Source organism: Salvelinus alpinus, chromosome 23, assembly GCF_045679555.1.
Source record: "Salvelinus alpinus chromosome 23, SLU_Salpinus.1, whole genome shotgun sequence".
In the NCBI taxonomy this organism is placed as follows: Eukaryota; Metazoa; Chordata; class Actinopteri; order Salmoniformes; family Salmonidae; genus Salvelinus; species Salvelinus alpinus.
Genome location: NC_092108.1, coordinates 23630232 through 23763000, shown reverse-complemented (window position 1 = coordinate 23763000; position 132769 = coordinate 23630232). Strand labels below are relative to the sequence as shown.

The window sequence follows — 132769 nt, the reverse complement described above, 5'->3', positions numbered from 1 at the left end:
TAAGTATTTGATACATCAGAAAAGCAGAACTTAATATTTGGTACAGAAACCTTTGTTTGCAATTACAGAGATCATACGTTTCCTGTAGTTCTTGACCAGGTTTGCACACACTGCAGCAGGGATTTTGGCCCACTCCTCCATACAGACCTTCTCCAGATCCTTCAGGTTTCGGGGCTGTCGCTGGGCAATACGAACTTTCAGCTCCCTCCAAAGATTTTCTATTGGGTTCAGGTCTGGAGACTGGCTAGGCCACTCCAGGACCTTGAGATGCTTCTTACGGAGCCACTCCTTAGTTGCCCTGGCTGTGTGTTTTGGATCGTTGTCATGCTGGAAGACCCAGCCACGACCCATCTTCAATGCTCTTACTGAGGGAAGGAGGTTGTTGGCCAAGATCTCGCGATACATGGCCCCATCCATCCTCCGATCAATACGGTGCAGTCGTCCTGTCCCCTTTGCAGAAAAGCATCCCCAAAGAATGATGTTTCCACCTCCATGCCTCACGGTTGGGATGGTGTTCTTGGGGTTGTACTCATCATTCTTCTTCCTCCAAACACGCGAGTGGAGTTTAGACCAAAAAGCTCTATTTTTGTCTCATCAGACCACATGACCTTCTCCCATTCCTCCTCTGGATCATCCAGATGGTCATTGGCAAACTTCAGACGGGCCTGAACATGCGCTGGCTTGAGCAGGGGGACCTTGCGTGCGCTGCAGGATTTTAATCCATGACGGCGTAGTGTGTTACTAATGGTTTTCTTTGAGACTGTGGTCCCAGCTCTCTTCAGGTCATTGACCAGGTCCTGCCGTGTAGTTCTGGGCTGATCCCTCACCTTCCTCATGATCATTGATGCCCCACGAGGTGAGATCTTGCATGGAGCCCCAGAACGAGGGTGATTGACCGTCATCTTGAACTTCTTCCATTTTCTAATAATTGCGCCAACAGTTGTTGCCTTCTCACCAAGCTGCTTGCCTATTGTCCTGTAGCCCATCCCAGCCTTGTACAGGTCTACAATTTTATCCCTGATGTCCTTACACAGCTCTCTGGTCTTGGCCATTGTGGAGAGGTTGGAGTCTGTTTGATTGAGTGTGTGGACAGGTGTCTTTTATACAGGTAACGAGTTCAAACAGGTGCAGTTAATACAGGTAATTAGTGGAGAACAGGAGGGCTTCTTAAAAAAAACTAACAGGTCTGTGGAGAGCCGGAATTCTTACTGGTTGGTAGGTGATCAAATACTTATGTCATGCAATAAAATGCAAATTAATTACTTAAAAAATCATACAATGTGATTTTCTGGATTTTTGTTTTACATTCCGTCTCTCACAGTTGAAGTGTACCTATGATAAAAATGACAGACCTCTACATGCTTTGTAAGTAGGAAAACCTGCAAAATCGGCAGTGTATCAAATACTTGTTCTCCCCACTGTATTTTCAACTGTTTTAGTGGTCGGTTTATATCACTTTACATCAGTAGGAAATAATAGGATATGGATGTATTCATGATTTTATTACAATATTACAGTAGGGCTAATCACTGTTCATGTGAGAGGTGTTGGTAACCAATGGCTTTATTGTTGAGGTCATTGATTTGAAAGTTATTAGGCTGACAAGTGTTATGTGGATATTGACTATGTTTTCAACCAGAATGGGCACAGTAACATGTGTCAACTGAGACTTAGATGGTTTAAGCAAATCTTTGCAGGAATGCAGTGTAGAAAATCAAAGCTCTCCTTTTATGCGCGTCAACAACAATAGGCCTTATATTCCCACCCAAAGCTTCACTCTGACGCTCAGTGTTTGTGTTTGGTACAAATTTCTGCCACAGCAACGTAACAATGGATTTGGTATTCATCTAAACGTTTTTAGAGAGTGAGTGACCCTCTGTTCACAGAGTTTTTCATGATCAGCTGTGGCAGCCGTTTAGTTTGATGAAAAATTTATACTTTTGTGCCGAATACAACAGGTGTTACAGTGAAATGCTTACTTACAAGCCCTTAACCAACAATACAGTTATGAAAAATAAGTGTTAAGTAAAAAATAGATAAATAAAATTAAAAGTAAAAAATAGTCAGTAAAATAACAATAGCAGGCTATATACAGGGGGTACCGGTACAGAGTCAATGTGCGGGGACACCGGTTAGTGGAGGTAATTGAGGTAATATGTACATGTAGTTAGAGTTAAAGTGACTATGCATAGATAATAAACAGAGAGTAGCAGCAGCGTAAAAGAGAGAGGGGGGGGGGGGGGCAATGCTTATAGTCTGGGTAGCCATTTGATTAGCTGTTCAGGAGTCTTATGGCTTGGGGGTAGAAGCTGTTTTGAAGTCTTTTGGACCTAGACTCCAGTACCGCTTGCCATGCGGTAGCAGAGAGAACAGTCTATGACTAGGGTGGCTGGAGTCTTTGACAATTTTTAGGGCCTTCCTCTGACACAGCCTGGTATAGAGGTCCTGGATGGCAGGAGGCTTGGCCAAAGTGATGTACTGGGCCATACACACTACCCTTTGTAGTGCCTTGCGGTCGGAGGCCGAGCAGTTGCCATACCAGGCAGTGATGCAACCAGTCAGGATGCTCTCGATGATGCAGCTGTAGAACTTTTTGAGGATCTGAGGACCTGTTTTAGTGGTCGGCCTTTTCAGTCTCCTGAGGGGGAAAAGGCTTTGTTGTGCCTTCTTCACGACTGTTTGGCCATGATAGTTTGTTGTTGATGTGGACACCAAGGAACTTGAGGCTCTCAACCTGCTCCACTACAGCCCCGTCGATGAGAATGGGGGCATGCTCTGTCCTCCTTTTCCTGTAGTCCACAATCATCTCCCTTGTCTTGATCACGTTGAGGGAGAGGTTGTTGTCCTGGATCTTTATACATAGATACATAGATGCATGCTTACTTCTAGTCCACGTGAAAATATGTTAGGTGTATTTATCCCTTGAAACCTGCCCCTTTGATCTGTGAATTATACTATTCGTGATTTATAATTTGTTAGTGATGTAATTGGATACTAATGATCGTTTATTTATCACTGAGGCTACTTGCTTATTGTTCTTTGGTCCGAGTTTGAAGTTGCCTGTGTCTGTCTAAAAAAGCAACCAGCTATAATCCAGGTAGCTAGGGGCTTATTACTCTGGACATGTGCAGAGGACAATCACCACATTGTTCTTTAGTCTCCTGGGGAAAAGCAACCCGCTCATATGAGGACAGCAAATTGTGTGCCCCTGGCAAAGTTCTGATGGCTACCTCTGTTCCTTACAAAATAACTGTCAAAACAAGTTTGTTTGCCATGATGCTATCAATTACATTATTCACACTACACAAAATAGTACCCAGTATTTTAATATGAACATGATTAGATGTTGGTAAAAACAATTTGACCTCTACAGTGTTTAGTTACTGATGTGGTGCAAAACAATAACATGGTCTTATGTTGTATTTTTTAGACACATTTTCCTACTTTAAAATCATGACTAATGTCACTTGTAGACATACCCAAAACTATTTATTTATCATGAGAGGGCCATAAACAGTACCTAGTAATGCTTATGCTGCCAAAAATATTAAAATCTCAACTTTCTGGTAGTCACTTTTGAGGACACAAGCTCAAATACACAGTACAAATATGATACAAATATTAAATATGTATTTTTCCTATTCAACAGAAGTGTGTGTGTGTGGGGGGGTACATAATTGACACCCAGAAAATGTGATGTGTACCTCCCTATGCAAATAAGGTGTCAGATTTCACATACTGCATTTCAGAAGAGAGCGGAGAGTGACATGTGAAGCGGGACAATCAGAGCTTTCACGGTGTGCACAGCAATTCATGTTGTGTCATTCAACAAGTGCTCTGTACACAAAAATGTCGGTCAGAACCAGTCCAGAACCGCTCAAAGTCCCATACATAGGGGACTTAATGTTTATAGACCCCAATGTACACAAAGTACTGTATGACTCCGTACTCTGTAGAAATGTACATTTAAATAAGCAAAACTCAGCCGAGAAAAGCAGTTACACAGTAACTCTGAATCACACATGCATATATACAAGTCAAGAGTATAAGGCCCATTTGAAATTGGTGCCGTTTGACTATTGTTAATGTTCTGCCAAATAGTCAATTGAGCAGGAGGGCAAGGTAAATCTATCCCAGTTACAAAATGTAGTCTACAGGAAAGTAGAAAATAATTACATTAATTTAGTGAAATGCCATTAAATGTATCTATAGGCTCTCCCTGCTACTGTGGTTTGGTAAATATATAAATGATTGAACAATCACATCTTATGTTATTGCAACACATTTGCCAGACAAACACAGGCCTATTGATTTTGTGAAATATTCAGGCAAAATAAATCCGGTTTTAGAGGGCCACCATTGTGCAACCAAGCTAAGGATATTGGCACAATGGCATTCTTTCTCACGGTGCAACCTGATTGGTCAAGAGAAAGGTTCCAGCCACTCAGGGTCGAGACAGAGAGAGGGGCTCGATGTATAAAGACCCTAAACCCCCTTGGAGCGCCAAGACTTCCAGTTCAGAAGTGATCTGAAGCCATCTGTATGTGAGTGAGTGTGTGTCTCTGTGCTCCCACAACAAGGAGGAACCATGGTCAGCCGGTGAGTGATGGTTCATTTATTATGTCTGGATTCATGTCTGAACTCTCACGCTGTCAAGGGTCAACCATAGGGATAAAGTGGAAAATGTCAACTTTGAAAAATCTAACATTCTTCATGCAAGTAGACCAAATTTTATTTGGAATAATGTGTGTTGCTTTACTCAATAAAGAGAAAATATGTATGAATGTATGCATTTTGAATTATGTTTGAGAAATTCCTCCTTTGGGACAGTGTTGGTTTGACCTTTTATAGGTTAAAGCGGGGCACTCCAACCCTATTCCCGAAGAGCTACACTCCTGTAGGTTTTCACTTGAACACTAATCTAGTGCACCTGATTCTAATAACTAGCTGGTTGATTACCTGAACAGGTTAGTTACAACTAGGGTTGGATTGAAAACCTACAGAAGGGTAGCTCTTCAGGAACAGGGTTGGAGAGCCCTGGGCTTCAGTTACTACATTTTTTCCCTTCACAAAGCAGATTTGAGCACCCTGCTGGTGGCTACAAGAAGATCTTTGAGACAGTTGAGGAGTTATCAGAGCCTGTCCCTGCAACAGTTACAGGTTTGTTAACTACATATTTATTTGGTCATATGAAGCAGGTTGTGTTAATTTTACTACACTACATGACCAAAGTATGTGGACACCTGCTCATCAAACATCTCATTCCAAAATCATGGGCATTCATATGGAGTTGGTCAGCCCTTTGCTGCTATAACAGCCTCCAATCTTCTGGGAAGGCTTTCCACTAGATGTTGGAACATTGCTCTGGGGACTTGCTTCCATTCAGCCACAAGAGCATTAGTGAGGTTGGGCACTGATTTTGGGGGCGATTAGGCCTGGCTCGCAGTCGGCGTTCTAATTCATCCCAAAGGTGTTCTATTTGGTTGAGGTCAGGGCTCTGTGCAGGCCAGTCAAGTTCTTCCACACCGATCTCGACAAACCATTTCTGTATGGACCTCGCTTTGTGCACAGGGGCATTGTCATGCTGAAACAGGAAAGGGCCTTCCGCAAACTGTTGCCACAAAGTTGGAAGCACAGAATTGTCTAGAATGTCATTGTATGTTGTAGCCAGTGGTGTAAAGTACTTAAGTATAAACTCCCAGTAATTTATTGGGTAAATCACAAACGTTTCGGCATCACTGTGCCTTAAGTGCTGACAAAACATTGGTGATTTACCCAATAAATTACTGGGAGTTTATATATAGTGCGCAACTCTCTTTATTTTTTTATAGCTCATAGTTTATTCGCCGTTAGTCAGCACCGCTACATAAAATAATTTTCTCTGGGTGTGCGCCAGCTCAGGTTTTTTTATTTGTAAAGTACTTAAGTAAAAATACTTATTTATATTTTTGACAACTTTTACTTCACTACATTCCTAAAGAAAATATACTTTTTACTCCATACAGTTTCCCTGACACTCAAAAGTACTCGTTACATTTTGAATGCTTAGCAGGACAGGAAAATGGTCCAATTCACACACTTATCAAGAGAATATCTCTGGTCATTCCTACTACCTGACCTTGCGGATTCACTAAACACAAATGTCTTAGTGTTGGAGTGTTCCCCTAGCTATCCATAAATATTTTTTTTAAACAAGATGGTGCCGTCTGGCTTGCTTAATATAAAGGAATTTTAATTGATTTATACTTTTACTTTTGATACTTAAGTACATTTTAGCAATTACATTTACTTTTGATACTTAAGATTATTTAAAGCCAAATACTTTTAGACTTACTCAAGTAGTATTTTACTGGGTGAATTTCACTTTTACTTGAGTCATTTTCTATTAAGGTATCTTTACTTTTACTCAAGTATGACAATTTTATACTTTTTCCACCATTGGGCCTAGCCCAATCCATGAAAAACAGCCTCAGACCATTAATCCTCCACCAAACTTTCCAGTTGCCACTATGCATTTAGGCAGGTAGCGTTCTTCTGGCATCTGCCAAACCCAGATTAGTCCGCCGGACTGCCAGATGGTGAAGCGTGATTCATCACTCCAAAGAATGCATTTCCACTGCTCCAGTGTCCAATGGCGGCAAGGTTTACACCACTCCAGCTGACGCTTGGCATTGCGCATGTTGTTCTTAGGCTTGTTCGGCCCTGGAAACCCATTTCGAGAAGCTCCCGACGAACAGTTATTCTGCTAACGTTGCTTTCAGAGTCAATTTGGAACTCGGTAGTGAATGTTGCAACCCGAGGACAGACGCGCTTCACTCGGCGGTCCCGTTCGTTGAGCTTGTGCGTTCTACTACTTCGCAGCTGAGCTGTTGTTGCTCCTAGACGTTTCCACTTCACAATAACAGCACTTACAGTTGACCAGGGCAGCTCTAGCAGGGCAAAAATTTTGCTATCTGACTTGTTGGAAAAGTGGCATCCTATGACGGTGCCACGTTGAAAGTCACTGAGCTCTTTAGTAAGGCCATTCTACTGCCAATGTTTGTCTATGGAGATTGCATGGCTGTGTGCCTGATTTTACACACCTGTCAGCAACGGGTGCAGCTAAAATAGTCAAATCCACTTACTTAAAGGGGTGTCCACATACTTTTGTATATATAGTATAGATTTCTGGTACATTCAATCTGTACACCATCCTAAAATGAGAACACAGAAAATTACACTGCATCTGCAAATAAATCACTGCCATCTTGGAAATTCATGTGAAAACAGTATTGTATCTATGACAAACATTCCCTAATTGACCTGTTACCTGCTCTAGATAAAATCACATTGAACTGTTCATTGATCAATTGTTTTTACAAAGCTCCTTTCTCTCACATTTACAGGTAGGATTCCTTCATTTCTGAAGGGAAGTCTTCTTCGTCTGGGCCCTGGCCTGTTTGAGGTTGGAGATGAGCCTTTCTACCACCTCTTCGATGGCCAGGCCCTCATGCACAAATTCGACTTCAAAAATGGCCAAGTCACCTACTTCAACAAGTAAGAATGGATGAATAATGTCCGTTAGAGATCAGTGGTTACATTGCATTTGAGTCTAATTAACCTAATGGATTTGATACCCATTTCTACCTTTATCCTTTAGGTATGTTAAAACAGATGCCTATGTGCGTGCCATTACAGAAAAGCGTGTGGTGATCACTGAATTTGGCACCTTCGCCTACCCAGATCCCTGCAAAAACATCTTCTCCAGGTTGGTAGCTAACCTCCTCATCAGATGAATAACATAGCCGCATGTTGGCATTTATTGGGATGACTCATGTACCGGAGGCAGATCTGTAGGGTAGTCAATCCCTGGCACAGCCACAAAGTCATACAATTTGATTTTAAACCTAAGCCTAACCACACTGCTAATCTTACGCCTAACCTTAAATTAAGACCAACGTTTTTTTAAACAATATACACTGCTCAAAAAAATAAAGGTTACACTTAAACAACACAATGTAACTCCAAGTCAATCACACTTCTGTGAAATCAAACTGTCCACTTAGGAAGCAAGACTGATTGACAATAAATTTCACATGCTGTTGTGCAAATGGAATAGACAACAGGTGGAAATTATAGGCAATGAGCAAGACACCCCCAATAAAGGGGTGGTTCTGCAGGTGGTGACCACAGACCACTTCTCAGTTCCTATGCTTCCTGGCTGATGTTTTGGTCACTTTTGAATGCTGGCGGTGCTTTCACTCTAGTGGTAGCATGAGACGGAGTCTACAACCCACACAAGTGGCTCAGGTAGTGCAGCTCATCCAGGATGGCACATCAATGCGAGCTGTGGCAAGAAGGTTTGCTGTGTCTGTCAGCGTAGTGTCCAGAGCATGGAGGCGCTACCAGGAGACAGGCCAGTACATCAGGAGATGTGGAGGAGGCCGTAGGAGGGCAACAACCCAGCAGCAGGACCGCTACCTCCGCCTTTGTGCAAGGAGGAGCAGGGGGAGCACTGCCAGAGCCCTGCAAAATGACCTCCAGCAGGCCACAAATGTGCATGTGTCTGCTCAAACGGTCAGAAACAGACTCCATGAGGGTGGTATGAGGGCCCGACGTCCACAGGTGGGGGTTGTGCTTACAGCCCAACACCGTACAGGACGTTTGGCATTTGCCAGAGAACACCAAGATTGGCATCCTCCAGCATGACCGGTTTGGCGGTGGGTCAGTCATGGTGTCGGGTGGCATTTCTTTGGGTGGCCGCACAGCCCTCCATGTGCTCGCCAGAGGTAGCCTGACTGCCATTAGGTACCGAGATGAGATCCTCAGACCCCTTGTGATACCATATGCTGGTGCGGTTGGCCCTGGGTTCCTCCTAATGCAAGACAATGCTAGACCTCATGTGGCTGGAGTGTCAGCAGTTCCTGCAAGAGGAAGGCATTGATGCTATGGACTGGCCCGCCCATTCCCCAGACCTGAATCCAATTGAGCACATCACATGTCTCGCTCCATCCACCAACGCCACGTTGCACCACAGACTGTCCAGGAGTTGGCGGATGCTTTAGTCCAGGTCTGGGAGGAGATCCCTCAGGAGACCATCCGCCACCTCTTCAGGAGCATGCCCAGGCGTTGTAGGGAGGTCATACAGGCACGTGGAGGCCACACACACTACTGAGCCTCATTTTGACTTGTTTTAAGGACATTACATCAAAGTTGGATCAGCCTGTAGTGTGGTTTTCCACTTTAATTTTGAGTGTGACTCCAAATCCAGACCTCCATGGGTTGATACATTTGATTTCCATTGATAATGTGTGATTTTGTTGTCAGCACATTCAACTATGTAAAGAAAAGTATTTAATAAGAATATTTCATTCATTCAGATCTAGGATGTGTTATTTTAGTGTTCCCTTTATTTTTTTGAGCAGTGTATATAGGCAATTTTGACTTTGTAGCTGTCCTCTCTGGTGGAAATTTCTCAGCCCTGTCTCCAGAACAATATTCATCTCAATAAACATCAACCTGCAACATATTTTTTAGTTTATTTAACTAGGCAAGTCAGTTAAGAACGAATTCTTATTCACAATGACGGCCTAAGAAAGTGGGTTAACTGCCTTGTTCAGGGGCAGAAAGACAGATGTTTACCTTGTCAGCTTGGGGATTCAATCTAGCTGTCAGGATGGTGTATTGGAGGCGAAGTCAAGTGCAGGAGAGCAGATTATACTGAACAGGCGCACACTCATTATAGTTCCAAAAAACGAGAGCACTACATGAATCAAACGCGCTCAAAAAACGGAACATAAAAGTAGAGCGTGTAAGCTAACCCCACCTAACATGAAACCAATTACACACAAAACATGATGGGAAACAGAGGGTTAAATACAAGTAGCTTAATTGGGGACATGAAAACCAGGTGTGTATTGAAACAAGACAAGACCAATAGATATATACGAAAAATGGAGCGGCGATGGCTAGAAGCCGGTGACGTCGATCGCCGAACGCCGCCCGAACAAGGAGAGTGGCTGACTTCGGTAGAAGTCGTGACACTAGCAACCTTTCGGTTTACTGGCCCAACGCTCTAACCACTATGCCGCCCCATATCCTGTAAATGGTTATATTTGCTTGCCATATAATGCCTTCAGAAACTATTCATACCCCTTGACTTATTCCACATTTTGTTGTGTTACAGCCTGAATTCAAAATGTATTAATATTACATGTATATTTTTTCCACCCATCTACACACAATACCCCATAATAACAAAGTGAAAACATGTTTTTAGAAATTTTGCCAATTTTATTGAAAATGAAATACAGAAATATCTAATTTACATAAGTATTCAGACCCCTGAGTCAATACATGTTAGAATCACCTGTAGCAGCGATTACAACTGTGAGTCTTTCTGGGTAAGTCTCTAAGAGCTTTGCACACCTGGATTGTACAATATTTGCACATTATTATTTTTGAATTCAAGCTCTGTCAAGTTTGTTTATAATTGCTACACAGACATTTTCAAGTCTTGCCAAAAATATTTCAGCCATTTAACTCTGTAACTGATTTATTGATACACCATCCAAAGTATAACCAATAACTTCCCCATATTCAATGTCTGCTTTCTATTTTTATTCTACTAATAGGTGCCCTTCTTTGGGAGGCATTGGAAAACCTTCCTGGTCTTTGTGGTTGAATCTGTGTATGAAATTCAATGCTTGACTGAAGGACCTTACAGATAATTGTATTTGAGGGGTACAGATATGATGTAGTCATTAAAAAATAAGGTTAAACAGTATTATTACACACAGAGTGAGTCCACGCAATACATTATGACTTGTTCAGCACATTTTTACTCCTGAACTTATTTAGGCTTGACATACAAATGGGTTGAATACTTATTGACTCAAGACATTTCAGCTTTACATTTTTTATTAATTTCTAAAAACATAATTCCACCTTGACATTATGGGGTATTGTGTGTAGGCCAGTGACACAAAATCTAAATGTCATACATTTTCAATTCCGGCTGTAACACAACAAAATGTGGATAAGTCAAGGGGTGTGAATACTTTCCGAAGGCACTGTATATCTGATCCTTCATATCAATCATTGTGTATATTTTCACTGCTGTTGCCTTGATCGTCATTTTAATGATGACTGTTGGATCAATTTCAAAACTGGTGTGTGTTTCTCTGTGCAGGTTTTTCACTTACTTCAAGGGTGTTGAGGTGACAGACAATTGCCTGGTGAACGTTTACCCCATTGGTGAAGATTACTACGCCGTCACAGAAACCAATTACATCACTAAAGTCAACACTGACACGCTGGATACACTGAAGAAGGTATTACTCTCCTCTTTTCCCCAAGGCTGAAATTCCATCCCCCTTCATGACAGTATTCACAATATACTGTACCAGAAACCAGTGTATGCCTATATCCTTTGGCCTAATTCAACAGACTCAAAAAACAGAAAAAAATTGAAGTGTTACATACTGGTCCACTGATTATAGACAGAAGTCTCACTTCTCATTAATAGTTATAACACATGCATAATGTATAACATAATAATGAATAACACTATGACTTCACTTCCCCTCAGGTGGACTTGTGCAATTACGTCAACATCAATGGAGTGACAGCCCACCCACACATTGAGAGAGACGGAACAGTGTTCAACATCGGAAACTGCATGGGGAAAGGAGCATCGCTGGCCTACAACGTTGTCAGAATCCCACCCACTCAGAAAGGTTGGGCTTGTGTCCAAATTGATTCATGAAAATGAAAGATATTCATTCAGAATTCATGCACATGTTCCAACTCTTAAACTAGAAAATGTAGGTAACTTGTACTTAACTTGTTCTGGATAGGATAACTTGTAATAGTAAGGGAATGTGAAGGCTTGTGCCCTGATTGCATCTTGTGTTCTCTCCTCAGACAAGTCAGACCCCATTGAAAAGTCCAAGGTTGTGGTGCAGTTCCCCAGTGCCGAGAGGTTCAAGCCCTCCTATGTGCACAGGTGGGTCATAATAACATATCCATCATGTTCATAGTTGAACTTGAGGTCCCCAAAACAGCAAGGAGTCGATCATGGACATGCCTCCTTCTGTGTTATTTGACTAAGCCATATAACAACTTACAATGCATGCCAACTTAAACGGTCTACATATCACCCTTAGCTTTGGCATGTCGGAGAACTACTTTGTCTTTGTCGAGACCCCTGTGAAAATCAACCTGCTGAAGTTCCTCAGTGCCTGGAGCATCCGAGGCTCCAACTACATGGACTGCTTCGAGTCCAACGAGGTTCTCGGGGTAAGGAGGCAAACACTCAGTAGATTTTAGTTTAAAGTGACACATTTCTATACAGGACCATTATGTACAGTAACATCATACCTAGTCTCGACACCCAGAACCAAATCACACGTGTGCAGTCACAACAGACTTAAGCCTAACACACATTATTGTCAAACCTAATAAACTTTTTAACATACATTTCACAGACATTGTTCCACATCGCCAGAAAGGACATTGGAGGAGGACAAGGAGAATACATTGACCATAAGTTCAAGGCTGCTCCCATCAACCTGTTCCATCACATCAACACTTATGAGGACAATGGTTTCATCGTGGCTGATGTGTGTACATGGAAAGGGTAATGGAACAGCTAAAAATTGTCTCTCTCATAAGATGGCAATGTCAATACAGTGGCAGTTGTAAGCGTATATAAAAAGTGATGACACATCATAAGTGAATGGATCAATTGTGGACTGAGGGATCTCAGGGGTGGCATTCATTTGAAGTGAATTGCCTTAGCAATGTCCTTTTTCAGAAGAATTGATTAATGAATCCTAGCCCTTGGTCTTTAAACACTGTCTCTTTAAACGATTAGGAAACTAATTCTCATTCGTTTCCTGGTAGGTTTGAGTTTGTGTATAACTACCTTTGGCTGGCCAACCTGCGCTCCAACTGGGAGGAGGTGAAGAAGGCAGCCATGATGGCACCTCAGCCAGAGGTCAGGAGATACGTCATCCCACTGGACATCCACAGGGTAAGTCATTTCCTTCTCTTTAAAAATCATTTTTTTTAGTTTACATTTCATTTACATATTATTTCTTAATTTTTGGACAATAAAGTGCATATGTGTTACCCTGTATTTATTTTATTTTGGATAGCAACGTGTGCAGTGCATTCAGAAAGTATTCAGACCCCTTGACTTTTTCCACATTTTGTTACGTTACAGACTTATTCTAAAATTGATAAAATCGTTTTTTCCCCCTCATCAATCTACACACAATAACCCATAATGACAAAGCAAAAACAGGTTTTTAGATATGTATTAAAAATACAAAACTGAAATATCACATTAAATAACTATTCAGACCCTTTACTCAGTACTTTGATAATGTAACGGATGTCGTCTTCCTCCTCGTCTGAGGAGGAGAAGTTTGAAGGATCAGAGGACCAATGCGCAGCGTGGTAATTGTTCATCTTATTTAATGAAGTGAACAACTCAAAATACAAAAAACAACAAAGTGAAAACCGAAACAGTTCTATCTGCAGACACACAAAGACTGAAGACAACCACCCACAAAACCCAAAACAAAACAGGCTACCTAAATATGGTTCCCAATCAGGGACAACGATTGACAGCTGCCTCTGATTGAGAACCATATCAGGCCAAACACAGAAATAGCAAAACATAGAAATACAAACATAGACTGCCCACCCCAACTCACGCCCTGACCATACTAAATAAAGACAAAACAAAGGAAATAAAGGTCAGAACGTGACAGATAAAGCACCTTTGGCAGCGATTACAGCCTCGAGTCTTTTGGGGTATGACTCTACAAGCTTGGCACACCTGTTTTTGGGGAGTTTCTCCCATTCTTCTCTGCAGATCCTATTCTTCTCTGCAGATCCTCTCAAGCTCTGTCAGGTTGGATGGGGAGTGTCGCTGCACAGCTATTTTCAGGTCTCTCCAGAAATGTTTGATCAGGTTCAAGTCCGGGCTCTGGCTGGGCCACTCAAGGACATTCAGAGACTTGTTCCGAAGCCACTCCTGCGTTGTCTTGGCTGTGTGCTTAGGGTCATTGTCCTGGTGGAAGGTGAACCTTTGCCCCAGTCTGAGGTCCTAACCTGCTCCAGTGCGCTTTTCATGAATGATCTCTCTGTACTTTGCTCTGTTCATCTTTCCCTCGATACTGACTAGTCTCCCAGTCCCTGCCGTTGAAAAACATCCCCACAGCATGATGCTGCCACCACCATGCTTCTCCATAGGGATGGTGCCAGGTTTCCTTCAGACATGACGCTTGTCATTCAGACCAAAGAGTTCAATCTTGGTTTCATCAGACCAGAGAATCTTGTCGACGAGTCTTTAGGTGCCTTTTGGCAAACTCCTAACGGGCTGTCATGTGGCTTTCGTCCGGCCACTACCATAAAGGCCTGATTGGTGGAGTGCTGCAGCGATGGTTGTCCTTCTGGAAGTTTATCCCATCTCCACAGAGGAACTCTGGAGCTCTGTCAGTGACCATCGGGTTCTTGGTCACCTCCCTGCCCATGGCACTTCTCCCCCGATTGCTCAGATTGGCCGTGCGGCCAGCTCTAGGAAGAGTCTTGGAGGTTCCAAACTTCTTCCATTTAAGAATGACGGTGGGCACTGTGTTCTTGGAGACCTTCAATGCTGTAGACATTTTTAGGTACCCTTTTTGGTACCTGAGCTCAATTTCGAGTCTCATAGCAAAGGGTCTGAATTATTTTGTAAATATGGTATTTCTGTTTAAAAAAAAATCTACATTTCTAAAAACCTGTTTTCCCTTTGTCATTATGGGGTATTGTGTGAAGATTGATGAGGATTTTTTTTTTCATCCATTTTAGAATAAGGCTGTAACGAAATGTGGAAAAAGTCAACAGGTCTGAATACTTTTCGAATGCACTGTATATCTGCTCTAACTTATTCAAACCTTCTTTCATACTGACTGTGTGTTTCAGGAGGAGCAGGGAAAGAACCTGATATGCCTGCCGTACACCACGGCCACAGCAGTGATGCGTACTGACGGGACCATCTGGCTGGAGCCTGAGGTGCTGTTCTCTGGGCCCCGCCAAGCCTTTGAGTTTCCTCAGATCAACTATGAGAAGCACGGTGGGAAGAACTACACATATGCCTATGCCCTGGGCCTCAACCACTTCATTCCTGACAGGGTGAGTAGTCTTGTTGTTTGCCACAAATCTATCTTCAAACTCTGAGAATTGAATGGCAGAGGTCATAGCATGTTACGTGAGTGGCCATGAGTTTCTGTCTGTGGTTGTGTATCATCAAGTTGAATGTGAAGACCAAGATGTGTATGTTAGACCTTGAGGAATCTCTATGCGGCTGTAGATCATCAAGCTGAACGTGAAGACCAAGGAGACCTGGGTGTGGCAGGAGCCGGACTCCTACCCCTCAGAGCCTCTCTTTGTGCAGACCCCCGATGGCGTGGATGAGGATGATGGTATGTACAGTATTGTACTGTACCCTTAGTGTACTATACTGTCACTGTTACAGGCATGGTGCAGGGCAAACACTGATACATAGTATTGTGTTTGTGTTAGTGTTAAGAAGAGTTTAAGAGACATTGGGCTCTATTCAATCTGCGATAGAAATTTAGAGGTAATTTGCAATTGAGCTGACATATGCAGTGTTTATCGTGGATGCAGTCTCCTCTAAAGCAGGAACATTGCCTTTAAATTTCAATCACGCTGTAGAACTGAACTTCCGCAATGCGGATTGAATAGAGCCCTTTAGCTATTTATCCAGGGACAAGGTACTTAAATTTATTAGAAAAATGTTCTCAGCATAATTCATAAAAAGACGGGTTACAGTTACAATGTGGCGGGCACTGTGTTTTTCTAACAACCATGTGTTTTTCCAATGACCCACAGGAGTTCTGTTGACCGTTGTAGTATCCCCAGGGGCCCAGAAGTCAGGGTACATGCTGATCCTCAACGCCAAGGACATGTCGGAGATCGCCAGGGCAGAGGTGGACTGCCCTATACCCGTCACCTTCCACGGAATGTACAAGAAATAACATTTCAATAATCCTCAATGCACAAAGACTAGTAGTCACCATTCCAGGGTATTCATACTAAGCATCACATTTCCCTCAGCAATAGAACAAACAAATAAACAATGACAAAGTATAGGCTACAAATAACTTGGCTTGTTGTGTCAGCAAAAACAAGGCAAGTATCTGATCATCTTCCATCATGATTTTAAGTCATTTAACTTTCTGCCACCTACGATTCAGTATGGTTGAGCGTCCATTTTGATGAAAATGTACCATTTCGTGGTATGAATGGAGCCTGCTGGTATCAGGGCATAAGTAGGTTTCCTACAATTATTTCTGTGAGCCCACAGCAAAAAACATCAGCGGCCTCTCAGTCACGACACCCTGATTGGTTAATACAATTGTTGTCAGTGCTGGAAATCAATGAGTTTGTTCACAGTACCATGTCTCTGTGCACTTCAGGTTTGGAATAATTAAAATATAATCAAAATACTGGCCTTTTTATTGTATGTCTGTTATTTTGGGAAAGAAAGTTGAATGTTGTGTGTAACTAATAATTTGACTATTCTATAGTAAATAAAAATAAATCTTAGATGTACAGGTATATACATGAAAGAACTAGTCCCGAAGGACAACAATAAAGTCCCTCTGCTCCATGTCATCTGTATAGCGGTTGTTTTGGCGGAGTTGAAGGTGGAACTGCATTAGAGCTGTCAAATCCACAAATGGCTCCCGGCATTATACCTAAAGCGGACATTGCCATTGGCTGCACAGAAGTACATTAACATAAATCCCATGCAGCATTGTTTGCAAGTTTGAACACTGGAATGTGAGATGTAATCTACACCTCCATTAGGATGATAGAAACTCTAATTATTTAGTGTAATGATTTTTAAAAGTATTTCTATACAGCCTACACTTCCTCCTTCTGAACTTCTAACAGGAGTGGGACAGTGTGGCTTTGATCTCAAGAGCAGCTGCTCACCGATTTGAAGGGTCCAACAGTTCCACCTCTGACATAGCCAAAATTCCCGCTATGTTGGTGTCTGCTAATGCTGGTTAACTCTTGATCTGATTGAATCTACGACAAAGTCCCTCCGCTCCATGTTAATCAGTGGCAGTCGGTGTCGTTTAAGATGAGGGAGGACGATTTTTATGAGCATGGCCTTATTTCTATTACAGTATATTGGATGACTGTCATTCCATTCACCCAGCTCAATGTAACATAGGTTTAGGTTACTACATGATACTCACATTTTCCCTATATCCATCATGAGGTTGCTACGACCTAGTTTACAATATAGGTGCACAGGTCGAGAGAAAAATGTAAGTAATCAAGATGACACATTTAATACCGCCTTGCACGCTCTTGCCTGCATCTAGCTGATCTAGAGTGTAATCATTAGTCTAACAGTTGCAAACAAGAGTATCTATTGGACATTTTCAGGTATGTTTATCCCCGTTCCGTTGACTTCCGTTTAAGAAATGGCTGAATGAATACACCCCTGATCACACGCAAACACAGTTCATGTTCATAGCAGCCACATACAAACAGTATGATCACTTTTCTTGATGTATAATTCCTTCTCGGATCTACACACTCTCCTCCTTTCACCTTCGCTTGTGGACTTTAGTGCACAACACATCAGCTGTCTGTGACCAGGCAAAAAAAACATTTCAAGCCAAACCTTCATATATAACCACTAACTGCTATACAAGGCCTACATCATTGTCACCATATTAGCTGACAACATAGTCAACATAGCTACTAGAACTAACGGGTTAGTAAACCCGCTACAATCATGCAGTACATTGTAGTCAGCCAGCAAGCGGGCCCAGGTGGCAATAAATTAATAAAACCAAAAGCTTACCTTGACTTGGAAGAGTTCTAGTGTTGGATAGCCATTGCCAGCTAGCTAACATAGCATCCCTCTCTGTTTGAGCTGGGTGTTCGAGTAGGCTAAACTAGCTAGCTGCATTCGGTAGCTAAGTAAGTGAAAGTAAAAGTGAAAAAAAGAAATACAACAAAATACAGCTGGCTCTCTCTTGCTTCTCCTTCATTTTTGAAGAATTTGTTTCATAACTGTTCAACTGTTGTCTTTCTCTCTCTTTGAGTCATCTACTCAGCAAATGTTATGCACTGCAGTGCTAGCTAGCTGTAGCTTATGCTTTCAGTACTAGATTCATTCTCTGATCCTTTGGGTGGACAACATGTTTATGCTGCAAGAGCTCTGATGGGTTGGTGGACATCCTCCGGAAGTTGTCATTACTGTGTAAGTCTATGGAAGGGGGTGAGATCCATGAGTCTCCTAAGTTTTGTATTGAAGTCAATGTACCCAGAGGAGGGAAACTAGCTGACCTCCGGCTACACCATGGTGCTACCATACAGAGTGCTGTTGAGGCTACTGTAGACCTTTATTGCAAAACAGTGCGTTTTAATCAATTATTTGGTGAAGTGAATATATTTAGTATATTTGTATCTAAAAATGATAACCTTTTAAATGTTTCACTATTTTTATATTCATGAAATTCACTGAGGATGGTCCTCCACTTCCTCCTCTGAGGAACCTTCACTGACCATTGCTCCATCATGAAAAAAGGATCTGAATACATTGGAGGCCTTGCACCCAAAAGCGCTGCGCATACTGAGTGTCTCTACTAGTGAAAGGGCCACAAAGATTAGTTATGTTGCCAAAGAAAATCAGATTAGGTGTATTTAGCTTCAAGAAAAAGAACAAACAAGTTAGGATGTTGCAACTAGTCGTTTTTTTGACAGAGCCCATGTTTTGTACAATGTTGCCTAACGTAATCTTGCCTCCGTACCATGGCATTAGCCCCACTAGTCTAAGCTGGTCAGGCGATTGCATTGCAGCATTGATAAACTAAGCTGATCATACTGATTAATTAGGTAAAACGTCTAATCTGAGAAACAAACAGGCATGTCGCAACTAATCACTTCTGTAAAAGCACAGATCATGATGACCATAAAAGCCTGGCTTGTGCAATACTGTATGTGACAAAAGACTTTGAAACACCATTGCCATGATTATAGCAGCAACAAATCTAAGCAGAAATAATTACAGTATGTACTCTGCTGATAGGATAAAAGGGGAAATGTAACGTTTGACTAACATCTGGTGTAACAAGATACTACAGTCTCAGAACACTAATAAGTCAGGCATGACACAAATGTGTGCTTTCTTGTTTATTTACATTTTTTTACAGCTTCAATATGAGGGATGCTTGGCCTTTCAAAAACCAAGACTACAGGAGATGACATTTATTTTCAGAATTCTGAAAAACACTGCAAAACAAAGCTAATAATTGAAACACGTGTGTTGTCTTTTAATGTCACCGTGAAACCATGAGAGAAATCTTCCCCCTCTTACAAATATCTTTGGGACAGAGGTTTGCAAATGCATACTCAAGCCAGTGTAAACTCTAATGGGAAATACTTATCTCCCACAAACACAATGACAAACGATACATCTAAAAGGTAGGAGATACACAAACATCAATACAGAAAAGGGTATCACTATTATATAAACAAAAAATGTAATGGAAATAATTCACTGCAACGCTACTTCGCTACAAACATATATAAAAAAGCAAAAAAAACGCTGGCCTAGTTTTTTGTTTGTTTTTTACAGCAAGAAAGAAAATTGCACAATGATGACTGTGGGATTGAAAATACAGGTAAGTAAGCTAAGTACTTAAGGGAAGAAATATTATTCTATTCAATATTGTCTCATCCAAGACAAAGCAAACCTCTGTCCCCTTCACTCCGTCACTTCCACACAAAAACACACACTAGAATCAAGACAAGCAAAACAAAGCAGATGCACACTACTGAATCACACATTTCATGAATACATATTCAGCTATTGAGCTTTAGTTCAACTTGATATGTGACCAATGGTAGCATTGACAGCATTATCAATATCAATCTTAACTTCTGTGCTGCGAAAAGAAGAAATAATATTGAAAAGTGCAAGGTTATAGGTATATATATTAAAATAATGCTTCCGTTATTGTCCTATAAGTAAAGTGCAAATCTCGGGATCAGATTAATGTGTGTGCAAGCATTCCTAACTTTTAGACTGATCATCCTGCACATGCACAAACGAGCCCTTTACATTGTCTGACAGCTATGCTACTCCTCTTATTGTAAAACCTATAAACCTTACACAGAGTGATTGACATACAGCTCATCCACTTCTTCAGGCCATTTGGAATGGCAGTGGAGCCATTTATAATGGTAAATCTGAAAGACAAAACAAAAGGTAACGGATGTACACTAATGTTCAAAAGTTTGGGGTCACTTAGAAATGTTCTTGTTTTCGAAAGAAAATAACATTTTTTGTCCATTAAAATAACATCAAATTGATCAGAATCACAGAGTCGCATCTTCACTGTTGACGATGAGACTGGTATTTTGCGGGTACTATTTAATGAAGCTGCCAGTTGAGGACTGGTGAGGCATCGGTTTCTCAAACTAGACACTCTAATGTACTTGTCCTCTTGCTCAGTTGTACACCGGGGCCTCCCACTCCTCTTTCTATTCTGGTTAGAGCCAGTTTGCGCTGTTCTGTGAAAGGAGTAGTACACAGCATTGTACGAGATCTTCAGTTTCTTGGCAATTTCTCGCATGGAATAGCCTTCATTTCTCAGAACAAGAATAGACTGACGAGTTTCAGAAGAAAGGTCTTTGTTTCTGGCCATTTTGAGCCTGTAATCGAACCCACAAATGCTGATGCTCCAGATACTGAACTAGTCTAAAGAAGGCCAGTGTTATTGCTTCTTTAAACAGGACAACAGTTTTCAGCTGTGTTAACATAATTGCAAAAGGGATTTCTAATGATCAATTAGTCTTTTGAAATTATAAACTTGAATTAGCTAACACAACGTGCCATTGGAACACAGGAGTGATGGTTGCTCATAATGGGCCTCTGTACGCCTATGTAGATATTCTATAAAGAATCTACCTTTTCCAGCTAAAATAGTCATTTACAACATTAACAATGTCTACACTGTATTTCTGATCAATTTGATGTTATTTTAATGGACAAAAAATGTGCTTTTCTTTCAAAAACAAGGACATTTTTAAGTGACCCCAAACTTTTGAACGGTAGTGTATGTGTTTCTCCATTAAACATATCATAGTCTAATAGAGGATGGGTTTTGGGTGATTTCTGCACTGTGTATGTGCATACTATAATTGTTTTTGTTGTAATCCTAAAAGGAGACTATGCTCTGTAACTTATTTTATTTTGAAACACTAAAACAGGGTACGCTTCAGTCCGTAGAGAGATAACCATTATTGCGCCACCATGCCGGCTTTCCTGTAGCTGTTTTGCCATTACTAAGTCATATTCAGAGTGCGGGATTTTGAGACTTTAGAAGACTGATGAGTCATAATATTGTCTTGTTGTCATGGTTGTCATGGTGAATAATGATTGGCTGGGATGGGATGCCACCGAGACCTGCTCAAGTGGAAATGCAGTGAGCCATCACTACAGTAACAGCCCCTCCCCCTCTTCTGACCATAACATCACCAACCCAATCCTAGTACTGTATTCAACAGCTGACTCAGGAACCCAGTCCACCACAGACGCACATATTATGCCTGCTTGTCCTCCTATGTAGGCAGCTGCCTAATGTTGCCTTCTTTCAGTCAGACCATGACTCAGCCAGTTCAGTTCAGAGCCAGTTCAGTTCCAGTTCAGAGCCAGTTCCAGTTCAGAGCCAGTTCCAGTTCTGAGCCAGTTCAAGTTCCAGTTCAGAGCCAGTTCCAGTTCAGAGCCAGAGCCAGTTCAGAGCCAGTTCCAGTTCCAGTTCAGAGCCAGTTCCAGTTCAGAGCCAGTCCCAGTTCAGAGCCAGTCCCAGTTCAGAGCCAGTCCCAGTTCCAGTTCAGAGCCAGTTCCAGTTCAGAGCCAGTTCCAGTTCCAGTTCAGAGACAGTTCCAGTTCAGAGCCAGTCCCAGTTCAGAGCCAGTTCCAGGTGATGGGTGGATGGATCCAAGTCTTTTCATTGTTAATCACTAGTGTTTCCATAGTCTCTCTCTCGTATGTCATCACCGACCAAGACACTGTGCTGCTCCTTATCCCAAGGTAAAAAGCAGAGGGGAAGGGGGCAGCATGTGTGTGTTTGTTGGGGCTGGTGGAAGTGTGTGTGTATGTGTGCGTGTGTTTGTAGGGGGGTGGCAAGGCAGAGCTCGGCAGAAGGGGGTAGTGTTGTATTTAGGGTCCGTGGTCAGTTGGTCTCGTAAGTGGAGAGCAGGGCGGCGTCCACAGGCTCCATGCAGGAGGGACAGGTGAAGGACCTCATCAGCCAGTCGTCTATACAGTCCATGTGGTAGATGTGCATACAGGGCAGAAACCGGATGGGGTCCCCGTACACAAAGTCCATCATACATATCACACACCTAGAAAATGGGTCAATACATGTATGAATAGTGGTTTTGATCATTTTTTCCTCAGCCCTTTAACTGACCAGGAAAAACTCTGGGCACTAGTTATGTTATACAAACACAGTTACATGCTACAACTAGGGTCAGAGTTTTACCTGCTCAGGTCACATGAACAGTGACCTTTATCAATTACATCAGAGAATAAAAACAGTGGTAAACTAATAATATTAAGATATTAATAAAAACAGTGGTAAACAGATGCTTACTCTCTGATTTTCTTCTCAGAGCCGTCCCGTCCTCCGTCGTAGACACCCCGGGGGAGGTGCTGGATGAGGCCGATACGCTGGGCGATACGGACCTGCTCCTCCTCAGTCAGCTGGCTGGCCAGGCGGGCCTGGCTGGGGGTGGGGTGGTACACCGGCATGTGGGCCTCCTGGAAAAAACATACAGAAAGTCAATCCATGGGCCAACTCAACTGAACTGATCCCATGACCCAGTGTTTCAACAACCATGGTATAAGCGGGGTTGGGTGGTCTGTTCCACCTAATGACGTATATACAGTTGAAGTCGGAGGTTTACATACACCATGGCCAAATATAATTAAACTCAGTTTTCCACAATTCCTGACATTTAATCAAAGTAGAAATTCCCTGTCTTAGGTCAGTTAGGATCACCATTTTATTTTAAGAATGTGAAATGTCAGAATAATAGTAGAAAGAATGATTTATTTCAGCTTTAATTTCTTTCATCACATTCCCAGTGTGTCAGAAGTTTACATACACTCAATTAGTATTTGGTAGCGTTGCCTTTAAATAGTTTAACTTGGGTCAAACGTTTCAGGTAGCCTTCCACAAGCTTCCCACAATAGGTTGGGTGAATTTTGGCCCATTCTTCCTGACAGAGCTGGTGTAACTGAGTCAGGTTTGTAGGCCTCCTTGCTCGCACACGCTTTTTCAGTTTTACCCACAAATTGTCCATAGGATTGAGGTTAGGGCTTTGTGATGGCCACTCCAATACCTTGACTTTGTTGTCTTTAAGCCATTTTGCCACAACTTTGGAAGTATGCTTGGGGTCATTGTCCATTTGGAAGACCCATTTGCGACCAAGCTTTAACTTCCTGACTGATGTCTTGAGATGTTGCTTCAATATATCCACATAATTGTCTTACCTCATGATGCCATCTATTTTGTGAAGTGCACCAGTCCGTCCTGCAGCAAAGCACCCCCACAACATGATGCTGCCACCCGCGTGCTTCACGGTTGGGATGGTGTTCTTCGGCTTGCAAGCCTCCCCCTTTTTCCTCCAAACATAATGATGGTCATTATGGCCAAACAGTTCTATTTTTGTTTCATCAGACCAAAGGACATTTCTCCAAAAAGTACAATCTTTGTCCCCATGTGCAGTTGCAAACCGTAGTCTGGCTTTTTCTATGGTGGTTTTGGAGCAGTGGCTTCTTCCTTGCTGAGCGGCCTTTCAGGTTATGTCGATATAGGACACATTTTACTGTGGATATAGACACTTTTGTACATGTTTCATCCAGCATCTTCACAAGGTCCTTTGCTGTTGTTCTGGGATTGATTTGCACTTTTCACACCAAAGTACATTAATCTCTTGGAGATAGAACGCGTCTCCTTCCTGAGCGGTTGTCACGCCCTGGCCTTAGTATTCTTTGTTTTCTGAAATATTTTGGTTAGGTCAGGGTGTGACAGGGGGGGATGTGTCTATGTCTATGTGTAGTGTTTAGTGTCAGCACTATTTTGTTTAATATAGCTTCACGGTCGTCTGTTTGTTTTGTTTTGTAAAAGTGTTCGTTTTTCGTGTTTCGTCTTCTCTAAATAAAAGAAGATGTATTTCTCTCACGCTGCGCCTTGGTCCACTCTTCCTCATCAAGACGATCGTGACAGCGGTATGACGGCTGTGTGGTCCCATGGTGTTTGTACTTGTGTACTATTGTTTGTACAGATGAACATGGTACCTTCAGGCGTTTGGAAATTGCTCCCAAGGATGAACCAGACTTGTGGAGGTGTACATTTTTATTCTGAGGTCTTGGGTTGATTTCATTTGATTTTCCCATGATGTCAAGCAAAGAGGCACTGAGTTTGAAGGCAGGCCTTGAAATACATCCACATGTACACCTCCAATTGACTCAAATGAAGTCAATTAGCCTATCAGAAGCTTCTAAAGCCATGACATAATTTTCTGGAATTTTCCAAGCTGTTTAAAGGCACAGTCAACTTAGTGTATGTAAACTTCTGACCCACTGAAATTGTGATACAGTGAACTATCAGTGAAATAATCTGTCTGTAAACAATTGTTGGAAAAATTACTTGTGTCATGCACAAAGTAGATGTTCTAACCAAGTTGCCAAAACTATAGTTTGTTAACAAGAAATTTGTGGAGTGGTTGAAAAACGAGTTTTAATGACTCCAACCTAAGTGTATGTAAACTTCCAACTTCAATTGTAAACCCTGGATTGCTGATGCTATATATTGGCCATTGAAAGGCATTGAAGCCACTGGTCGGCCATATTGGCGACAGTATTTCAATTAAATGGTTCAAGGACAAAATTACATGTATTTATTCAGTTGTTGTAGTGGGGACAGTAACATTAGTAGTCTTAAATAAATACTTTAAAGATTTTTTTATTTATTTTTGTTCATTTTCTTTTTAATGTTTAGCTCACATAATATAATTTAAAAGTATGCACTAAAGTGTCTGTAATAGAATAAACGTGTCAAAAACAAATATAGACATTAATAAATGCATTTCTAAATCTTCCAAAATAATTTGTATAATTGAGGAATACCAAGATGGATGTGCGTGCGGTGGCTTCAATACAGCGCCACCTGTCAGTCATCCAGGGTTTATACACATACATCATCGGTTCCACCCCGCCTATAAGAGTTTGTCTTGCATTTGTTTCAATTGACAATGTTGTTGCCAGAGGGAACCTGGAAATTAAACTAGCAGAAACACTGCCACGGCAAATCCAATTCATAGACAATTACACTACTTTTGGGCAGCCAGCGTATGACTCGGCAGCTATCTAGTATTGGGTGATTTGAGGTGGAATCATGTGTGAGGCCTATATGAAAGTGTGATACAACAAGGAGAAAGAAGGAGTCTATCATAATGGTTTATCACGATGTGTGTTCTGCGCTGTGGCGAGCCAAAACACACACCCTGCCATGGATAAAGCAGCCGGAAAAAACTGCCCAGTCTGGACATTCTTGGCAAGCCTGTTTAGAACACTTTTGTGAGATTGAAAAGCATTTGGGCATTAAAAGTGTTGTGTGTGTGTTTTTCTCTTTGTGTGACTGAGTATGTTCAACTATTGATATGTGAAAACTCAGACCCATAACAATCAGTTGCAAATAGGCCTACCTATGAAAACAATAATTTCAATGCAACACTATTGCTCAGCCCTTTAAATATTTTATTGTGGCTCATCTGATGTAGCCTAGCTTTTAAAACCATACATTTGACAGCAACAATTCACTTTAAACTATACCTAGATGAATGAGTCAGTAATGGTATGGAATCATATAAAAGAAAATAAATAATCTAGCTAAATAATTAGGAAATATTTGACCAGATTCTCTAAAGATGTTCAATGCACTTGACCCCTGGGTCTTGCATGATTCTGTCAATTCGCATAGCAATACTTAAAGCTAGGGTTCTTAATTGAAGCAATAACAAAGTGGTTACCCCGCCTCTGTTTTGGTAAAATGCTGAGGGATGGGCCTGGAGAAATGGAACCCCTCTCAAATTAATTCAGAGCTATGGATGCAATAAGGACTGACCATCCACGATATCAAAATTATAATTATAACCATGATTAGAGGCTATACAGTGTTTGTTTACATTTAGCAAAATTGTTTACAAACAAAACAAGCTTATATTTTGGGTTCTGATAGGGTACGAATGTTGAACTAAGCTCATGAGGCATTTATCAGTTATATTCTTCAAGAATCAGTGGTTATAACTATATAATGAATGTATAAGTCCAACAATAAATGTAGCAACTAAGGATTCTAGCTTTAACATTAGTAGCTATAAAGTCTGACCTGGTAAGGCGGAGGTGGCTCCAAATCCGGGTCTGCCTCCCCATAACTTGCTCTGTCAGACTGGGATTCGTGAAGCAAAGATATATCGTCGGACGTCGGCGATTTGAGACAATTGCCCATGTCCACTTCTCAGTCCCTCGTTGTTTAGCTAGCTTGTAAACTTGCTATTGTTCGTTTACAACCAAATGTATCTTCCCCTCGTTGAAGAAGTAATGTTATTACACATTAAATACTATTTAACAACCCATTAAAACATAATATATATATGTTCATATAAACACTAGCTCGAGACCCATCAGCTGTCCAAGCTATTCAACATCATCAGACCATCACAGTCAAAACAAAGAGCTAGCTAGATACTGCTGCTAGCTAACGCTTTTGGCTAACCAGCTAGTGACTTCCTTGATTAATATCATTCACTCCTCGGCCTAAGATTTGAAATGAAAAACGTTCGCTCAAATAGAAACTATCATAACGACATTAGCGATAGAACATCTATATTCTTCACAAATATAGACCACTGACTTCGCGAATAAAGTAAGTGTCTGGCTAGCTTGCAATATTATTCAATTCTTTCAACCTGAACTTGGCGTCCATTGGATATGACGTAACGGCTTTAGTGTTGTTGACTTTGTCATAAGGTGAGTGAGGAGTTTGCTTTTTGCACTTTCATTGGATGGTTGCAATGCAACGTCACACAAGGAAATGAAAAGTGGTGGCTGGCACAAGACCCAAAACAGTCTGTTATTTCAGTTTTTTTTGAATGATATACAATTTTGTTCTTAAACAAAGATCACAATTGTTGGTTTAATCTCATAATTCATGTATAGTTATTCCCTGAAGTGGTCTACTGTAAAGTGTAAACAACATGTGCAGTTGCAAACCGTAGTCTGGCTTTTTTTATGGTGGTTTTGGAGCAGTGGCTTCTTCCTTGCTGAGCGGCCTTTCAGGTTATGTCGATATAGGACACATTTTACTGTGGATATAGACACTTTTGTACCAGTTTCATCCAGCATCTTCACAAGGTCCTTTGCTGTTGTTCTGGGATTGATTTGCACTTTTCGCACCAAAGTACATTAATCTCTTGGAGATAGAACGCGTCTCCTTCCTGAGCGGTATGACGGCTGTGTGGTCGACATAACCTGAAAGGCCGCTCAGCAAGGAAGAAGCCACTGCTCCAAAACCACCATAAAACAACATTCAGCAAAATGTTTATTCCTGACTTTACCCAGACATTAGAGCCTTATGGAGAGTTATATAAGGATTAGAGTTGACCATTGGTCTACATCAGATACCGAGACAAGCAGCCACATAACTGCAATTAAGGATACTTTTCTTGGAATTTAGGAAACTTTTATTCATACTGTATATACAACTATTTTACACATATAAACCAAACAACTATTTGCATTCAAGGAACTTATTATACAATTCTCTGTTTTTTGGTTAAATGAGTTTCACAGAATCATTACCCTTTTTCAGGCAAATAAAACAAATACATATACATGTACCTTAAATGAACATTCCAGAAATATCCTATTCCACCCTTCAAGTGTGTTGTGAGCTGAAAGGGATATGTTCTCTTACAATCTTGCAGAAAGCATGGTATAAATGTACTGTACATTATTAGTAAACCATTCTAAATAACAGGTCAAATCAGGTGTGTTGAAAACATCTTCCTACATGTGTCGTCTGTAATGGCTCATACAGTATTTTTATAAACCAATCTAGGTAGAAAATATACAGTTGCAGTGAGGTATCTGACACGTACTGATTACGTGGTAGGCTAATGAAGAAGAGGAGAACATGGATGGCTACATTGATGAAGAAAATACTAAAGTTCATGATTGTTTCTGGCCAGTTATTGATTCCGGAAGATGAGAAGGAATGAATCAGTCAAATGTTTAAAAAAATATTGTAACATCTGAAGAAAAACAGGTACAGTACAGTACATCGACAAGATGAAGGTTGATTCAAGACAGCCACAGGTTCTGCTGGTTTTCCTATTGGCTTAATAAAGGTTTGGATTGAAGCCATGTTCTGGGTATAGTCCTAGTCATTTGGTTCTCTAGAGTCCTGTTCATAACAAAGCCATGTCTTTCAAATCACACTAGATATTTAGGCATTCCTTTTCTGAAAAATAATGAATACTTTTATTGAAAGCAATCACATTTCATGACATTGTTGGTTGTTGTCCATTGTCCTGCAAGTTGGTAAAAAAAGAAAAGAAAATCATACAGATTTCCAACAGAAGACAATGTGCCATTCACTTTTCTGCTTGTATTAATGATTGTTTTATTCCTTAAAAAAATTACAACAGGAGTTACATGGTTTACGTATGAATAGATTCTTATTAAAGAAGTGTGTTCCCTTTGTAGACAGTAAAGGGATAGGAAATCTAATGGTGGAGGGTGCAAAAGGTCAAAAATGAACTCAGCTCTACTAAAATTCGAAAAAACATTGCTTGATCAATTATTGTTTGGGTGTATTTTGTTACATAGACATGACTACATTTCATTCATTTATAAAGTACTTTTACAGTTACCCTTCTTTATGGCCATGTATCCTACTCAGACAATCAAGTGGTACTGGTGGCAAATTTATAGGAAAGAAACCCACATGTATTTACAAAAACCATGGCTTTCAAAGATATTGTTACTCCTTATTTTGCACATAGTTACATATTCACACCCCACACACACCGTTAAGAGCAACACTGAATCAATGCCAGAGAAACACCTTCAGATATGACAATACCTATTGACACAAATTACAATTCTATTCATTTCATCTCTTTTCTGTCCATCCAAGGCTATTTGAGGTTTATTATTACGCTCTTTATTTTGATAGTCAAAATATAAATGAACCACAGTCAAATATTTGTGGGTAGATATTTATTGTACATTTTCTGTGTGGATTTGAAAGGGATTCCACTTGCAAAAGTCAAAAACAATGTTCTTATTTTTGTTCTCCTCTCACATTTGAGCAAACATACTACAATCACACAGGTATGCAGTAGTAATGCAAGAGAGTGACAAATGTCCCTTTTCCTTTATAATGTAATACAACTTTAACTCTTTACTCCCTACGCTCCTTCTTCACCGCCCCTCCGCCTCCACTTCTTCCTCCTCCTAGCAGCGGTCGTCCTCTTCTGTGTCGCTGAGTGGCTCACAGCCCGCAACAGAGACCGTCTGAGCCAGGCGTTTCCGGAAGTGTCCGTTGGGGACCTGCCAGCCGCTCCTGGAACCCCGTCGAGCGGAGCTGAAGCTGGAGCTGGATGTGGAGCTGACCGTGTTAGCACGTCCCAGGCTGGTGGCTACCGCCGCCTCGAAAGTCAGCGTCTCCATGAACCCGGTGGGGTCCAGACTGTGCTCGTCCTCCTGCAGGGCCAGGTAGGGCTCCGACGGGTAGCGACGCAGGGGAGAGCCCTGCTGGTGGCGACGGCCCCTCGCCCCACTCTGTCCCTCTCCCCCTGCCCCCTCTCTGGAGGCTTCCCCTCGCCTCTGAGTCTCTGGGCTGCCCCTGTCGTCATCATCGTCCCCTGAGGGAGGGTGCGTGCGACACACCAGAGGAGAGTAAGAGATGTGGGGATGGGAGCGTGTTGAGGTCTGGGACAGGGGGCGACGGCTAGGAGTACTAGATTCAGAGGTGGGGATGGGGCTGTCGGAGCTGTTGCCCTGGACACAAGAGTGGAAACACATTTAATACAAATGTCTGACTGTTTTTTCACAAGTGTGTATGTGGCCTACCAGTTCTTCAAATGTGGGTATGTGTTTGTGTCTAGTTGGTCTAGTTGTGGCTTCAGGGGGTACTAATGGTGTATGGGTCTTTAATATGTGTCCTTGGTTAAGCATCCTGCATGTGTGTGGCCTACCTGTTTGTCCAGGGGGTGTGTGCGCTCACGGCTAGGGGAGTGTGAGGGTTGCAGGCTCCTCTCCTCGGAGGTACAGCGGGACGTGTCTGGGGAGAGGAGGTGGCGGCGCTCTTTAGACCTCCCGCGCTCCTTCTCTGTGTCCAACTGCCTCTTCCTTTCTGACCGCGACACTGGATGAGGAAGAGGAAGACCATGGCAAGGAGCACAGAGAGAGGGGCGCAGCAACAGATAAAAAGAGAGGGGGACAGAGAGGGACAACAACAGATAAAGAGAGAGGGGGACAACAACAGATAAAGAGAGAGGGGGACAGAGAGACACAACAACAGATAAAGAGAGAGGAGGACAGAGAGAGACAACAACAGATAAAGAGAGAGGAGGACAGAGAGAGACAACAACAGATAAAGAGAGAGGGGGACAGAGAGAGACAACAACAGATAAAGAGAGAGGGGGACAGAGAGAGACAACAACAGATAAAGAGAGAGGGGGACAGAGAGATACAACAACAGATAAAGAGAGAGGGGGACAGAGAGAGACAACAACAGATAAAGAGAGAGGGGGACAGAGAGAGACAACAACAGATAAAGAGAGAGGAGGACAGAGAGAGACAACAACAGATAAAGAGAGAGGGGGACAGAGAGAGACAACAACAGATAAAGAGAGAGGGGGACAGAGAGAGACAACAACAGATAAAGAGAGAGGGGGACAGAGAGAGACAACAACAGATAAAGAGAGAGGGGGACAGAGAGAGACAACAACAGATAAAGAGAGAGGGGGACAGAGAGAGACAACAACAGATAAAGAGAGAGGGGGACAGAGAGGGACAACAACAGATAAAGAGAGAGGGGGACAGAGAGGGACAACAACAGATAAAGAGAGAGGGGGACAGAGAGGGACAACAACAGATAAAGAGAGAGGGGGACAGAGAGAGACAACAACAGATAAAGAGAGAGGGGGACAGAGAGAGACAACAACAGATAAAGAGAGAGGGGGACAGAGAGAGACAACAACAGATAAAGAGAGAGGGGGACAGAGAGAGACAACAACAGATAAAGAGAGAGGGGGACAGAGAGGGACAACAACAGATAAAGAGAGAGGGGGACAGAGAGAGACAACAACAGATAAAGAGAGAGGGGGACAGAGAGAGACAACAACAGATAAAGAGAGAGGGGGACAGAGAGAGACAACAACAGATAAAGAGAGAGGGGGACAGAGAGAGACAACAACAGATAAAGAGAGAGGGGGACAGAGAGAGACAACAACAGATAAAGAGAGAGGGTATGATGAAAGGACAGGATTGAAGCTACATGCTTACGCCCATAAGTCGAACAATTAGCCTACAGTAAACACTGTAAGTCAATAGATAACAACGTTATCAGTACACTGTAGATCAATAGATAGCAACGTTATCAGTACACTGTAGATCAGTAAACAGTAACGTTATCAGTACACTGTCGATCAGTAGATAGCAACGTTATCAGTACACTGTAGATCAGTAAACAGTAACGTTATCACTACACTGTATATCAGTAAACAGTAACGTTATCACTACACTGTCGATCAGTAGATAGCAATGTTATCACTACACTGTAGATCAGTAAACAGTAACGTTATAACTACACTGTAGATCAGTAAACAGTAACATTATCACTACACTGTAAATCAGTAAACAGCAACGTTATCACTACACTGTATATCAGTAAACAGTAACGTTATCAGTACACTGTCGATCAGTAGATAGCAACGTTATCAGTACACTGTAGATCAGTAAACAGTAACGTTATAACTACACTGTAGATCAGTAAACAGTAACATTATCACTACACTGTAAATCAGTAAACAGCAACGTTATCACTACACTATAAATCAGTAAACAGTAACATTATCAGTACATTGTAAATCAGTAAACTGTAACGTTATAACTACACTGTAGATCAGTAAACAGTAACGTTATAACTACACTGTATATCAGTAAACAGTAACATTATCAGGACACTGTAGATCAGTAAACAGTAACATTATCAGTACACTGTAGATCAGTAAACAGTAACATTATCAGTACACTGTAGATCAGTAAACAGTAACGTTATAACTACACTGTATATCAGTAAACAGTAACATTATCAGTACACTGTAGATCAGTAAACAGTAACGTTATAACTACACTGTATATCAGTAAACAGTAACATTATCAGGACACTGTAGATCAGTAAACAGTAACATTATCAGTACACTGTAGATCAGTAAACAGTAACATTATCAGTACACTGTAGATCAGTAAACAGTAACATTATCAGTACACTGTAGATCAGTAAACAGTAACGTTATAACTACACTGTAGATCAGTAAACAGTAACGTTATCACTACACTGTAGATCAGTAAACAGTAATGTTATCAGTACACTGTAGATCAGTAAACAGTAATGTTATCAGTACACTGTAGATCAGTAAACAGTAATGTTATCAGTACACTGTAGATCAGTAAACAGTAACATTATCAGTACACTGTAGATCAGTAAACAGTAATGTTATCACTACACTGTAAATCAGTAAACAGTAACGTTATAACTACACTGTATATCAGTAAACAGCAACATTATCACTACACTGTAGATCAGTAAACAGTATGTTGATGACAAGTGGATAATCATTGATGCACTTAGGATAAAGACATAAAAAAGACATGGAAAAATAAGAACTCTTTAAACATACAATAACCACACACGAATACCACCCCTCATCATGCCAGTGGGACTGATAAGAGGAGAGGTCACGTGAGTAGAGAGTGGAGACTGACCGGCAGCCTTGTAGCTCTTGTGGCGTGGTCTGTACAGTCTATCAGGACTTTTCTTCTCCTCCTGCCACAGGCCATTCACCCTCTGGTCAGCCACAGTGGATGAGGACCGCTTCATAGAGCCACTGGCCATCTCGGTCTGCACACGCACACAGGCACACACACACACACACACGCACACGCACACGCACACGTACATGGCCATACACACAGAGGAGGGGACAACCAAATACCCACAAATACCATAAAATACGTTTTATTACTTTGGAAGAAATCCATCCATAATTCCTATCCATGCTCACTATTCCAGGCAATTAACAGGTCAACTAGGACGCTTGGACCGCCTAATTTTCCCCCTCAACTCATTGTGGAGAGAGAGACAGAGAGAGAGGTAAGGCAAAACATACCAGTAACCCAGGATCAATAAAACACCATTCTGAACCGCTAGCATTCCGTAGAAAAACATCCATGTTGATTATATCTCTCCAGACACACCAGCAGCAAACGGAAGACACATAAAATAAATGTTTCTCTCTAAACGGCACAACCAGTGTAGCCTGGTCATTGTCTTCTGTCACACAGACATGCATGTCACACTCTGGGGCCCCCTTGCTGCCCCGGGCCCTTCCGGCCCCTGGAGGAGTCAGTGTGGTCAGAGGGCAGTACCTGTGGCTCTACAGACAGACGAGGCATGGAGGAAGCCCGTACACACAGCCCCCTGCCAAATGGGAGCTCCAGTGGGTCAGGAATCAACCCACTGCACTCCCCTGCACTCACCTATATGAGACCAGAGACAGAGAGAGGGGAGAGATAGAGTACAGTACAGTAGAGATCAGGCTGGTCAATTCAGTACTGGGACTAACTGCCTTTTGGGGTTCCAGCCAAGGAGGACTTCAGACAATGTTACATGGTAAAAATTCGCAAGGCCTTTCTGCAATTGGGTAAATCAAACCTAGGCCATTCCATTGTCACCAACCAATCAGAAGCCATTCCAGCCAAAGAGCCACAGATTAACAACCAATGACAACAAGGAGACTGACCCCAGAAAGATTGGGCAAAGCAGGAGGAGAAAGTCAGAGAGCAAGAGGAGATGGCAGCACAAGCACATCGCTACAACAATAAATGAGAAGAGAGAGACCAGAACAACAATTGGGCCTACTGTTACACATACTCATGCAAGTTCAGATCTGGATACACCAAACATACTGAGCCAGACAAGTTCACCTCTCCTTAAAGCCTGTCATGACTCATGTAACTCCCTAGTGAAAATATACATAAAATATGGCAAACACTAACAGATATCCAGGGTCAAAGTCGTAACATTCCTATAGGGCAAACAGTACACTGAAGACCAGTTCAACCAAACAGCCTATAAACAGCACAATGAACAGCGAGAATGCCTGCATCTCCTTTAAACCTCCACTAATCAGACTACAACTTAGGCAAGGACGGAAACACATAGAAACATGAATGCCGTGCTCTGCGCTGCACTATTAGTATCTTCATTCAACCATTACTATTAGATAAGTGTAATTGATTCATTGTTGTCTATGTGTGGGTTGATATTTAGCGCTTTAACGCAAGAGGTTAGGTTTTCACCGGGCAGTATTTTATATTTTGCCCATAGCTGACTTTTTCCTTTTGGCTCCTAGCAAAGGGCTTTATAGAGCTATCATTGTACACTTACTAAATTATATAAAGGCTTCTTTGTGTGTGTACTTTGTGTAGTTGGTGTTTGTGCTAGTTAGTGTGGTGTACAGTACTCCTGTGATGTGTTTCTACAGTACATAGGACTTGGTCCTTCTCGTTACCCTGGAGTGTTGGCTTCTGGTATCCGTGTCAGAGGTCACGGGCTGCATGTTGAGCAGGTCCTGGGGGGAGAGAGGACTCAACGCCACCAGGCCTCCTCTGGTCCTACAGAGGGAGGCAAGTCACAGAGGAAATACTGTCAAACACAAATGTGACTAATTTCAGGAAACTAGGCGTATGTCGCACGTCACTACTTTTAAAAAATATTATTATTAGTCTTTGTTATCAAAATGTGTTTTTTGACAGAAATGCCTTCTGGAACCTGTGAACTTTCATGTGCCTTAATAACAAACTTGTATTCCATCCATAAGTACGAGCCTAGTTGGTTTAGCCACGGAAAAAGCCAGGAACCTTCCCGCTAGCCATGATTGGCTGTGATAATGGATGGGCTGGACATGCCGGGAGATGAGTTTGGATTGGTCTGCCATGTAGCATGCTTCTGTCTATAACGTGAGCTGTTCAGTATGTTTTGACAGTCCATTCTACCGCACCATTTTTGAAAGATATAACGTTAGCCAACGAGAACTACAAAAGTGTTGCAACTTTTCTCAACAACATTGATGCCCTGAATTTAGCAGGTGCTATCGACAGATCAGTTGAAAAAGTGATGGACTAATTTCTGCACACGCCACGGTCAGTGTAAACCGGAGTGACTTGACACAACGCTGGCCAAACAAGATGTAGCTACAAACAAAACGGAGTTAAATGGTTCCAGTCTGCTGTGAAGCGTTCGTCCATGTATATGTTAAGAGTCTAGCTACATTTTCAGATATAAGTTTCTAATTTTGTGAGAAAGTTGGTTTTATTGCAAGCTAAAGCATACTGTTAGTTAGCAGCTTGCAGCTTGCTGGCTCGCTAGCTAACATTATGTGTATGACCAGTGTAGTAATACTATTCGAATCAGAAATCCATTTGCATTGCTAGTTATAGCCTAATGTTAGCTAGCTAACATTGAACCTAGTTTGATAGCTTTAGCTACCTGCAGATTCATACTACAGCTATTACAATGTTTGTTTTGGTAGTAGTATGAGTTGGGATTATGCCGGTTAATTGTTTAGCTAGCTAGCTACATGTCTAAACAAAAGACTCCACTTCGGCCGGGTTATTACATGACCCATCAAATTAGCCAGGTGTGTCTGGGGGTGATTACGGCCATCTATTGTATTTCATGAACATGTGTACATGTCTAGACAATAGTGACTCATCCACTTAGCTAGATGTGGCTGGGAGGTGGTTATAGCATTTCCTTCACATGACCCATCAATTTAGACAAGTGTGTCAGGTAAGTGTCATCTAATAATGCTAAAATATTTATACAATAGTTTTATCTGGACACTTTCTGTTTTAGATATTACTACTATGCAAGTAACCACTTCTGTGTCCTGTGCATAAGACAAATAAACACAGCTTTTATTTGATATAGCGTGTGTTTACCACATGGCCTCGCATGTGAATCTTTAAAGAGATGGGTGGGGCTAAGGCTTAACTTCTTTGGGACAGGGGGGCAGTATTGAGTAGCTTGGATAAAAAGGTGCCCAGAGTAAACTGCCTGCTACTCAGTCCTAAAAGCTAGAATATGCATATAATTAGTACATTTGGATAGAAAACACTCTGAAGTTTCTAAAACTGTTTGAATGATGTCTGTGAGTATAACAGAACTCAAATCCAACCAGGAAGTGGGAAATCTGAGGTTTGTAGTTTTTCAACTCTTTGCCTATCCAAGATACAGTGGAAATGGGGTCATATTGCACTTCCTAAGGCTTCCACTAGATGTCAACAGTCTTTAGAACCTTGTTTGATGCTTCTACTGTGAAGGAGGGGGGAATGGTAGCTGATTGAGTCAGGTGTCTGGCATGAGCTGGTCACGCGCGCTCACGTGATAGTTAGCTGCGTTCCATCGCATTTCTACAGACAATGGAATTCTCCGGTTGAAACATTATTGAAGATTTATGTTAAAACATCCAAAAGATTGATTCTATACTTCGTTTGACATGTTTCTACGAACTGTAATATGACTTTTCGTCTGAACTTTCGCCTGGACTTGCCCACGTGTCGTGAGTTTGGATTGTGTACTAAACGCGCAAACAAAAAGGAGGTATTTGGACATAAATTATGGACTTTATCGAACAAATCAAACATTTATTGTGGAACTGGGATTCCCGGGAGTGCATTCTGATGAAGATCATCAAAGGTAAGTGAATATTTATAATGCTATTTCTGACTTTGTTGACTCCACAACATGGCGGATATCTGTATGGCTTGATTTGTTGTCTGAGCGCTGTAATCAGATTATTGCATGGTGTGCTTTTTCGGTAAAGCTTTTTTGAAATCTGACACAGCGGTTGCATTAAGGAGAAGTGGATCTAAAATCCATGCATAACACTTGTATCTTTTAGCAATGTTTATTATGAGTATTTCTGTAAATTGATATGGCTCTCTGCAAAATCACCGGATGTTTTGGAACTACTGAACGTAACGCGCCAATGTAAACTGAGATTTTTGGATATAAATATGAACTTTATGAAAACATACATGTATTGTGTAACATGAAGTCCTATGAGTGTCATCTGATGAAGATAATCAAAGGTTAGTGATTAATTTTATCTCTATTTCGCTTTTTGTGATTCCTCTATTTGTCTGGAAAAATGGCTGTGTTTTTCTGTGACTAGGTACTGACCTAACATAATCGTTTGGTGTGCTTTCGTCGTACAGCCTTTTTGAAATCGGACACTGTGGCTGGATTTACAACAAGTTTATCTTTAAAATGGTGTGAAAAACTTGTATGTTTGAGGAATTTTAATTATGGTATTTCTGTTGTTTTGAATTTGGCGCCCTGCACTTTCACTGGCTGTTGTTGAGGTGGGACGCTACCGTCCCGAATATCCCAGAGAGGTTAAGAGGGTGTGAACGATGCTGAATGGGTGTAGACAAAGAAAAGCTCTCCAGTAGGTGTACCAAAACATTCAAGGGCCATTTTCTCAAAAGTGGGGTTACAAGTTTCAAGTACCAACTTTCAAAGCAGAATTACTTGTTTCTCAACTGCAGTGTATGATATACCATTTTTAAGCTCTACATCTCTACTTTAATCCAACGTAAAAAACAATAAAAAAATTTGCTACATAAGGCCGAATCGAGGGGGTCGGTCACAAATACTTACTAAAGGCACAAGGCACACACACATACACGAATGCAAGCAAGCCTGCACGCACGGACTGACTCACAGGGCGGAGCCAGCACTGTGGGGCATGCAGGGCAGGGGCTGGGCATTGGACAGAATGTCTTCAGAGAGGGTCGAGGCATCCAGCCGCTGGAACGGCATCAGACTGGCCTTCTGTAGAGGAGACCACACCAAGCAATACATCACTACAGGCACTAGGTTGTGTCAACAGATGCCAGATGCCATGATAATGTTATACAGAAGAGGACTGAGGTTATTACACTGAGTGTACAAAACATTAAGAACACCTTCCTAATATTGAGTTGTACCGCCATTTGCCCTCAGAACAGCCTCAATTCGTCAGGGAATGAACTCTACAAGGTGTTTTAAGCCTTCCACATGAATGCTGGCCCATGTTGACTCCAATGCTTCCCACAGTTGTGTCAAGCTGGCTGGATGTCCTTTGGGTGGTGGACCATTCTTGATACACACAGGAAACTGTTGAGCATGAAAAACAGCAGTTTTGCAGTTCTTGACACAAACCGGTGCACTTGGCACCTAAACTCAGCAAAAAAAGAAATGTCCCTTTTTCAAGACCCTTTCTTTCAAAGACAATTCGTAAAAATCCAAATAACTTCACAGATCTTCATTGTAAAGGATTTAAACACTGTTTCCCATGCTTGTTCAATGAACCATAAACAATTAATGAACATGCACCTGTGGAACGGTCGTTAAGACACTAACAGCTTACAGACGGTAGGCAATTAAGGTCACAGTTATGAAAACTTAGGACACTAAAGAGGCCTTTCTACTGACTCTGAAAAACACAAAAATAAAGATGCCCAGGGTCCCTGCTCACCTGCGTGAACATGCCTTAGGCATGCTGCAAGGAGGCATGAGGAATGCAGATGTGGCCAGGGCAATAAATTGCAATGTCCGTACTGTGAGACGCCTAAGACAGCGCTACAGGGAGACAGGACGGACAGCTGATCGTCCTCGCAGAGGCAGACCACGTGTAACAAGACCTGCACAGGATCGGTACATCCGAACATCACACCTGCGGGACAGGTACAGGATGGCAACAACAACTGCCCGAGTTATACCAGGAACACGCATTCACTCCATCAGTGCTCAGACTGTCCGCAATAGGCTGAGAGAGGCTGGACTGAGGGCTTGTAGGCCTGTTGTAAGGCAGGTCCTCACCAGACATCACCGGCAACAACTTAGCCTATGGGCACAAACCCACCGTTGCTGGACCAGACAGGACTGGCAAAAAGTGCTCTTCACTGACGAGTCACGGTTTTGTCTCACCAGGGGTGATGGTCGGATTCGCGTTTATCGTCGAAGGAATGAGCGATACACCAAGGCCTGTACTCTAGAGCGGGATCGATTTGGAGGTGGAGTGTCCGTCATGGTCTGGGGCGGTGTGTCACAGCATCATCGGACTGAGCTTGCTGTCATTGCAGGCAATCTCAATGCTGTGCGTTACAGGGAAGACATCCTCCTCCCTCATGTGGTACCCTTCCTGTAGGCTCATCCTGACATGACCCTCCAGCATGACAATGCCATCAGTCATACTGCTCGTTCTGTGCATGATTTCCTGCAAGACAGGAATGTCAATGTTCTGCCATGGCCAGCGAAGAGCCCAGATCTCAATCCCATTGAGCACGTCTGGGACGTGTTGGATCGGGCTAGGGCCATTCCCCCCAGAAATGTCCAGGAACTTGCAGGTGCCTTGGTGGAAGAGTGGGGTAACATCTCACAGAACTGGCTAATCAGGTGCAGTCCATGAGCAGGAGATGCACTGCAGTACTTAATGCAGCTGGTGGCCACACAAGATACTGACTGTTACTTTTGATTTTGACCCCCTCCCCTTCGTTCAGGGACACATTATTCCATTTCTGTTAGTCACATGTCTGTGGAACTTGTTCAGTTTATGTCTAAGTTGTTGAAATTTGTTTGTTCATACAAGTATTTACACGTTAAGTTTGCTGAAAATAAACGCTGTTGACAGTGAGAGGACATTTATTTTTTTGCTGAGTTTACTACCATATCCTGTTCAAAGGAACATACATATTTTGTCTTGCCCATTCACCCTATGAATGGCACACATACACAATCCATATCTCAATTGTCTCAAGGCTTAAAAATCCTTCTTTAACCTGTCTCCTCCCCTTCATCTATACTGATTGAAGTGGATTTAACAAGTGACATCAATAAGGGATCATAGCTTTCACCTGGATTCACCTGGTCAGTCTATGTCTTGGAAAGAGCAGGTGTTCATAATGTTTAGTACACTCAGTGTATATAATGTGTATATGGTGTGTAAAGCTGACCTGTGCTTCCAGCTGTGCTCTCAGCTTCTTGGCTTTGTTCTGTTTGAAGTAGTCCATGATCATCATGGAGGCATATATCTTACCTACTGTCATGTCAGAATCTGTAAGACACAGATTAGATTAGATTGCTAGCCACTGACTGACTGACTGACTGACTCCCAGGTCTACCTCTCCATGTCTCTCTCCAGTGTGGTTCTGACCTTTGTTGATGGGCACCAGTACATCCAGGGTCTTCTGGGGGAGGTATGGCCATATCACACTGATCTCCTTCTGTAGCTCAGTGTCCAGAGCTACTCGGTCCTCCCCACCTGGACCACATTACAATAGATCCACAGGAGTCTTTTTTTATTCAGCCATTACACACAGACAGGGGAAATGGTTAATGTTGCTGAATTTCCTGATTCAACTACTCAACAAATCACCAAGCCATTTATACGTTGAATCAGGTGTGTTACCAGTACTGGGCTGGACCAAAAGTCTGCATGCCCTAGGCAGTGTGGATCTTCAGGCTCAAGATGGACCAAGTCTAAATTGGAAAAATTATGCAAATGCAGTGAGACGTGGTGGTTTTAAACTCAACTCATTCCTTGACCTCGTGCGATCTTGATCTCCAGAGCGGTGCGGATGAGAGACATCAAGGTGGAGGTGAAGTGGACTGACATGTCCTCATCCACAGGCATGTTCATCAACACCAGCCTCTGTGGAGGGAGAGAGGAAAGGAGGGATGGGCGGAGAGAGAGTGAGGGAGGGAGGGAGAGATAGAGAGAGAGATGGAGGGCAGTAGAAAGGGAGGGAGAGAGAGAGATAGAGAGAATTCCACATGCTTTACAGTGAAACAACTGTAAAAAAATATGTCTATCCTAAATTTAAATTAATAAAATAAAGTAAGTGTTTCTTCCATACCTTGTAGGCCATACCTCTAGGGCATTTCTTCCCCAGGCCCAGGGGTGGAGACATGTGGGTCAACATCTCATACATGGCGGTGTAGTGTATACGCCCACTACAGAAGAAACAGGGAAAATTAGGAAGGAGAAAGAGAGAGTTAAGGAGTAAAGGTAAGGGTTAAGGCATTCATTTGGAGTTTGAAACAGAAGACGTTGGCCAGTCTAACACAGGAATTAAGGCAGTTCAGGCCTATTTCGCTTTTAGAGAGTCAATACACTGTCCTCTGCTGGGAAGAGTTGAGACATGGTGGTGTCTTCTCTCTCACCATGCTGCGCGGTCGTACTCTCCCCAGACACGGACAAACTCATCCAGGTGATGAGGACCCAGGATGGAAGAGTCTCTGGTCAGATACTCAAAGTTATCCATGATCACAGCCACAAACAGATTCAGCATCTACAGTCACACAAGAGGAGAGGACGTGTGAGAGATAGCATGTGTGTATTTTTGATAGTGCTACACAGATACAATACTGATGTCCACATGTCCATGCATACAATCCAAAAAATAGCTTTTGTGTATCTGTGTAGCACTATCAAAAGTTGCTCTTGTCTATCAGAAAAATGGACGGTGAGGGAGAGAAAGAGTGCTGAGAAAGAGTGGAGGAAAGGAAAAAAAGTGTATTCCTGCAGCGTCCTCACCAGGAAAGAGCTGAAGAAGATGAAGGAGACAAAGTAGCAGTAGGCGAAGTCAGTACCACAGCCTCCCTCGTGGTCAGGGGACATGGTCATGGGCGCCATGGAGGAGTCTGGCTCACACTCCTGCCCCCCCAGACACGATAGCATGATCTCCTGCCATGACTCCCCCGTCGCACTCCTGTCAATAAATTAGTCAATTAATGAGTCAATTAATCAAGCAAGCAAGCAATTTATCAACCAATTAGTCTATTAAACATTAACCAATATATGAATTCATCAGCCAGCAAAATAATCTACTTATAGTTTTGAATATGTCTCAGCTTCTGATTCCTTCTCAATGCACCCACCTGAAGAGAAGCATCAGTGCACCGGAGAAGGTCTTGAAGTTGTTGTGCTGGTTGATATGGTTTTCATCGTTCAGCTTGATGTTTCCAAACACCTTGTGTGGATCAAGTGAGAAACAAATGAAGCCGCAATACAACATCCTTTTTGTGGCTGAAGTTACCATTGTAAAGCATATAAGCTTTGGAGGTCTTACCTGCATCCCAATGATGGCATAGATGAAGAACAGCATGGCGATGAGCAGACAAACATAAGGAAGAGCCTAGAGCAAAGAAGAGATACAAATAGAGATGAAGGATTTGGTTTTCCCAAGAACACACACCAGCAGCCGAGTCCCATCTGTGTGTGCAACGGCCAGCTGGGACTAGGGACATACAAAATAAAGACAGACTACTAGTTCTATTAACAAAGTCGGATATTTCTTAAGTGGACATGACAGATGGTAAAAGCAGGGGAGAACATGGCTGACCTTGAAGGATTGTACAAAGGTCCAGAGCAGGATTCGTATGGTGTAGCCCTGCCTCAACAGTTTGATCAGTCTGGCAGCCCGGAACAGCTTCAGGAAACTCATATTGAATGTGTTTATTGACTGAGATAGACAGACCACAGGAAATATAGAAGTCAGAATCACTTTTATTCACCAAGTACATTTATACATACCCAGAATTTGTCTTAGGTGCTGCCAGCAATAGACCACAGGAGGTTGGTGGCACCTTAACTGGGGAGGACGGGTTCGTGGTAATGGCTGGAGCGGAATAGGTGAAATGGTATCAAATACATTACATTTACGTAATTTAGCAGACGCTCTTATCCAGAGCGACTTACAAATTAGAAAGTTCATACATATTCATCCTGGTCCCCCCGTGGGGAATGAACCCACAACCCTGGCGTTGCAAGCGCCATGCTCTACCAACTGAGCCACACGGGACCAAATACATCAAACATATGGTTTCCAGGTGTTTGATGCCATTCCATTTGCGCCGTTCCAACCATTATTATGAGCCGTCCTCCCCTCACCAGCCTCCACTGCAATAGACAAACGTACAGATACTATACAGACAGAGGAATTTACACAAAGTCAACATACAGAATATTCTATATAAATACAGTAAACATAAAACTGATGTATGACGGCAAGGTGGAGACGGCAAGGCATATACGGAACAGAGAAGTGTCCGGGGACAAAGAAGACAGAACATACCCATAGGCAGATAGGGATATATAGAGATCGATTTGATTGATGGCGAGTAAGTCAACAAGTACGTTTACAACTTTAATAGCCTATTTTTACTGAGAGAAAAAGCTTTACAGCATTACCAGCTCATGAATCACAGTGGTTATGAAGTAAAGGTTAAAGAGCTAAAGTGAAACATTACCTGTAAATCCACAATGATCTCAGTGATGCTGCCGAGCACAGTGATGAAGTCAAAAATGTTCCAAGTGTCTCGAAAATAGTTCTGTCAGGGGGCAAATGAGCACCATTATACAAAAGCAAGCCTCCTTTCTTGAATGGAAACGATTCTACCATAACATGCTACCATGTCTACCATAACATTAATTTTCACAGTTGGACAGTTTAGTCTTGTTGTCTTGCTCACCACAAAACCAAAGGCCATGATCTTGAGGATACACTCCAGGGAGAAGAGAACGGTGAAGGCTGTGTTCAGGTGCTTCAGTACCGTGTCATATGCTGCTGGAGCTGAGTAGTACTGCGGACAAACAGGACACAGTCAGAGTGAGACCGGAATGTATCCAACAGTGATGGCAAAGAAGTGGGTTACATATTTAATACAAAGAGACAGAGATGTGTCATATTCAACTGTTATCAGACAAAGAGGGTTACACTGGGCTTGCTCCTATGGATTTGAGACTTTGAGAGTGAAACTAAATTCTAACAAAGGCCTGTACATGTTTATAAACTGTGTTACAAAGACATAGGTTCCATACCTTCATCATGAGCACCACAGTGTTGAGGGCGATCATGACCATCACTGTGTACTCAAACGATGGTGACGCCACAAAGTGCCACAGTCGGTACTGGAAGGTCTGTCTGTTCTGGGGCATGTAGCGCGTCAGGGGCTTGGCACTGATGGTAAAGTCAATGCATGCCCTCTGATGGAGAGAGAATAAAAAGAAGAGGAAGAAATCAGGAATGAAACTGTGAGATTATTGTGATCAATCAAATGTGTATATCTGATCAAGGTAGCAAGATGGTTATTGTAGGTCAGGTATTCCCAAACTGGGGTACGCCTACCCCCAGGGGTACGCAATGCCGTCGGGGGTATGCCAAATAAAAATGTGATTCACATTTTTTTTTTTTATAAAATAATAACTTACATTTTTTTCTTCACATTTTCAAACAGTATATTTATATTTTCCGACGGGGCTATACATTTGGATGAGTTTTTTCTCTCGCATGAGTAGCCTCGTTTCACTGCCAAAAATAAAATTAAACCATCTAGTGTTCAGCGAAATAACAACACAGTGTCAAATACAGGTAGCCTTGTCAAATAATTAACATCCAATCACATTAACCATTACTCTCTCACGGGAAACCTTCACTCTTGACCAGACATTTAGAAATGAAACATGACAATTTTTAAAATAAGCCATAGGAGTTTTTTGAGCGAGAATAAAGACGACTTTCGAGTAGTAAGACAACAACACTGTTTCACGACACATCAGTGACATGGCAGGAGATGTTTTGAAACAATTACTGCTTCACATACAAGCCAGTGAATTCTATGCGTTACAGCTGGATGAGTCAACAGACGTGGCTGGCCAGGCACATCTCCTGGTATATGTCCATTACGTTTATGGGGGGTCAATTAAGGAAGACATCCTCTTCTGCAAACCACTGGAAATCAGGACAACATGAGAGGATATTTTTAAAGTACTGGACATCTTTGTGACATCAAATGGACTTTGTGTTGGTATCTGTACTGATGGCACAAAAGCCATGACAGGGAGACATAGTGGAGTGATAACGCGCGTGCAAGCAGTTGCTCCCGACGCCACTTGGGTACACTGCAACATACACCCAGAGGCTCTTGCTGCCAAGGGAATGCCTGACAGCTTGAAAGACATTTTGGACACTACAGTGAAAATTGTTAACTTTGTTAAAGCAAGGCCCTTGGACTCTCGTGTATTTTCTGCATTATGCAATGATATGGGCAGCGACCATGTAATGCTTTTACAGAAGTGAGCTAGTTATCAAGGGGCAAAGTATTGACACGTTTTTTTAATTGAGAGACAAGCTTAAAGTTTTCTTTACTGACCATAATTTTCACTTGCCTGACTGCTTGCATGATGCCGAGTTTCTCACACGACTGGCCTATCTGGGTGATGTTTTTTCTCGCCTGAATTAATCTGAATCTACAGGGACTCTCCGCAACTATATTCAATGTTCGGGACAAAATTGAGGCTATGATTAAGAAGTTGGAGCTCTTTTCTGTCTGCATTAACAAGGACAACACACAGGTCTTTCCATCATTGTATAATTTGTTGTGTAAAAATGAACTCATGCTTACTGTCACGTGTGCTCCCTCTCCGGCCTCTAGGTCATCAGGCTGCTCGTTATGGAGCACACCTGTCACCAGCGCTACGCGCATAATGACACTCACCTGGACTCCATCACCTCCTTGATTACCTGCCCTTTATATGTCACTCCCTTTGGTTTCTTCCCCAGTCATCACTGTTTCTGTTCCTGTTCCATGTTGCTGTGCTGTTTGTGTTACGTGTTTGTTTCATTTATTCATTAAATGTATTCACTCCCTGAACTTGCTTCCCGACTCTCAGCGTGCATCGTTACACTTACGGACAATGTCAAATGTGATATAGCGAAGCACCTGAGTGAGCTGGGTGCGCAATCATGCAGGTACTTTCCCGAAACGGATGACACAAACAACTGGATTCGTTATGCCTTTCATGCCCTGCCTCCAGTCCACTTACCGATATCTGAACAAGAGAGCCTCATCGAAATTGCAACAAGCGGTTCTGTGAAAATCTAATTTAATCAGAAGCCACCGCCAGAGTTCTGGATAGGGATGTGCTCAGATTTTCTTGCCTTGAAAATCACGCTGTTAAGACACTGATGCCCTTTGCAACCACGTACCTATGTGAGAGTGGATTCTCGGCCCTCACTAGCATGAAAACTAAATACAGGCACAGACTGTGTTTGGAAAATTATTTAAGACTGAGACTCTCTCCAATACAACCCAACATTGCAGAGTTATGTGTATCCTTTCAAGCACACCCTTCTCATTAACCTGTGGTGAGTTATTCACCATTTTTGATGAACAAATAAGGTTTTACATGTAAGATGGCTAAATAAAGAGCAAAATTATTGATTATTATTATATTATTATTTTTGCCCTGGTCCTATAAGAGCTTTTTGTCACTTCCCATGAGCCGGATTGTGACAACAACGCACACTCATTCTTATGTTTAATAAATGTATTGTATAGTGTGTGTGTGGGGGGGAGGCTTACAATAATGGCAAAAAACAACATTTGAGAGTGTGCTGACCCTGGTGCTAGAGGGGGTACGCAGCTGGAGGTTGAATGTTTGAAAGGGTACGAGACTATAAAAAGTTTGGGAACCACTGTTAAGTGAATCAATTTCATGAAATCCTGTGTTTATTTTTGTGTTGTAAGAATGTATGTACAAGTTGAGTATTTGTATTTATTATGGATCTCCATTAGCTGTTGCCAAGGCAGTAGCTACTCTTCCTGGGGTCCAGCAGTAAGGTTCCACCAACCTCCTGTGGTCTATTGCTGGCAGCACCTATTCACTAAATCAAATTATGGGGTGATGGGGTACAGCAGTATGTTTAAGCTATAGTAGAATGGGAGTGCATTTGTGTGCTGCTTTTCTGTCCTGTACCTCGTTCTTCTCCAAGCTACACTCCTCCATCATCTTATCACCCTGTTCCTGGAAGGTAATGATGATGAGAGCGACGAAGATGTTGACAAAGAAGAAAGGGAAGACCACAAAGTAGACAACGTAAAAGATGGACATCTCCATCCTGTTGCCCCGACTTGGACCCATGTCCTCCTCTGTCACGTCCACAGAGTGCTGCAGAACCCTGGAGGTAAGGAGGGAGAGAAAAAAAGTAGAGAGAGATAGGGAGGGAGAGAGAGAGAAGGAGAGACAGAGACAGAGACAGAGACAGAGACAGAGACAGAGAGAGAGAGAGAGAGAGAGAGAGAGAGAGAGAGAGAGAGAGAGAGAGAGAGAGAGAGAGAGAGAGGGAATAGTAACAGGCAAATGTCAACAGTCTCTCTGAATCCCATATCAGTTGCATTCATGTTGTGTTAGAGCATAGTGCTGGGAACATCAGGGACTTACTGCGGCCAGCCCTCTCCAGTTGAAACAGTGAAGAGAGTGAGCAGAGCCCAGCACACGTTGTCATAGTGGAACTCATGCCTCTTCCACTCCCTCTTCTTCACTTCCTTCTTGTCTCGAGCGTAGTCAATGTAGTAACCTCTGTGAAGAACAGAATAGAGGTTAAAGGACAGAGACAGAGGAGGTAAGGATTCCTCTGATCACTCACCAATTTGAAATGGGTGTTGTGTGGACGATTGTGAATAAGTAAACGATTTGTTGTCTTTGTTTGTTCCAGTGTTTGTACTGTAAGTGGAGGCTGCTGAGGGGAGAATGGCTCATAATAATTACTGGAATGGAGTAAATGGAATGGTATCAAAAACATGTTTTTTATGTGTTTGATATCATTCCATTCAGTCCATTCCATCCACTGTACTCCATTCCAGCCATTATTATGAGCAGTCCTCCCCTCAGCAGCCTCCACTGGCATATTGTACATCTGTGTGTTGGACTCACTGGCACTCCTTCTCTGTGTCCATGGAGCTGTCATTGCAGTAAAAGAACTTTCCTTTGAAGAGCTGAACGGCGATGACAGCGAAGATAAACATGAAGAGCTGGTAGACGATGAGGATGTTGAAGACGTTCTTCAAAGATGTCACCACACAGTCAAACACCGCCTGTATAGGAGGAGAGGATACATGGTTCCACGGATAGAAGGTAAAAACCCACATTCACTGGAAATTCCCTGAAAGATTTGAAAGATTTCATTCATTTTAATGAAGGACCTTTATGGAAAAACCCCTTGGATATCACATGTAATCTTAATGCAAAGTTAATGTTATAACATGTGACAACATGTAAAGCAACATGTGATAACATGAAACTACACATGTGAAATCATGTGATTTTCCACATGTGAAATCATGTGTTTTTCCTGTAAGGGGAGCCAAGGTCAACAAAGCATTGGCATTGGTAGACAGGGTTCGGGTCAATTCCATTTCAATTCATTCAATTCAGGAAGTAAACTGAAATTCCCCAACCATGTTGGTATATGAACATTAACACAGTACAGTATGGTACCTTGAGTTTGGGGAGTCTCTTGATGGTCTTCAGAGGTCGTAGGACTCTCAGAACCCTGAGGGACTTGATGGTTTTGATGTCTCTGCCTTTGTTGTTCCTGTTGATGCAGACATGTGTTTTAGTGTACTGTGGGCTCACAGGGAAGAAACACAAACGCACATGCATGCACGCATGCCCACACACACACATGCACGAGCGAGAGCACACACACACGCACACATACAAATCTCACAAACACACAAGTGTTCACACAAATTAACAAAGAAGGTCTTAATTTATTTTTTGTAATTTGAATTAATTTGAATTCTGTAAAATGTTTAAAATATTTGTAGCTGACTGAGAAGTATCTGAAAATAGACATGGTGAATCGTGTACAAGAAGTATGGGAAGTGTATGAGAATTCTATAAGAAGTTCAACAGGGAATTGTATGAGAAGTACATGACAATTCTACGGGAAGCGCATGAGAATTCAATGAGAAGTGCATGGGAATTTAATGAGAATTTTCTGAGAATGAGAAGTGTGTGCTTTACCCAATCACATTCCTGGAAGCCCCAACAGTGATAAATTCCACAGGAACAACAGAGAAATAGAAACATAAAGAGAGATCCACAACGAGCACCGCTCAGAGGATCACAGCTATATCCACAACAGAGAAATCAACACACAGTCATATCTACATACAAGGCAGGGGAGAAGCACACATTCATTAACCTCGCAACCCAGAACTAAATCCTGTGTGCGCTAGCTACTGTACTTGATTATGTTATTAGCCTGTTAGCCTACAAAAGACTGAAAGTTCATTAACATGTCCACTTACATTTTAGTCATTTAGCAGACGCTCTTATAAAGGGCAATTAGGGTTAAGTGCCTTGCTCAAGGGTACATCCACAGATTTTTAACATTGTCGGCTCAGGGATTCAAACCAGGGACCTTTCGGTTACAGGCCCAACACTATTAACCGCTAGGCTATCTGTCGCCCCTTGTCAGAGGGAAAGAGTTATTACAAAGACATAGGAAATGCAATATTTCGATCACTGCATGAGGCATCAACTAGAAGACGCATAATATATGTTGAGATATGCTACAGTGCAGTATATAATATAAGTTCTGCTACTCTGCTACAGTGAGTCAGTGTGATTACTCATCCAGCAGCAGAAGCGTTGTGAGTGTGACTCATGTTTAGGGTTGCAGAGGAAGGGTATAATACTGGAAAAGTTTACCAGTAAAGTACCAGAATTTTGCTAACTTTCCTTTTGGGTGGAATTTTATCAGATGAGATCCAGTGGCCTTTTTGGTTACTTCAGATTATCACAGGTATCTGTAATTATCTCTGTGTGGCCTACAGTAATATACAGTACCAGTCAAAAAATTGGACACACCTACTCATTCAAGGGTTTTTCTTTATTTTTACTATTTTCTACGTTGTATAGTAATAGTGAAGACATCAAAACTATGACATAACACATATGGAATCATGTAGTAACCAAAGAAAGTGTTAAACAAATCAAAATACATGTTATATTTGAAATTCTTCAAAGTAGCCCCCCTTTGCCTTGATGAAAGCTTTGCACACTCTTGGCATTCTCTCAACCAGCTTCATGAGGTAGTCACCTGGAATATATTTAAATTAACTGGTGTGCTTTGTTAAAAGTTAATTTAATTGAATTAATTTGAGCCAATCAGTTGTGTTGTGACAAGGTAGGGGTGGTATACAGAAGATAGTCCTATTTGGTAAAATAACAGCTAAAATAAGCAAAGAGAAAAGACAGTCCATCATTACTTTAAGACATGAAGGTCAGTCAATCCGAAAAATTTCAAGAGCTGGCTCTCATGAGGACCGCCACAGGATAGGAAGACCCAGAGTTATCTCTGCTGCAGAAGATAAGTTCATTAGAGTTAACTGCACCTCAGATTGCAGCCCAAATAAATGCTTCACAGAGTTCAACTCACTGCCTTCAGTTTGGTTTTAGACCCCATCCTGAAGATTGATTCTCAACTAAGTTTGACCAGTTTATTCGACTTGTAATATAACTTTTTGAAGTTTTCGTCCGACGTTTGCGTTCACTTGCGCCAGTGTTTGGACACGAGTACTACACATGCTAGCTAAAGTTGCTAATTCGACATAAGTAATGGACATTATCGAACAAAACAACGATTTATTGTGGAACTAGGATTCCTGGCACTGCATTCTGATGAAAGATCATCAAAGGTAAGGGAATATTTATGATGTAATTTCGTATTTCTGTTGACTCCAACATGGCGGAGAAATTTTATTTATATTTGAGCGCCGTCTCAGATTATTGCATGGTGTGCTTTTTACTAAAGTTTTTTAAAAATCTGACACAGCGGTTGCATTAAGAACCAGTGTATCTTTAATTATATGTAAAACATGTATCTTTCATCAAAGTTTATGATGAGTATTTCTGTTATATGACGTGGCTCTCTGCAATTACTCCGGATATTTTGGAGGAATTTCTGTAAACCGAGATTTGTGGATATAAATATGCACATTATCGAACAAAACATAAATGTATTGTGTAACATGATGTCATATGAGTGTCATCTGATGAAGATGTTCAAAGGTTAGTGATTAATTTTCTCTCTATTTCTGGGTTTTGTGAAAGCTATCTTGGCTGGCAAAAATGGCTGTGTGTTTTTTGGATTTGGTGGTGAGCTAACATAAATATGTTGTGTTTTCGCTGTAAAACATTTTAGAAATCGGACATGTTGGCTGGATTCACAACAAGTGTATCTTTAATTATATGTAAAACATGTATCTTTCATCAAAGTTTATGATGAGTATTTCTGTTATTTGACGTGGCTCTCTGTAATTACTCCGGATATTTTGGAGGCATTTCTGAACATGGCGCCAATGTAAACCGAGATTTGTTGATATAAATATGCACATTATCGAACAAAACATAAATGTATTGTGTAACATGATGTCATATGAGTGTCATCTGACGAAGATGTTCAAAGGTTAGTGATTAATTTTATCTCTATTTCTGGGTTTTGTGAAAGCTATCTTTGGCTGGCAAAAATGGCTGTGTGTTTTTTGGATTTGGTGGTGAGCTAACATAAATATATGTTGTGTTTTCGCTGTAAAACATTTTTAAAAATCGGACACGATGGGTAGATTAACAAGATGTTTATCTTTCATTTGCTGTATTGGACTTGTTAATGTGTGAAAGTTAAATATTTCCAAAAAATATTTTTTAATTTCGCGCGCTGCCTTTTCAGCGGAATGTTGGGGGGGGGGGGGTTCTGCTAGCGGAACGCGTGTCCTAGAAAGGTTAAGGCAAGGGCTGATTTCAAGGTTTTACTGCTAACCTACAAAGCATTACATGGGCTTGCTCCTACCTATCTTTCCGATTTGGTCCTGCTGTACATACCTACACGTACGCTACGGTCACAAGACGCAGGCCTCCTAATTGTCCCTAGAATTTCTAAGTAAACAGCTGGAGGCAGGGCTTTCTCCTATAGAGCTCCATTTTTATGGAATGGTCTGCCTACCCATGTGAGAGACGCAGACTCGGTCTCAAGTCTTTACTGAAGACTCATCTCTTCAGTAGGTCATATGATTGAGTGTAGTCTGGCCCAGGAGTGTGAAGGTGAACGGAAAGGCTCTGGAGCAACGAACCGCCCTTGCTGTCTCTGCCTGGCCGGTTCCCCTCTCTCCACTGGGATTCTCTGCCTCTAACCCTATTACAGGGGCTGAGTCACTGGCTTACTGGTGCTCTTCCATGCCGTCCCTAGGAGGGGTGCGTCACTTGAGTGGGTTGAGTCACTGACGTGGTCTTCCTGTCTGGGTTGGCGCCGCCCCCTTGGGTTGTGCCGTGGCGGAGATCTTTGTGGGCTATACTCGGCCTTGTCTCAGGATGGTAAGTTGGCGGTTGAAGATATCCCTCTAGTGGTGTGGGGGCTGTGCTTTGGCAAAGTGGGTGGGGTTATATCCTGCCTGTTTGGCCCTGTCCGGGGGTATCATCGGATGGGGCCACAGTGTCTCCTGACCCCTCCTGTCTCAGACTCCAGTATTTATGCTGCAGTAGTTTATGTGTCGGGGGGCTAGGTGACCCTGTCTGTTATATCTGGAGTATTTCTCCTGTCTTATCCGGTGTACTGTGTGAATTTAAGTATGCTCTCTCTAATTCTCTCTTTCTTTCTTTCTCTCGGAGGACCTGAGCCCTAGGACCATGCCTCAGGACTACCTGGCATGATGACTCCTTGCTGTCCCCAGTCCACCTGGCCGTGTTGCTGCTCCAGTTTCAACTGTTCTGCCTGCGGCTATGGAACCCTGACCTGTTCACCGGACGTGCTACCTGTCCCAGACCTGCTGTTTCCAACTCTCTAGAGACAGCAGGAGCAGTAGAAATACTCTCAATGATCGGCTATGAAAAGCCAACTGACATTTACTCCTGAGGTGCTGACTTGTTGCACCCTCGACAACTACTATGATTATTATTATTTGACCATGCTGGTCATTTATGAACATTTGAACATCTTGGTCATGTTCTGTTATAATCTCCACCTGGCACAGCCAGAAGAGGACTGGCCACCCCTCATAGCCTGGTTCCTCTCTAGGTTTCTTCCTAGATTTTGGCCTTTCTAGGGAGTTTTTCCTAGCCACCGTGCTTCTACACCTGCATTGCTTGCTGTTTGGGGTTTTAGGCTGGATTTCTATACAGAACTTTGAGATATCAGCTGATGTAAGAAGGGCTATATAAATAAATTTGATTTGATGATTCAATGGTCCCGTGTGGCTCAGTTGGTAGAGCATGGCGCTTGCAACGCCAGGGTTGTGGGTTCATTCCCCACGGGGGGACCAGGATGAATATGTATGAACTTTCCAATTTGTAAGTCGCTCTGGATAAGAGCGTCTGCTAAATGACTTAAATGTAAATGTAAGTAACAGACACATCTCAACATCAACTGTTCAGAGGAGACTTCATGAATCAGGCCTTCATGGTCGAATTGCTGGCAAGAAACCACTACTAAAGTACACCAATAATAAGAAGAGGCTTGCTTGGGCCAAGAAACACGAGAAATGGACATTAGACCGGTGGAAATCTATCCTTTGGTCTGATCAGTCCAAATTTGAGATTTTTGGTTCCAACCGCTGTATCTTTTTTGAGACACAGAGGACGTGAACGGATGATCACCGCATGTGTGGTTCCCACCGTGAATCATTGAGGAGGAGGTGTGATGGTGTGGGGGTGCTTTGCTGGTGACACTGTCAGTGATTTATTTAGAATTCAAGGCACACTTAACCAGCATGGCTACCACAGCATTCTGCAGCGATAGGCCATCCCATCTGGTTTGCGCTTAGTGGGACTATCATTTGTTTTCAACAGGACAATGACCCAACAGACCTCCAGGCTTTGCAAGGGCTATTTGACCAAGAAGGAGAGTGATGGAGTGCTGCATCAGATGACCTGTCCTCCACAATCCCCTGACCTCAACCCAATTGAGATGGTTTGGGATGAGTTGGACAGCAGAGTGAAGGAAAAGCAGCCAACAGGTCTCAGAATATGTGGGCAATCCTTCAACTTTTGGAAAATAATTCCTCATGAAGCTGGTTGAGAGAATGCCAAGAGTGTGCAAAGCTATCATCAAGGCAAAGGGTGGCTACTTTGAAGATTCTAAAATCTAAAATCTGTTTAGATTTTTTAACACTTTTTTGGTTACTTCATCATTCATTTATATGTGTTATTTCATAGTTTTGATTTCTTCACTATTATTCTATAACATAGAAAATAGTAACAATAAAGACAAACCCTTGAATGAGTAGGTGTTGAAACTTTGACTGGTACTGTATATAAAATAATTAAATACAGTTAAGATAGCAAAAAAATAGAATGACAAAACTGTAAAACATTATCCTAAATATAAACCATAAACTTAGTGAATTCCATTGGTGTTTAATATGAGGTTTTCAGAATTAAATATACTTCACATATTACACACTTTTATTATTTATTTTACTATGTCTATATGTATTTGTTGTAAATGTTTTGGTGGAAAACTAGTGGCAGCAAAAAAAAAAGTTGGAAGAGTTGCAGAGTCAATTGAAAATAATGCCATTGTTGATTCAATGCTTTTTTCATTAATTAGGCTATCTTGAATCGTATGGTCTATCCACTAGCACAATATGGACACAGATAAATAAATAAAAAACTTCAAAAGTTATTAAAGTATAAAATACCAAAATTACCATAGATTGCCATAGATTACCTGTTAATTACCAAAATTACAGAAGACTCCGGTAACTTTGGTAAATTACCGGTAACTTTGCAACCCAACTCACGTCAGAGCGAAGGCGATTAGAGCTCCCACCACCACGATGAAGTCCAGAATGTTCCACAGGTCACGGAAGTAGGAGCCATCATGAAGAAGCAGTCCCAGGTCAGTCATCTGGAGGACACCCCACAAACACACACACACACACACACACACACACACACACACACACACACACACACACACACACACACACACACACACACACACACACACACACACACACACACACACACACACACACACACACACACACACACGCACACACGCACGCACGCACACACACACGCACGCACACACGCACACGCACACACACAAACAAACAACAATATAGATACACACACGTACATATAACACCATAAGTTACTACACTGAAAACATTGTTACATGTTTATTTCTGTGCATAGTTTCAGTTGATCATTTTAGTTGATCATAATTGATCACTTCTCTTTGAGTATCCCACCTTTATAATCATTTCAAACGTGAAGACTCCAGTAAAGACGTAATCAAAGTAACGGAGAACCTAGAAAAGCCAACACATCCAACAATTATGTGAGAAGATATACACACATCCACATCACTGATAGCAACATTCCAGATTCAAAATTGAACTCACCCTGTTTCTGTCAGAGTTGGTGCACACAGGGTCTTCAGCAGCCAGAGCGATGCTGCTAGCCACGATCACCAGCAAGATGGTCATCTCAAAGTAGCGCATGGTCACCACATAGTGACAGATCCTCCTGATCCTACAGATCAATAAAGTGGAGAGATGGTCAACAGTATCAGAAACACAAGTGATCGCTCATGACGACAATGATGATAAATATAATGACTACTATATTGTACCTGCAAACATGGTCTCAAAAAAGATTACTTGTGTTTCTGATACAATGTATTACTTGTGTTTCTGATACAATGTATGAGAGAGTATGTGAATGTGTACTTGTGCAGTAAGAGCACACTGACTGATGCATAAACACAGTAGCCTTTTCTAACTGGGTTCAGACTCTGAACTTCAGTCCTTTATTTTACCTTTATTTAAATAGACAAGTCAGTTAAGAACAAATTCTTATTTACAATGACGTCCTACACCGGCCAAACCCGGACAATTGTGCACCGCCCTATGGGACTTCCAATCACGGCCGGTTATGATACAGCCTGGATTCGAACCAGGGTGTCTGTAGTGACACCTCTAGCACTGAGATGCAGTACCTTAGACCGCTGCGCCACTCGGGAGCCCCACAGAACACTCCTTACATAGAACTGAACTGAAAAGACTAATACTGCACTTGAATGTATGCCAAGACATGGGCAGGAAGGAGAGTCTTACGGGTTGGAGGCCTTGAAGAGGAACATGCTGCCAGGAGGTACAGGTTTGGGCGGGCTAGCCTCCTCATCCTCCTCCTTCTCCACCTGCGACTCCTCCTCCTCCTTCTTCTCCTTCCTCTCACGATGGTACACCTCCACCTCCTTGCTGCTGTGTAAAGCTAAAAGTAAATTGAAGATAAAACCTGTTATTTGACCTGGCTCTTCCCGAGCATGACAAAAGAAGTTCCATCGTTATCGTAACCATCCTTGTTCCAGCAGGAAACTATACAGAACAGTCAATGGCCCTTACATTGCTTTCAAAGAACTACTGTAAAATGTTGAGCACCATACCTGTCATGGGGGTGACCTCCAGCAGTGGCTGTGCTCCAGACATTTCTATGATCACACTGGTCTGGCTGTCTGGGCCTTGCTCTGACTCCTTACCCTCCTCAAGGTTCAGGGAGGCTTGGTTGTTCTCTGAGTCACTGACCCCTGCTGCTGCCTGGAGCTCTGAGGGGTCTGCGAACTGCTCTGGGGCTGGCTCCACTGGAGGGTCCTGGGACAAGGGCTCACACTGCCCAGTCTCCCCCACCTCGCCCTCCTCCATCTGGGGTGGAAGTTCCAGCAGGGGTGGGGGTAGGTACTCAGGGAAGTTATCACATAGGGGAGGCTCAGGGATGTCTGCAATACACACCCTGCATAGGAGGTGTATGGAAGAGAATGTGTACATGTGTTTAGACACTTAGTCTAATCTCAATAATCACAATGCCATAACCCTTATCATAAAATAATGGAACCTAGAACCACTGTCTTACCTCAGATGCTCTTCTTCACTCTCTAAGTTGATAATAAGGGCTCCTCCTTCATCCTTGCCTGACACTCCTCCCTCCACCTCAGCGAACTCTCCTTTGTCCTCCTTCTCCTCTTTCTCCTCCTTCTCCTCCCTCTCTTCCAATATCTTCCTCTCGCGGCTGCCTGATTCGCTGACCTCCTCATGTGGGGACTCTCTGCTCTTGGCCTCAGCCCGGGCCTCACGGTGACGGTGCCTCCTATGCCGCGCCGCCCCTCCCTCCTCCGCCCCCCCAGGGCCAGGCCTGGATTTCCGGGCCACCCTGTGCCTCCTTTCCCCACCGGTGGGGCGATGGTTCACCGCTCTCTCTTCAGCTAACGTAAACAGAGGCACAGGCTCCGAGTCTGGGGGTTCCGGTAGCGGGATGGCAATGGACATCGGGGGTTCAGGCATGGGCATGATCCCGGACATGGGCGACTCGGGCAGGTGACCGGGGCTTGCGTCTGGGGAGAGGGTGTGGGCGCGGTAGGCGGTGGTAGGGGTGTCAGTGGTGTCCTCGGTGGGGCTGCCTCCGAACAGGACCTCCTGGCTCTCCATCTGGCGCCGCTTGCGTAGCTGGTTGGCCCTCTGCTCCCACACGGACCTTCCTCCTCTTCCTCCTCCTCCCCCCCTCCTCCGTCGGTCACGGCGGTTGGAGAAGGCATTGGTGCCATTGGGGGGTTGGTCGGCTCCGCCCCCAGCAGTGCTCTCCTCCTCCTCCTCGGGGACGGCCATACGGCCCCTGTGGATGGCCTTCTTCCTGCGGAGGTAGGGCCGCCTCCTCCTCCTACAGAACACAATACAAAGCCCGTCACTAGAGGGCAGCATCTCGCCCACGTCACATGTACACTTATCAATGATAAGTTACACCTCACACTAAATAGAGTATAGACATATTACATATTATATAACATAGTATCTATGTATGTAAATATGTCAATAATGAAGTACGAAAATTGCACGACAGAGCAATTTGACATGAACATTTTGAATCAGAGATATTGTATGTTTTATGGCTTAAGATGAATTCAATTAAATTTTTTAATTATCATCTAAATAAAGCAAACATCCAGAAATTCGATTGAAATTCAAATGATGAAAATACCTGGGAAGAAAGCACACAAAATCAAAAAGCCACAAAAACAAAAAGGAATAGTGCAGGATTAAAATAGGGAAATACTGTGATATATAGAAATCAACTTCTTCTACTAAGATAAAGGAATTTTAATTAGGTGTGACAGGGGTACAGACAGACAGACAACTTTACTTACGGTATTCAGACTCTTTTGTAATCCATGTATTCAATGAGTGATTGGTTGAAAACAAGACATTAGTGTTTTTGGAACAGAGACAGAATAGAACAATCCTTGTGACACAGTCCAAAACCAGGTCAAGGGTCATGCCAGTAATGCCAGTCTAGTATATTTGGTTCTATCTTATTTTATTTGTATTATTATAATATTTAGTATATTTGGCATGGGGATTTGGCTTTGACAGCTTGATAAATGGATCTATAAATGGATCCTGTTCACTTAGAAAAAAGATTATTTCTCAGTAGTGACAGTGGATGTTTATAAATCCTATCAAATAACAGTGAATATCCAAGTGTTATTACAAATTGTTTCAACTTGACCCTACAAGGGCAGTGCTAGAATTGTTACTTATATTTTGTAGTATTTATTTTGGTTAGTGCCACATTACAGGCATAGAGTAACAAGACAACATGATGGAAGCAGCATGACATAACATTACACCATAGTACAGTATACGTATCAAAAGCAGTGGCATCTTGATAGCTCTGAAACACATAGGACTGACACTCAAATATGTTGTAACAGACAAATGACACAGTCAGTGTAACGTGCCTGGAGAAGATCAGAGGACAGTACAATCCATGCATCCTTTTCCCCCTACCTGTACCTGTTACAGAGGGAGCAGAATGGTTGGTGGTGCTTATACACTAAGCATTATACTATGCTTATACTCTATAATTGCCCTGTCATTTGGTTTAATTTATCTGTTTACTGATATTCCCAAATAAACAAATCCTAAATAAAATAAAAACATGCTTGTATGACTGGCCTGTTATCTTTCTTCATTTAACAGTTGACTGACATGCTCAAATAAACCAAAAACGTATATCCTAATTAAAATCATGCATTATCCTACATTAGATCATTACATCATTAACAAGTCCCCAGAGCAACATCCGACTCAAAGCGAAGATGCTTGTCTTAACTTGGACGTGTGCCTCATCCCTAATTTCCCTAATGCAATTTCCATTACACATGCTATGTAACAAGCAAGTACACATTCATTTTCCACACACAGCCCACAGAACATGCCTCTCTAACCCTGAAGATTAATCATGCAGCTGTATGCAAAGAAAATCAACATTCTGCCTACGCCTACACCAGATTCTCAAAGAGTATAGTAGACCAGCGTTTTCCTGTGAGTGTTATGGCTGTGTAATCGATAGATATTGAGTTCGCATGATGATCACCCCTCAGTTTCAAAACTCCTCCTAATCTTCACCAAGACTAGGCCAAAGTAGGTGCCTGACCAATTGCCATTGTAATAAAAGCATAAACGGAGCACTTACTCAGACATCGGGCCATCTGTGCCTCTGGCGTATCTTGCATTGAAAAACTCCTCTTCCTCCTCTTCGTCCTAACAAAGGTAAAATAAACACAAAAAGAAATTTAAGTCCCACAAATAGTTTAGGATATAGGGCAGCTAACATTTTTTGGAGCACTGAGTAAATTTCAGGTCCGCTGAGCTCAAACTTGAACATTGTGTAAATTCTGTGCAACTTCCAGCGCGCGTTTACTGTAAACACTGAGGCTGTAACAGCTTTAAGTTAATTTCAGACGGTGGTCAAGTAGGCTACTGTGGCTATTTGATCATAATAGCCTACCAGCCTACCATCAAAAACAATGGATAAACATTTTAGCATGGAAATTGTTGTTCTATCATTCAGCCTACAGTAGCAGCCAATGTGTGGTGTTCAATGTAGGCTTAAATTCCATGAGACTTTTGGAAATTATCCACTTGTCCTTCAGACAAGGAGGTGACTGAATATGTTGTTGTGCTGTTTGATGCAAGAAACCACTTTCTAAAATAAAATGCATTATTATTCCCATACCATTATTACAGAGAATCAGACAAATTATGCTACCCTCTGCCTATTGGCTACTTAGCTTATTCAATTCTGTCTCAAAATACAACACTGCCCCTTTAAGACAAAACAAAAGCTTTTACCTTACTCGCTTCTCAAAGATGTCTACAATTTTTCCCTATTTGTGCTCTTGTAGGAAGCAATCACTTCTCCATTGCTGACTACAAATGATCTATAACTGGGCTAATAACTCACTAACTAGCAAAGGATATGAACAAAATGTGCACATGTGGCTACATGCAGCTCTAGCTTTGATCTCAAAACAAGCGCATCCAGTGGTCGGAAAAGTACCCAATTGTCATACTTGAGTAAAAGTACCTTAATAGAAAATCATTCAAGTAAAAGTCACCCAATAAAATACTACTTGAGTAAAAGTCTAAAAGTATTGGTTTTAAATATACTTAAGTATCAAAAGTAAAGGAACTCAGCAAAAAAAGAAATGTCCCTTTTTCAGGACCCTGTCTTTCAAAGATAATTCATAAAAATCCAAATAACTTCACAGATCTTCATTGTAAAGGGTTTAAACACTGTTTCCCATGCTTGTTCAATGAACCATAAACAATTAATGAACATGCACCTGTGGAATGGTCGTTAAGACACTAACAGCTTACAGACGGTAGGCAATTTAGGTCACAGTTATGAAAACTTAAGACACTAAAGAGGCCTTTCTACTGACTCTGAAAAACACCAAAGGAAAGATGCCCAGGGTCCCTGCTCATCTGCGTGAACGTGCCTTAGGCATGCTGCAAGAAGGCATGAGGACTGCAGACATGGCCAGGGCAATAAATTGCAATGTCCGTACTGTGAGACGCCTAAGACAGCGCTACAGAGAGACAGGACGGACAGCTGATCGTCCTCGCAGTGGTAGACCACGTGTAACAACACCTGCACAAGATCGGTACATCCGAACATCACACCTGCGGGACAGGTACAGGATGGCAACAACAACAACAAGTTACACCAGGAACGCACAATCCCTCCATCAGTGCTCAGACTGTCCGCAATAGGCTGAGAGAGGCTGGACTGAGGGCTTGTAGGCCTGTTGTAAGGCAACGTTGCCTATGGGCACAAACCCCCCTGTCGCTGGACCAGACAGGACTGGCAAAAAGGACTGGCTCTTCACTGACGAGTCACGGTTTTGTCTCACCAGGGGTGATGGTCGGATTCGCGTTTATCGTCAAAGGAATGAGAGGTACACCGAGGCCTGTACTCTGGAGCAGGATCGATTTGGAGGTGGAGGGTCCGTTATGTTCTGGGGAGGTGTGTCACAGCATCATCGGACTGAGATTTTTGTCATTGCAGGCAATCTCAACGCTGTGCGTTACAGGGACGACATCCTCCTCCCTCATGTGGTACCCTTCCTGCAGGCTCATCCTGACATGACCCTCCAGCCTGACAATGTCACCAGCCATACTGCTCGTTCTATGCGTGATTTCCTGCAAGACAGGAATGTCAGTGTTCTGCCATGGCCAGCGAAGAGCCCGGATCTCAATCCCATTGAGCACGTCTGGGACCTGTTGGATCGGAGGGTGAGGGCTAGGGCCATTCCCCCCAGAAATGTCCGGGAACTTGCAGGTGCCTTGGTGGAAGAGTGGGGTAACATCTCACAGCAAGAACTGGTAAATCTGGTGCAGTCCATGAGGAGGAGATGCACTGCAGTACTTAATGCATCTGGTGGCCACACCAGATACTGACTCTTACTTTTGATTTTGACCCCTCCTTTGTTCAGGGACACATTATTCCATTTCTGTTAGTCATATGTCGTGGAACTTGTTCAGTTTATGTCTCAGTTGTTGAATCCTGTTTTGTTCATACAAATATTTACACATGTTAAGTTTGCTGAAAATAAACACAGTTGATAGTGAGAGGACATTTCTTTCTGAGTTCTTTCTGAGTTTATAACTGCTAAAATATACTTAACTATCAAAAGTAAAAGGAGAAGCATGAATCATTTAAAATTAGTTACATTTAGCAAACTAGACAGCACATTTTTTTTACGGATAGATAGGGGCACACTCCAACACTCAGACATCATTTCCAAATGACACATTTGTGTTTAGTGAGTCCGCCAGATAATAGGCAGTAGGGATGACCAGGGATGTTCTCTTGTGTGTGTGAATTGGATAATTTTCCTATCCTGCTAAGCATTCAAAATGTAACAAGAACTTTTGGGTGTCAGGGAAAATGTATGGAGTAAAAAGTACATAATTTTCTTCAGGAATGTAGTGAAGTAAAAGTTGTCAAACATATAAATAGTAAAGTAAAGTACAGATACCCAAATAAAATTACTTAAGTAGTACTTTCAAGTATTTTTACTTCAGTACATTACATCACTGAGCGCATCTACTCACGACAGCTCATGCTGTAAACACAGTCTAGTTCAAAGTGAATTGCACAGATCCATATATGGCAATTGTCTATTTGCATATAGCCTACTGCAGCTCTGATTGGTTTTGGCACACTGGTCTGTGTATGGGCTGAGTCATGCGTGTCAATGCAACAGAATCCTACTCTGATGCGTTCTGCCTAGAACAGAATCTCTTGCATAGTTCGTTTTGTTTCGGTATGTTGCATTGAAAGTGGCTAATATTGCGTTGATTTGATCACAATTCCCACAGAAAAGGGAAATGTTGATAGTGTTAATTAACTAATGGGGAAAACGAATAGGAAAATCTCATGCTTCTCTGCGCGGGCTGATATTTCTTCTGCTCTGCAGTCCCGGGGGAGCTGTGCGGCCTGCACATGTACGCAGATTAGAGGGAACACTGGCTATGACCATAGATCATGACCCTTAAACATTTCTTTGAAAGCACTTATTTTAATTTCAAGATAACCAATTCCGTAGAAACTCTTAAAATAGTACTACACACCTTGGTGAGTTCCTGTGCGTTGGCAAGGTTATCCACAGCGATGGCCAAGAAGACGTTGAGCAGTGTATCTGGTCACAGTATGGTCAAGAATGCTCACAGGGGTGGAAGAAACTGAAATACATAAACTTCTGTCAAACAGTTCCACACAACATCAAAACCCATGACCCCTACTTTAGGCCTGCTACAACTTTCACATAAGGAGAAAGAAATACACTACCGTTCAAAAGTTTGGGGCCACTTAGAAATGTCCTTGTTTTTGAAAGAAAAGCAAAACAGTTTGTTCTGTTCTGTGAAGGGAGTAGTACACAGGGAGTAGTACACAGCGTTGTACGAGATCTTCAGTTTCTTGGCAATTTCTCGCATGGAAAAGCCTTCATTTCTCAGAACAAGAATAGACTGACGAGTTTCAGAAGAAAGGTCTTTGTTTCTGGCCATTTTGAGCCTGTAATCGAACCCACAAATGCTGATGCTCCAGATACTCAACTAGTCTAAAGAAGGCCCGTTTTATTGCTTCTTTAATCAGAACAACAGTTTTCAGCTGTGCTAACATAATTGCAAAAGGGTTTTCTAATGATCAATTAGCCTTTTAAAATGATCAACTTGGATTAGCTAACACAACGTACCATTGGAACACAGGAGTGATGGTTGCTGATAATGGGCCTATGTAGATATTCCATAAAAAAAATAATCAGTTTCCAGCTACAATAGTCATTTACAACATTAACAATGTCTACACTGTATTTCTGATCAATTTGATGTTATTTTAATCGACAGAAATTGCGCGTTTCTTTCAAAAACAAGGAGATTTCTAAGTGACCCCAAACTTTTGAACGGTAGTGTATATAGAAACCTATCTACAATGTGAACAGAATCAGTAGACGGTGGTTAGTAGGAAGTTGAAGAAGGATACAGTTCCCAAACAGGGTGAGCACTATGAAGTATATGGAGGACCACATGCCGTACTGCACTCCTCCTTGGGAGCGGATCCCATTGTACATCACCTCATTCCAGTCCTCACCAGTCAGGATCTAGAGTCACAATTAAAGGATCAATAATGAGCAGCCCAATTAAATTTGAATGAAAATAATACAAAAACGCAAAGTATATAATTGAAAATGCAGACACACAAATACCACACACCAATACATAAGAAGATTCAAAATGGCAGGAACCTTGTCTGAATTGTTTAGTCATTGTTGGGCCATAATTTAATCATATTGGTAACAGGAACCCTGTTTCTCTCTGCAGAGTTAAAAATGTCAGTCCTACTATTAATTGATTTATCTCGTAAAAACCTAGTTTACGGTTTTTATCAAACATTCTTCCATATTTCACTGCTCTGACATTCATGTGTATATGTATGTGTATGTGTGGGCTGCTAGTAAATGGAAGGGGAGGCGAGCAGTGAACAGAGTTGTTTAATCTTGGCCCTGGGGGGATGTGGGAGATATCCCTGGGTTCTGTGTGTCATCATGGGGAAGCCAGAGTGAGAGGGAGAGTCTGGAGTGAAGAAGCCAAACCTGGAACACTGTCATGATGGCAGCTGGAAACGTGTCAAAGTTGGTAGGAGTGTAATCTTCAAAGATGAACCTAGAGGGAGAAAGAGAATGGATAGGCAGATGTGACCGGGGAAGAAGAGGAGGAGGAAGAGGTAGGAAGAGGAGGAGGAAGAAGGTAGGAAGAGGAGGAGGAGGAGGTGGAAGTTGATATTTTCAGGCAGACGTTTCATTTCAGATTTATCATTCCATTTCCGATGCAGCACAACATAACATGGAACAGCTTCAGGCGGCTCCTGAATTTATATTTGGAATAATATCTGGTGATATGATCATGGCGAATCCACATCAATAGTCAATGAACAGATCAACTGAAAATACATTCATGGGTCCTGAGACCTGTCTATACAAGACATTCTTAATATCCTGTTATTGGAGATCTACTGAATAACTATCCTGATATCAGTGACACTGTATCTAATAAATGAACCCAAACCCTATGGTTCTGCTCACCTGCCCCCAAAGAGCTGCATGCCAAGCAGGGCGAAGACGACAATGAAGAGGAAGAGGAGAAAGAGCAGACTAATGATGGACTTCATGGAACTCATGAGAGACACCACCAGGTTCCTCAGTGATGCCCAGTACCTGGTCAAGAAAAAAGAGAGTAGGTTGGTACACTAAATAGACAGACCTCAATATCTTCCTTCTGCCATTTTGACTGCCTTTTAGAGTGGTAATACATTGTACTTACAGCAGTAACACCAATACTGACCCTAACCCTAACATTAATCCCAACCTTAACCCTAGTGTGATAATACATTGACCTTACAGCAGTAACTCTAACCCTTGTGTGATAATACATTGTACTTACAGCAGTAACCTTAACCCTAGTGTGATAATACATTGTACTTACAGCAGTAACCTTAACCCTAGTGTGATAATACATTGTGCTTACAGCAGTAACCTTAACCCTAGTGTGATAATACATTGTCCTTACAGCAGTAACCTTAACCCTAGTGTGATAATACATTGTACTTACAGCAGTAACTCTAACCCTTGTGTGATAATACATTGTACTTACAGCAGTAACCTTAACCCTAGTGTGATAATACATTGTCCTTACAGCAGTAACCTTAACCCTAGTGTGATAATACATTGTACTTACAGCAGTAACCTTAACCCTAGTGTGATAATACATTGTCCTTACAGCAGTAACCTTAACCCTAGTGTGATAATACATTGTCCTTACAGCAGTAACCTTAACCCTAGTGTGATAATACATTGTACTTACAGCAGTAACTCTAACCCTAGTGTGATAATACATTGTACTTACAGCAGTAACCCTAACCCTAGTGTGATAATACATTGCACTTACAGCAGTAACACTAATGCTGATCCTAACCCTCATTCTGGTTGATGTTCCACTCACTTGGTGATCTTAAAGATCCTCAGGAGTCTCAGCGCCCTAAGGACGCTGATGCCAAAGGACATGCCAGGCCGGAAGAAGCCCCACACCACCTCAAAGATGCTGCCAACTATCACCTGCACAAGAGACACCAAGCAACACTCAAACACTGTAAGAGAAGTTCAGTTTCGACAAACCTCTATCATTAAGAACACACATTAGTCTGCAATATAGGACAGTATCACATAACAATAGCACTTAATTGTCCATATTGTTAGAAATGTAATGCTTCTTGATCCACCTGTATAATAATAAGCAAATATTTTGTTGCCACACTTGTAAGTCTTGATTCCACTTAGCTGTGGTAATCAAGGTTCACCATAAGCTATCGGAGAGTAAACGTAAAGGATAAACAAACTCACTCCGCAGTCAAAGCAGTTGAATGAGGAGTGGAAATAGAGGCGGAAACCCAGGCCGTACATCTTTAAGAACATCTCTGCCAAGAAGAGCCCCAGGAAAACAAATTCTGCATAGTCTGAAGAAATAATAAATCATTAAAAATGAAAGGCTGGGCAGATGTTCAGAGTTTTTCTCTGTTCAAACCCAGCTTTTTTTCAGGCTATGTTATAAACACTGTACGATGGAAGAAGGCCATCTTCATAGTCTGGAGATATATTGAAAGTTGTTCAGAATGCATTTAAAGTTTGCTACTGTAAGTTATACTGTAAATACAATGCATAGCCTATGCTTAGGGCCAGGAGTTTATTTTCTCGGAATGTGTAATTGTTGTGGTGGAATTGTCTATGTAAATAAAATGTTATTGATTCAATCAATTGATCGATCAACCGTACACAGGAAGGTGGAGAGCCAGTCTGGCTGGTTATGGTGGACAATGGCCACACATATGGTGTTGAGAAACACCAGGCTGAGGACAGTCCAGTAGAAGGTGTCTGTCTTCACCATGCGCCGCAGGGAGATACGCAGCATACGCTCCTTACGACGCATGTACGCCACCGGGCCACGTCGCACCGTACGGATCCGCATACGAGGTGCTCCTGGGGAGGAGGAATGAGAGGAGAGGAGGATAGTTTAAGAAAATAGACAGAAAGAGAGGGAGAGAAAGGATATGGAGAGAGAAAAAGGTTAGGGTTGGAGAGGAGAGAGAAAAGGTGTAGAAAATATTAGAGGTCAAATAGATATGGGGGAAAGAGATGAGAAATGGAGGCAAAGAGAAAGACTACAAGAAGTCTTAATATGAGGGTCTAGGCTGTGTGTTCCTCACTCACCAATAGTGGATATCTCCGCAACCCCAGGACCTCCTCTACGCTTTGCATTTTTACTGGTGGCCCGCTTCAGCACTGAATACACACACGACAGAAAATGAGAACAAACAGAGAATGTCTCTAATAGCCTAGATAGTCTGACATGAAACAACAGATGCTTTATGACACAACACATTTCACGAGCCAGCATAGTGAATGGCAAACTAGCTCTAAATAGAAATAATGATATGTTAACGGTGGGAAATGGCACATATTCACGCTGACATACTAACTTTCAGGGCAAACTGACTGAAGTCCTCTGAACATGAGAGGAAGGGTAGATATCAGATACGGTGTAAATGAAAGTGTCATATGAATCATTCACGTCTTCTGAAAAGGAGTGAGACAAACAAAAACATTCTAAAAACAAGACCTTGTTGACAGATGGTATATCACTACAGGCGCACGCCAAGCCTTTTTCACTTTACTGTTACCAAGACAACCACAATGTCCACACAGTAAACAAAGCAAATGAACTTCTTGAGGTGTTTTACAGTATATTTTCACTTTTCACTGGCATTTTCAATTGTCTGCAGCAGCTCTCAGCTAACGAAGGTCAAAGAGGAACAAAATGTTGCCTTTGTCTATAGCTGGAGTTGTCGTGTAGTTGATGGAGAGAGGCAGGTTGTGAAAAGGTGAAGTGTTCAATGTATCATCAAAAACAGTGTACTGTACTGTATTGGACTGTAAGGATTACTGTAGTAAGGGTAGTGAATGTGGAAGGGAAGGACATTAATAGAACATTTTGGTGGTGACTCCTCTCAATGTCTTCTGGTTCTTACCATCTAAAGCAGATCTCCCCGACTTCTTGTTCTCCTCAGCCAGCATAACCTCCTCTGTAACATTGGGATGAACACATTTCAAGGTCATCCACACTAAGTGATCATAAAGTGTTACTGAAACATAAATAGGTCTCTCTCCCTCTCTCAGCACTCTCTGAAGATTGTGAGCAAATTATGGGGCTAACCTGTTGAAATGTAATATTGAAATGATTGTTTTAGCATTGCAAAGCTTAGTATTGGGGCTGAATGTATAGTGTTGCATAGTGTTGATGCTCTAAGAGGGGGAGAAACTCATCATCAGGTAAGAGCTCATCTAGTGCTCGCCTGGCAGCCAACGTTTCTCTTTCAGGGCCCTGATAAACCCCTCCAGAGATGGAACACATTGATTTCTATGACTAACGCATACATTTTAAACACACACACGGACGGGCACACACAAACACAGACGTGCGCACACACACACACACACACACACGGACATGCACACACCTACACACACACACACACACGGATGAGCACATGTACACAAAAATGGACACGCACACACACATGGATGCGCACAGACTCGCATTCACACTTGAGTCAGTGAGTCAGTCTCACCTTCCTCTCAACCTCAACTTGCGTGGGAGAAAGATACTGTAGATTGCCATTATAGCACTGCAGCTTCACAAAGTCACCCTCCAGCCATATATTCACCAGGTATCTCCATCAGGGCAGAGCCATTTCAAAAGCACCACAGCAGCTTGCAAAATGAACATGATCTACTTCGACCAAACCATAACACCCAAATCACCACTTGGATCTTATAATATATACATTGTTCCATCTTACGTAGTTCTGGTGGCGGTTCTAAGGTGACAGTACAGTACCTGCTCGGTCTATCCAGGCTCTGTATCCGTTGAGTTCTCTCTCTACCTGCTGTTGGCGTCTCAGCTTCATGAAGGCTCTACGGTTCTCCACCCGCTCCCTCTCTTTGGCAAACTCCCTACACATGCAGGACATGGGGCAATCCATTAATACCCCTTCCAAAACCCTCATAAAATCACACAACCTTGCACATCTGCCCACGCACGCAGACGCACGCACACACACACACACACACACACACACACACACACACACACACACACACACACACACACACACACACACACACACACACACACACACACACACACACACACACACACACACACACACACACACACACACACACACACTTTTATTTACTCACCCGGAGAGGACTCCCAACACCAGGTTGAGTACGAAGAAAGAGCCGATGATGATGAGAGGAATAAAGTAGATCCAATTCCACATAAAGCCCAAGGCATCATTGGTCTAGCACACACGAGACGTGTATGTAAGTACAAGAAGTACAAGAACAGATACAAGATAGAGGCACCTATCAAACCTCCTGTGCATTCAGGAATCCTCCACGAATCCACAAACCTTAGAGATACCCATGCAACACTCCAACATTCAGACAAAGCTCCCATTGACATCGATAAATCCTTCACTGTACGTGAAACATTGAATTACACATGAAGTTAGGATTTGACCCTCAATGTGTCTGCCCAAAAAATATGTATTTTTGTTGTTGTTGAGTAGCCTTAAAGTAGTTGGAGTGTACGGTACTCACATTGTAGAGTACAGCTGTCCATCCCTCCATGGTGATGCACTGGAAGACAGTGAGCACAGCGAACAGGATGTTGTCAAACTGGGTGATGCCGTCGTTGGGGCCGATCCATGACCCGACACAGTCGTACTTCTCTGGACACTTCCTCACTCCGCACGCAAACTCCACCTCGGTCGTATCCATCGTCTCATTTTCTAACACAGGACAAGGCAGATGTGGTTCAAATGTAAGTAGCACGCTCCTTTCTTCACCAAACTAACAACACAGTGTTGCAGTATTCCACCTAACAGCATGGGGAGCCTGATAACCACTGTCCATGGTGCGTTGTTTCAAATCAAATTGTATTGTTCACATGCGCCGAATACAACAGGTGTAGACTTTACAGTGAAATGCTTACTTACGAGCCCATTCCCAACAACGCAGAGTTAAAAAGTAAGAAGAAAAAAATAAGAAAAAAAAGGAAATAGTAACACAATAAAATAACAATAGCGAGGCTATATACAAGGAATACCAGTACTGAGTCAATATGCATGGATACGAGGTAATTGAGGTAATATAAATCAAATCAAATCAAATGTATTTATATAGCCCTTCTTACATCAGCTGATATCTCAAAGTGCTGTACAGAAACCCAGCCTAAAATCCCAAACAGCAAGCAATGCAGGTGTAGAAGCACGGTGGCTAGGAAAAACTCCCTAGAAAGGCCAAAACCTAGGAAGAAACCTAGAGAGGAACCAGGCTATGAGGGGTGGCCAGTCCTCTTCTGGCTGTGCCGGGTGGAGATTATAACAGAACATGGCCAAGATGTTCAAATGTTCATAAATGACCAGCATGGTCAAATAATAATAATCACAGTAGTTGTCGAGGGTGCAGCAAGTCAGCACCTCAGGAGTAAATGTCAGTTGGCTTTTCATAGCCGATCATTTAAGAGTATCTCTACCGCTCCTGCTGTCTCTAGAGAGTTGAAAACAGCAGGTCTGGTATCTAGATATACAGTACCAGTCAAAAGTTTGGACACACCTACTCATTCAAGGTTTTTTCTATTTTTACTATTTTCTACATTGTCGAATAATAATGAAGACATTAAAACTATGAAATAACATATATGGAATCATGTAGTAACCAAAAAAGTGTTAAACAAATCAAAATATATTTTAAATGTGAAATTCTTCAAAGTAGCCACCCTTTGCATTGATGACAGCTTTGCACACTCTTGACATTCTCTCAACCAGCTTCATTAGGTAGTCACCTGGAATGCATTTCAATTAACAGGTACGCCTTGTTAAAATTTAATTTGTGGAATTTCTTTCCTTCTTAATATGTTTGAGCCAATCAGTTGTGACAAGGTAGGGGTGGTATACAGAAGATAGCCCTATTTGGTAAAAGACCAAGTCCATATTATGGCAAGAACAGCTCAAATAAGCAAAGGGAAAAGACATCATTACTTTAAGAGATGAAGGTCACTCAATGTGGAAAATTTCAAGAAATGTGAACGTTTCTTCAAGTGCAGTCGCAAAAACTATCAAGCGCTGTGATGAAACTGGCTCTCATGAGGATCGCCACAGGAAAGGAAGACCCAGAGTTACCTCTGCTGCAGAGGATAAGTTCATTAGAGTTACCAGCCTCAGAAGTTGCAGCCCAAATTAATGCTTCACAGAGTTCAAGTAACAGACACATCTCAACATCAACTGCTCAGAGGAAACTGCGTGAATCAGGCCTTCATGGTCAAATTGCTGCAAAAAAAACACTACTAAAGGACACCAATAATAAGAAGAGACTTGCTTATGCCAAGAAACACGAGCAATGGACATTAGACCGGTGGAAATCTGTCATTTGGTCTGATGAGTCCAAATTTGAGATTTTTGGTGTCTTCGTGAGACGCAGAGTAGGTGAGCGGATGATCTCCGCATGAGTGGTTCCCACCGTGAAGCATGGAGGAGGAGGTGTGATGGTGATTTGCTGGTGACACTGTCAGTGATACATTTAGAATTCAAGGCACACTTACCCAGCATGGCTACAACAGCATTCTGCAGCGATACGTCATCCCATCTGGTTTACTCTTAGTTGGACTATCATTTGTTTTTCAACAGGACAATGACCCCAAACACACCTCCAGGCTGTATAAGGGCTATTTGAACAAGAAGGAGAGTGATGGAGTGCTGCGTCAGATGATTTGGCCTCCACAATCACCCCATCTCAACCCAATTGAGATAGTTTGGGATGAGTTGCGGTTATGGAACCGCCACCTGTCCCAGACCTGCTATTTTCAACTCTTAATGATCGGCTATGAAAAGCCAACTGAAAATTATTCATGATTATTATTTGACCATGCTTTCACTTATGAACATTTTGAACATCTTGGCATAGTTCTGTTATAATCTCCACCCGGCACAGCCAGAAGAGGACTGGCCACCCCTCATAGCCTGGTTCCTCTCTAGGTTTCTTCCTAGGTTTTGGCCTTTCTAGGGAGTTTTTCCTAGCCACCGTGCTTCTACACCTGCATTGCTTGCTGTTTGGGGTTTTAGGCTGGGTTTCTGTACAGCACTTCGAGATATTAGCTGATGTACAAAGGGCTATATAAAATAAACTTGATTTGATTTGATTTGATGAGTTGGACCACAGAGTGAAGGAAAAGCAGCCAACAAGTGCTCAGCATATGTGGGAACTCCTTCAAGACTGTTGGAAAAGCATTCCAGGTGAAGCTGGTTGAGAGAATGCCAAGAGTGTGCAAAGCTGTCATCAAGGCAAAGAGTGGCTACTTTGAATAATTTTGTGGATACTACATGATTCCATGTGTAATTTCATAGTTTTGATGTCTTCACTATTATTCTACAATGTATAAAATAGTACAAATAAAGTAAAACCTTTGAATGAGTAGGTGTGCCCAAACTTTTGACTGGTACTGTAGCTAGGGGTAAAAGTAACTAGGCAATCAGGATAGATAATAAACAGAGTAGCAGCAGCGTATGTTAAGAGTGTGAAAGCGTGTCTATGTGTGTATGTGTGTGTGTTTTGTGTGTGGGTGTGTGTGTGTGTCTGTGTGTGTGTGTGTGTGTGTGTGTGTGTGTGTGTGTGTGTGTGTGTGTGTGTGTGTGTGTGTGTGTGTGTGTGTGTGTGTGTGTGTGTGTGTGTGTGTGTGTGTGTGTGTGTGTGTGTGTGTGTGTGTGTGTTGGAGTATCAGTGTAGTATGTGTGAGTGTGTGGGTAGAGTCTAGTGCGTGTACATAATGTCAGTGAAGAGAGTCAGCGCAAAAAAAATACAAATAATAATAAAGGAGGTCACTGTAAATAGTCCGGTAGCCATTTGATTAACTGTTCAGCAGTCTTATGGCTTGGGGGTAGAAGATGTTCAGGACCCTTTTGGGGTCAGACTTGGCGCTCCAGTACCGCTTGCCATTCAGTAGCAGAGAAAACTATGACTTGGGTTGTTGAAGTCTTTGGCAATTTTAAGGGCCTTCCTCTGACACCGCCTGGTATAGAGGTCCTGGATGGCAGGGAGTTTGGCCCCACTGAAGTACTGAGCCGTACTCACTACCCTCTGTAGTGCCTTGCAGTCGGATGCCGAGCAGTTGCCATACCGAGCGGTGATGCAGCCAGTTAAGATGGTCTCAATGGTGCAGCTGTAGAACCTTTTGAGAATCTGAGGATCCATGACAAATCTTTTCAGCCGGATTACTTTTGCGCTGCTTTTGACCTTTTCCAAAGTCACCATAGACTGAAATAGGATTTAGGAGTAGCAGATGTCTAGAGCAGTGTTCCTCTCAACCTTAATTACAACAGGGGAGCTATGATCCTTTGTCCTTGGAGGACCACTTACATTAAAAACTGTCACTTGAGAACTGACTGAATCTGTGTCAGCTAACCATCTCAGGGACCACTCACCAACATCCCAGGGGTCAGTGTTGCTGCATGAATTGACAGTTGAGAAATACACATTTCTGGAGATTGATCATACAGTATATCACTGGGTCAAACCATATTTTTTCCATGTTAGAGTAAATAAAATACTATTTGTGGCTTGTGTAATTACAGAGTAATCATTGTTGGCTAATTGAAATGTAGCTAGGCAGCTCAGTTAGGCACACTAACATGAATAATATGTTTGCCCCATGTCATCATCTAACAAAGGAATTTTCCATCCTTTGTGCAAATTAGAAGCCTGTAAGTATAGTAAACCAGTCAGACGAAACCATTTGAAACATGACTGTGTGAATAAAAACAAAACAATAATATACTCTAAGAAAAAAAGGTGCTATCTAGAACCTAAAATGGTTATTTGGCTGTCCCCATATGAGAACCCTTTGAAGAACTCTTTTTGGTTCCAGGTAGAACCATTTTCGGGTTCCATGTAGAACCTTTTCCATAGAGGGTTCTACATAGAACCCAAAAGAGTTCAACCTGTAGCCAGAAAGGGTTCTACCTGGAACCAAAAAGGGTTCTCCTATGGGGTCAGCTGAAGAACCCTTTTGGAACCCTTTTTTCTAAGTGTACTTAGAAAAAAGTGTTAGATGGGACAGAATGATCCTCGTGAAGCTGCCAGGTAAAAGAGTTGCATTATAAAGATGTTCTGATAAACAGGGCAGGGGGAGAGAGAGTTAAATACAGTATGTTAAAGTTAAATACAGTATACTAGAGTATGTTAAAGTTAAATACAGTATAATAGAGTATGTTAAAGTTAAATACAGTATAATAGAGTATGTTAAAGTTAAATACAGTATAATAGAGTATGTTAAAGTTAACTACAGTATAATAGAGTATGTTAAAGTTAACTACAGTATAATAGAGTATGTTAAAGTTAACTACAGTATAATAGAGTATGTTAAAGTTAAATACAGTATAATAGAGTATGTTAAAGTTAAATACAGTATAATAGAGTATGTTAAAGTTAACTACAGTATAATAGAGTATGTTAAAGTTAAATACAGTATAATAGAGTATGTTAAAGTTAAATACAGTATACTAGAGTACGTTAAAGTTAAATACAGTATAATAGAGTATGTTAAAGTTAAATACAGTATAATAGAGTATGTTAAAGTTAAATACAGTATAATAGAGTATGTTAAAGTTAAATACAGTATAATAGAGTACGTTAAAGTTAAATACAGTATACTAGAGTACGTTAAAGTTAAATACAATATAATAGAGTATGCTAAAGTTAAATACAGTATAATAGAGTATGTTAAAGTTAAATACAGTATAATAGAGTACGTTAAAGTTAAATACAGTATACTAGAGTACGTTAAAGTTAAATACAATATAATAGAGTATGTTCAATTTAAATACAGTATAATAGAGTATGTTAAAGTTAAATAGAGTATAATAGAGTACGTTAAAGTTAAATACAGTATACTAGAGTATGTTAAAGTTAAATACAGTATAATAGAGTATGTCAAAGCTAAATACAGTATAATAGAGTATGTTAGAGTTAAATACAGTATAATAGAATATGTTAAAGTTAAATACAGTATAATAGAGTATGTTAAAGCTAAATACAGTATAATAGAGTATGTTAAAGTTAAATACAGTATAATAGGGAGGAAATGGAGCACATAGGGGAAGGGGACCTCCTCCAGGGATAGAGGTAGAAGTGGGCAAAGAGGTTTTGCTAGAGAGAGAGTGTGAGGGAGTGTGGGGTAGTGTGTGAAATACAGGGAGTGTGGGGTAGTGTGTGAAATACAGGGAGTGTGGGGTAGTGTGTGAAATACAGGGAGTGTGGGGTAGTGTGTGAAATACATGGAGTGTGGGGTAGTGTGTGAAATACAGGGAGTGTGGGGTAGTGTGTGAAATACAGGGAGTGTGGGGTAGTGTGTGAAATACAGGGAGTGTGGGGTAGTGTGTGAAATACAGGGAGTGTGGGGTAGTGTGTGAAATACAGGGAGTGTGGGGTAGTGTGTGAAATACATGGAGTGTGGAGGAGTGTGGGGTAGTGCAGTGGTTCCCCACCTTTTCCAGTTACTGTACCACCAACTGAATTTTGCTCTGTCCGAGGTACCCCTGAAGTACTGTGAGAGAACAATTACGTATTTACCTTTTCATTTCTTATTAATGGTTAACAATTCATATTTAACTAATAGTAAGACATTTCTGTCCTACTAATGCTGTGTTTTTATGGTTTCCACTCTAGTTCCCTACAGTCAATCTGGGCGTATGGTCACTAGAGATGGCTTGAGCTGACAAATGAGTTAAAGACTGCATTACAAAGACAATAATGTGTTTTACTAGAGATAGCTTAGGAGTAGAACAATCCCTCATTGTCTCAAAATCATCCCTGCATTTGAGAAACTAAGCTAGGGTAGGGGTTAAGACAACAACCCCGCTCAGATAACGACCGGATGAACCCAGAGTGGCTTATGGTGCCCTTGGTCTGCATGGGAGGGGTGGAACCAGCCATGACTAAGCATTGTTAGTGTCAGCTATATAAAGAACACTGCATTTGCGTACAGGTTAGATTACTCGGCCGAACAGTCAAGAGTGTTGGGTTGACTGGTCTCATTATTGCAGTAATTAATCGATATTAAATAAAGATGATTGTTTGAAGAAATGACAAAGTTTCTCTCACTTGATTAGAATATTCCACGACATTACAAGTCATGTGCATTTTACCAGTAGGCCTATGGTCTAGTGATTCTTCTCAAGTACCCCTGTGGATAAGCCAAGTAACCCCGGGGGTCCTAATACCGCAGGCTGGGAACCACTGGGGTAATGTATGAAATGCAGGGAGTGTGAGGGAGAATGAAGTATGTTCCTACCCAGGATGTCAGCTGTAGGTAGACAGGTGTGGTGGAGCTTCCCGCTGTAGAACTCCAGGCCGATGATGGCGAACATGAGAATGGCGAAGAACAAGAGCAGGCCGATCTGGAGCAGAGGCACCATGGCCTTCATGATGGACTTCAGCACGATCTGCAAGCCTGGTGACACCACACACGTGTATGAATAGTTAATGCCTGATTGCCTCTGGGAATAAGACATTGTAGTAGAGTACAGACAGAGGTATTATGATACTGTAACTGATTAATATTTCAGCTGGTGATTGATATGCAGAGTACTTACTAGGGATCCCAGAGACCAGTTTGAGAGGCCTCAGGACTCGCACCGCCCTCAGAGTCCGCAGGTCCACGGGGATGTTCATGTGGGCCCCTGCTGTAGCCAGGATTCTGCCGACACATGTTTTCCAATGGAATAAATGGTTAATAGGTAGTGTGGTTCATGGATAAGGAACTTTGAGTGACAGAAGCGGTCTACGTTGAGGAAATCAAATTAACCCACAATTATCATCATCTGATAACTTATCACATTCAGAGCGACACTATCAGCTTAACAGAATATTTCCATCATTCAGTATGGATTTGGGTAGAAAGCCAATAGCTTTTGTTGATGATTGAAATAAATTGTGCTGTCATGCTCACAATTCAAGCCAATCTTCCATGAAAGCAATTCAGTATGTCCTTCTCTTATTCTTAATTTGTGTCTAGGAAACAGTCCCTCTGTGTGTGGTTTGTCCCCTTTAAAAATGGATTAGTTAGACCTTTCCTGACGAACAGCAAACCTTTAGGTTACAGCAGTTCTAATGGTTTCAACGTTATGTCCTCTAATGGTTTTCAATGGTACAAGTCCCAAACACATACTGTATAGTGTTTTGCAAGGGTGACGGTATTGGGCTGGGTTTAACAATAAGATGTTTTCTAATAATAAAGATGTTTTCTAAACATACGACTGCCATGCAATGGTTAATATTTGTATTACTTTATTAGGGTTGTCACATTTAGTCACTAGCCCATATGTCCATCAAAATGTTGGGCTTGTAGGAAAAGTCTTCATATGAGAATTGCACCATATGGATAGCCCTCTCAGAGAGCCTCCAGTTGGGAATACTCAAGGATAGTTGTGTTGAAGCATTAGGTTGCTAAGAGAAGGACAAACTGAATTGCTTTCATGGAGGACTGGCTTGACCACACAATTGACAACACAATGTATTTTCATCATCAGCAAAAGCTATTTTCTGCTCAAAGATGCAAAGAAATGCTGCAATCTATTTAATAAACACAAGAGACCAGCAAAATGGATAAAAGGGTGTGGTGGCAGTAGCAGGAACAGCGGCACCAAGTTGGGAAAACCTGGTACTTGCATACTAATTTATGGTAAATAATGTAAGCAAATTCATTGGGGGGGAGGGACCATCACCAGAGTCACAGGAAATACATTACAAAGGATGAAAAAGCATACTCCAAACCACATCTTTATACTACTTCTCAAACATAGAGAACTGATACTGTACACTGGTTGTTGGGGTGGGATTGGTGTGGGTTGTGTGGGGGGGTGCCGTGGTGGCTTTTGAAATGTTATTGGATTCCTCATGTCTTAGTCATTGTTAAAAATAAATATGATCCAAATCGGATGTTAGGTACTATATTTATTGAAGATTATATGAATCCTATAAATTAAAATAGCCAATTTGGGTGCAATCAATTTGATCAAATACAATTTCACCAAAATAATGTTTCAAGAATGATAATCTTATCTGTTTCTAACTACAGAAATTAGTTCAGAACAATCTGAGATGGTGGCTTGCTGAAATGACATAGAATAACCCTATTCACATCCCTCAACAACCCACATACATATTGACATCCCTCCACCCACGCACACAAACATTGAAAACATTTACAGCAACCAACAGGAAGTAAAGAAAGGCAAATCAGTCTCTGTATTAACTGTACTTCCTGTACATTGTACTGTACACTACATTGCTAACGCCATACATATATGACTTTGAACAGGTATTCATTCTATTCTATGTATAGATTAATCGATTAACTTCTGATAGTAAGTGCTGCGGATTGTGGGGGAGGGGGTGTGTGTTTGAGGAGGGGGGGGGAAGCACATGGCAGAAACTCAAGTGTGAGCCCACGCAATAGAGAGAGGGATGGAGAGAGAGAGAGAGAGAGAGAGAGAGAGAGAGAGAGAGAGAGAGAGAGAGAGAGAGAGAGAGAGAGAGAGGTGCTAGAGAGAGAGAGACCGAGAGAGAGAGAGAGAGAGAGAGAGAGAGAGAGAGAGAGAGAGAGAGAGAGAGAGAGAGAGAGAGAGAGAGAGAGAGAGAGAGAGAGAGAGAGAGAGAGAGAGAGAGAGAGAGAGAGAGAGAGAGAGAGAGAGAGAGAGAGAGAGAGAGAGAGAGAGAGAGAGAGAGAGAGAGAGCAGAGAGAGAGAGAGCAGAGAGAGTGTGGAGAGGTGTGGGAGTCTACAGCCATCAAACACATTGAACAAAAGCTGTAGCACTGCTGCTCCTTCATGGCTGATTGGGCAGAGAATTTCTTTTGACCACAGATCACTAGTTTCATGCAGCTGAATCCCTTCTGTCCAAACAAATCACCAGAACAACATTAAAAATACAATCAATGCAAGGGAAAACCTACATAAAATGTTTTGTCCAAGTTTCGTTTAGAGCCACAAGACCAAAAGCCTGGTCCCAGATTCATTGCTGTCATTGTCAAGCCAAACACGATAATGAGTGCCAGTTGACATGATAGCACAAACAGACTGGCAGACCAGTCTGTCACATCTACACAGTCTAAATCCACCATGACCTGAACTGGAGAAATACACTAGCTATTAGAGAAAATGTCTTAGAACTCTTAGAACAAAGGGTTCCAAAAAAGTTATTCGGCTGTCCCCATTGGAGAACCATTTTTGGTTCCAGGTAGAACCCTTTTGGATACCATGTAGAGGGTTCTACAAGGAACAAGGGTTCTACAAGGAACCCAAAAGGGTTCTACCTGGAACCAAAAAGGTTCTTCAAAGGGTTCTTCTATGGGGACTGCCGAAGAACCCTTTAAGGTTCTGGATAGCACCTTTTTTTCTAAGAGTGTAGTTGTTAATGTAATGGATAGATATGAATAGCAGGGCCAGATTTCTGGAATTGATTTATGCTGTTTCTGTGTTGGTTTGTCGTCGTTTGTTCACGTTACACTGAGTGGCTGCTCTACCTTCCCGGTCGCCTCATAGTGTTACACTGTATTGTACTGAAACTGACTTTTAAGTGGTTGAATTCATTACATGAACAGAATGTGGCCTGCCGGCCTCTCCCACACACCTCCACCTACACAGAGAACAACCACTGAACACAGGGAGGGAAACATAAGAAGGAAAAAAAGATAAACTATTTGAACATCATGTTGCTGCCATTTTAAGAAGACTGCTTACAGCGAATGACAAGACGTACAGAGGAGTCCTGTGTGTACGCCTATAGATGCCAGTACTAGTTTTAAGTGCATTATCTTCCATTTGATGTCATAAACATAATGTTTTATAAAACATTCCACGTGCTTCCTTTGGGATTAGAAAAGCAGGCGGCATTTATCCATTATTAGTCACCGAATAAATAGCTGGGCCTGTGTTTTCACAACGACTACCCACATGGGACTATAAACCATTGTTTATACAGTTCAATTAGACAAAACATGATTGGAAATGAGACACTCTCTCTTTTAAAACTCAAGGTTGACACCCATGGTGAGTACAAGTACTTCTAATGCAATATAACATGTCAATTCATTTCTTGAGTTCACTATCAAGGGCACAATAGGATTATGTGACTGAATGATGCACGATTGATTGGTTGAGTGATTAACTTGTTAATTGATTGATTTAGGTGATAACTGCTGTAGAAAAAAAGCAATTTCTGTATACAGACTGAGAAGGAAAATGACACACACACACACACACACACACACACACACACACACACACACACACACACACACACACACACACACACACACACACACACACACACACACACACACACACACACACACACACACACACACACACACACACACACACACACACACAGTATGGAGTAGCTGTCTCTGTGCCAGATGGCTAATGAATCATTCAGAACACCCACCCAAATATATTATGCATTACAGCTAAGTGTCACACACACTCTCCAACAGGGACAGCAGAGAGGGGCACAAGGGGCAGGGGGCAAAGGGTGGAGGACCGGGCTGGGGGGTGAGGGGAGCAGGGACGATGAGCTGGTCTGACACATACAGTAGAGAGAGAGGGGTGAGGGGAGCAGGGACGATGAGCTGGTCTGACACATACAGTAGAGAGAGAGGGGTGAGGGGAGCAGGGACGATGAGCTGGTCTGACACATACAGTAGAGAGAGAGGGGTGAGGGGAGCAGGGACGATGAGCTGGTCTGACACATACAGTAGAGAGAGAGGGGTGAGGGGAGCAGGGACGATGAGCTGGTCTGACACATACAGTAGAGAGAGAGGGGTGAGGGGAGCAGGGACGATGAGCTGGTCTGACACATACAGTAGAGAGAGAGGGGTGAGGGGAGCAGGGACGATGAGCTGGTCTGACACATACTGTACAGTAGAGAGAGAGGGGTGAGGGGAGCAGGGACGATGAGCTGGTCTGACACATACTGTACAGTAGAGAGAGAGGGGTGAGGGGAGCAGGGACAATGAGCTGGTCTGACACATACAGTAGAGAGAGAGGGGTCAGGAGCAAAAGAGCGCGAGAACATGACTCAATGATGCACCATTGATTGATTGATTGATGAGTACTACATTGATTGGTGAGTAGTACAATGGGATGTAGTGTGGCAAAGAGGGTAGAGACATGGAGAGACATGGACGAGTGACTAAAGGGTTGCATGTTCAAATCCATGAAACAGAAAACTCCTAAACATACATAGTACTGTATAAGTGCATAATATACTGTAGCTATCCAGTTCTACTAATACATAATTGGAGTACCGACATATGCAATACAATTCACCTGGCATACAAGTCTACGCTAATCAACGACATCCAATCCACCGGTACCAAACTTGTTGCCGGGGGAGTTACTGTAATTGAACATGTTCAGAATCCCAGCAAATCTGGGGGTTTCTACACACTCTCCCCATAAAAATGAAGAATTCTTAATTGAGCTCTGAGTCCCTGTAGATGAGGTTCCAACAATTTCATTAATTTCAGACGGAATGACAGCCGCCAGCTACTGGCCCACTGGCCTTGTTTCATTTCCCAGTCGCCTGCCGCCGTGACATGTGTGCTGTTCCTCTTATGTCTGACTTACTTCCTAGATGGCGGAGGGGAGGGGAGGAGGGGAGGGGGGGAGAGAGGGGGAACATGCCTTCCACCAGAAAGTATGTCACATAAGTTCTTTTGGAACTTTTGGAGAAAAATTATTGGGAAAAATATGTGTTTGACCAGATACATATATCACAGTAAACAAACTGTATTTAATTTTAGTGAAGTATGACAATTGAGTGCTTTTTCCACCACTGTACTTAAGTACATTTAAAACCATATAATTTTAGACTTTTACTCAAGTAGTATTTTACTGGGTGACTTTCATATTTTAGTCATTTAGCGTGCATTTGGAAAGTATTCAGACCGCTTGACCTTTCCACATTTTGTTACATTACAGCCTTATTCCAAAATTGATTAAATTAATTGTTTCTCATCAATCTACACACAATACCCCATAGTGACAAAGCAAAAACTGTTTTTTTGAAATTTTAGCAAATTTATAAAAAATCTCAAACTGAAATACCACATTTACATAAGTATTCAGACCCTTTACTCAGTACTTTGTTGAAGCACCGTTGGCAGCGATTACAGCCTTGAGTCTTCTTGGGTATGACTCTACAAGCTTGGCACAGCTGTATTTGGGAAGTTTCTCTCATTCTTCTCTACAGATCCTCTCAAGCTCTGTCAGGTTGGATGGGGAGCGTTGCCGCACACCTATTTTCAGGTCTCTCCAGAGATGTTCGATCTGGTTCAAGTCCGGGGTCTGGCATTCAGAGACTTGTTCCGAAGCCACTCCTGCGTTGTCTTGGCTGTGTGCTTAGGGTCGTTGTCCTGTTGGAAGGTGAACCTTAGCCCCAGTCTGAGGTCCTGAGCACTCTGGAGCAGGTTTTAATCAAGGATCTCTCTGTACTTTGCTCCGTTCATCTTTCTCTCGATACTGACTAGTCTCCCAGTCCCTGCCGCTGAAAAACATCCCCACAGCATGATGCTGCCACCACCTTGCTTCACCATAGGGATGGTGCCAGGTTTCCTCCAGACGTGACGCTTGGCATTCAGGCCAAAGAGTTCAATCTTGGTTTCATCAGACCAGATAATCTTGTTTCTCATGGTCTGAGACCTTTAGGTGCTACAGAGATGGCTGTCCTTCTGGCAGGTTCTCCCATCTCCACAGAAGAACTCTGGAGCTCTGTCAGAGTGACCATCGGGTTCTTGGTCACCTCCCTTACCAAGGCCCGTCTCCCCCAATTGCTCAGTTTAGCTGGGCAGCTAGCTCTAGCAACAGACTTGGTGGTTTCAAACTTCTTCCATTTAAGAATGCTGAAGGCCACTGTGTTCTTGAGGACCTTAAATGCTGCAGAAATCCTGTCTCGGAGCTCTACAGATTATTCCTTCAACCTCATGGCTTGGTTTTTGCTCTGACATGCACTGTCAACTGTGGGACCTTATATAGACAGGTGTGTGCCTTTACAAATCATGTCCAATCAACAGAATTTAACACAGGAGGACTCCAATCAAGTTGTAGAAACATTTCAAGGATGATCAATGGAAACAGGCTGAGCTCAATTTCGAGTCTCATAGCAAAGGGTCTGAATACTTATGTAAATAAGGTATTCATTTTGTATATTTTATATAAATGTGCAAAAATGTCCTAAAAACTGTTTTCGCTTTGTCATTAGGGGGTGTTGTGTGTAGATTGATGAGGATGTTTTTTATTGAATCCATTTTAGAATAAGGCCGTAACGTAACAACATGTGGATAAAGGAAAGGGATCTGAATACTTTCTGAATGCACTGTAGCAGATGATCTAATCCAGAGCGATTTACAGGAGCAATTAGGGTTAAGTGCCTTGCTCAACGGCACATCGACAGATTTTTCACTTAGTCAGCTCAGGAGCTGAAACCACCAACCTTTCAGTTACTGGCTCATTGCTCTTAACTGCTCGTGTACCTGAGTACTTTTCTATTAAGGTATTTTTACTTTTATTCAAGTATAACAATGAAGTATTTTATCCACCACTGTTATCGCTCACAATAATATGCAGTACGCAGCATGCAATATACTGAACATGAGTAGCAATGAGTAGCAGGAAAAAGCATGACACATCTCTCATTTGAAATAGTGACACTTGTCAGGGGATGACGCATGGAACTGAAACAGCTTTGATTCACCCAGGTCCTGACCTGAGCTAGAGGCCCCCACAAGCATAGCGTATTAAAAACTCTCTCTCTCATACACACACAGACACACACAGATGACTACTCATGATACAATAAGAGTACAGCGTGGATGTTTTCTCTTTGACTCATTACTGGCTCAGACAAAAGGATGCACTTTACGAACCCCTCCATAAAATACAGTATGTGACCGTGCCAGACAGTTTGTCTGTCCTCGTAACACTTGAATCCAGAGACAGTACAGACATGTAGTGGTCTCTCTGACCTGCCGAGACCCCCCACTGATTATTCTGATTGAGTAACTGGAATATTTTGCACCAAGAGGCTCTGTTTCAGATTCTTCCATGTTGTTTAGACAGTTTGCGATGGGTATCTACTAAATGATGATAGAACAGCTGTTGAGTTTGGGTCTGTCCTAAACGGTGTGTCAACGTGATGCAGGTCCTTTTATGTAAGTGCATTCAGCGAGAGAAAGTGGAGAGAGAGAGAGAGAGACGTGGGCGTTGGGGTGAGCTGTGATGTCAACATGCCAGCAGCCATCTTCCCTGTATACTGTATGCTGCTTCCCTACATACAACAGAAAATACCAAATATGGATGCCAAAAATGTTGACTTCGAGCATTATGAAGAAGTAAAGTGTTAGATAAACATAAAGCAGAAATGAACCCAATCTCTCTCTCTCTCTATGCTCTCTCTCTCTCTTTCTCACTACATTTACATGTAATTCACAGAGGCCCTGGGGTGCAAAACTAAACAGGTTTTCGACACGACAGCCAATCCACTTATCCACCCACCTATCTGCTGGCTGCATAGCCACACTGTGCAGGGGAAGCACACACTTCACCTTGTTATGCATAAGCACCTTTTTGTAATGATGAACAGCTATCTAACCAATCATTAATAGTAACTGCCTAACTGCAGAAGACAAGATCCATATGGATGTGTTTGCAAAAGAGTCCACAAGGAAAACCACTGTGGACACATGGCCACAGGTTTGGAGGTCACGGAGAGGAGAGATAAGAGGCCCGTGCTGTCCCTCACCAGCTGAGCTTCAAGAAAATGTTCTGACTAAGGCCTTGATGCCAACACATTGGCACAAAATAAACAAGTGATATTTGTCCATCGTAAGTGTGCCAGAGCTTCTAGTCCAAATGTCCCACATAAATGCATAGCAATCCATATTTCACTAGTTGTAACTCACCCGCTGACCACCACGATGAAGTCCATGATATTCCATCCATTCCTCAGGTAGGAGCCTTTATGGAACACAAAGCCCAGGGCCACAAGCTTGATGCCAAACTCAAAACAGAAGATCCCAATGAAGTAAGGCTCAGTACACTCCTGTAGGGGGAAGATACAGTATGGATGCATTAGAACATCAGAGGGACACAAACCATATTGTACATTTACACAGGTATGTTTGTGAAGGTATGCACCCATGAGAATGTGTAGTTTAATACTGTCACGCCCTGACCTTAGAGATCCTTTTTATGTCTCTATTTTGGTTGGTCAGGGCGTGAGTTGGGGTGGGCATTCTATGTTTTCATTCTATGTTTTCTATTTCTATGTGTTTGGCCGGGTGTGGTTCTCAATCAGAGGCAGCTGTCTATCGTTGTCTCTGATTGAGAACCATACTTAGGTAGCCTTTTCCCACCTGTGTGTTGTGGGTAGTTGTTTTCTGTTTTGTGTCTTCACCTAACAGAACTGTTTCGTTTTCGTTCACTCTCTTTGTTTTTTTTGTTGTTGTTTCAGTGTTCAGTTTATTTATACAATTTAAAATGAACACTTACCACACTGCGTTTTGGTCTCCTCCCTTAGACGAGCGTTACAGTGTTTCATCTAGAAATACCTTTCATATAAAGTAATTGCCTTTCACAATGCAATGCTCACAATACTTTTCATATGATTCTCTTCTCAATTGTTAAAATACATTTGACCATCACTTAATCCAACTGTGGTTAATGGTTAATCATTTAACCGTTTGGTAAAGCTATAGATTTTAAACTGGTTTGTCTACTATATATGGATTTTGAGAACTACAGAAATAATATGTGTTTGTCTGTAAAGTAGAAACATCTAAATTTCATGTATGATACATGATAACCACACACAATGACTACTCGTTATTGTTAATTGATTTAACATAGTGATAACCACCTTGGTCACCATGTAAAAGGGTGTGTGTAAACATAGAGCAGGATAGACCGAAAGGGGGAGGAAGAAATCAAAGAGCTCATGGACAAGGGGCCCGTCAGAGAGGTGGGCATGGGCCACATCAAAGAGGTGGACATCAGAGAGAGGGAGGCAGACGGCAGGGAACTGCTGTGTCTAATGAAGTCATGGCCATCATCGTTGACGATGTGGTAAACAGAGGCTGCCAGATTAGTTCACCTCAATCTGAAAAGATCAACTGTCAATTCGATCAAGAGAACATTTCGCCAAGAAAACTGGTAAGTCTGCAGGATATGCACTATGCTTTACCATTACATGTATAGTAAATGACATATAGTAATGCATGTAAATTACCAAAACATGTTAGTATTCTTAAGGTATGATCTGTTGACAGTATACTCTGTTCTACCCTCACGGTGGTGGTGGCCGTGGCAGTGTGCTGACCGACCAGCAGGAGTGGGCAGTGGTGGAAATGGTGAGTGCCAGGAATGACTTACTGCTGTCCGAAATAAAGCAGAACATTGAGGAGAACGATGACACCTTTGCCAATGTGGCATCCAACAGCCTACCAACAATCACCTGCCTTTAGAAGAGGCACCAGGTATCTACGAAACATATTTACCTGGTGCCTTTCGAGAGAAACAACGACCGGGTGAAACAACTGCAGGCTGAGTATGTTCTGGTACAGCTCTATATACTGTATTACTGTTACTATTTGATGCACATGCTACTTCACAATACCATATTGGAACTATTCTGTAAAAATAACTCACCAAAATATATTTTTCGAGGGTGTTGGTGCTTGATCCTGCTGTGAACCATCACGAGTAAATCTTTGTTGATGAAGCGGGCTTCAACCTGGCCAAAACTCGGCGCCGTGGGTGGAACCTCATCGGCCAATTTTCTGTCAATTTTGTTGGCTAATGTAAGTGTATTGCCTAATGTAAAATCTGTGTAATCTACTGTAATGTATACTTCTAAGGGTGATTTGAAACATATATCTTGCATTGTTTGCTATTGGATTAACTTGTAGTTAAAAGTACTAAATGTAAAAGACCATTATGTTGTGTTTTGGTGATTAAACAAATGTTCTCATTACATTTCACATTAAAGATATTTTCAATCAGTGGTTGTGTGGTGAGAGATTTTTACAATCTAAAAGGATCCCGAGTGGCACAGCGGTCTAAGGCACTGCATCTTAGCGCAAGAGGCGTCACCACAGTCCCTGGTTTTGAATCCAGGCTGTATCACATCTGGCCGTGATTAGGATTCCCATAGGGCGGTGCACAATTGGCCCAGTGTCGTCCGGGTTCGGCCGGGGTAGGCTGTCATTGTAAATAAGAATTTGTTCTTAACTGACTTGCCTGGTTAAACAAAAATGACAGGTTTGAGTGAAAGACTAGCTGTGTGACTAGTTTGGAGTTTTTGTCCTAAGAGTTGTGAAAATGTACCAAAGCCATTAAAAAAAACTGTAAGTTAGTTTCCGAGTTTCTGATAGCACGTGAACGTGGCATATCACAGCCAACATTTAAAAAAATGTAAACCTAAAAAACCCAGAAACCATAGGTCCGAATGGCAATTAGACTTGTTAAACTGGAAATAGGCTGCAAGGTATATTGTTTACTGTAGAGTAATGTGCATCCCAAATGGCACCCTATTCCCAAAATAGTGCACTACTTACAGTTGAAGTCGGAAATTTACATACACCTTAGCCAAGTACATTTAAACTCCGTTTTTCACAATTCCTGACATTTAATCAGAGTAAAAATTCCCTGTCTTAGGTCAGTTAGGATCACCACTTTATTTTAAGAATGTGAAATGTCAGAATAATAGTAGAGAATGATTAATTTCAGCTTTAATTTCTTTCATCACATTCCCAGTGGGTCAGATGTTTACATACACTCAATTAGTATTTGGTAGCACTGCCTTTAAATTGTTTAACTTGGGTCAAACATTTCGGGTAGCCTTCTACAAGCTTCCCACAATAAGTTGGGTGAATTTTGGCCCATTCCTCCTGACAGAGCTGGTGTAACTGAGTCAGGTTTGTAGGCCTCCTTGCTCGCACACGCCTTTTCAGTTCTTCCCACACATTTTCTATAGGATTGAGGTCAGGGCTTTGTGATGGCCACTCTAATACCTTGACTCTGTTATCCTTATGCCATTTTGCCACAACTTTGGAAGTACAGTCGTTGCCAAAAGTTTTGAGAATGACACAAACATTGATTTTCACAAAGTTTGCTGCTTCAGTGTCTTTAGATATTTTTGTCAGATGTTACTATGGAATACTGATGTATAATTACAAGCATTTCATAAGTGTCAAAGGCTTTTATTGACAATTACATGATGTTGATGCAAAGAGTCAATATTTGCAGTGTTGACCTCTGCAATCCGCCCTGGCATGCTGTCAATTAACTTCTGGGCCACATCCTGACTGATGGCAGCCCATTCTTGCATAATCAATGCTTGAAGTTTGTCAGAATTTGTGGGTTTTTGTTTGTCCACCCGCCTCTTGAGGATTGACCAGAAGTTCTCAATGGGATTAAGGTCTGGGGAGTTTCCTGGCCATGGACCCAAAATATCAATGTTTTGTTCCCCGAGCCACTTAGTTAGCACTTTTTCCTTATGGCAAGGTGCTCCATCATGCTGGAAAAGGCATTGTTCGTCAGCAAACTGTTCCTGGATGGTTGGGAGAAGTTGCTCTCGGAGGATGTGTTGGTACCATTCTTTATTCATGGCTGTGTTCTTAGGCAAAATTGTGAGTAAGCCCACTCCCTTGGCTGAGAAGCAACCCTACACATGAATGGTCTCAGGATGCTTTACTGTTGGCATGACACAGGACAGATGGTAGCGCTCACCTTGTCTTCTCCGGACAAGCTTTTTTCCGGATGCCCCAAACAATCGGAAAGGGGATTCATCAGAGAAACCCAGTCCTCAGCAGTCCAATCCCTGTACCTTTTGCAGAATATCAGTCTGTCCCCAATGTTTTTCCTGGAGAGAAGTGGTTTCTTTGCTGCCCTTCTCGACACCAGGCTATCCTCCAAAAGTCTTCGCCTCACTGTGCGTGCAGATGCACTCACACCTGCTTGCTGCCATTCCTGAGCAAGCTCTGTACTGGTGGTGCCCCGATCCCGCAGCTGAATCAACTTTAGGATACGGTCCTGGCGCTTGCTGGACTTTCTTGGGCGCCCTGAAGCCTTCTTCACAACAATTGAACCGCTCTCCTTGAAGTTCTTGATGATCCGATAAATGGCTAATTTAGGTGCAATCTTACTGGCAGCAATATCAGTGCCTGTGAAGCCCTTTTTGTGCAAAGCAATGATGACGGCACGTGTTTCCTTGCAGGTAACCATGGCTGACAGAGGAAGAACAATGATTCCAAGCACCACCCTCCTTTTGAAGCTTCCAGTCTGTTATTCGAACTTAATCAGCATGACAGAGTGATCTCCAGCCTTGTCCTCGTCAACACTCACGCCTGTGTTAACGAGAGAATCACTGGCATGATGTCAGCTGGTCCTTTTGTGGCAGGGCTGAAATGCAGTGGAAATGTTTTTTCGGGATTCAGTTCATTTGCATGGCAAATAGGGACTTTGCAATTATATGCAATTCATCTGATCACTCCTCTTACCATTCTGGAGTATAGGCAAATTGCCACCATACAAACTGAGGCAGCAGACTTTGTGAAAATTAATATTTGTGTCATTCTCAAAACTTTTGGACACGACTGTATGCTTGGGGTCATTGTCCATTTGGAAGACCTATTTGCGACCAAGCTTTAACTTCCTGACTGATGTCTTGAAATGTTGCTTCAATATATCCACATAATTTCCCCGATGCTATCTATTTTGTGAAGTGCACCAGTCCCTCCAGCAGTAAAGCACCCCCACAACATGATGCTGCCACCCCCGTGCATCACGGTTGGGATGGTGTTCTTCGGCTTGCAAGCCTCCCCCTTTTTCCTCCAAACATAACGATGGTCATTATGGCCAAAGAGTTCAATTTTTGTTTCATCAGACCAGAGGACATTTATCCAAAAAGTACGATCTTTGTCCCCATGTGCAGCTGCAAACCGTAGTCTGGCTTTTTTTATGGGGGTTTTGGAGCAGTGGCTTCTTCCTTGCTGAGCGGCCTTTCAGGTTATGCCGATATAGGACTCGTTTTACTGTGGATATAGATACTTTTGTACCCGTTTCCTCCAGCATCTTCACAAGGTCCTTTGCTGTTGTTCTGGGATTGATTTGCACTTTTCTCACCAAAGTACGTTCAGCTCTAGGAGACAGAACGCGTCTCCTTCCTGAGCAGTATGGCGGCTGCGTGGTCCCATGGTGTTTATACTTGCGTACTATTGTTTGTACAGATGAACGTGGTACCTTCAGGCATTTGGAAATTGCTAACAAGGATGAACCAGACTTGTGGAGGTCTACAATTTTTTTTGTAGTCAAGCAAAGAGGCACTGAGTTTGAAGGTAGGCCTTGAAATACATCCACAGGTACACCTCTAATTGACTCAAATTATGTCAATTAGCCTATCAGAAGCTTCTAAAGCCATGACATCATTTTCTGGAATTTTCCAAGCTGTTTAAAGGCACAGACAACTTAGTGTATGTAAACTGACCCACTGGAATTGTGATACAGTGAATTATAAGTGAAATAATCTGTCTGTAAACAATTGTTGGAAAAATGACTTGTGACATGCACAAAGTAGTTGTCCTAACTGACTTGTCAAAACTATAGTTTGTTAACAATACATTTGTGGAGTGGTTGAAAAACAATAATGACTCCAACATAAGTGTATGTAAACTTGCAACTTCAACTGTAACTTTTTAGTTATGCAATGAAAGGTTCTTTGAGTGAATTGAATCGTTCACGTTACATTTTACCACTTTAGACTGTACAAAACATCTTGTTCTCACTTACTGCCTCAAGACATTATGGTACTTGCAGTTTTCAACCAATACAACAGAAAGGTGTAAATAGTTCTGTCATATGTGTTGCAATAAAATACATAGACCTCACTTGTAAACTGTAATAATAAATAATTCTGTCTGGCTATGAATAAACTGTAAACGCTGTAACCCATTTAAGTTACAACACTATATAGTGAATAGGGTCCCATTTGAGATGCAGCCTAAATGCCTAATATTAACCGATCAAGGCCTAGTCTCACCAGTCTTTTGGCCATGGGGGTCTTGTCCTCCCCAGGAAGATGTTGCTCCAGGGCCAGGACGATGCAGTTGGCCGTGATGGTCGCCAGGATCACCCACTCAAACGGTGTAAGGGCCACAAGGTTAAGGACAGGGCTTTTTTACATGATTATATACAGTTCAAGACAATCGTGACAAACCAATGATAATGACAATGCTAATTATATTGGAATGGAAACTATTATATATACACTGAGTATACAAAACATTGCAACTCAATATTAGGAAGGTGTCCCTAATGTTTGCTATACTCAGGTTATACAGAATGGCTGTGGATGTTGGTAGTTACAGTTAAATTAGAATTGTATGGATGGATTATCAGATGACGGATGGATGGACAATGGAATGGTTCAAATAGAGACTGGCATCAAAGCAGTCAGAGCTAATGTAGTATCCATGGCAACAACCTTTTACAGTAACATTTATCTGAGTGTGTTCAAAAGTCACTTTGGCCTGAGAGCCTCTTTCCCACAGGGCAACACTTCGAGGGACCTGTTGTATGTAAACTGTGATACCCACAGCTTTGCTGCTGCATCACTCTGTTAATGTGTGTGTGTGTGTGTGTGTGTGTGTGTGTGTGTGTGTGTGTGTGTGTGTGTGTGTGTGTGTGTGTGTGTGTGTGTGTGTGTGTGTGTGTGTGTGTGTGTGTGTGTGTGTGTGTGTGTGTGTGTGTGTGTGTAGCCGTGTGTGTATGAGAGACTATGTTTGACTTGGCTATCGTAAGAGGCGCCACATGAGACACTTTCTCCTTCATTATTAATTTCTAGCCTTGAGTGAAAATGGTGTCATTAACTCACTGAGGAGGGCTGTGGCGGGGGCCTCTGGGAGCTACTGTGAATCACATTGATGAGTCTACATCATGTCGGCACGACTCAAACTAGTTAAAAATAGCCAATCTAAATAAGAAAATAATACTCCACAACAAAATAATACTCCTCAACAAAATAATACTCTCCAGAGCCTTGACTTCCATTAGTCATTCACAGCCACTTGAATGAATATTCACCACCAACAACTAGACATGGGTTCAAAAAGTATTGTTTTCTTTAAAATAAATTTGATTGAACCTGCCTGGAAGTGCCAGGTGGGCGGGACTTGCACTTTTGGGACTTTCTATTCCATTGCCTCACACAAGCTCAATCAAGTGCAGAAAACAAAAGACTATCTGGTCCTGAAAACTGAAAGTCTCACACTCACACTCAGCATGACTCCCTGTCAAAATAAAGGTAAAAAAAACAAATATTTATAAAATATACAAAAAATACCTCCAACCATCTGTGTTCAGCTTGTCTTGACCACTCTGGTTGTACACCCACACAACAACTGGGATGGTGGTTAAATAACAGGAAGCAGTAGAGTGGCACAATGTATGAGTATGATGATACATCTCAAAAGAGCAGTGTATTGCATTATGGAATCAATGCATTATCTGTAAAGCATAATAACGTATTAGTATAAGCATTATACCGTAAGTATAAGCATGACAAAACTGAGCTCTCTGTGGTCTTTGTGGATATTGATAGATTTAGCATAGAAAAAGGCAACAACAAAAACATGTGTATTTCTGACTAATAGACAGACTAATACACAAATGTACCTCAAAAAAATGAAGAAAATAAAAAAGAACAACAAACTGACGGCCTACTATAACAGTCCAATCAAATCTAAAGAACTCAATTAAAAGTGACGACTGAGGACAGCCATTATAATATAGATAAGTATGGGCGCTGTCCATTGTGCTGATATGCACCACAGTCGAATTAGCAGTTAGCAATACTTTTTGACAACGGACGGACAACACAAAACACATCTTGAGTGCTGTGATATTCAGGTAGGCATAACTGAGTATGTATAGTATAAGGAAGGATATGGCCATTCTATGATCCTCTTGGCGGTTTTCCGAATTAAATTGTCCTCGGCGAATATGAAGAGCGACCTGTTGACAGTGAGGCAGTTCTGCCGGTGGGGTATAGGGTTGTAGAGAGCCATGGTGCGCGCCCTCGCCGCTTTGGTTTGTTTTAGCGTCCCTGACCCTGTACCTGAAGCCGTGTCCCCGCCGTCCTCCCCGCGCTCCGGGTCCCCGGAGTCTCGGGAATCCATCGTCATCTGAACCTCATCTCCAAACCGAGCCATTCTATGGAGGGAAAAACGAGGATAAAACTTGCTATATGCTGTTGCCTTGGATATCAAAACAAATTAAAAAGCAAATGTGTAGGTAGAGTAATAAAATATCCATTGACAGCCGACCTGATGAGGCGCAAAGAGCCCCCCCCCCCCCAAACAAAAGTTACATGCAATGTCATTCCATGCTGAAGTGAACGACAAAATGTACATTTCCTGTTGAGTTTTCATACTAATAATGTATAACGATTCGATTACACGGATTGTAAAATATGTCCATCTAGATCACCCCATCTGTCCAGGCGAGTGAACGATGATGGTCAGTCACGCTCCAGGCAAGTTTCAACATAAACGCATCACTGGATAAACTCGGAACGGGAACAACATTCACCGACTTTTCACTTAAAACTTTCTAAAACATATAAATTCAGTAACGTACACTATAGAATGCATATTTAGCCTAAACCCAGTTGATCTTCGTTAGACAATGGAGTCCACGGGACATGTATCCTCGTCTCCAAAAACTTTACGCATCTCCTCTCATCCAGTCAAAATAGATCTTGGTAACTTTCCGAAACGACCAATTTGTATCGTCTAAAACATTTTCGAAATCTTTTATCCGTTTAACAATGATACATGTAATTGTTTCTGCAGAGAGAAACATTTGGCGCTAGAATACTGCTTTGATCCGCGAACGATTATCTTTCAATGTGTTTACCTGCCTCCAAATGACCACGAAGGAGAGTGAGCGCAAGCTCCCGCACACTTGCGCAACCCCTCCCACGTCTTTCAGTAGCCTATGGCAATGTTCAACATACTGTACATCTGAATGAGAATTGTCATGAGATAGAAAAATCATATTTCCGTTTCCATGGCAATATATATTTCAGTGTTGAACACTGACATTTTGTCAAAATTGTCAGTTTCCAAAAATACATATGGAAACTATCTATGCATTCTATCTCCATTATCCACACCATTCACATGCCCTTGTAAGTTCTACATTTAAAACAATAACCAGAATTCCTAAGGGGGTGGGGTTAGAGGGGGGGGGGGGGGGGGGGGTAAAATCACCTTTGAAAGTAAAGGAACACATTAGTGATCCTAAGTGTTAGCATTATGTTATAGTAAAATACAGCTAGAAAATAAGGTGACAAACAATCTACCCACACAAATAGGCCCCTTTCCCTGCAATGCATTTAAACAAACATGTTTTGCAAAGCATGACCTGTGTCATTGGTACCACTAGACTGTGTTTCTGTAGAGCCACCATCATAACACTAAAACAAAGACTTGAGACAAAGAGAACTTATTGGAACCAAGAAAACTGCTGAAAGCCTCCCCAATTGAAAGGTAAACCTTATCACACAAAGAAGTGTGATAATAACTTATTGGTCAATTTAAGTTTCCTCTGGTGTTATGAACTGATTTCCATGTGTACACCTTAAATTATACATATTAGCTTTAAGCTACACAGTGAGAGCATTGAGATACAGTATGTTTATTAATGAAGACAGACTTGTAGGCTAATATTAAAAACATTTAACCAATCCAGGTCATTGTGCTAATATTGGAATATAATGTCTGAAATAAAAATAGATCATGAAATAGATCTTGAGGAGCTGCCCCCCTTTATGTGGGAGACAGAGGAGAAGAAAGCAGGGTCTTTCACACTAATTCAGAGTGTGATGGAGACCTAATTTGGCAACACGGGGCTCTCTCATTCCATCTGCCGCTGTTCTTCGAGATGTGGTAATGGGTCTTAAAAATGACCACCACTTCATCCCAACCCCCCATCCCATCCCCCCATCCCTCCCTCTATCCCTATGGGTATATGTGTAGATACTTTAGAAGGAGGGGGGGGGGAGTGGGGGAGTGAGAGAGAAACAGAGAAATAGAAAATAGAAAGAGAGAGACAATAGTACTACAGTACATAAAGTCATATGTAGACATTTTTGCTTAAACATCCATTACATAAAGCACCAGAAAAGACCCTAAGAGGTGGGCCTAAAATATTTGTCAATTTCTATGAACATGAAATTCGTTTTTCTCTCTCTTCGCAGTTGTTTCCATAGCGACACAGCTCTCTTGAAATTCTGCTATGTTCTTTTCATTTAGCCAACAAAAGCCATGTTGCACAATAGAGCAACCACTTCCTACAGAAATCGGGTTCTCCCCCAGGGCAACTCAGTTTCTGGCAAACCATGTCAAGGTTTCAGTCCCTCTAGATAAACGGAGGGGCCAATATCGCCTTCAAATAATATTTCACTCTGGTAAAATAAGTTAAATGAATGACTATGAGCGCTGCTCATATGTTGAAAGCATAGAATTAGAATACTAGAATGGACATTAACCTTCTTATGATGGGCTAAAGGTCAGCCATTTTGGTCAGGGAGTTGGTAAACCATGGTTTGCCAGTGCTGTGATAAGATTATTGTGCAAAGTAATGAATTAGATGAATGTATCTGCACTGTATGTTTGTTAGCTAGCTAGCCAGACAGTCTTAGAGGAATGATTCCATAAATGTTTTAAGTAACTGCCAATATGCCAACATTCCATTCAAACAATGCAGTCAATCCACAGCCAGACACTGGCTGAAATCAGCTGATGATAGAACTTAGACAAGTTGTAAACGCAACAAGTACTGATATTGTATCATATAATAGCACTCACATTTTTCCAAGAAAACAAACATTAAGACAATTATGGTCTGTTTACAAATATTTTAGAGGCAATTTTACAGAACATTTTAATAAAGCCATATCAACTGTATTTATAATTATATAACAATATTTTAGGTTGGCAATAATTATATTAGACAATGTCTGATATATATCACATCTTACTTGTATTTTCCTGCATAAGTAAAATAAGGATTATACCTCTACTGCCATTCATTCCAATTAGATTGGTTTGGATTTCTCCCTGACCAATATAGCTGCCATTTTCAGCCCATTCTGGAACTTTGAAGGTTTATGAAATAGCCCATCTGGTAATTTAATAGGATATATACGGTTGAATTCAACAACATTCCTATTCCAATATCTAACCATCAAAGTTGCACAAAGAAACACATTGATTCACATAGTTTGTTTCCAAATTGAGTCCACTTGGAAGTGATTACTACCCAGTATTGATAGCTTAATCATGCGTTCATCATTAGTTCAGCTCATCATCATCATCCTCATCCTCATGCCTTCAGATGTCACTTCGTAATACAAAGCATCAGAAGGGTTAGCATGGTTGACATCATCAGGAACAACAGAATGACCTACAGTCTGTACTGGTGGGGTAACGGGATATAGTATGTGTGGTCCAAATCTGCACTACATCTCCACTATTATGTGTTTCAGAAGGACTTTCTGTATTGGAGATACAAAGAGGAGAAGAGCATTTCCGGTGCCATCTCTTGTGTCTCTAGACAAGGAGGAAAAACTCATGATGTATTTATCTCTTCACAACACTCAGGAGGAGGACATTTTAATAAATAAGCACAGTCCTTTTGAAACATATTCCTTTGGAAGGGGGAGAAATGTATGCAGCTGACATGCACCACGAGTTAAAACATTAATGGGTGTACTTATCGGCAGAACTCAGAAGAGCGTTTATGTAATTGTCGACAGAGGATTTCACCCCGACCAACGCTGATTGGAGTGGCTTTAGCGTTTTTCTTTATCTCCGTTACCTAGCAACAGACACTCTCTATTCCTGAGTTATGTCGATCTGGTCCTACCAATAACTGAAGCTTATATAAACAGACATATTATTAATAACCTAACTGTACACCACACCCCATCCTCTCAATCAACGTTGCATTCTGATAATGGTAAAATGTTGCTTATGTCTCCTACAGTAAATCCTTATCCTGTACAGTATAGATAATAGATGTCACTTCAAAAATGTGTCATCTTCAGACACACACTCGTATTTCATTAAAAGTTATTTGTTGCCTTTTGTAAGATACTTTGAATTACTTCAAAGTTTATTGAAAACAGTCATACACTACTTGTATAGCCTAATCATCTCTACTGCTCTTTGGATGTTAATTGTGAATATTTACAACAGCCACCATTCATATTTAGCAAATACCCAAACTCTTTTATGCACATCTGGGAAGAACAAGAACTTCTCTTTCCATTATCATCGCCACTATCTATTTGATTTTCCACGGTATGCTTTGTTTGATTCTGTGGCATCCTCTAATGGTCAGATATGCACACTACACTAAGATAAACCCTAATGTCTGGCCTTTCTGACAGACATTCTACTGCACAAACACTTGAGGTGGGATTAAGGGGGAATGCGTGGGAGTAACTGTATGAGTTCAAAAGTGAATATAATTTTAACATGTAAAAACTGTTGTTGAGGTGAATTCCCAGTGATTCCCAGACTGATTTTTTTAAATGATTCCAAACCTGATAGATACCATAATGCAAGACTGAGTTGACCCATTGCGTTGAATGTTGCACATTGGAACATTGGGTTGCAACCAGAAACAACAAGTCTCCCAATTATGTTTGGCTGTATATGATGAATGAGTGAGGGGGCGGTGGGGGGATGCGAAGCGAGAGAGAGTGTGCGAGTGTAGTAGGGATACAAAAGAGTAATTACGTAAGTGTGTATGACAGAGTGAGAGAGGGAGCGTGGAAAAGAGAGAATGAGAGAGAATGAGAGAAATTGTGAGAGAGGAAGCATGAGAGAGAGAGAAAGCATTAGAGAGAGAGAGACAAAGAGAGAATTACAACATGTGCTTATGATCAAGAAGATATGTGGGGGGAGAGAGGGGGTGGGGTTACCGTGATGGAGTGGCACTCCACAGTTGAGTGATGCTAAGGAGGTAATCAGAGCTCCAGAGCTCAAAGTTCCACAAGCAAGCAATGCATACAGTAGATAGAACCCAACCACCAATAATATTGTAACACAGCATCAGATTCAACCTAGAGATTTGTACAGCCAGTCAGACAGGGCACTGTAACGTCTGAAGGGACACTGTACAGTCCAATAAACTTGCAGCCAGATGAGGTGAGCACATTGACCATTGACCACTTTGCCAATTCTGTCTTGTTATCACAGCATAACATGAGAATCTGCCACACTTCAACCAACATAGTGTAGGCTGATTATTCTGTGCATTCCTATAAATTATTGTATACATTCTATTCCTGGATACATTCTGTACATTTCTTTCCCCCTGCTTCTTATCATCTTGACGCAGGACAGAGATGTGAAGAGAGAACCCCTCCCCCCTCCATCCTGTGTACTTACTCCCAGTCTTTCCTGCGGGCCTGTGGTGTGCTCTGCATCTTGTGCGACTCGTGGGCCCTGATCACATCCCTCTGATCCACGATGCCACCTCGTCTCCTCTGCATACTACAGGGACTCACAGACCCTGAGCCTGTGTCCGACCCTGCCTCTTCCACCCTGTAAGGGACGTCGAAGCTGGCCGCACGCGGGGGTAGATCCAGGGTCTCCAGGCCGGAGTGGGGAACCTGCAAGGAGCAGGAGCGGGACTCCTGGACAAGGCCCCCTTGACGGGTGGTGCCTGGGCTGGGGGTCCGGCGCCATGGCTCGGGCTCAGGGAGAGAGAGGGAGGAGCGAGTGCCGTGCATCCCCCTACTGGATGTGCTGCCTTTGGGCCCGGAAACCAAACCCGCTGGGGCACAGTGGTCGGGCATCAGAGATAGAGATTTGTCTGAGCTGGTGAGCATCTCTGGATAGGAGGGCTGCTGGGATCAACATAGTGCTAGGGAAAGATAAATAGAGAGAGAGAATAGATTCAATCTGAAATCGCTAATGGTGAAACAGCCACTTCCATTTGTGATTACAACAGCATAGAAGTTATTGCAAACAACAAACACAATTTGTTCCCCTCTGACATCATTGCACGCGCCATAGAAGAGCACAATATGTACTGCTGCTCAGCTCAGCAACAAAAACAATAACAATGGTGGTGGGGCAGCCAGTGCCGCTGTTTCTCCCTACTGCGGATTCCATGTAACCTTTTACTGCAGTGGGCTAAGTCAGGGTCACACAGAGTGTTTCTTGGTAACCTTAAACAAGTTTACTTTGAAACAAAAGTCTACACCTCACACACATGGTTATGGTCTTAAAACAAAGAAGACACCTGTACCATGTCAGATATGGAGTTTTAATGACTTACATTTTGAGTTTGCGTCCCAATATTAGACTTTATATACATCACAGAAGACTGAAATATAACACAACCGTCTAACATAGGAACAATGGATTTTCTGCATGATTTTATATTTTTAATATTTATTAATTATGAAATTATGAAACATATTAATAACATCCCACCCATGAGGCCACTAGAGGGTAATTTAGTAATTTGACTGCAGCTACCGATGAGTTGCAAATATGTATACTGATAATATTTTTCTGTGCCAAGTCCTCGAAAACAGATTTGTTTTCTGTAACTCAATCTGATAACCTGAAGCTAATATCAAGCTGAAAAATCCACTGTTCAGTCTTATCTTGTGCAGACTACAGTTTTTGAAAACAGATTTGCTTCTCTCAGGCAGTAAGTCCACCTGCCTCAAGCTTCCCTCTTTTAACCTTTAACCTTTCGTCTGATGTAGGCACATACCAGAGTCACCTTTATCTGACAGTAGGTCCGTTCCTTTTAGTGATGATGATGTTGCCAAATAAAAGGGGTTAAACGTCTGGTCCTTGTGAAGGCGTACGGCTCTATTGATATTTCACTGCTGAGTAATTGGGTGTATCTTGCCATTTCACACAAATGGATGAAAAGAAAAGCAAAGTGACCTCCCCTGATGCAGTGCCATTTTCTTTTAGCTTTAACAGCTGTTTGCGTGAAGTGAACCACTAATAACTCATATGTACCAAACGAACCAAGCACTTACAGCGGGAAATAGGGAGAATGATAGATGGAAAACCAAGCTTTCTCTTTAGACTTTTGTTTCTTGGAAACACAATACAATCTCCAAAATGGGGATGCTGAAAACTGAATGCCTTAGTTACAAAGTACCAAAAGGACAACATTTATTTATATTGAGTAAAATAATGATCTGATCCTCTCTAACCTCACCTTTCCTGATTGCAATTTGATTACATGAACAAATCTACGCAATGCACTATATTAAAATGCCCTGAATATGACCACATAATTGGATGATAATGTAAATGCCAGGGGTTCATTACACAATTATCAAACCCATTGCTCCAATGGACCCCACATGAGAACCCTGGCTGCTTTCCTCACGCTGTTGTTCTATGGGGCTATTAAAGTACTGTATGTTAGAAATGGCAGAACAGAACAGCGGTTATCTGCGACACTATCTGAGACAGAGAAGAGACAAGGCCGTTTCCACTGAGCAGAAGCTGAAAGGAGCATTCTGGAGTGTGGGAGAGCTGAGGCACAGAGAGAGGAGAGAGAGTGAGTCACTCATCAGCAGCTCTTCAGACCTGTACAGCCACAGGAGACATGACTGCAGAGCTGCCGCTGTCCTAACCTGGGCTACAGTAGAGGGACAGCCAGTGACAGGCAGTACACTGAGAAAGACCAATGTATTCTATTCTATTGTGCTTTGTGTGTTGCCATAACTGAAACTGGACCTTGGCCTCATAGTACACAGCATCATATAAGCAACACACTTGAACCAACATGATGTAAATCATATCAGTCTGGACTTTAATTACGTTGAAGATATAGATGAGATCGCCATTAGTATTACTTTTAATTCTGCCATATGAAATATGTCATAGTAGTCAACAATACATCAATGACATCCAATAACAAAACAACTTATTAGGACCGCATAGGCCATGAGTATCTCCCTTCGCAAAAACTGTAAGGGCATGGGGTAGCTAGAATAGAATAGAGGTTTTCCTTCAGCTAGCTAACTGTTATTAGGTTGTTTCTTTTTTGTTTGTACTGTTATTACATTTGTAGCTGCGAATGAATAAAACACAGCCTAACACATAATAAAATCCTTGATATATAATATAATATCAGAACGTTCACATGCTTTTCAATCTTCATTATAAAGTTAACCACTCCATTGAGATTCTGTGTCCTTTTTAATTTGGAAATATGTCCATGGTTGTTATCTTGCGCAACACTTAATGCGTACTGGAATTGTTTGCAACAAGATCTGCCAAGTTATACCCCCTTTCGACTCATTTGTGCGCAAACATTGGTCGCCGGCGAATCGATGAAATCAAATATAATAAAAAACCGAGCTTCCAACAGGTATATGTGGAATAATAGGATGTTTTCATGAATACAGCATATTAACGACAACAAACAATTAAGCGCATTACAGTATAATCAGAGCACCAAATAAACGACTAGAAACATGTTACTATGGGCTCTAGGGAATACTGTAATGGATCGTTGGGGAAAACATCAATTAACTCATCTGTAAAATATTCATCTGTAAAAACAACATTTACCTTGAAGTGACGTCCCCTTCTTCATACTATCAGTTACCAGTGCACCTGCCATCAAAATGACACGAAATTCGTCTTATTCTCCTCTTATTCCTCAAATTGTCTGAGATTATGATTAAAAACGAATTCGCGTGAATTCCTTGAGTGATGATGATTAGTGCTGTGCAGCTAAATCCAGGAGAGAGGCTGGGAGCCAAGGAGTCTAGCTGAGATTAATGTAGGCTACACAGGCTGCTTGGAGAAGGAAGGGAGGGAAAGGGGTTGGTTATGCATGGAAATCATCCCAATAATCATTACTCTGTGCAGGGAATCAGTCAGTGTTAGATCAAGTACAGTATGCCCATGTTCTATAGAAACTAGTAAATTGCTAACATGTATTAATTGATCATCTTAATTCATGTTTATTGTGAACCATGTACCATTGAAAATGCCTGATGTTACACATGATTTAATTTATTTGGTAAAGCCTTTTTTTTAATTGAAGCATCATGCAATGAATGGCTTGGACATCCTTCTGGAGTGGAAGTTATTAACCCAATAATAACTTGAGTCAAAACTGCTGTAGGTCTAAGGAACTGAATATGAACATTACACTATAAATATCAATGCAATTGTTGAAAGGGCCAAAGGCTATTTGAAACTATGGTGAAGTAAAACTACAGTATATCATACATTTTACAGTAGTTGGTGGCCTAGTATTACATTTCTAGAACAAATCACTCAATGTCAGTCAGAGATGGGGATGGACTGCTCAATTTGTTTCATCTTCAGCTTTATCAACTTTTATTTTGAAATAAAAGAGTCGCAAGGAAAACACTGAATATTTGATTTTAAGTTGTAGTTCTAGTTAAAAATAAGTTTAATACACGGGAATTAACACACATCACACATTTGACCACATTGACTGCTCTCGAAGAATGTTCATATGGATTACTTCATCCTCAGTGTTCCTTATTACATGTACCATGCACTGTATTATCACATCATTAGCATTCTGTTTTAGAGTATCACTAGCAGTTTGTCAGTCTCTGCTCAATCTTTGAACAGAGTGGTTGCTTTGACTGGCTGGTGAAACAAGTGGATCTATTTCAGAATGGAGACCCCTCACATGGTAAATGTGCTGATTAATTAATTACACTCTATTGTTCCCCACTGGCTTATATATGCAATAGACATGATCTGACATGCTTCATGGTGGGAACCACACATGCAGAGATAATCCGCTCACCTACTCTGCGTCTCATAAAGATACCGCGGTTGGAACCAAAAATCTCAAATTTGGACTGATCAGACCAAAAGACAGATTTCACCAGTCTAATTCACCAGTTTCATAGCACAAGCATGTCTCTTCTTATTATTGGTGTCCTTTAGTAGTGGTTTCTTTGCAGCAATTCAACAATGAAGGCCTGATTCACGCAGTCTCCTCTGAACAGTTGATGTTGAGATGTGTCTGTTACTTGAACTATGTGAAGCATTTATTTGGGCTGCAATTTCTGAAGCTGGTAACTCTAATGAACTTATCCTCTGCAGCAGAGGTAACTCTCAGTCTTCCATTCCTGTTGCGGTCCTCATGAGAGCCAGTTTCATCATAGCGCTTGATGGTTTTTGCGACTGCACTTGAAGAAACTTTCAAAGTTCTTGAAATTTTTCAGATTTACTGACCTTCATGTCTTAAAGCAATTTTGACTGTCGTTACCCTTTGCTTATTTGAGCTGTTCTTGCCATGAAATTGACTTGGTCTTTTACCAACTAGGGCTATCTTCTGTATACCACCCTTACCTTGTCACTACACAACTGATTGGCTCAAACGCATTAAGAAGGAAAGAAATTCCACAAATGAATAAGGCACAACCGTTAATTGAAATGCATTCCATGTGACTACATCTTGAAGCTGGTTGAGAGAATGCCAAGAGTGTGCAAAGCTGTCATCAATGATTTTTTTATTTAACTAGGCAAGTCAGTTAAGAACAAATTCTTATTTACAATGACGGCCTACCCTGGCCAACGTTGGGCCAATTGTGCACCACCCTATGGGACTCCCAATTATGGCCGGATGTGATACAGCCTGGATTTGCATCCAGGGACTGCCGTGACACATCTTGTACTGAGATGCTGTGCTTTAGACCACTGATCCACTTGGGACTTTCCCCTGTTAACTGACCATCCAATGTTACTCCTAGGAGTTCAGCTGCTTTGAACCAAATACAATGATTTTGGATGTAAGACCCATTTATTGTCAATTACCCATTCTGACACTATAACTCAGCGTGGATTCGAACCAGGGACTGTAGTGATGCCTCTTGCACTGAGATGCAGTGCCTTAGACCGCTGCACCACTCAAAATCCCAAAGAGCAAAGGGTGGCTACTTTGAAGAATCTCAAATATTTGTCACGACTGCCGCTAAAGTCGGTCCCTCGCCTTGTCGACACCGTTCTTCTAGCCATCGCCGCTCCACCTTTCATTTTCCATTTGTTTTGTCTTGTTTTCCTGTACACCTGGTTTACATCTCCTCATGATTACTATGTGTATTTAGCCCTCTGTTCCCTCCATGTCTGTGGGGTATTGTTTATTGTCAAGGTTGGCACGCTTCCGGCTGGTTTGCGCCGGGTTTTGTTTTGTACCCGTGCTTTGTGGCAGCCGGTACTTTGTACTGGGTTGTTGTACTTTGTGCTGCCTCACTTGTTCTTTGGGCATTTGTTTTTGTGACGCGGTTGCGTTCTGTTCTTACTATTGCCTCAGTAAAGTGCTTCTTTGTTCACTCATCTCTGCTCTCCTGCGCCTGACTTCCATGCACCAGCTACACCCACCGTTTGACAATATTAAATATATTTTGATTTGTTTAACACTTTTTTGTTTACTACATGATTCCATATGTGTTATTTCATAGTTTTGATGTCTTCACTATTATTATAGCATGTAGAAAATAGTAACAAATAAAGAAAAAGGTGGTAGGTGTGTCCAAACTTTTGACTGGTACTGTACACTAAAGCAAATCCATATACATGTGGTTACGTTTATGCTACCTATGTTTTAAAAGGGACAGGCAGCTATTTGAGACTAAGCGTTTAATTTAAGTTTTAGGGTACTTTAGCAACACTGCTATGATTTTATGTGTACTTTGTAACACCATTATGGTATTATGTACTTAGTAACACCATTATTGTATGTACTTAGTAACACCACTCTTATTTTGTATGTACTGTACTTAGTAGCATAACCATGGTTGTGTATAAGTAACTAACTACATGTACTGTAATGTATGGTCCCCATAGGAGGAGGTTCAGTTATTGGGAAGAAGGAGTCGTAAGGTGGCCAACAAGGTTTCAAAGTAACTCTGTTTTGATGTCCTTATATCTAGTTAATACTGTACTCCTACTACACACTTTGTCATCAGATATGGATTTATGTAATATCACAGGTTCATCTGTGGGGGAAATAATTGATATGTCTCATCTGCTAGGTACCTGACCAAGCGTGAGCATGTGCTCTGGCAACGTTGCTGCCAGGCAGAGAAGCTGCTAGAATGGAAATGCCAGCTGGATGCCGTGGAGGAAGCTGTGCACTGCCTGGAGAAGGAGGTTCTGGCCATGTGGATCTTCCAAGCCTCCCAGGGGGAAAAAGAACCCTCCAAGGCCTCCGATGGCAATTTGGTCCAGTCCAGCCCTGACACTGAGGAGAAGGAGGAGAAGGTGTCCTCAGATGAGGAGAAAGAGGAAGAGGTAAGGGAGTAACTTTTGTTATTTATTTTTAATATACATGTAGTACATAGTCATTGGCCATAGGTAATGTTCTACTGTGGGTCACTGAATGAGTCTTTCACCATTAGGCTGAGGCTGACTATGAGGAGGACTTTGAGTCTTCTGGGGAGAGTGAGATTGAGGAGAGCAACTCGAGCTCCAGTTCCAGCCACAGCTCCAGCAGTGGCCGAGGCAGCAGCACCGGCAGGTGCTCACCCTACCCTCCTGAGCAGAGCAACAGCCAGGTGAGTTGCCCCATCGTATCATTTTATGTTTTTGGATGCTTTTGTACTGTCCATGTCTTGAGAAGTTCCTTTTTGAAGTATCCAGTACATTCTCTAGTATAACTATTCTCTGTTCCACACTCTGTCCAGACAAAGGCCAGTCGTACCACCGTCGCCAAAGCCATCGGTCCAGCCAAAGAGGGGAAAAATACCAAACCTCGCGATGAGCTCGATGAGCTGCTGGACGAGCTCGGGGATAAGTGGTTCAACAATGATTTGGGCCACAGTGAGGCAAAGAGGAAGCAACTCTGTAAGCTTCAGCAGCCTCATGCCAAGGCAGGTGGAAACCAGCAGTCTCATGCCAAGGCAGGTGGAAACCAGCAGCCCCAGGCTAAAGCAGGTGACAAAGAGCCTCCCAAAGAACCAGCCAAGCTTAAGCCACAAAAGGCTAAGATCCCTATGGTGGTGCCCCACACAGTGCCTGCGGTGACCAGGCTGGTGCACCTGGCTACTGGACACATTTGGACCCAAAGCAAGCTGGCCCAGGGGCCACACATCCTGGCTGACGAAGACAAGCCAGGCATCCCTCTGGGGATATATGCAGAGGGAGATGATCTGGAGATCCGTAGCAAGCGTAGCTACAGGATGGTAAGCCTTGGTGTAAAAGCACAGATTCACAATATTCACATATTGATTCACACAATCAGTTAATTCACCCAATTAGTGTAAATTAGTTAATATGGTGGAATAGTAGGTAACGAATTCGTCCTGACCTTCTTTTTTACAGGATTTATCGAAGTGGTGGCTCATTGTTTGTGTAGTTTTGAGTGACCCTCCTACAGTATGTCTCTAATTTTCCTGAAGGCTGTTTTTGACCTCAGCTGGGAGATCCTGAAGGACATCTTCCCAGAAGGAAAAGTTAAGAGGCTGCCATGGGAGAAGCCTGAGGTCAGACACTGCACCTACAAGTGTAAACTCAGCTTTGATAATATGGCAGAGGTTCAGGTGAGACAAAAGCAGGATTTGTGGAGTCAAGTCTTGCGCTGTGTGTGTGTGTGAGAGAGAGATTATGTGTGTGTGAGTGTGCGGTCGTGCATGCATTATTGTGTCTGTCACAGGCATTCATAACACATGAGGTTTTAAAGGCCTATGGCCTCAAGAAGGTAGAGGTGGACCTGACCAAGAAGTTTGGCCATACTTTCCCAACAAGCCTCAAGTGGAAGAAGCTGAACAGGGTGGACCACATTCTGGTAAATTTTTTACAAGTGTCTTGTCATTGTCCATAATTGACACACGCACACACACACGCACACACACTAATGTATCCTGTTGGTCTCTTTCAGCATCAGGAGCTGCCCGGAGAACAGCTCCAGATGCAGAATTGGCAGCACGAGGAGTTGGCCATCAAGATGAGGATGGTCGACAGCCTCTGAATACCTGCTGGAGGACACTGTTGATGTCCTCAACAAGATCCACGAGAGGAAAGCCTCAAATATATGAATACTTATTGTTACAGAACCGATTAGACAAACCTACTGTTTCACTGTACTCGGTAAGTCTAGGGGTCCTAGGCTTGTCTACTATTCTGTAACCTGACGATTCTCTCGTTAACAGACTGTCTCTCGGGACAGACTGATATTCTGCAAAAGGTACAGGGATTGGACTGCTGAGGACTGGGGTAAAGTCATTTTCTCAAATGAATCCCCTTTCCGATTGTTTGGGGCATACGGAAAAATGCTTGTCCGGAGAAGACAAGATGAGTGCTACCATCAGTCCTGTGTCATGCCAACAGTAAAGCATCCTGAGACCATTCATGTGTGTGGTTGCTTCTCAGCCAAGGGAGTGGGCTCACTCACAATTTTGCCTAAGAACACAGCCATGAATAAACAATGGTACCAACACATCCTCCGAGAGCAACTTCTCCCAACCATCCAGGAACAGTTTGCTGACGAACAATGCCTTTTCCAGCATGATGGAGTACGTTGCCATAAGGCAAAAGTGATACCTAAGTGGCTCGGGGAACAAAACATTGATATTTTGGGTCCATGGCAGGAAACTCCCCAGACCTTAATCCCATTGAGAACTTGTGGTCAATCCTCAAGGGGCGGATGGACAAACAAAAACTCACAAATTCTGACGAACTCCAAGCATTGATTATGCAAGAATGGGCTGCCATCAGTCAGAATGTGGCCCAGAAGATAATTGACAGCATGCCAGGGCGGATTGCAGAGTTCTTGAAAAAGAGTTCTTGAAAAAGAAGGGTCAACACTGCAAATATTGACTCTTTGCATCAACTTCATGTAATTGTCAATAAAAGCCTTTGAAATGCTTGTAATTATACTTCAGTATTCCATAGTAACATCTGAAAAAAAAATCTACAGACACTGAAGCAGCAAACTTTGTGAAAATTTATATTTGTGTAATTCTCAAATTTTGGCCACGACTGTAGATATTCCTTTTAAAAAATCATCCGTTTCCAGCTACAATAGTCATTTACAACATTAACAATGTCTACACTGTATTTCTGATCAATTTGATGTTATTTTAATGGACAAAAATGTGCTTTTCTTTCTAAAACAAGGACATTTCTATGTGACTGTGCGACTGAGGCTCAGTAATCGAGGAAGACACTGATTTCACCAAAGAGGCATCAATCTCATCATGACCTGCTGCTGATTTCTTTAAATTAACAATTAACTCCATCACCTCCATTACATCAGAAGGATCAAACTGAAGCAGAGAAGGGAAATGTCCCTTCAATTTTCTAAATCTTCTTCTTTGACAAATTGATTCAATGGTCATAAAGATGGGGAGAGGTCTATCCTTGATAAAGAGATGCTCTGCTTTTTTGACACCACACTCCACAAAGCAAACCCTACAGGCTCTAGTTTTATCTTAATTATTGCCCAGTCATATGGTCAGGTGCTGCAAATAAGGACCTAGAAGAACTGCAGAGGGCTAATATCAATACTATGCATGCTAGTCTCTCTTGGCTAAAGGTAGAGGAGAGACTGACTGCATCACTTATTTTTATAAGAAACATTAATGTGTTGAAAATTCCTAATTGTTTGCATAGTCAACTTACACACAGATGTGACACAGTCACAATACTGCCAGCAGTCTTTTCACAATCGCCAAATACAGAACACATTCAAGAAAATGTCAATATTATATAGAGCCATGATTGCATAGAACTCCCTTACATCTCAGATTGCTCAAGTGAACAGCAAACCTGGTTTCAAAAAACAGATAAAGCAACACCTCATGGCACAACTCCTCTCCCCTATATGACCTAGATATTGTGTGTATGTACTGATATATAGGCTATGTGTGACATTTTAAATGGATGTAGTTCTGTCCTTGAATTGTTCTTGTCTATTAATGTTCTGTATCATGTCATGTTTCATGTTTTGTGTGGATCCCAGGAAGAGTAGCTGCTGCTTTCACAGCTAATGGAGATCCTAATAAAATACCAAATACCTCTTGGTTGGCCAGCACAAACAGATTATTGTTGTTCAGGTCAGGGTGATGAACATAAATATATAAAAAAAGCCCAAACTAAGGATTCAAACCAAAAATGAAAGGCCTCACGGCCACCAAGAAAACGTGCAGCCTCAAGGCTTTGCAAGCTTGCAGACTGACTGATGATAACCTTAATTGGCAGCACCTATGCATAATCAGGCCTTGCCAAGCCCCTGGACCTGGCTGCTGCTGCCCCTGGGGGATGGAGTGTGGAAGTGGTCTAGTGCGGTTGACTTCTGGGTTAAGCGAGCGGTGTGTTAAGTAGTTAACTATGCGGGTCATGTTTTGGAGGACGCATGTCTCAACCTTCGCCTCTCCCGGCCCATTGACGAGTTGCCAAGATTAGACAAGGTTGTAACTAGCAGGTGGGTAAATCTTTTAAAATAAAAAATGAAATAATAAAACAAATTATCTTTGTCTCTATACTCCAACATTTTGGATTTGAGATCAAATGTTTCATATGAGGCGACATATCAGAATGTCACCTTTTATTTGAGGGTATTTTCATACTTATCTGTTTCTCTTTTTTTATAAATGAAAGCACTTTATCTATCTAGTATCCCCATTTGAAGGTTTCATAAGTATTTTGACAAATTCACTTATATGTGTGTTAATGTAGTCAAACATTTAGTATTTTGTACCATATTCCTAACACGCAATGACTCCATCAAGCTTGTGGCTCTACAAACATGTTGGATGCATTTGCAGTTTGTTTTGGTTGTGTTTCAGATTATGTTGTGCCCAATAGAAATGAATGGTAAATAATCTATTGTCATTTTGGAGACACTTTTATTGTAAATAAGAGTAGAATATATTTCTTCTACATTAATCTTCTACACTTCTACATTAATGTGGATGCTACAATGATTACGGATAATCATGAATGAACTGTGAATAATGATGCATGATAAAGTTACAGAGGCACAAAGATCATACCCCCAAGACATGCTAACCTCTCACCATTACCAATAACAGGGGAGGTTAGCATTTTATATCATACCCCCAAGACATGCTAACCTCTCACCATTACCAATAACAGGGGAGGTTAGCATTTTTGGGGGGGGTATGATACAGTGCATTCGGAAAGTATTCAGACCCCTTGACTTCTTTTTTGTTACGTTTCAGCCTCATTCTAAAATTGATTAAATTCGTTTTTTTCCTCATTAATCTACACACAATACCCAATAATGGCAAAGCAAATACAGTAAAAAAAATATTTTTGCTAATTCATTAAGAATAAAAAACAGAAATACCTTATTTACGTAAGTATTCAGACCTTTTGCTATGAGACTCGAAATTGAGCTCAGGTGCATCCTGTTTCCATTGATCATCCATGTTTCTGTAACTTGATTGGAGTCCACCTGTGGTAAATTCAATTGTTTGGACATGATTTGGAAAGGCTCGAGTCCAGGCTCTGTCACCGGAGGCCGCGACCGGGAGACCCATGAGGCGGTGCACAATTGGCCCAGCGTCATCCTGGTTAGGGGAGAGTTTGGCGGGCAGGGATGTCCATGTCCCATCGGGCACTAGAGACTCCTGTGGCGGGCTGACACGGTCGCCAGGTGTACGGTGGTTCCTCCGACATGTTAATGTGGCTGGCTCCCGGGTTAAGTGGGCATTGTGTCAAGAAGCAGTGTGGCTTGGTTGGGTTGTGTTTCGGAGGACGCACGACTCTCGACCATTGCCTCTCCCGAGTCCGTGCGGGAGTTGCAGCGATGAGACAAGACCGCTACTACCAATTGGATACACAAAATTAGGGAGACAAAGGGGTACAAAATAAATGATTTGGAAAGGCACACACCTGTCTATACAAGGTCCCACAATTGACAGTACATGTCAGAGCAAAAACCAAGCCATGAGGTCGAAGGAATTGTCCGTAGAGCTCCGAGACAGGATTGTGTCGAGGCACAGATCTGGGAAAGGGTACCAAAACATTTCTGCAGCATTGAAGGTCCCCAAGAACACAGTGGCCTCCATCAATCTTAAATGAAAGAAGTTTGGAACCATCAAGACTCTTCTTAGAGCTGGCCGCCCAGCCAAACTGAGCAATCGGGGGAGGAGGGCCTTGGTCAGGGAGGCGACCAAGAACCTGATGGTGACTCTGTCAGAGCTCCAGAGTTCCTCTGTGGAGATGGGAGAACCTTCCAGAAGGACAACCATCTCTGCAGCACTCCACCAATCAGCCCTTTATGGTAGAGTGGCCAGACAGTAGCCACTCCTCAGTAAAAGGCACATGACAGCCCACTTGGAGTTTGCCAAAAGGCACCTAAAGGACTCTCAGACAATGAAACAAGATTCTCTGGTCTGATGAAACCAGGATTGAACTCTTTGGCCTGAATGCCAAGCGTCACATATGTAGGAAACGTTGCACCATACCCTACGGTGAAGCATGGTGGTGGCAGCATCATGCTGTGGGGATGTTTTTCAGTGGCAGGGACTGAGAGACTAGTCAGGATCAAGGGAAAGATGAACGGAGCAAAGTAGAGAGAGAACCTTGATGAAAAACCTGCTCCAGAGCACCTAGGACCTCAGACTGGGGCGAAGGTTCACCTTCCAACAGGACAATGACCCTAAGCACACAGCTAAGACAACGCAGGAGTGGCTTCAGAACAAGTCTCTGAAAGTCCTTGAGTGGCCCAGCCAGAGCCTGGACTTGAACCAGATCAAATATCTCTGGAGAAGCCTGAACATAGCTGTGCAGCGATGCTCCCTATCCAACCTGACAGAGCATGAGAGGATCTGTAGAGAAGAATGGGAGAACCTCCCCAAATACAGGTGTGCCAAGCTCCCCAAATAATTAAAAGTTGAAAACCTAAAAACCTAAAAATGACTAGCTAGCAGCAGGAGTTTGCGGTCAAATTGTAAATGGCCAACAGCCTCTTTGAAAATGGACACTGTTGGTGTCCTTTACCAGATAAAGAGAGGAATGCCAACCAGCAGATGCACATATTTTTGCTGCTTGTGTTTGTTTGTGTATACTCTGAGTCTGAAGGTTATCACAAAGTAGTCTTTCAGCATTACTTTCTGCAGTTTTCCACCTTTATAGTGTTTACAATTATACTGGGGCGGCAGGTAGCTTAGCGGTTAGAATGTTGGGCCAGCAACTGAAGGTTGCTAGATCTAATCCCTGAGCTGATTAATAATGGCCAACACTGACTATGACCCCACTCTCTGAGGTGTGTCAGGGAGAGTTGGGATATGCATAAAACACATTTCCAATTCACATGTGTGAAATAGGACAAATACGTATAAGCACCCACCAAAGTGTTATTATTTAAAATTTCAATCGGGATCTTCCGAACTGTTTTCGTACTTCATACTTTTGGGTTCTGTCCCCTAATATTTTGAATGGGCTTGACGAATATATTATCAAAATCGTGTGAAATATATATATACAGTATATAATTACATTTGTGTTTGTGGATGAATTTACTTTGGCCACATGCCTTTTATTACGTTTTTGCACTGAAAACCAATGTGCTACGTTTTTACCCATTGAAGACCATTCTAAAAGCCTACAAAGGCAACAAAAAAAATACAATGTGTCATGCCCTGGCCTTATTTATCTTCGTTTTCTTTATTATTTTAGTTAGGTCAGGGTGTGACATGGGGGAAGTATGTGTTTTGTATTGTCTAGGGGGTTTTGTATGTTTATGGGGCAGTGTTTAGTCTAGGTGTATGTATGTCTATGGTTGCCTAGATTGGTTCTACAATTAGAGACAGCTGTCTATCGTTGTCTCTGATTGGGAGCCATATTTAGGCAACCATAGTCATTAGGTAGTTTGTGGGTGATTGTCTATGTCTATGTTGCCTGTGTCTGCACTTGTCATTATTATAGCTTCACGTTTGTTGTTTTGTTTAGTTTGTAAGTGTTCTTCGTCTTCGTTGATTAAATATGTGTTCATTTCACGCTGCGCCTTGGTCCTCCTCTCTTTCACGTAACGACGATCGTGACACAAGGCTACTTCCTGAAAAATGCTGCATCACTTTCATAGCATATTTCACCCCTGTAGATATAAAGATCTAAGAGAGAAGTACTGAATCTACTTGAGAGTTGTTACATTGAAATGTCTCAATGGCTTTCTTGTCTATAGATTTAAATGGATCTAGTAACACCCTTGTACAGTGGCTTGAGAAAGTATTCACCCCCTTGGTATTATTCCTATTTTGTTGCCTTACAACCTGGAATTAAAATAGATTTTTTTGGGGGGGGTTGTGTCATTTACAAACCATGGCTACCACTTTTAAGATGCAAAATATTTTTTATTGTGAAACAAACAAGAAATAAGACAAAAAAACAGAAAACTTGAGCGTGCATGACTATTCACCCCCCCCCCCAAGTCAATACTTTGCAGAGCCACCTTTTGCAGTAAATACAGCTGCAAGTCTCTTGAGGTATGTCTCTATAAGCTTGGCACATCTAGCCACTGGGATTTTTGCCCATTCTTCAAGGCTAAACTGCTCCAGCTCCTTCAAGTTGGATGGGTTCCGCTGGTGTACAGCAATCTTTAAGTCATACCACAGATTTTCAATTGGATTGAGGTCTGGGCTTTGACTGGGCCATTCCAAGACATTTAAATGTTTCCCCGTAAACCACTCGAGTGTTGCTTTAGCAGTATGCTTAGAGTCATTGTCCTGCTGGAAGGTGAACCTCAGTCCCAGTCTCAAATCTCTGGAAGACTGAAACAAGTTTCCCTCAAGAATTTCCCTGTATTTAGCGCCATCCATCATTCCTTCAATTCTGACAAGTTTCCCAGTCCCTGACGAAAAATATGGGGTTGGGGTTCTGGGGGTTCTCGGGGTGATGAGAGGTGTTGGGTTTGAGCCAGACATAGCATTTTCCTTGATGGTCAAAAAGCTACATTTTAGTCTCATCTGACCAGAGTACATTCTTCCATATGTTTGGGGAGTCTCCCACATGCCTTTTGGCGAACACCAAACATGTTTGCTTATTCTTTTCTTTAAGCAATGGCTTTTTTCTGGCCCCTCTACCGTAAAGCCCAGCTCTGTGGAGTGTATGGCTTAAAGTGGTCCTATGGACAGATACTTCAATCTCCGCTGTGGAGCTTTGCAGCTCCTTCAGGGTTATATTTGGACTCTTTGTTGCCTCTCTGATTAATGCCCTCCTTGCCTGGTCCATGAGTTTTGGTGGGCGGCCCTCTCTTGGCAGGTTTGTTGTGGTGCCATATTCTTTCCATTTTTTTATATAATTGATTTAATGGTGCTCCGTGGGATGTTCATAATTTCGGATATTTTTTTACAACCCAACCCTGATCTGTACGTCTCCCCAACTTTGTCCCTGACCTGTTTGGAGAACTCCTTGGTCTTCATGGTGCTGCTTGCTTGATGGTGACCTTTGCTTAGTGGTGTTGCAGACTCTGGGGCCTTTCAGAACAGCTGTGTATATACTGAGATCATGTGACAGATCATGTGACAATTAGACTTTATTTGACTAATTATGTGACTTTTGAAGGTAATTGGTTGCACCAGATCTTATTTAGGGGCTTCATAGCAAAGGGGGTGAATACATATGCACACACCACCTTTCAGTTTAAATTTATTTTTTAAATATTTAAACAAGCAATTTTTTCCATTTCACTTCACCAATTTGGACTATTTTGTGTATGTCCATTACATGAAATCCTAATAAAAATCTATTTAAATTACAGGTTGTACTGCAACAAAATAGGAAAAATGCCAAGGGGGATTGTCACGACTTCTGCCGAAGTTGGTCCCTCTCCTTGTTTGGGCGGCGTTCGGCGGTCGACGTCACCGGTCTTCTAGCCATCGCCGCTCCACCTTTCATTTTTCCATTTGTTTTGTCTTGTTTTCCACACACCTGGTTTACATCTCCTCATGATTACTATGTGTATTTAGCCCTCTGTTCCCTCCATGTCTGTGGGGTATTGTTTATTGTCTTGGTTGGCACGCTTCAGGCTGTGTTGCGCCGGGTTTTATTTGTACCCGTGATTTGTGTCAGCCAGTACTTTGTACTTGGTTGTTGTACTTTGTGCTGCCTCACTTGTTCTTTGGGCATTTGTTTTTGTGACGCGGTTGTGTTCTGTTCATACTATTGCCTCAGTAAAGTGCTTATTTGTTCACTCATCTCTGCTCTCCTGCGCCTGACTTCCATGCACCAGCTACACCCACCGTATGACAGGGATGAATACTTTTGCAAGGCACTGTATACTGGAAGTTCTATGTAAAGTGAGGGTTTGTTGACTGGATGTATTTGCAGTACCTGCAACAAGGTTCAGAGACTGTTGTAATCATCAAGTTTCCTTTTTATTTTCATATTCTAAAATGCAAAGGACATAACAGGATTTGAGAATAAATCCCAGGTTGAGTGCACAAAAATGTTTCCACTGCAAGCGATTATTTACAAAAATGAAAATCAACATACCCTATCAATATGTATTTCAACAGGTACCAATATTCAGTGTGGACCTTGCACACTTACTTAGACAAAAGAGTAGGATGTATACATGACAGTTCAATTCACTTTCATCATGTTTCTGAACTTAGTATAACTAAAGGTAACAACAATTCAGCAAACTTTTAGTTTTGTGAACCATTCTTATATACAGTGTTTTTAAAGTTCACTATTAGTGCATTAAGGACCACTGTATTCTTTATCCTTATCTTAAATGGGATATACTCTTTTTGAGGGGAATTGTGATCTCTGGAAATAGGCTCTGTTAAACATTAACAGGTAACATTGAACACAAAACCACAGAAAACCCACCTTATCACTCAGTTAACATTGCTACCAATGTATATCAATGGCTAGCAATAAATAATAATCATTTGATTGTACCACCCCTAAATAATCATATCAGTTTTTAGTGCCGTTTTTACAAAGATCAGAATAGATTTTGAATGTAAAAAGTGTTCTCGCTTGCAGCTTGAAGGGAGAAGGATTCCTTTGCCACATGTACAGTATGGCAACGATATCTAACAAGCAGATCAACTGTTAGTATGTCTCTGCTTTACAATATACTGTACACAGAATCATGATTTTGGTTGTAAAAAGATGAGCATACCCACTGGGCAAACTGGTTGAATCAAAGTTGTTTTTATGTCATTTCAACCCCAAAAATCAATGTGATGACTTTGAATTAACGTGGAAAACTAATTAGATTAGCAAAAAGTCATCAACGTAAGGTTATTTCGTACCTTTTTAACTCTAAATCCAATGACATGGTGAAATGTTGTGTTGATTTCATGTTGAATTAAAGTTAGTTGACAACTCAACCAAATGTAAATCAAAACTAGACGTTGAACTGACCTCTGTGCCCAGTGGGTATTAACCAGAGTTCCGTTTCAGTGTGATTTGGTTGACAGACAGTTTACAGTGACAATTATTTTTAACAGCACTGCATTCTGTTTTTGATTGATGTCTCCTACTAATAACAAGATACAAATGGATTTTTGAAAGCTATTACAATTCAGTTCAACACTATGCGTGCTAGTTATATCAAGATAAGCCAAAAACACTTACTATCGATTAAAGAAAAATCTGATATGAAATGTGTCCATTGTCTGGAAGAAGTTCAACACAGATGGGGTTTAAATACAGGAAATACATGATAACTTACTTTTTCAAACCTTCAGTAGGCAATAATAACGAAAGTGCTCTTTTGTCAAACCAGTAAAAAAATAATTTATACACATTCCATCGGCTGATTGGAGTACTTCATCACAAAATTTGTTAACAACTGTTCGTTTATCGATGGTCCTTTCCACCATCACTCCATCTCCCCATTCTCTTCCTCACCTACTTCTCCTGCTACTCTGTCGTACCTAGTGATGTGTTATTTGTTGAAGGGCAGACAGGCAGGCAATGTGACAGTGGAGCAGGATGGGCCTGCTAAGGGCTCTGCCACCTCTCCCTCCAGCTCTGTCCAGGTCCCCTTCTCTGGGCTGAAGCAGATGGTGGAAGACTTGTAGGCTCCCTGCAATACAGCAGTTGAGACATCGTTATTATATTAATTCATACATGGGCATGTGTCTATGAGGGCAATTTTTTAAAGGTTTTTCAAAGGTGTTTCAAGGTAATGTAAAGGTATTTCACGGTGTCCCACCTATGGTTGTCTCTATCAGGACTGAAACTAATCTAGCCACCAGGTTGTTGGTATTCCTAAACCCATACTGTAGGCCTACATACCCTAAGCTATTGTGCTTTTAAAACAAGAAAATACAACTTCATACTCACACACAATCATACATACTGTATAGCATTTCAACTAAACCTAGGATAAGCGTTAACGTAGGATAAAGATAGTGAAATGAGCCTTTACCATGCTCCAGCTGTATCCTCCCACTAGGAAGATGCTGTTGTCCAGGATGCAACAGCCGGGGCCACTGCGGCCCTCCAGGATTGGTGTCTGGAGGATGTTCCACTGGTCCGCTTTGGGGTCATAACACTCCACCAGCATTACGTCCAGGTGAGAGAAACCTGAGCACAGCAGAAAGGAAACACGATGAGAAACCCTCATTGTGATTTTCCACACTGCAATATTCCTAGAATAATGCTCAACTGAGGACAAGCTAGAGGGGTCATATGGCTTTATGGGTCAAGCTATTGAATCCAATTGAGCATTAGTGGACAGCATCCCTGAGAATATAGAGAATATACTAGTATTCAGAGGATCCATCTTCTACTCCACATTAATTCATTGGCTATGTGCAAAAATAGAGTAGCTGAGACATGCCAGTCTTTACCTTTCAGATGGTTGCCCCCAATAGTGTAGAGGCGGTCATTCATCCCAGCCAGGGCATGAATGGCTCTCTTTGTGTTCATATCCTGTTTCCTGGCCCACACATCCATGATGGGGTCGTAGCAATACAGCCAGGAAACGTATTCTCCATTATGGACTCCACCTATAGTGGTATAGCAGACACACAAATAAAGACATTATTATTAGCTATGAATGGACACATCAGGATCAATTGACCCATCACTCTGCTTACCTCCCCTATATCTGTCTCTTCCCCAGCTCTTTTCCCCGCTTCAGCATTGATTGTCATATGTCGTTGTGTTCCCCGGTTCTGACACTGTTCCTGTCCTGTTCCATGTCTGTGCTATATTAAATGTTCACTCTCCGTACCTGCTTCTCATCTCCAGCGTTGGTTCTTACACATCCTGACTAAGTGTGCAGGGAAATCAACGAGTCTGTGTATGCATTGATAGGTGATATTTAGCAGTCCTGCACTAATCACTCCAGATCAATAGATTTTTTCCGTTCATTTTTACTGTGTCTGAGTTAGTCATTTTTCAGCTTTGCATTTTCAACATGAACTTATTTCCATTGAGATGATCCGTGAGGTCTCCCTTGTAAAATAGGTATTTTGACCTCAATGGGACAACCTATTAAAATGAAGGTTAAATAAAATGAGTGAGGTCTGACCTGAGATATATATTTTCCCATTGTGCACTGCTCCAGCGTGTGCGGCTAGGGGCTGGGGCAGGGAGGACACGTAGTTCCACTCGTTAGTCTCCAGGTTGTAGGATTCCACGCTGGAGAGGTAGCCCGACTCGTTCCTCCCACCAATCACATACAGGTACTTATCCAGGCAGCAGGCAAAGAAACTGGCTCTCCTGAGGAGGATGTGTCAACCAGACAACATCATTAAAACAACCAGGACAGTGTGTGTGTGTGTGGGGGGGGGGGGGTTGTGTGTGGTGTGTGTGGTGGGTTGTGTGTGCATGTGTGTGTATGTGAGTGTGTGCGTGCGTGCGTGTGTGTGTGTGTGTGTGTGTGTGTGTGTGTGTGTGTGCGCGTGCGTGCGTGCGTGCGTGCGTGTGTGTGTGTGTGTGTGTGTGTGTGCATGGTGGAAGCCTTGGTGGACAAAGTTACAACTCAGTTATAACCTCTGTATGTAAAAAAATAAACAAAGATGTTTTATTGTCACATACACAGGATAGGTGCTGTGAAATGTGATGCTTTACAGTGTCAGCCATAGTAGTAAGGCGCCCCTGGAGCAAATGATGGTTAAGTGCCTTGCTCAAGGGCATATCGGTAGATTTTTCACCTTGTCGGCTCGGGTATTAGAACCAGCAACCTTTAGTTACTGACCCTAACTGCTCTAACCACTAAGCTATTTGTATGGAATGGTTAGAACATACAGACCCTGCAATAATTCAGTGTTAATAATCAGTACAATAATTCCCACATCTATTTGTATTGCATTATTTTGTCAATTTTGTTTGCATTGACTTACCTTTCCTGCATAGGCGGAAGTTGTATCCAACTGTTGAATCGTGGATCATACCGGCTGACATGATTAGTGCTGTGCTTTCCTGCAAAATACATGTCAGATTCAAGATCCATAAACAGTTAATATGGCCACTCCTATCCTTTCTAAAGATGTTGAGTGGCAATAAAATGTGAATTATGAATATAAATACTATATAAGTTTTTTTTGTATTAGTATAAGTATTGGCATTAGTAGTAGTATCAGTAGTGATGTTACCATTGGGGTTCCACTGGTCCTCTCCACCCAGCAGTAGTATGAAGTTCTCCACCTCCACCACACAGTGATGGGCACTGTTGTAAGGCATTACTGGGAGACACAAGACAACAGTGGAGGATGTCAGAAACTGGCTGAGGCAGGACACATAATGGTGGTGTCATGGTTCCACCTGTCACCAGAGGGCGGCAGAGACCGCCCTAGAGACTATAATGACACAGGTGTTTTTGTTACTAATTATTATTTACTTTTAGAGAGGTATGTTTTCTGTCACCCTTTGCAGAAGCTTGATTTGTTTGCTGTGTGTGTTGTCTCCTGAGTGACTTCGACTCTTAGTGTTGGTTGTTTTCCCAGTTTTACTTTGTACCTTGTGTTGAACGTTTTCCAGTAAAGTATTTACATTTTTTCCTAAAGCACTGGTTCCTTGTCTGGTTCTCTTCTCTGCTCCTGGGTTCTACCTCACCATGTCACAACTTGACATCCAGTAAAAACTCTATACTGTGTGTGAAAGAGCAGTAACTTGCACTCCAAACTCTAGCACAAAATCAACCAAAAGAATCTAAACAATTCCTTTTAATCCAGTATTCAGACAATTGGTGTTGTTTCACATTTGACAACACACTGCATGAAGGCCAAACGCCCCCAACCACCTGGTGGTGGTGAAGTCTCCCTGCCTGTTTACTGTGTGAATGTCTAGGTGAACCTCCTTATCCCTCTCCCTCTCTCCACTCCATCTTCCCCTGCTAAAGTGACCCCGTTGAGATGGAGAGAAACGGTCTTAGGTGACAGTCATAATGAACATGATCATGTTCACTCAATAAATCTAGAGGCCCGCACCGTGCGTGGGCTTTTGAGCGTAAATCAGTGGCATGGTAAAGCCCACCTGTCTGTCTCCATCCGTCATTTCCACCGTCACCTCCCCGCTAGTCTGATGGATTGCAGTTGCTGTAAAATTAGACAGCCTTGAATCTCATTTCTTTCCGATTGGCCTCTCCTCTCCTCAGCTCTGCAATCTCAAAAGCTGTGGCTGGCTGACATGCAGGGGTCTTCATCTCATAGAGGGGAGTCTATCTCAGACAGATACTGACTTACACAGCTTTATCTTCAATAAGGGTGTGTGACATGCAGAGGTCTTCCTCTCATAGAGGGGAGTCTATCTCAGACAGATACTGACTTACACAGCTTTATCTTCAATAAGGGTGTGTGACATGCAGAGGTCTTCCTCTCATAGAGGGGAGTCTATCTCAGACAGATACTGACTTACACAGCTTTATCTTCAATAAGGGTGTGTGACATGCAGAGGTCTTCCTCTCATAGAGGGGAGTCTATCTCAGACAGATACTGACTTACACAGCTTTATCTTCAATAAGGGTGTGTGACATGCAGAGGTCTTCCTCTCATAGAGGGGAGTCTATCTCAGACAGATACTGACTTACACAGCTTTATCTTCAATAAGGGTGTGTGACATGCAGAGGTCTTCCTCTCATAGAGGGGAGTCTATCTCAGACAGATACTGACTTACACAGCTTTATCTTCAATAAGGGTGTGTGACATGCAGAGGTCTTCCTCTCATAGAGGGGAGTCTATCTCAGACAGATACTGACTTACACAGCTTTATCTTCAATAAGGGTGTGTGACATGCAGAGGTCTTCCTCTCATAGAGGGGAGTCTATCTCAGACAGATACTGACTTACACAGCTTTATCTTCAATAAGGGTGTGTGACATGCAGAGGTCTTCCTCTCATAGAGGGGAGTCTATCTCAGACAGATACTGACTTACACAGCTTTATCTTCAATAAGGGTGTGTGACATGCAGAGGTCTTCCTCTCATAGAGGGGAGTCTATCTCAGACAGATACTGACTTACACAGCTTTATCTTCAATAAGGGTGTGTGACATGCAGAGGTCTTCCATTGAAGGTGGAGAGCCTCAGATACGGTAGATAGGAGGACTAACAGCTTTATCTTGAGGGAAGGGGATTCTACTCCCTGACTTCAGTGCACCACACTGGCAAGAGGGTGTAGGTGGTAGATTTCCTTTACATGCCTTAATGTTATCATTTAGTCGATGTTAAGAGATTTGAACGAGTGGTTATTTTTGTTGTGTTGCAATTTCTGCTCTTAGTAAACAACATCTGATACTGTAAAAAACATTGCTCTCCACTGAGGGTAAATCAGATGGTATTGAGGATAAAAAGACTCAGAACGATGGTTTTACTGTCCATAACTTATGTTCAAGTCTGCTAATTTATTCGTTTTACTCCTATTCTGATAGTCTTGTACATTACAGCCTGAAAATAAATAAGATCTATCTCTGAATCAGGGATCATGATGTTCATAGATGTTGATATCAAAATACATTTAAATTGTTCCATATTTACCACTGGAGCCTAAACTGTAAAACCACTATGTGGCAGAAACCCAATCCCTTAGAATTGGCCTTGCCTTGGCTTTACAGTAAGCTCTCAGGTTCACTAGAGGGAGTCAGACACCTCAGCATAGAAACACACTTGGTTGGGGTCGACTGAATGACTCCACGGCAACTGCACCAATCAACGTTGCGTTACTACAGCCATCTAACATCGTTAGTGTTGCATCCCACCACATTGCATTCTTTTGTTCAGTACTGTGCTTAGATCAAGATGGATTTCTGAAGCCATGAGGTATTAATGCCGGGTTGGCTCAGGTACTGTAGAATCAGGCAGCGGTGGACAGAGTCACTACTTTAACTGAGCTAATGTCTTTGTCTTCCTTCCCTTCCCTGCTTCTTCACGCTGCGATAGGTACACTAGATGGCAAGCAAGAGTTCCTCTAGTTTCTAGAACAGACGAGCTGCAGTGATCGGACGCGACAAGAGGGATCAGAATCTCCCTAAATTGTGTTGATAAATGTCTTAATCAAACGCTATCCCTCTCAGGCTTCGCCTCATTGAAAAGTTATGATTGAATGTTAATCATCCTCTATTCCACATCCATTGTGTAGCAGCTACATCAGGTGGTTATCGATGTGTTACGTTAAGGGGATGATTTTGCAGTTTTGTCCTTCCACACGGACACGGACCATTTGAGTGTTAACTTTTAGTTTTGAATAATGGAAATCCCCATTGACCTTTTGGTTGTTACACTTTATACCAATGAGCTTTAATGAGAAAAATGTCAATACTGAAATATCAATGAGGCTGAAAGTCGTTGTGTATGCATGCCTGTTCTGGTAACATGGCTGAGAAAATCAAGAGGAAATGTTAAAATACCATTAATGTAACACTAATGATAACAGAGCAGAAATGTAGCTTGTTGAGTGTTGACAGACAGCAGACAGTTGCATAGTAGTTGGAACCACTGCTACAATTCTGTCTAGCTACAGATGGTATGTGTTGAAATGGTATCATGGTACATGACACTGGCAATATCAGACCAGGACCAGAAATAACTATGGGCATGTGTGAGACAAGTGTTGTTAGTGTGTTGAATGGGAGTGATTGAAAGCAGTTCTGACAAATGGACAATAAAGTTGTATTGTATTGGGAGAATAGAGTGTAGGAGATGACAGTAGGGAGTTAGACCAGTGGTTAATATGTATGAATGGAGCGACATTAGTGAGAGATGCTCCCTGCCAGGCCAGAGGACAACAACTCAATATGGACACAGATGATGATGCAAAGGACAGATAAGGTTTTCCATTAGCACTTGTTTGACCTTTGGAAATTGGCAAGAATATAGTGGTGTCTCTCAAAAGGTCAACATAGACAGGTGGGAGAGAGAGCATAGGACACTATATCTTGAGGCAAGTAGTGTAATAGAAAGCTTGTTCTTTGTATTTGCAGAAGCATTACAGATGTAGGATCTTAACCCTTTACACTCGTGGGAATTGGCCTATATGGATAGGGCTAAATTGAAATATTTCTTACAGAAGAAATATGAAAATGTATAACTATGGTAGCAATTGAAAGGGAACAGTTTACAGATTATGGGGAAATTATTACACCAAAGGTTAGAAAACAACCTGACTGAATCCAAACATTAGACTGTTGATTTTATGTGCCTTTTACATTTACTGTACTTTTTGCCGCATTTGATCATAACGAAAACTGAAAATACTCTGGTTACATTCAGTAACATGATAAGACTATTCCTGGAAAATGTGGGGTAGGTGCAAAATAAGGTTTTTTGTTGTTGTCTCCAAGTGGACACACACCTCTCCAAAGTGTTCACAGTTCCTAAGACATTTCAATGCACTTTTATGACTCAAAGAACAGTCTTCAACTAAAAGGTACTTTTTGAGCTCTCCTAGCTGTGCCGTTGAGGAACTAGAGCAAGCACACTTGTAGTTGTTTTGTTTGGAACACAGCCCTGCATCCCCGCCATCACACAATTACTGTTGGTGTTTACGCAATCCAAAAACGGTCCATTATAAATCGCTATCTGGATCAGGTGGGCATCATTTGAAAGCCTCTTCTATTGCCAACATGACTAGCTAATTTATAAAATACGATCTTACAGTGTTAGGCTTCCACAAGGCATTTCAGAGAAACATTGTAATTTTGGTGCGCATAGAAAGGAGTCTTGTGCATTCAGGTGTCTGTGGCCCGACAAATTTTCTTCACAATAAACAAAAATAGGCTAATTCTGTTCAGAACAACCCAGGGTATGACAACATGTCATCTTATAACTGTACATCGAACATAATGATCATAAACATTGACACTGTATATGACAAGTGCACATTTGGACTCACAGGTGTTTGGCTTGCATGTGTGACATCAAAGCAGTATTTATTATAATCCTCAATGAGTCATCTTTCAAAATACATTGAGTCCTCTTAATTTACAGCATTTCCCTCACTCAGACATCAAATAATGTGCAAAAGTTGCCCAATGGGGGCAACTTCTTGTCGCGCAAGGTGCTCAAGTTCAGAACGGCTGTCAGTCAAAACTCATACAGTGCTGTGAAGCACAAGGATAGAGCTCTGACATCATGTATAGTATGTTACTGTACAGCCACTGCGTTCCAATTTAGCCGTTTTATCAGTGCCCAAATCTTCCATTTTCAATCTGTATATGGGTATGAGTGTAAAGGGTTACTTTGTTGACTATTTTGTTGCACATCAGGAAATGCAAACTTGCAGTGTATTCAAGGTTTAAAAAGACTTCTAAAGTTCCTAATTTCCACTTCCCTAACGAAACGTGTCAACCCCTACAAAAATGCCCATTCATTATAATCCACATAATAATTCACATTTCCTGTTGCTGCAGGGTTATTTTCAAGCTGTAGCAAACTGGCTCAAATTAAGATCATATTAAGATCCTACATCTGTAAATTATTGGGCAAAGAATACCCACAAAATTTGCTTTTAGCTTTGCAAGGTTTTTCAAGTTGTCGATGCATGTCCAAATACCAATATGGTTTTATTAGCTTGGAGGGATGTTTATTTTCTCTTTAACTCTCTACTATCTATCTGGCATACTCAATATTCAATAATAATATATTGTATCTTAATATATTGGACAGTAACATGTCATTCTATAATGTTACATCTACACGCCACTATGTCATTAGATGACTATAAATCTGGCCATGCGTCTTTGCCAGGAGATTTCAGCTAAAACAAGGGAAACTCCATGCCATGGTGGTGTGCCTGTAAAGTCACGCTCTGATTAAAAACGTACTAAAAGTGCTAGTAATACACCATTACCTCTAGGAATTTGAGGAACTTCTTCCTTCTTCCCTCATTTTACCAGAAAATGTTCTTGTGCTAAAGGCAAAGCCTCGTAACATTACATTTGAAATAAACCAACCCTTGAAATCCTATTGTTGATTCGTGGGTTGAAATCTGGTTAAAATGAGACATAAACTGTGTACGACTTTTTGTGAAATCATCCCAAAAAAATGATTGATGTTCAACATCAGCATGTTGAAAAAATATAAAATATGATGTTGATAGAATGTTGATTCATTTGACGCATTTAACAGAAGAAGCTTCAGGTAAAAGACGGGGCTACTACTCACTAGTGAGGATCTTCCATGTCTTCTTCTCGTCATCATAGTACTGGACCAGATTACTGGGGAGTCGATCAGGTCCAGGAGGCAAGCCACCCACCAGCAACAGCATCCTCTTATTGGAACGAATCCTGAAGTAAAGTGGGTGTGGAGGGGTTTGGATGGGGTTGGGGTGGAGGGGGGTTGAGGTGTGGGGATAAGAGGTAGGAAATAAAGATAGAGATTAAATAAAACAACCACCAACATCAAACAAAAATACAAGCTTTTTCATTATAGTACCAAGTCAACTGCAACTGATCACTACAACTTCATTGTGTTGGAAGTCATTGAACTGTAGCATATCCTATATGAAAGATTTAGATAACAAAATAATGTTCCCCATCATGAAGACACTTCCTTATTGGCCAACACTATATGAGCTATGTAGATCATAGTAGTAACATCTTAACAACATTGTGTATTAACCTGAACACTGTATCTATTTAATAACATGGTAATAACAGAGTAACTAGACTTTGTAACATCACAACTGTTTGTCTCTGAATTTATGTGAAAAAATGAACCTGCTTGCTTTTCATATGCTTTCTGTCCAAAGGGGGTTTACACCCTAAATATATCTGTTCAATTAGGTGTGAAGTCATCAGAACCTTTCTACAGGGTTTCTACAGTGACGCAAATATGACTGGGCAATATACAGTAGAGTAGATCAATATTGCTATTCCATTGGTGAAGACTCCATGTGGCAGTTCTGAACCAATTGTTCAACATATTCTTGAGTTCTGGGGGTTTGTTTGTGAAATAGCCGAGCCACGAACTTTACTGTACATTGAGTCCAGTCATCTTGTTTTGAATGAAGTTCAATGCAATTAAACAACTAGCCACAAAGTAACAGTCGTTTTAACAACATTGGCCATTAATTCCAGACATTTGTATTGTTATTTTTTATGACTAAATGACCACTGTCTCAGTGCATCCATTTGGATAATGGCCCACTCATGTGTTTTCGGGGTTATTCTCATATGCAAATGACCACTGGACATAGATAATGCAGATTAATTGAGGGGAGAGAAACAGTGGCATGTGATATTAATATGAGAAGTTTAGATCCTAGATCCATGCTGCATTTGGGCCCATGTATGGACATCTCACTAAGGAGACTACTAGGCATGGCAACATGCTCCAGGACATGGAGGTCCTCTCCATTGCTCATAACTTTTTCTTTGATTTCCATTAGATAGGGAAACAGTAGTGTGCTCCATAAAGATATTGTAAGAAATAAATAAGGAAATTAACCATGCCATAAATTACTCTGGTAAATACATTATACACCACTAGTGCAAGATAATTGTTTATTTCTATTTTCTCCAATACTGTGAGATTAGTTTTCCAATCATAAAGCCTACTGTTTCTGAATTAAGAAGATAATGTTCAACAAATGTAAAAGTGAAAATTGCTCCATAATATTTCAGAGTTATAATACAAACTCCGATGTTTCAAGAGGTTTTAAACAACAGCAGCTTCAAGCACCACCAATCAATCATCTTCCTCCTGTCCATTAACTGTCTCGGAAAATGCTGATCATGACGAACACACCATGACAAGCCATGGTTGTACTGTAGGTAAGGCAAACAAAGTAGCCATTCTCGGTATGGATCACCCAGACCTACAACTCTATAATCCATGAATTGTTTCCTTGCTCTTGTCAAGCTATTCAAAAATGTATAGGTTATGTATTTATAGGTTATATCTACCCAGGTTATGTCAATAGCAGTTTTCATGTGCTCTCATGTAATATGTTTTACAAGTGTGTCTATGTTTAATTATAAGTGACCTATATATTTTTGGGAATAATGAGATAACTCGTATTTTGGAAGAAATGCCTGAATGTACTGTTCAACTATCTTCCTATTGACGGAAGTTATGTTTCTCCATCTTTTCAGCACTTACATTTTTTAACAGAGAGTTAACACATTTATAGTTTGAGATGGTATGGAAAATAAGGTAGATTAGACCATTCTAAAGCATCCTCACTAACCCTAAACTTATCCAAGTGTACAAGGTAGTATCTTTACTAACCTAGTGTGTGTGCGTGTGTGTGTGTGTGTGTGTGTGTGTGTGTGTGTGTGTGTGTGTGTGTGTGTGTGTGTGTGTGTGTGTGTGTGTGTGTGTGTGTGTGTGTGTGTGTGTGTGTGTGTGTGTGTGTGTGTGTGTGTGTGTGTGTGTGTGTGTGTGCGTGCGTGCGTGTGCACATCCTCACTTGCTGGCTGTGGTCTGCCTGCAGTGCTGTCTGAAGGGCATCAGGTGGTAGTTCATGGCATCCATCAGCAGCTTCTGGCACACTGGGTCACTCCTCATGAAGTCAACCGACTGCACCCTCTCCACCAGCTCCGGGGCCGGAATGAGGGCGAAGCGCAGCCTCTTCATCAAGTCCGGGGCGTAGTGCATGCGAGTCTCCCGGTCATGCTCCAGCCACAGCACAGACATCTGGAAGAGAGCCAGCTCCGACTCCACCGGGGGCGGCAGAGCGTCCAGCATGGCGCACATCTCCTCAAAGTTCAGCAGCAGCACATCCTCCACCAGGTACTTGTTGGCCAGCTTCTTGGTCTCGTCCAAGCCGTGCAGTGCTGCGATCTTGCAGATCTGCTTGTAGTTCTGTACAGAGATCTGGTCATTGAGGAACTGCACGCTGAGCTTGGTGATCTGGGGGACATTAAGGATCTTGCTGACCGAGAGCACCTCTTCCACAGTGTCCAGAGAGAGAGTGACGTTGGCAGTGTACAGGTACTCCAGCACTAGCCGTAGTCCGATGGAGGAGCAGCCTTGGAGGACCAGGTTGTTGATGGACCGGGTGCTTGCCATCAGCTTGTCATCGGGGGAGGAAGATGGGGTACCACTGCTCCCCTGGTCCTTGCTGTTGTTGGTCCCCTCGTTGTTGAGCATATGACTGCTAGAAAAGAGACACCTGAAATACTGAGAGCAGGACGCCAGCACTGCTTTGTGGCAGTGGAACTGCTGTCCTTGGGCAGTGAGAGTCACATCACAGAAAAGCTGTTTCCTCCATAGCAGGTTGAGCCCGTGCAGCAGGGTGTCACTGTGTGTAGGGTCAAAGGTGGATGTTCTATCACCCGATCTGGACATGACTTCACCTAGGCAACAAATACACCATGCAAGCCATTTAGCCTACATCTAGCCCATTTATCTATGAATAAAATAACATGATATCATCACAGTCAGGAGGGAATTGTCTCTAATACCTTCACGTTACACCGATCATAATGGTTAGTTAAATGAATATGCATCCGATCGAACCGGTAAACCATCATGCTGCTCCCGCCGATACTATTCTGCAATGAACAATATAGTTCGGTCCGGTAGGCTATCATTTCAACTTTGGCTCATGTCGGAAGACAAGAGAAAATAAAAACGTATTGTCCTAAGAATGTGCCGTTCAATTGCTATTTGCATTCTTTCAAGACAAGATCATTTCAATTGACGCTGCGGTTTGACGCGCATTGCCAAAACAAACTATGAGAGGAGATGCTGCAGCGCCTTCTCTTTGATAACGCAATTTAAGTTGTTGGATAAGGGAAAAGGCAACCCCTATGCAAAGATAAAATGCAGCATTCAGCTAACACTTATCGTTCTCCTCTTATCTTGCTGCACTCTCACAATGATCAAATTTACACATCCACAAATGCACGCACGGAGTGATACAAAAGCAATTAGTTTGTCCCTCACACAGCCGACATCACTGTGCTCGGTGCGGAAGCTTTTTCCCCTTTTACCTGAGTTACGACTATTCAGACATGAGTATCGGAAATTATTAATTCAGTGCAGCAATCCAATAATATAAATGAAACATGCACATGTGTATGTAGTTAAACAACGCTAAAAATGCATTTACTACATGAAAAATGTTTGTAAACTTGATATAAGCGTCCTGTACTACCTTGTTTCGTATTCGCCACATTCTCTAAAGCGCCTGTCACAACTAAATGATGTGAGCAGCTTGCTTCAGATCAAGCCAAACTTACCTGATTACGAGCTTGTAAAAAGCTTCAGGTTCCCAATAATCTCACTTGATTTTTCTTTGTTCTCCTTTTTCTTTAGATATGTTCCTTTCCTTTAAAAGTCTATGGTCGGTGCCACAGAATAATTATTGATTCTCACTCATAAAGTCACTATTTCAGGTTATTTGTTGGCGTTGATCATTTGTTCTTCTGAATTAACAAGAAGTGTGTGAGTGTGTGAGAGGGAGCTGTGCTTTCTGCAAGAGAAGAAGAAGAAGAAATATACGTGTGACAAATTATGCTACCAAGAAACAACACATCATTATCCTTGGGCCTGGGGCTCAGTGAGTCGTAACGAGAGTAATAGGAAATCCACGGTTGGGGAGAGAAACGGTCGTGCATGGCCGGTGGAGAGAGACCATGCAGGGGTATGGATGCTGGAGAGACTCGCAAAATTATGGCTCAAGGCTATTGTAAAAACTGTCGAGCGTAAATGACTGCGATTTCAAACATCTATGGAAGAAAGAAAAGAGAAAGGGGGAGAAAAACCGAGTCTTCCCTCGCTGTTATAGAGAGAACCGTCAAGTTTTAGTGCGCATTGCTAATTAGTCAATTTCTCTCTGCCTTCACAGCCCGACGACTTTGCTGCTGAGCTGAAACTGCTAATTTCTGGGACCAGCCTTTTTTTGGCTGTGAACTGGATGGATGAATGAATGGCTTGTCTCGCACAAATGACAAAAAGCCCCTGCCTTAATCTCCATCGCCAAAATAACCTCTCATCTCATTCTGCTCCTGCTAGTCCAACTTTAGTGGATTATATGCCTCACATTTGGACGTAGAGTATGATATTACCAATAATAGTTTTATAATTTTAATTATAAAACATATTTGTATATGTTTGACAAAATTATGTTCTGGGAGCATAAATTCATCCTCATTCCAATAACCAGCCACATTGTAGCAAGTTAAATTGCTATGCATATAAACATCCATTATATAGCTATTTTAGTATCTAAAAGCAGAAGTTATCAGATATTTGTAGCTTGATAGAATAGTTATTGTGACATGGACATAGGTCTACTGTAGGCCTACACAATAGAAAGGAATGAGTGTATTTGTATTTATTATGGATCCCCAAGGCAGTAGCTACTCTTCCTGGGGTCCAGCAAAATTAAGGCAGTTATATACAATTAAAAACATTGCATTACATTTCACAACAGATTTCACAACACATTAAGTGTGTGCCCTCAGGCCACTACTCTACTACCTCATATCTGCAACACAAAATCGATGTGTACGTGTGTGTATAGTGCGTATGTTATCGTGTGTGTGTATGCGTGTGTCTGTGCCTGTTTGTGTCTCTTCACAGTCCTGTTCCATAAGTTGTATTTGTATCTGTTTTTTAAATCAGATTTTACTGCTTGCAAGAGTTACTTGATGTGGAATAGAGTTCCATGTAGTCATGGATATATGTAGTACTGTGAGCCTCCAGTAGTCTGTTCTGGATTTGGGGACTGTGAAGAGACCTCTGGTGGCCTGTCCCTACAAATGAGCCCATACAGGATCGGCCTCACAACCCATTTTGACAGCATTTCTAAATAATTTCACCTTATAGTAGGTGTACAGATGCACTGTCAACTCTAATAAAGACACACCACATATCTGATATTTGTTGTCTTGTAACTCATGATGGTTCCATGAGTCAGACCATGTCTACCAATGTTATCAACATGTTACATATATATATATACAGTGCATTCAGACACCTTCTCTTTTTCCACATTTTGTTACGTTACAGCCTTATTCTAAAATTGATTAAATTAAGTTCAGAACTGTTTGATCCAACTGTTTGGTGCTACAACTATGTGGTTTTAGTGTCACGGGGTACTATATCTTATCACATACAATTACCTATACTATTTCATCACATACAATTACATTGTCATTCTTAATTGACTATATGCTGCATTTAGGTTGATGTATCATCACAATTGTCATATTGAGGGGCTAAATAACAAAGCAAGTCGATGAAACATGTCTTTCCCACAAAGCAAACCGTGAAAACAAAACATTCAAGCAAATCAATTTTAAATCTGTTATAGCACTTATTAGGTTGGACTGAACTGTCAATTAAATAAAGAGCGCAATTGGAGCAAAAACGTGCATATCCAAGGGTCCCCCGGGACCAGAACTGACAGATACCTCCTCACAAGTTATACAATGACGGATAAGGATAAATGAGCTTGTTCATGTACTATGAAATAGAGCAACACCATCCGATAATAGTAGGCCACACAAACAGTGGGTTTTAACATTAATAAAAGATAGAATCTTTCTTGATGCCTTTTGATGGTTGAATGTTTGACAACAGGACAGTACCACCTCTCAACCCAGTGTGGTTTATAGATCATACAGTTACTACCGGAGTCTTGTAAAATGTAACCAGACCATCTGAGCATCTTGTGTACTCATCTAGTGGTTTGGCTATAGAGCCCCACAGTGGAGGTTTCATAATTCCCATAAAACCTAGCGGTCAAACAGGGAAATGGTTCCAATCGTTTTTCCACCATTCAATTTTTCCCATAGGGAAAGGCTTGCCCTGGCATGACGTTTTGATAGCCATATATATCTCTCTCGGTCAAGTTGACTTCTATCAATATATTTGGCACTATTTACTCTCAGATTCGAAAAAGATAATTAGCATCAAAGTAGACATCATGCAAGACTACAGATCCCTGCAAGCTCTTGCACATCATCACTT

General features: G+C 41.9%; 4 protein-coding genes across 7 annotated transcripts; 1 reads left to right on the top strand and 3 right to left on the bottom strand.

Moving 5' to 3' along the window:
* The first annotated feature begins 4502 nt into the window (after positions 1–4502).
* On the top strand, positions 4503–16505 carry LOC139550618 (retinoid isomerohydrolase). The gene is made up of 13 exons (XM_071361619.1): positions 4503–4599; positions 5078–5160; positions 7386–7536; positions 7640–7747; positions 11171–11312; positions 11570–11717; positions 11905–11986; positions 12147–12279; positions 12468–12619; positions 12886–13015; positions 14956–15165; positions 15344–15455; positions 15886–16505. Exons 1-13 carry the CDS (start codon positions 4589–4591, stop codon positions 16029–16031), a joined length of 1608 nt encoding a protein of 535 aa, XP_071217720.1. The 5' UTR covers positions 4503–4588; the 3' UTR covers positions 16032–16505.
* Positions 16506–19202: 2697 nt separating this feature from the next.
* Positions 19203–27087, bottom strand: LOC139550617 (RING finger protein 11-like). Its single transcript, XM_071361618.1, has 3 exons — positions 26487–27087; positions 22686–22852; positions 19203–22434 (listed from the first exon to the last, which is right to left on the bottom strand). The coding sequence occupies exons 1-3, from the start codon at positions 26604–26606 to the stop codon at positions 22263–22265; spliced, it is 459 nt and encodes a 152-aa protein (XP_071217719.1). The 5' UTR covers positions 26607–27087; the 3' UTR covers positions 19203–22262.
* Positions 27088–28611: 1524 nt separating this feature from the next.
* On the bottom strand, positions 28612–102262 carry LOC139550616 (voltage-dependent R-type calcium channel subunit alpha-1E-like). 4 transcript variants are annotated; one of them, XM_071361614.1, is made up of 48 exons: positions 102051–102262; positions 98880–99357; positions 93365–93627; positions 91457–91563; positions 85323–85462; positions 76954–77057; positions 76653–76811; positions 69908–70098; positions 69503–69606; positions 69138–69253; positions 68269–68322; positions 67451–67522; positions 67016–67219; positions 66587–66699; positions 66189–66301; positions 65273–65404; positions 64784–64853; positions 64174–64291; positions 63264–63331; positions 59818–59885; positions 57202–58002; positions 56738–57081; positions 56409–56565; positions 55695–55824; positions 55542–55601; positions 55086–55192; positions 48781–48877; positions 48217–48377; positions 47725–47862; positions 47260–47461; positions 44323–44487; positions 43974–44084; positions 43752–43832; positions 42845–42964; positions 42572–42637; positions 42381–42472; positions 42037–42211; positions 41664–41791; positions 41357–41453; positions 41034–41151; positions 40654–40761; positions 40454–40554; positions 38182–38291; positions 34963–35065; positions 33818–33928; positions 33155–33290; positions 30361–30530; positions 28612–30163 (listed from the first exon to the last, which is right to left on the bottom strand). In XM_071361614.1, exons 2-48 carry the CDS (start codon positions 99320–99322, stop codon positions 29618–29620), a joined length of 7374 nt encoding a protein of 2457 aa, XP_071217715.1. In that variant the 5' UTR covers positions 99323–99357; positions 102051–102262; the 3' UTR covers positions 28612–29617. The 4 variants fall into 4 exon arrangements, with proteins under 4 accessions (XP_071217715.1, XP_071217716.1, XP_071217717.1 ...); XM_071361615.1 differs by lacking the exon at positions 33818–33928 and having other exon boundaries at positions 102051–102261; XM_071361616.1 differs by lacking the exons at positions 98880–99357; positions 102051–102262 and adding an exon at positions 94054–94351.
* Positions 102263–115794: 13532 nt separating this feature from the next.
* On the bottom strand, positions 115795–130633 carry LOC139550615 (kelch-like protein 14). Its single transcript, XM_071361613.1, has 9 exons — positions 130033–130633; positions 128256–129144; positions 126008–126129; positions 120008–120097; positions 119756–119834; positions 118942–119132; positions 118256–118414; positions 117832–117989; positions 115795–117486 (listed from the first exon to the last, which is right to left on the bottom strand). Exons 2-9 carry the CDS (start codon positions 129134–129136, stop codon positions 117346–117348), a joined length of 1821 nt encoding a protein of 606 aa, XP_071217714.1. The 5' UTR covers positions 129137–129144; positions 130033–130633; the 3' UTR covers positions 115795–117345.
* Between the last annotated feature and the right edge of the window lie 2136 nt (positions 130634–132769).

Bases quoted from the DNA above. Each gene is read 5' to 3' on its own strand.
- LOC139550618 (XM_071361619.1), top strand. The intron at 11,987-12,146 runs GTGGGTCATAAT...TATCACCCTTAG, and splicing joins AAGCCCTCCTATGTGCACAG to CTTTGGCATGTCGGAGAACT. The intron at 12,280-12,467 runs GTAAGGAGGCAA...TACATTTCACAG, and splicing joins AGTCCAACGAGGTTCTCGGG to ACATTGTTCCACATCGCCAG.
- LOC139550617 (XM_071361618.1), bottom strand. From the start codon at position 26,606: ATGGGCAATTGTCTCAAATCGCCGACGTCCGACGATATATCTTTGCTT. The intron at 22,853-26,486 runs GTCAGACTTTAT...TGTTTTTTCCAG, and splicing joins AGCCACCTCCGCCTTACCAG to GAGGCCCACATGCCGGTGTA. The intron at 22,435-22,685 runs GTAAGCATCTGT...CCCATTTTCTAG, and splicing joins TCTGAGAAGAAAATCAGAGA to GTGTGTGATATGTATGATGG.
- LOC139550616 (XM_071361614.1), bottom strand. From the start codon at position 99,322: ATGCTCACCAGCTCAGACAAATCTCTATCTCTGATGCCCGACCACTGT. The intron at 44,488-47,259 runs GTACAGGACAGA...TCTCTCCATCAG, and splicing joins GTAGCTTGGAGAAGAACGAG to AGGGCATGCATTGACTTTAC. The intron at 41,792-42,036 runs GTGAGGACGCTG...GTGTGACTGTAG, and splicing joins TCTTCTTCAGCTCTTTCCTG to ATGCTGAATCTGTTTGTGGC.
- LOC139550615 (XM_071361613.1), bottom strand. From the start codon at position 129,136: ATGTCCAGATCGGGTGATAGAACATCCACCTTTGACCCTACACACAGT. The intron at 126,130-128,255 runs GTGAGGATGTGC...ACTTTACTTCAG, and splicing joins AGGCAGACCACAGCCAGCAA to GATTCGTTCCAATAAGAGGA. The intron at 120,098-126,007 runs GTGAGTAGTAGC...TGTGTCTCCCAG, and splicing joins GACATGGAAGATCCTCACTA to TAATGCCTTACAACAGTGCC.